At 42.9% G+C, this 144,179-nt stretch overlaps 7 protein-coding genes across 7 annotated transcripts; 5 read left to right on the top strand and 2 right to left on the bottom strand.

The window, feature by feature from the left end:
- Nucleotides 1–23,616: 23,616 nt before the first annotated feature.
- Nucleotides 23,617–28,240, top strand: fgf17 (fibroblast growth factor 17; the record flags this gene model as incomplete). Its single annotated transcript, XM_079160883.1, has 5 exons — nucleotides 23,617–23,648; nucleotides 23,740–23,776; nucleotides 24,018–24,195; nucleotides 25,638–25,744; nucleotides 27,950–28,240. 5 exons carry the CDS (start codon nucleotides 23,617–23,619, stop codon nucleotides 28,238–28,240), a joined length of 645 nt encoding a protein of 214 aa, XP_079017009.1.
- A 2,114-nt stretch (nucleotides 28,241–30,354) lies between these two features.
- On the top strand, nucleotides 30,355–50,701 carry fkbp15b (FKBP prolyl isomerase family member 15b). The gene is made up of 29 exons (XM_079161130.1): nucleotides 30,355–30,496; nucleotides 32,410–32,513; nucleotides 32,608–32,686; nucleotides 32,934–33,003; nucleotides 33,094–33,168; nucleotides 34,081–34,179; nucleotides 34,300–34,449; nucleotides 34,562–34,630; nucleotides 36,916–37,059; nucleotides 37,227–37,381; nucleotides 37,478–37,526; nucleotides 37,637–37,753; nucleotides 38,490–38,574; nucleotides 38,681–38,781; nucleotides 38,875–38,950; nucleotides 39,125–39,234; nucleotides 39,422–39,520; nucleotides 39,660–39,754; nucleotides 40,229–40,331; nucleotides 42,047–42,218; nucleotides 42,527–42,663; nucleotides 42,878–43,033; nucleotides 44,492–44,644; nucleotides 45,228–45,320; nucleotides 45,523–45,636; nucleotides 46,378–46,485; nucleotides 46,941–47,506; nucleotides 50,003–50,111; nucleotides 50,246–50,701. The coding sequence occupies exons 1-29, from the start codon at nucleotides 30,447–30,449 to the stop codon at nucleotides 50,321–50,323; spliced, it is 3,516 nt and encodes a 1,171-aa protein (XP_079017256.1). The 5' UTR covers nucleotides 30,355–30,446; the 3' UTR covers nucleotides 50,324–50,701.
- Nucleotides 50,702–63,576: 12,875 nt separating this feature from the next.
- Nucleotides 63,577–68,979, top strand: ccn1l2 (cellular communication network factor 1, like 2). The gene is made up of 5 exons (XM_079161466.1): nucleotides 63,577–63,864; nucleotides 64,044–64,257; nucleotides 64,790–65,119; nucleotides 67,306–67,508; nucleotides 67,825–68,979. Exons 1-5 carry the CDS (start codon nucleotides 63,796–63,798, stop codon nucleotides 68,125–68,127), a joined length of 1,119 nt encoding a protein of 372 aa, XP_079017592.1. The 5' UTR covers nucleotides 63,577–63,795; the 3' UTR covers nucleotides 68,128–68,979.
- Nucleotides 68,980–84,659: 15,680 nt separating this feature from the next.
- Nucleotides 84,660–86,849, top strand: LOC306696807 (LIM domain transcription factor LMO4.1). The gene is made up of 5 exons (XM_079160509.1): nucleotides 84,660–84,680; nucleotides 85,381–85,619; nucleotides 85,736–85,832; nucleotides 86,190–86,345; nucleotides 86,792–86,849. The coding sequence occupies exons 1-5, from the start codon at nucleotides 84,675–84,677 to the stop codon at nucleotides 86,798–86,800; spliced, it is 507 nt and encodes a 168-aa protein (XP_079016635.1). The 5' UTR covers nucleotides 84,660–84,674; the 3' UTR covers nucleotides 86,801–86,849.
- A 32,869-nt stretch (nucleotides 86,850–119,718) lies between these two features.
- On the top strand, nucleotides 119,719–122,184 carry bcl2l16 (BCL2 like 16). Its single transcript, XM_079161315.1, has 3 exons — nucleotides 119,719–119,810; nucleotides 119,908–120,493; nucleotides 121,616–122,184. Exons 2-3 carry the CDS (start codon nucleotides 120,011–120,013, stop codon nucleotides 121,742–121,744), a joined length of 612 nt encoding a protein of 203 aa, XP_079017441.1. The 5' UTR covers nucleotides 119,719–119,810; nucleotides 119,908–120,010; the 3' UTR covers nucleotides 121,745–122,184.
- A 115-nt stretch (nucleotides 122,185–122,299) lies between these two features.
- LOC306697418 (tubulin beta-1 chain) lies at nucleotides 122,300–124,781 on the bottom strand. Its single transcript, XM_079161313.1, has 4 exons — nucleotides 124,671–124,781; nucleotides 123,785–123,893; nucleotides 123,577–123,687; nucleotides 122,300–123,481 (listed from the first exon to the last, which is right to left on the bottom strand). The coding sequence occupies exons 1-4, from the start codon at nucleotides 124,725–124,727 to the stop codon at nucleotides 122,421–122,423; spliced, it is 1,338 nt and encodes a 445-aa protein (XP_079017439.1). The 5' UTR covers nucleotides 124,728–124,781; the 3' UTR covers nucleotides 122,300–122,420.
- Nucleotides 124,782–129,733: 4,952 nt separating this feature from the next.
- Nucleotides 129,734–141,912, bottom strand: LOC306696922 (Golgi-associated plant pathogenesis-related protein 1-like; the record flags this gene model as incomplete). The annotated part of the gene is made up of 5 exons (XM_079160649.1): nucleotides 129,734–129,840; nucleotides 140,782–140,931; nucleotides 141,212–141,289; nucleotides 141,517–141,726; nucleotides 141,906–141,912. The coding sequence occupies 5 exons, from the start codon at nucleotides 141,910–141,912 to the stop codon at nucleotides 129,734–129,736; spliced, it is 552 nt and encodes a 183-aa protein (XP_079016775.1).
- Between the last annotated feature and the right edge of the window lie 2,267 nt (nucleotides 141,913–144,179).

Genomic DNA, 144,179 nt, shown 5'->3' with positions numbered 1-144,179 from the left:
TATCGTTAACCAGTTTATATTTATGACACTCACCGTTAACCAGTTTATATTTATGACACTTATCGTTAACCAGTTTATATTTATGACACTTATCGTTAACCAGTTTATATTTATGACACTTACTGTTAACCTGTTTATATTTATGACACTCACCGTTAACCAGTTTATATTTATGACACTCACCGTTAACCAGTTTATATTTATGACACTTACCGTTAACCAGTTTATATTTATGACACTTACTGTTAACCAGTTTATATTTATGACACTTATCGTTAACCAGTTTATATGTATGACACTTACTGTTAACCTGTTTATATTTATGACACTTACTGTTAACCAGTTTATATTTATGACACTTATCGTTAACCAGTTTATATGTATGACACTTACTGTTAACCTGTTTATATTTATGACACTTATCGTTAACCAGTTTATATGTATGACACTTACTGTTAACCTGTTTATATTTATGGCACTTATCGTTAACCAGTTTATATTTATGACACTTATCGTTAACCAGTTTATATTTATGACACTTACTGTTAACCAGTTTATATTTATGACACTCACCTTTAACCAATATATTTCTGTTCGTTTACGTTGAATCATTTTTTAAACTTACCATTATTTAGTTTGACACTTATCGTCAACCAGTTTATATTTATGACACCAACCCTGAACCTACTTTTATTGATGACACTTACCATTCACCTGTTCATAATCATGACACTTACCCTTAACCAGTGTATATTTCTTTTACATTTCCTTTCCAGGGATGACAATGATAGTCAGTCAGTGTGGTAAACACCGTGGTCCAAACTGAAATATCTCAACAATCATGAGGTGGATTGCCATTAAAGTTTGTACAGATATTCAGGTTCCCCAGAGGAAGAACCCCACTTACTTTGGTGTTCCCTTGCAGTTTCCTCTAGTACCACCATGAGGTTAATACTTGTAGTTGAAATATCTCGACAGCTGTTGAAAACAATTTGGTTCACACATTCATGGGTTTCACCAGTCGATCATCCCGGTAAGATAACAATTGACCTCAAGCACTTGTTAATTGTGTTGCTCAAGATGTGAATTGATGATTAAATGGGATTAGTTGACATCCTTTGAGCATTCCATCTGATCAGGAAACATCCATTTAGCCAAGCTTTCAGAATTCAAGCCCTTCATCAGAGCATATGAGCTGATCAAAAGCTTGGCTTAAGGGATGTAAATTGTGTAAATCCAAATGTGAATTGGAGTGCATCAAGTAGCTCATTATGACTGAAAACACAACATCTAGTCAGAATCAAAAATTTTTGCAGTGTACCACAAGCCCTAAGAACTTCCACAGACTGCCCGACATACTGAAGAATCAGGGCAAGCAGAGGGCATTCACACCTTGTTAAGTTTTACAGCTGGTGCATTTGTCGGTCCCAGGCTTCTATTGCTCCTGTGACTCAGTCCCTGCTTTGAAGTGACCTTTTCTGTCCACTGAGGTGATGAAGAAATTTAAGGTTTTCTCTGTGAATTTGAATGCAGCACACCTTGGGCTACATATGGCCTGCAAGGAAACAGAGTGTAAACCAGAATGAGATTATCTAAAGAGAGGTAAGGGTTAATGTGATATTAATTTGATTACATTAATGAACAGTCAAATAACGGGCCTCGTAATTAGTAAGGAGCTTAGGAGGATAATTCCTTTTTATTACAACGGGTCATATTTTAGTAATTATTTCTATCAGTGATAATAACACTACAGTAATGTGCAGAGATCTGGGAACATGGTGATATCGCTACAACAAAGTCAGATGGGACAAAAAGCATGAGCAATCAGATTAGGTGGGTTATAAACAAACTAATGCAGTGATTCCCAAACCTTTTGTAACTATGACACCACTTCATATGAATCAAAGGGACTTTTTTTCATGACATGGTTATTTACACAACGAGCCTATACAAGCAATGTACATAAGATTACAGCTCAGCGGCCTATTACATCAGACTATGATAGGCTTTACCTGTCTTTAAATAAGCTTTAAACAAGGAGGTAATCTACAGTGAAGCACAGCTGGGCTGACAGTTGTCAATCACCGGTGAGGAGCTCCACTGGTAGAAGTTACAGATTCAGTCAATGACATCGGTGATTCAGTATAGTCAGTTACAACAATTTGTTTGTACATGTACTGAGCACCTCAATAACAGGGTAGGTTGATGTAAATGTTGCCTCGTGTTTTTTATGTGGTGAGAGATGAAATTGAAGGTACCCTGTGGAGTCTTTGACCACTCTTTGAGCTATGGAACAATGTTTTAGTGGGCCCTTGTCATTTTTTTGTTTCATGTACAGGTGTAGAGAAACGTAGCAATGTATTGGAGAAAAGACAAGGAGAGGAAGATTTCCAGCTAGCAGACTTGGCAGTGTGCAGCAACCTTCGGTTTTGAAAAGTTAAGAGAAGATTTGTCTGAGAACATGGATGTTTATCAGGGACGGAGGGTCTAACTGTAGATGCTATTGAGTTGCATTGTAGGAAATGTAGGATCCATTATTTCTGGAGCTGGACCCGTACAAGTGACTCGTTCTTTTTTCTTTTTCATATGTCAGTCAGAAGTTCCTATCCCATTTTACAAAATATCAGGATGGCCCCTTTATAACCTTTAACATTTCAGTTGATATTATGTGTACATATTTGCATATTTGTGTTTTATTACAAACTAACTGACATTCAGCAGACCTGGAGCAGCGCAGTCTGAGAGGTGAAGCCAATGCAAAAGTACCTTAAAGCTGCATTCTCTCTAATGACCACTAGGGGGCGACTCCTCTGGTTGTATAGAAGTCTATGAGAAAATGACTCTACTTCTCTCTTGATTTATTACCTCAGTAAACATTGTACGGTATGATGTTCATTTAGTAAATGATGGTCCATTTAGAGTCAAACAGACCATAAAGCAGGGTATGCTTTAAGGCGGGGCTACTCTGTGATTGACAGGTTGCTACCAAGGCGTTGTCTGGTCTGGATGTTATCCCTGTTTTCTTCTTACAACTTTACAGTGTGTTTTCACTTAATGGAAGTTAAGTCAACTAAAAATGTCTTATTAAGTGTTTGTTGTACAAGCTCGATCCACTTGTGTCACTTCTGCATCCCAAAAAACAAGATGGTTAACAGCTAAAGTTCCCAACCTAAAGGCTACAGAACGGCAGTCCACAAACCAATGTGTGACATCACTGTGACTTCGTCTACTTCCACTTCTTATATACAGCGCTTGGAAGTAAAAAAAAAAATCACAATTAAAAAAAAGACAATTAATAAAATCCTCAAGGATACACACAACTGAATGTAATCATAACAGTGTTTGTTTACAAGGAAACTCCTTTTAATGAACACATTTTGGGGAATTTTGTCCTGGTCTTAAAAGGTGGGTGCTCTTTTGGTTTTAAACAACTTTTTCAATGGTAAAACAGTAAGCACTCAAAATGTGGATTATAATCCCTCATAAAATCACTTACAGGGACATCTGGATCCAATTTAAAGAAGGAAGTCAGTTTGTAAACTGTGATGGATGTTTTCAACAGTTTGGTTATAATTGTACCGTTGGTTTTCTCTTCTAAAGAAGATTGTTGTTTCAGACCAGACTAATCGTTTCTTGCCCCATCAAAGGAATGTTTGCAGCTATCACAGATCTTGGCAACTGTCTGGTGAGAAACATCATTATTGGACCAAATTACAAAAATTTGACCCAAATTGATCAAAACCTTAATTTACCCGAATATGAAAGAAGCATGAAATGCGGTGGATGTTTTAAATGCATGTATTTAACATCAAGATCAGTGAATCAGTTTGGTTTCCATACTAATGCATCTATTTCATGCATGTTTTCAAAGTGACGTGTTCTAGTCCAGAAGTGGTTGCAGTTACAGCTCGCATGATGGCTTCACCTTTGTTTGGAAATTTCTGTTTTCCTTTCACCTGCACGACAGACTGCTGTAAACTGCATGAAGGAATGCCTGTTGAGGTGATTAAAGGAGCAGAAAGCAGGTGATATTTAAGAGTAGGGGGGATTTGGTATGTGAGGACGGACTTCTTGAAACAGAAGGGGGGGGGGGGGGGGTCCCAGCCGTGTTAAGAGGTGAAAGTATGAGGCTCAAACCGCTGTGGATGGGGCTCCTGTAATCCTGTAGCACAGTGCCATCCTTTTACATGCATGGCCTACTGTTATTTGTGTCAGCCACTCATCACTCACACATACTGCAGTCAGGAATGGTATCCTGGTCAATTTGGCCTCTGTGAAAAAGCAAGCCCATTGAGAGGAGTGCCAGTGAAGGATTCGGAGGTGATCCTGACAAGGATCAGGTTCCCTCTCCACCTTGTTCATTTCTAGAAGAAAAAACTGTTGAATATTACACTAGAGTGATTTTTTTTTCCCTTTTTATGGAGGGTGGGGTAAGAGTAGGAAGTAGACGGGAGGTACCTGAAACTGTGTTGTACCCACCTTTTCAATATGAATGACTTTTCTTGTCAGGGCTGAATGTGGGATTAAATCTTTTGAGCACACCCACTTTGTGGAAGCTGAATGTGAAATAAAGGCTGCTATTGTGTGACAGCGGCTCTCCCCCAGGGCCCTCACAGCTCCCCGGCCTTCCCAGCCACCTCACACACTCTCTCAACCCTGAACCAGCAATTAGACGGTCAAATCAAAACCCTGGCACTCAAGACTAATTGTTTCTAACAGGCCTTTGTAAAGGGCCATGTTGTTTCCCATTCAGGGCAGCTTCCCTGCCTCCTTGTGTGTCAGATAGGGGAAGGCATCGTTCCAGCCGGGAGATAAGCCACAGGCTTTTTTTTTAATGCCCCAAAGTAGACTTAATTTTCACCTTCCTTTCACGGTTCAGGTGCGCTTGTGTATTGAGGAGGTCAGAATTTTCAGTGGGTGGGTTGGCCTGACGGATACAGTACCTCACAGGATGTCATTCATCGGAGGCTTCCGGAATGTGTTAAAAAGGGTGTGTATGCATGTGTGGGGATTTTACCACTGTCCTGCATTTTTCTCCTTTTCTGCACTCTTTAGGGTGCTCATACAACTGTCAAGACATGAAATGCATGACTTTTCTAAAAGACGGTGTGCCGGTCAGATGTGTGTAATGACAGAGTGGCAATATTCACTTTTGTTTTATTCTCGCAAATATTATGGTCTTCTGGTCTAGGGCTAGACCGAAACAGTTTTCTGGTATTGCAGGTAGTGTTAACCGTTTAGGAAACGCTGGATAAAAGCAAGCCAGGCAATGCTATTAACTGCCAATATTATGAAGATTCCTCCGTGATATAAAATATATTGTTGTTTGGTCATTGCAACTGTTTATTTTTCACTCAAAGGCTATGATATCATCCATTAATTCTGATATGTAAATGTCTTCAGGAAAGCTGCTTTAGAGAAGTGTTGCTTCAAGCGTATATGATCATTTTGGAGGATGTAGTTTGTGGTGCTGTTGAAACTATATTGAGAAGTGTTTCTCTTTTTTAGCCTACCCTCATTGATATAAATGGAGTGGACAAAATAAATAGAGCTAAACTAAACCAATTCAACAGCACCCCAAATGATGCCTGCGTATCTTTGGTACAATACCTCCACCTGGAATGCAAGAATTCTTATCGCAGAGTGCAGCAAGTGTCCAGATGTCCAGACTGTGAGTTTAGCTTCCGCCCTCTGCAACAGGACCTGTTGCACTGACATACGAGCAGCTTGCATTTGGGCCTTAGTGCTGTCAACTGTGTGGAAGACAATGGACGGGTCTGTCCTACTCTTTGAAAAATTTGTGATTCTGAAAATATTTCTTCAGGATTTCAGGGGAGAGGTTTTGTGCGGTGGTCCTATCTCTCATTCAGAGTACAGTATCTGCTCCATTATCAGAATCAGCTTTATTGAACATACAAAGAATTTGATTCCGTGTCTTTTATCTCTTTGGATATACTTAAACATAGAAATAACAGAAACAAGGAAACAAAGCTGGACAGATAAAGTGAGTGAAACAATACTATATAAATATATATAAAAATCACCAATGATCAACATTAAGATAAGAATAAAAGGTCTATAAACAAGTCTTCAGTAAGTTGTAAAGAAAAACAAATATATATTAAAAAGATAATGCATTAAAGACTGTACAATCACAGTCTGTCCTGGCAGCAGTGGATGTTTTGGTGTTTGACTGATGTTAGTGTTGATCAGAGTGACGTCCTGCAGGAACAAACTGATCTCGGGTCTGGTAGTTTTGGTTATAATTATAAATCAAACATCAGTAGAAGACATTAAAATGATCAAACATGCTGCTGCCAAAGACGCCATTCAGCCATAACCTGTGCTCCCACGCTGCTCTGCAGCATAAACACAGTGATCGTTAAGCTTTCCGGAGGTGACATGCTCACCACTCCTCCGTCACAACAGGAGACCACAATAGTCACCATTTAAGTTTTCCATGTGTGTTGATGCAAATATGAGCACTTATCCATCTGGATGGAATTGGAAATCTCCCTCCTTTTATAGTGTCTTGTAGTTTTCTCTTCTGAAATAAAGACCACCTCTTCTAGTATCATAAAAAAATACATATTTCATGAAATAAAACATCTGCAGCACAATTATAGGTAAAACCTGTGATCATACATTAAAATACTCTTAACAATTTTTGAAGTTCTATGATCGCTGCCAGAATAGCCATTATCTATTTTGAAACACCTCTCTTCCAACCACTCCGAAACAGCCATGATGCATTAGAGATTCTCCTCGTACATCTTCTTCTTCTTCTTCTTTGGTGTAAACACTGTTGGGCTGGGTGTCTGATTCTCTCTGTCAGTGACTGACCTTCTGTCTGCACCCAGCCAGCTCTGAGAGCAGGGAGCTGCTTCTGTTTCAACTGGAGTGTGACTGGATTCTATACTGGGAGTTATGGGGAGACACACACACACACACACACACATACACACCCTGCTGTGGACCCCTGTGTCTGCTGCTCAGCCTGTCAACCTGAGAGAGGAGAAGGAGGGAGAGGGGGCTGGAGTGCTGAAGTGAGGTATAGGCAGACATTTTCTCAGGAATGCTGGGAGCTATCAGAGTGACATGTAACCGTATCCGCTGTCAGATCTCAGGCTTTATCTCTGCTCCGCTGTTGACTGCTCCCTCAGTCTGCTGATGCCTCCTGTCTGAACCTGAGAGCCTCGCCTGGAGCTCATCCTTTTTAGGAACATTTTGATAAAGGATATTTGGATGAATAAACATTTGTAAGAACCCCTGTGGTTTCAGTACAATTGACTGCTCCAGCAGCTCTTAAGGGTCTGGGGGATATTCAGGGCTTCTTTATGGCTTCTTCACACAACTATAGCCCTGATTTTCTGTTCCCTGACAGTCTTGAAACTACCCAACAAAATCCCCAGATCAGAGCCATTTCTGCGCTGGCTCTGTGATGTGTGGTCTGTCCAAAGATGCGAGCCTAGTGTCTCTCCAGTGCCTCAGACAGACGTATTCCAGATATCTAGCGCGCTAAATATCTGGAACTGTCGGGGAACTACAGCCAATGAGAGCGCTAGACGAGGGTTGAAGGGAAACGTGGCAGAGGGGTTGCATCGCCTGTAGCCTACCTGTGTGTGCTGTGTGTTGCATTTGCAGTTGTTGTTGCTCGTAGGATGTTGGATTGTTTGCATGAAGAAACGTAACACATAACACAGTGACTGATCTGAGTAGGGGAACGTGAGGAAACTAGGCTACAATGTGAACACGTGTGCCAACGACTTCTTGAGGCTGGCTCCTTAAGCAAGTCAACCCCCATAGTCCTCTATGTTAAAATGTCCAACTTTACAGCAGAAATAAACATGTTTACAGCCCTGTAAAAGAAAACGGGTTTGGTCTCTAAAGTTAATATCCTGTTTGAATGATATTAAGGCTTAAAGTTAGACGCAATTGAGGGTCTCTGTTCCGTCATGTCGTGTGAAAACCACAACTTCAACACTCCCGATAACAAGACAGCAAGTTGTGGAGTGGGAACAGTACAGCAATCTGATCACTTTCAAAGTTGTGTAGTGTGAACCGGCTATTAGAGGCTTTCAGGGGGTCCCACTAAAAACAGAAATGTTTCTAAATTAATATTTATTTTCATTATCAATTAATCTGTCAACTATCTTTCAGCTTTTTGGTCTTAAAAAATATCAGAGATGGAAAAAATGGGTCTTTAACAGGAAAGGAAATAAAAATGGCTGTAAATGGCTACGCCACCAGCACCACTTTGGTCCAGACTATAATATCTCTCCATCTATTGGATGGATTGCCATGAAGTCCTGTACAGACATTCCTGCTTCCCAGAGGATGTATAGAATCATCAGGTCAACGTTTGGTTTATGACTAAATTATGATGTGTAAACGGCGTGCTAACGCATTAGCACTTCATCATTAAAACAGTTGATGCAATTTATTTACTAGTTGTGTCAGCACTTAAAATCTCAAATGAAACCCTTTGTTCTCTTCTGACAAAGCATGTCACCTTAACTACCTCTTTTCTCTTGACAGATACATGGTACTTAATCATCCCCCCCTACTAGGTGACATGTTTACCATGAAAAACAGCTTTACCCAATTAGAGTATAATTAAATAGCAATTATTCGCTGCATAATAGTGTGCTAAAGCCTGTTTAAATCATCACCGCATTAGTTCATGCACTTGTGACCCACCAGAATGGGCTAATGGCATTAATGAAACGCCTTTGACTCCCCACCAGTGTTTGCTTTCTACTCAACCAGACAAGATCAAACGCTGTTATCAGAGCACCCATAGATAGAGGCCACTCGACCACCACAAACTGCAGGAGTGAGATCTAACCTTCCAAGAGCATTAATGCCGTCCTGTTAAGGCCTAATGGAGACAATCAGGGATGATATGGGAGGCCAACGCTGGTGCGTTTAAGCCACTTCTGTGCTTGCAGCCGCAGTGATGGGCTCTGTAGCGACTTGCTCGGGTCTGACGCCGGGGCTTTGCAGGTGAGCAGAAACAGGAGACGCACTTGTGTTTTTTTAAGTGTTTAAGTGCTGTCGTTGAAAGTGTCCTGTTACGTTGCTCCCTCCATGACCACCTGATCCCCCCCCCCCCCTGCACAGGTAAGAAACGTATTCCCTTTACTCTAATAGTAGTTCTATAGGTTGCAGTATTGCAACAATAAAATATATTTCATAGAGAAGATTTTCAATGGTTTTCCCCGAAAGTTATCTAAACTTAAGCATCTCATGTGGCTCAGAATTCTGCTTTTATTCTGAAGACTACAGACAGACAGGGAGCACAGTGACAATAGACATTTGCTTGTCTTGATCCCCACATCACCGCTACCACCATGTGATGGCAGTTTCCCCTCCTCTTTGTTGAAGTAACACCAGGCCCTGTTTGTTTATGTCATTATGTCTGTGGAACATGTGACTGATGGCTTTCTGAGAGGCTCTATGCATTTGTGCCCAGAACCAGAGTTAGCTGGGCCACTGAGCCCGGGCCCCCATTGGCTGTGAAGGGGCCTTTTAGAGGAACAAGGGGCCGGTAGAGCCGAGAAGCGAGGAGAGATCGACAGGGGTTGATGGCAGCCCTTGCTGAGGTCACAGCCAGGTAAGAGGGCAGCCTTGTGTTCATCTACAACACTTGACTCAAGTCACCGAGCAAGAACTGTATCACTTTGTAAGATAATTCCTCATCATATTGTAAACAATACATACAAAACACAATGCAACAGCCGCTGCATTGTGTTTTGTACGTATTTTACTGATCAGCCTTCTGTGTCACATGGGTATCCCCCCTGCCCTGCCACTTTAGGAGACCAGGGCCAGGTCCTGAGTCTATCAACTCTCATGGGAGAAGTGAAAGTGAACAACGATTATGACCGATTCTTTTGCTCCATAGTCACCAAATTAAATATTGGACTCATTTTTCACAAACCACTTATCTTTCAACATTCTGCCACTGAAATTATATTTTTTAGATCGAGAAATCCAGACAAAAACAACCTTTCTTTGTCTCAGCAACACACTTTTGAGAAGATCTGACAACTAACGTTTTCAAACACACTGTCTAAAAAATGTTCCTCATGCTAAACATGATCATTTGCTAATGTTAGCAACAGAAGATATGCAAAAAGTATGCAAAAATGGCTCAATCTGCTCCCATCCATCCACAAAACGTTCACAACACTTCTAAACGAGGCAGGTGGATGGGGGGGGTGCACACATCATGACCACGCCCACCTGGGAGACAGGAAGTATATACCATTTCAAACCAGTGGTGGAGCCTGTAATCTATCATCTTTGTTATAGAGTATCTTGCTGTTCCTTGAATGTCAGATGATTTCGGTGTCGGCACACTGACCAAATCTCGCCTCTCTCTAGTTCGACAGTTTTTGTGTCTGCGTAAATGACCCCTCTTCTTCACTCTCGGTAGTTTGTTGTCTTGCCAGTCACATGATAGAAACTTCATCAACATGCCCACTCGCTCGCTTTGAATTCTTCAGACGAGCGGCACTATTCACACATGGGCTCAATTGGACGTGACACTCGTTAGCTGACAGAGTAAAGTCTGTTTAGTGTCCCGTCTGAATCATTCAGACATTTGCGTTCTCACATACAGCTCCTTGATAAGATAATGTCTAGATAAGTTTCCAGGTTTTGTAGCGGATAGAGAACCTGTAACTCTCCATTCCCACCACAGCAACCGAGTCATGGAAGTGGTCCTTAAATACCAGGCTTGCTGTTGTGTCACTGGCTGGTGTGGGTGTCCCTGTCGCCACCAAGTTGTAGGGCATCACTTGTCGTTGCCGTTGGTCTGGGGCCATTGTGTGGTGGGGGGTGAGCAGAAAATAGAAAATGGAAAATTCCTGTGTGAAGTGCAGTCATTGTTGATCAGGTGTGAACTGCAGAGCAGAGATCAGAGCAGGAAGGGGCGGAGGGAGCAGACAGCTGCTGCAGCCCCACATCAAGCCCTTCCACTACAGCACACCAGCTGGGACTGAGCCCAGCGCTCACTACCGGGGGCCCCAGCTCTCGCCACACCTGCCAGGGCACCCATGCTGGGGGGGGAGGGGATAAATGCAAGGCAGGGGAACTATGGCAATTCTCCTCCACTTGGACGTATGTCATACAAAATCATATTATATATGCTGTTAAATCACACATTTTCATGATATTAGATGGCATGCAGTAATTTGTATACCTATTCTTGAATACTTTTGATCATATTTGTCTTTGCTATGTTGTACTTCTGTTTGCTCCTGCCATAGTGCTGTTGCACAGATATCATTACAGATCCATCTGATTGTATTGTAATTGGAGCTGAAAGTAATTAGTCAATCCACAGAAGACGATTATCAACTGTTTTGATTCTTTTGATTTCAAGCCTCTACATTTTGAGAATGTGCTGTTGAGTGAAAGTAAATAAAGTATCTGTGGTCGGTTGAAGAATCATGCGTCATATTTGACCCAAGCAATGACTCGATAATGACGACGATTATTGTTGTATTGCAGCTCTGTAATAGCACAAAGTAACCAAACATTGCGAAAATTGAATTCCACATGAATAAAATACAAATACGTGCTTCTGTGAATGTAAGACTTATTTACACACGTGCAGAGAGGAATATCCATAAAGGCAATCGTAAGCATTATACTGTATAAAATGTTTGATATCTTTGCATGAAAACCATTTATGGGGGCAATAAATACTAATATCAAAGTAGCTTTGAAGCTTAGGGGGCTCTTGTATTCAGAGGATGTCGATCCAAAAAACACTGTCAGCAACTTTAAATTCACCCCGGAATGTGATATATCAGATGAAAATAAAAGCACATGTATATATTGTGCAGTATGTCTAACACTGGTATAAAGATGACTGACAGTGTGTTAATCTGCACCCAGCTGTGGAATATTTGACACCTCACCCCATGCTAGGCTGGAATACATCAGCAAACACATAAGTAGTCATTGAACAAATAAGAGGAATACATCACCTTTTTGCTCAGACACACACATCACACAGGTGTCGATGGCTCTATCTGTCATTCTGCAGACATTGTATTGATGTTGGAAATCAATTACCATTCTTATAGACTCTTTTAAAATCAACATAAAAAAATATGGGAGTGCATGTTTAGCAGTGGAAGTGGTGTTTTGCCCCAGCCAGCCAGGCAAGTTGCAGGCTTTAAATACTGAATTAAAACTGTTACCAGCACCAAAATGTCTCAATGTTGCATGTTTGGTTGTCAGAATCGACTCAAATTCCACAGAATGCTGACAGGACCATGACCGTTTCAGAGCAACCAGTGTTTCAGCTTAACCAGTGTCCATGTTAAGTGTTGACTTTAACCCAAATGTGTCTGTGGTTTCTTGTAGGAAATGTATGTACTAGTTGGTAGATAGTAAACACAGATTAGTATGTATTTTAAATTGATTAAAAAGGCTTTACGAGGATACCTACATGTTAAGCTGCCGTCACTACGAGCAACCACAACGCATTCAGCTGAGAGTTACAAATGACCACGGTCATTCACACACTTTATAAACTTTTTAACCCATTTTCATCCTGGATACATCCTTCTGTTTTCTTCTCTCTGAAATCACTTTTTAGTTTTCAAAAAGTTAAGATAATATTTACTCATGAAGTACAGTTAGTGACAGTGTGGCTCCAAGGTAACGTACAGCAGTGGGGGGCGGAGCTTAGTTTAGGGGCGATTGAGCAAAGTTACGCTATGAAATGACTGGGACATATTGAATGTGACACATGACAAGCATAATATCCAGTGAGAAAAAGTTTTCACCACAGAAATAGTCAAAAACAGATTGTAAATCTGCTATTGGTAACTTCAACCCCAAGGCATGAATGTTAGCATGAAGGGTGAGGTAAAGCACACAAGGTTGATAAAAGATCTGCACATTTCTGATCTTTCACAACTGTTAAAATGTCTGTTTGGTGCCCTTTTATGTCTAACTCCATGGGATTGTCATTACCGTGTTGTTTATTCCTAAACTAAAGCTTGAGTTGTATTGTAACTTTTTCTTATTTGAAAAGATTTCTCTGAAGAATTGCTTTTGCCGTTTTTGACTGCAAGGCCCAGTGACATCAGCAACAAATGTCTGTAGTACTGCCGTCAACTGATGACAGAATATATCTTGAAAATGGCCATCAATGAGTCCTCAAAATCCCAAACCAGTCAAGTATAATGGCCTGATGTGTCCTTTGGGAGCAGGAGGTCACATGTTTTTCCATCCATAACTAATTTCTAATAAATGGCCAGTTTCCCAAAGCTAGTGTTCAGTGGTCAAATTGTTTGCACGCTTTTTTGCTGGCCACAGATTCTCAAGATTACTTTTTGGCTGTGGGAGGATGTGTTAGGGTGTAACTAGTATGTCATATTCAACAGAGTAAAAACATGTTTACATATTTGACATGTATACGGTTACTCTGATATCTTATTTCTTATTTATGCAGCAAATAATATATATTAGTGCTCTATAACGTGAGAACATATTAACAATTTAATTACACAGAAAGCCATTCAAAGATACATACACCTTTAAAATATTGCATTCCCAAGTTATAACATCATGTAATTTGTTCAAAATGAACTTTGATTTTAGTGTAGAAATGCTGTTTAACCAAATAAAAGGTGGAACAAATGATCTCCTTCAAGAGAGTTCACAGTCAGCTCCTCAAAATGTATCATGATAAATGTATCTGATCCAGTTGAGAGTACTTAGATGAGATGATGGAGATTGGTCCCGGTTGTGTTTACCTATCTGAGCACAAAGAGTTGGTTTCAAAATGATGGGAATAGCCTAAAAGCTAGTCTCCACAAAGTTCTTCTTTTTAGTCTTTGGCACCATTTGTGTGAATGAAACCCACACAGAGTGGAACAGGTAGTCTTATATGATCATTTTAGGGACTTGGAGTATGTTAATGATGAAATCTCACGAACGTTCACCAGGTTGACAAAACCACAATTGATCTATAAAGGTGCAAGATCCGACATTGGGAGCATTTCAATTGCTACTCAACGCCTCACAGCTAACGGTGCTAACAGTGCAAACTCCACAGAGCTCTTTACCTGAGGGGGGAACTGGAGGGTGGGTGCTACGCTTCCCAGACAAAGCTGACGATCAGGACGACGTTATCAGCTGTTACCGTCATATGAGAGCAATGCAGAGCGGCAGGGGGCATGCTAACATGCACTAAAGGCACGCGGGCTGCCGGCTATGTGAACAAAGAGAGGAGAAGCTGTAATATCAACACACACAGAGAGAGAGAGACTTCATCCTCTGCTCAGGTAGACATTACTCCTCTAAGTCTTTACATAGATGATAGTTGTGTACTGCTATATTAATGCTCTGAATAATAATTACAGCTTTTTTATTCCGCAAACAACTGAGGGAGGGCACATTTTTGCACATACCAGTACAATTGATTAAAAGCCAACAATTAATGTTTCAAAAGCTTCGGTTACACCTTCAAAGCAGTAGCATGTGTGTCACTGCCATTTACAACAGCGTCTGTCTTCAGAAAGTGATCTGGCTCTGCGTGACCTTGCATCTAACCCTGTTAGATATGCGCCTTGAGCATGTTCATTGCTCAGTGACATTTTGCTCCTTAAAAATAACACAGATGCTCGGCCCTGTCTGACTCTGTCCCTGTAGTGTCGGTGTATCTGTACGTCCGGCTATTTTCATTACCACTACCCCTCCCTCTCTCTCTCGGTGTTTGCGGCGCTGAGAAGGGCAGCTATGTGAGTCACTTTATTAGTTTTGAAGTCTGACATGTTCTCAGCTTCTTGGCCCTGTAGATGAAGCCGTCAGAGCTTGTCTGCAACTGGCGAGCGTTAATCACGGATCAGCAACTTGGGTTTCACCTGTTGGGACATCCCAGCGCTCAGGGACTCGAGGATTTGCACAGTCTGCTCACCCTGACAATGTTGTCTGTCACCCAATAGCTCATACATATCCTCGTTAGTTATACACACATCAGTCTGACCGGCAATGTTAACTTTTAGACATCGCTACGCATTTTCACACGTCTGCAGATTTATGATTTTGGAGATTGCTTGTGTCTTTCATCATATAATTCAACTCTTTCCCATGATTATCACATCATTGCTGGTATGTGTGCATGAGTGTGTTCGTGTGTCTGTTCAAAGGCTTTCCAGGGCAGCACTCATTATGGATAAAGGGGGTGGGGAAACTAGTTCAAATTTATTGCCTGCGTCAGCTGTGTCAAATTTGGCAAGCTCAAATGGTCAGCTTGCAAATGGCCGGCCGATACCTAAGGGTCAGCAGCCTTTGTAAAAAGACTTTGTAGACAGAGTTGTCCATTTTCACCTCTCAGTGTGTAAGTTGAGTGTTCATCTACATAAAAAAAAAGTGCCCAAGTACATTCAAAGATGACCGTTGTGTTCTCATTGTGAGCGTGACATTCCCAGGCTGCTGAATCAGTCAACTGAGAGCGGTGAAGACTGACCTGATTTTGGGTTCGGGTGGCATGAAGGACAAGAAGAGCCCCGCTGCTGCTGATGAAGAGCAGGCTGCTCGTCCAAGGGAATCCTTAAGTCTTTTTTTTTCTTTTTTTCTACTTTTCTGTTCTTTTGATCATTCATAAAGGGGACCACCCACTTTCTGAACCCTTGCCTCTATTTTTGCAGGGTCAGAAAGAGTGGCCAGTTGCTCTTTATGGCGGAGATTTTACGATGTGGTCAGAGCTGTTTGGAGACCACCAGTTCTCCTTTCACTTGTCACTGGAGCTAAAGTAGCCCCGAGGAAGGCCCTAGCTCTATGGGAAATGAGTTTCACTGTTTTGAAGTCTTTGAAATTTGGCAATTGCTCAAAAGTCTGTAACGTGCTTTTTCCTGCATTTATTACCACAACTATAATGTATTTAATTAATTCAATTTCATAAACAGTTATTTATTGTGATGGTTAGTTTGGAATTACTGTACTGAACTATTTGTTTCCATCACAACTTGGGATGGCCCCCAAAATGATCATTGTTATGAAGAAAAATAAATTGCGCATGGTTGTACAAATTTGACTTCTTACAGTAAATGTAAACTAAGGTGTAAGAGCCAGTTTGTATTCTTAACAGTTTTTTGTATTTTATGTTTATTGCAATAGCATGTGTTATGCCCTTTAGAATGTTCACCATATAATATAGGTAATTAGTAAAGGTAATTGGTCATGTAGTAGAATGGGCTTCAAATGTGTATTTTTGCCCTATTAAGATAAAAGCTCCTCTATTCTGTCCTGCTATTGGACAACATTTGGTTGACTCCTTTAAGTAGGTTTTCAGTGTTAGTTAGGTTTTGATGAAGCAGGATGTGGAGCAACAATTTTTCTGACCGCAGAAGACCGCAGATTAAAGACTTTTAAATTAGAGCCAGCAGAAGGTCAATGTTTTAGCCACAGTTATTGCACAAGGACTTTGTTTGTTTCTTTTGTTTACATCGAAGAATAAAACTACTTTTAACTACGAGCGACGTGCCTCATCCTTGGACAGCTAACAAGACAAGTTTAGCCTGCAATAGCTCATGGTGGTCTACGCGAGTCAGAACCCTTTACATCCTGCAAGAAGTGGCCAAGAAGGACGGTAAAATAAGCTGCCACTACATAAGGAATTATAGAAACATTAGGTGTATTTGCCTCACGCCTTATAAATCTGAGTAAAAACCTTTTTTTATGCAATAACAACAGTGAGATCCACATTTCCATTTATCACAGTCCCTGTAAAATCAACCATCACTTGTGCAATCTGAGTCTGTCTGCCACCAACCTTTGCTTGTAAACTTTGCATTAAAAATCAGTGCAGTGTTTTTGACAATCAATACAGTATCACAAAACATAATATCGCAATACTCAAATACATTGATATTTTTTCACACACCTTTTGCGGACATCACAATCATGGATACAAGTGGCTGACATGAGCTATCGTCACATCTGGCAGTGCAGAAGCATCTGACCAGGCAGCTCCCTGAATGCCTTGATGATGAGATCACATGAAGGACACCCCGAGGAAGACCAAGAATATACTGGAGGGATTACATATTTCATCTGAAAATGGATGGAAGCAAAACAATAAAGGGGCTACTTAGAGTTTCCTATTCACCTGACTCTTTGGAATGTGGTCAAAAAACGGGAGCATTCGGAGGAAACCCACGGTAAGCAAACCCATGTTCCCTCCTAATGTTTCTGCTTTTGGCTTTACCCGAAAGCCAGACCTGCAGGTCTGAGTTTGAACCCTATTCCCCTGCCCAACCTCTGCAACTGGGATGTCTTGGCCTGACCTCAGTGGCCAGCGCTGTTGGTGGCTTCTCCACCTGCACTTGTCTAGGTGCCTGTACATGTAGGATTTAGATCAAATATAGCCGTATTCTAATGCTAGACAACACTTACCAACAGGGATGTCTTGTTAGCACGTTGTGTCTTTTATGTAGTTACATTTGAACCATAATGTAGTTGTTTGACAACCATTAAAGGTCCACAGGAAAATATTCACATGTTACAGAAGGAAATTTGATTTGTTTGCTCACAGTAGAGGAACAGTATTTTGTTCTTGTACTCAAACTTATTAACAGGTGTCTGATCACAGTGTATTTATATACTTGAAGTTAGCAGTAGGGGGCCTAGATACAGTATGCAACATTTCTCGAGGCCCTATCTCGTCTTTTTCTTCTTTCTATATTGCATTGCCCAAACATCTTGCTGACAACACAGCACAGCCATAGATCTGTGAACTCCACGGTGATCACAGCAGCTACTGCAAAAGGTACTCAACACAGCCCACCCTCAAATCAAAAAATATACTTGCTAGCTCCTGCAACAGCAGGCTGAAGATGTCATCTGGCCTGGCTATGTTTCTACATCTAGCAGAATATGACACTGTGCCACAGCTCGTCTCCATAGAAAACTATAGATTTCATCAGTTAGGAGCAATGACAGCACTCACATTTTCTTTGCTCAACATACAACTATGTTCACTGTGTATCAGCTAATGGCAGCAGCTTCATCAGTTAATTGGGTCAAATCTATCTATCATAATATGCATATCAGATTATATACATGTCATACTGGTGTTGGAATATTATAGAAATGTTGAAAGTAACGCTGGATTCATAGTTATTTGTCTACAGGGTCTGAGGTTATGCCGTAGGCCACAGCGTAGCTGATGTTTGTAATGACATGTCAACAGTGTCAATGGATCCCATGTGGGGACTGAAGGAACTGTGACTGGCTGCTTGTGTTTCCCCTACATCAATAAAGCGAGAGATCTCTGTCTGTCTGTGGGTATCATATCTTCGGAGCAATTTATATGATCTACTTGGTGGGTGCATTGCCGGGGACCCAGGAACGCTCAGTGTTTGATTTGGACATGTGACATCCTACATGAAGAGTAACTGCACACTTAAATCTGTATTTCATCTATAAACTAATAGATATGACTGTACTTTGATGAAACACATCAAACAGTCGGGACGACTGTGGCTCAGAGATAGAGCAGATCGTCCATCAATCAGAGAATCGGCGGTTTGATCCCCTGGTCCTCTAGTCCATGTCGATATGTTCTTGGGCAAGACACTTAACCGCAAATTGCTCCGGTAAACTGTGCCTACGGTGTGTGAATAAGTTAGTTAGTTATGAGTGGTCGAAAGACTAGAAAGGTGCTATACAAGTACAAGTTAATTTATAATTTACATCAACGTTGGTGTTAATATTGACATTTCTCAACTAATATATAAAAATCGGCATTTCATGGTTGACAATGTCTCAAAATGCAATCTGCTCTTTTGAAACGGCTCTAATCTTCAAGGACAATTCTGCGATAGAATGTCAGCACCCTCTAATCACACTCCCTCCTCACCTCTCCGCACAGTATCTATCGCTTTTACTGTTTCAATAGCCAAAGTGTAGCATTACAATCACAGCACAACTCAACCGGCTGGCTAGTTAGCTAGCTAACGTTAGTTTGTTAATCCCACCAAGTTTTTATGCTAACGTTACACTGGTTACAGGAAATGAGCGGAACTGCAGTTCACTTTTGTTGCTAAATATACTTAGATTTCAACCAAACTCATCTTCACTATCCTGGAGGCAACGAGCGATGTGCTGTTCTTAACAATGTTGCAAGCAGCAATACCAGAAGCCCAGCCATTGGCCCACTCAGAACAGGCCCTGCACTAGGGATTCCTATGCTGGTTAAATTGTTTGAGACAGGAAGATAAAGAAAGACTCAGTAGTGTTCTCTTTTAAATGCAGCAGTTACACGGCAGCAGTCTCCTGATCAGTAACAAGACACAGCGACATAAATAGTAATTTGGATTTAAGTCCAGTTCTATTTACGCTCTGTGTGAAGCTCATCGTCACTAAGCACAGTTACTGTGGGGAATACAAACAGTGTTGGGGCTAAAGCGAGTACTCGTGGTAAGTACACGAGTAACGTAACGTGTTAGTTTGCATTTGCAGTAATCAGTTGCTTCGTCACGTTTTCAAATAAGGAGTCCATTACAAGAACATCACAGTGAAATGCAAATTGTGCCTGGGGACAAATGAAAAAAACTCCTGGAAACACACAGATACACAACACTGGAGGGTGTTGAGGGATTCCGGTGCTACAGCTCCGAAACTGCTTTCGACTGTCACACTGAGGAAAATGAACGAGCTTGTAGCTGGTTACGTGCTGTAGGAGATGCCAAAATATCAACTGTAAAGTCTCTATCTCTCTATGATGTCATTAATAAAATCCAGTGGCGGGCCGTGCATTTTATACCTGGGCCTTCACTGCTGTCCTGCAGTTGAACCACCTAACCTCATTATGACGCCACAGCTACGGTTATTTGTTTTGTGTAAAAATGAAGCTCAACACCTATAGATACACTAACTGCAGAGCGCAGATAACGTTACATGAATATGCGCACGGGATGCTGCGTCATTAACGGACAATGCGTTAAACACGCTAAAACACGCATTCCACCGCACACTGAAGAGCACGGGCCATTCAAATATTATTCAGATCAGAGGGAACAATATACACCATAGACACATGAACACAGTAGTATCGCTACGATCACTCCCTCCAGGAAATACACGACCCCATAGTTCTTGTTACTGACGAATTTAATCGTCTGTCAACACCGAGAGGGAAAATGAGTCCACTTGAACACATGAATCTTCAAAGATGATCACTTAAACACTTCAACTTAACTTTAACACTTTAACTTAAACTTAACTTTTAACATTTTGCGCGGAGTATATAGACTTCTGCCGCTTCACGTGTCTTCTTGTTGCTGTGCACCAACTAAATGTGTCCCCAGAGCAACATTGGACGTAACAATAATTCCTATCACATATAAAACCAAACAAAAATCCATCTTCATAAAAACAAGTTGTACAAAGCTACTGCAGATGTAAAAACAAAAGCAGTTCACTTACCAAAGCTGCTGTTCACTATTTAAAGACAAAGTCCATCCTCCTTTCTTTGTTAATAAAGAGTTTAATCTCACGGTTGTTCAGTACATCCGTGCGTTTTAGTTCCAGTAAGAAGTCCTTCTGGATTCATGGACACCAGTGAAGACAGTCGAGCCTCCCCAGTTGTATTTCTTGAATATGTTTTAATGCGTTTGAGGCTGAAAATGTCCGCTCCACAGAGGCAGCAGATATTGGGATTGTCACCGCCCAACATGTCACGCTAGCCCACTGACCAATCACGTACTTGTAGGCCAGCTAGCAGCCCTGACACATCAAAGAATACGCCCAACATGTCAAACTAAAGATCTGATTGGTTGAAAACTATGACAATCAACAATATTGTCCCCATTCACTTCAACTGCACATGGATTCACTGGTGAGCCTGCAGGCCTGGGGCCTCTCTTCTACCTAGAGACACAGAGGTGAAATCTGATTGGATAAAAGCTCTACTTAAAACAAGCTGCACTGGAAGCAGAGTAACTGACAAACACAGTAGCTGTGCAATGACAAAATAAGCTAATGGGGAAAAAAATTATAATACATGGAGTGTATTTATGAAAAATTATGAAATTATAAAATAGCTATAACTTTGTGATTTTGTCTAGGCCAGCCGAGAAGGCCTTGCTGGCAGAAGGCCTTGCTGGCCCTGACGGCCCACCACTGATAAAATCCCTCTGACGCACAACGTGACAGGAAACAAACATTTGCTACCCTGATATAATACAGAGCTGTAAAGGGGATATTGCGACCGTCATTTCTGTCTGCAGAGTTACAGATGATGTGTGTTGTCGGAATCTTTTGTCACCAGTGTTTAATAATGTGGCGGATGAATACAATTTCAACAATTTACAAGTAAATATTCAAAATTTCATGAATTTCAAGGAATTTCATGTAAAACAATATTGCAATATTTGTTATCAAAGAAAGTGATTTTTAGCATCAAATTCTTCGTTTCCGTCTGTGTGTTCCGCCTCACAGAAATCATACGGCCCTACAGATGCCGTAGACGAGGCTATCCAAAGAGGGTAGGGTCAATAAAGTAGATGTACAGTAGGCTATGCACCCTCCGAGTAATATTACCAATATGCATAAAGAATCTCAAGAGGTTTTCATTTTTGGTCACGCAAAAGTACTCTTACAAGCTTTTTCTCAGTAGGTAACGCTGTAGGCCTAACGTCACTGGCTGAATACAAAGCACGAAATGGCCTGATCAAAAACAACACTTCTGGCATTGCAGAAGACCCTCAGATAAAAATCAAAAGCTAGGCTGTAGGTAGGCCTATCCAAGGAAGACTATAAATCCTGCCTAACTCTTTTTAGAATGTTGTCACCATGCCAATTAGATGTCACATCGCTGATTATTAGCTGAAAAAGCACAGCCAAGTTTCCCACTTCTTCAAATCCAGAACAAATTGATGGTAACAGATGTCATCCAGAGGGAAGACTATCGATCTTTACAGCTTTCCAACACATGTTGGCCTGAACCCCAATGAAAAGGCTGGTTGCAACAAAGGATCTAGGTGATAGCATGAAGTCTAGCACTTCTGCTGCTAAACACAACGTACTAATGCTGCCTTCAATGGGGCCGTTTTTAGCATATTAATGCCCCATTTTTGTGGTGTTCTTGGCCTTTAGCAATGAAGATTTTCAGAAAGCTCTCTGAGTTGTGACGTGACATTTTTAATAATAGCAGAAGCCATGGAAGTTTATTTCCAGTTGATATATGTTATTGTATTGTAATTTTAGTAATTTCATAATTACCATAATTCACTCTCAAAAACTGCAGTCCCAAGTACAAAGAAGCTTTAAAAGAAACAACGAGCAGACTAAAACACTTTTATAAACCGAGGACGTGAAACTAATTATGATTATTATTATTACATTTCAGAGCAGGAAAAGTACAGGTGTAATTAATGACACCTGTGCATTCACCACTTTATTGCCTGGACAGGGGCGGCGGGTCAAGAGAAGGCGGGAAGGGGACGATAAGGAGGCACTTGAAGCTTCAGGTTACACTGCTGTTCATGGACACAAACTAAGTCTCATCTGGACCCAGAAGCTCCCACAATGTCGACAGATTTGTGTTATCATATCGACTATTTCTCCTTTCTACTTCTATTTTCTTCTCTTTTCTATTTGCTTGTCTTTTGTTCCTCTTGTCCTCTCCTCTCTTCTCTGTGAATAGAATGTTTTGAATGTCAGAGGAAGGACAGTATCCTGCTCATCTTGTTGGTTGTGTATTATGTAGAGATGAAACAGGCCTTTTGTCTACATGATTTGTTGTTGCCTCCTTTAACAAGAGCTGAAAGTGTGACCAGTTAACATAAGATAAAAGGAAAGTGTGGTGTGTGTGTGTGTGTGTGTGTGTGGGGGGGGGGGGGGGGGGGGGGGTCTCTTTAACACGTAATTGCCACACCCATAAGGTGCCATTAGGCTACTCACTTTTAAATACAATGCTCTAGTAACGCTCTACATGAAAGCAGGGCAGACAAAGGGATAGTCTGGAATGAAAGTTGAGATCAAACTCTTTCAGTCTCAGTTTCGTTTTTTTTAAATTTATGATTTGGATGTGGAATTCGCTTTTTTCTTCTTTTTCTTTTCGGTACTACAGATATTTTCAGATATCCTTTTCTGCACATCTGCGTCTCCCCGTTACAGTAAATCCTCACAGGGTCCTGTTGCTGTGCCCACCCACAATAGAAAGATTTCAGGGAGGGACTTTGCCTTTCAACATTTAACCAGTGAGCAGCCTGATCCCGGTGAGACAGAGGGCTTTTCAAAACCTAGAAGAAACCCAAGCAGACCTGCACCGAGCCGAGGACCGCTCTGTCACCGCACTGATCAACAGTCTAACGAGCTTCGTATGATGGATGGATCTGCTGGTAGTGCGTTGCGCGGATCTTCTGGAGAGCTCTTCACCACTCAGGCCACCGGATCAGGTTTTTGTTAGATGTAAGGTGAATTAAGTCCGAGCTGGTTATTTCCTCTGTTGGTGTGGATGGACAGGTCAGGAGTGCGTATCCAACACTGTGGGAGCTCCGTTGGATTTATTCACCGCATCCTCCTGGGATTTATGTGCCTCAAGAACCCGTTTCTTCATCGGATGAAATAAAAAGGAGAATGTATGGAATAAACCAGCGCTGTATTTACATGTAAGACGATCGAATAGCTTGCTGTGTTTGTGTGATTGCCACATAATGACTTCTTCATAATAATAACTCTTCATTATTGTTACTTCTGCAGATCATTTCATTTTTTCGTGCTGTGGTGCCATGCTCAGGTAAGCGCACTTCAAACTTTCCAATATTAGAAATGCTCGACGAAGTAGAAAAAAGTTAATAACAAAAGTAATAACTAAATTCTGAATATTATGGATATCACTAAAATGTAATTGTAGAGAACATTGGATTTATCAAACCCATTTAGGTGGTTATAAGATTGGCTATACTTTTCTTTATCCCAGATTATCAGATTAGAAAGAAAAAAATTATGTATTTCATTTTTCCCTTTACATAAAAAAGGGGGAGAATCACCCGTCTCCTAATTTTAACCAGTATGTGAGGACGCAGGGCGCAGTGACGGACCAGCTCAGCCGCAGGCAGGTCAGGGTTTACCAGCTCTACAGCCGCACCAGCGGGAAACACGTCCAGATTCAGGGCAAAAGGGTCACCGCCACAGCTGAGGATGGAAATATGTTCGGTAAGTGCTGACCCGAGACCCGCTGTTAACCTTGTAGCACGTTTGGCCACGCATATTCTTCTATGGAGTTGTACATCCAGAGAGGGGTTTCCTTATTTGATTTCTATTTGGGACTATGACCCCAGATTGTGCCTCATTGAACTGCAGTCACACTGCCAAGTGTCCTACTTTGTGAAAAATGAAAAGGCCTACCCTTGATCTTTGAAAAACCCCAGAGGGCTCAAAACACCTCAAAAAAGATATTATAGATGTTTAACCTGTTTCTCTAGTTGCAACTGATCATAATCCAGTGAGCTGGAAATGACACAACACAATCTCACAATCACATAATTCATTATCTTCATGAAAATACAACATATTGGCCAGTAAAATCAACATGTACCAATATAAATGACACGTTTCTATCATGCAGTGGACGTACTATTATTACTACTGACCAATATCGCTGGGTAATTATTTTTCAGAACACGCGTTAGCTCTTTGACGTGTATGTAACGGTATGTAACGACAAATCTCACTGTCAGTATGTAACATCTGTAGGAAAACCTGTTGTCGTTCTTTCCTGTTTATGTTGATGTGCTTTTCACACGAACACTAGCTCTTGGGGAACAGAGATTGTCCTGCTGTAAATGGCAAAAATAGAATAGAATAAAAAGAGATTCTTTAGAGGAATCACGGGAACATCTTGGATGGAAGACAGTATACGGCCCCTGACAGTAGAGCCTCAGAGCCCCTGCTGGGAACCATGTCCTCAGGCACAAGCAGCAGTTTCTCTGGCCTGCTCGTCCCTCCCTCTGTGAGCTGTGTTCAGGCTTCTATGTTAATTCAGCCTCCCTGCTGTATCCATGAAGCCGTCGTCTGGCGAATAAGCGGCTGATTAGGACAAGTCCTTTGTCTCTACAACCCCAATACACAAGGCTGTTGCAACGCCCAATAGCCATAATTGACTGCAGGACAAATTCAATTGAGAATGTATATTCTGCTCTTTACTGTTCCGTGATAACATTTGTTCAATCATTTGTAAGAGGCTACCTGAGCTCTTATTGACTCAACGGCTTCTGGTCAGTCTAGTTTCAGCTCAACAGAGACATCATCCACTGAAAAAAGACAATTCACTTACTGAATTATGACTATTACAAAGTAAAAGACAATTCTAGTAACTGGTAACATAATAACCCAGCTGACATGCATGTAACACCGACTGCATTGTCTATATTTCAGGCCGAGTCAGAAGGATATTTGTTAATATCAAGGGGCCTGCCTGTTTGGCTGCATGTTTTGTATGGGATGTTACAAAGAAGCCTTGAAAACACAAAAACTGAATTAAAAATGAAGACAAAGAAATGAGTCAGCGGTGGTGATGTCACTATGTTTTTGTCTTGTTTGTTTCACCGTTTTCTTCCCCTCAGCTCCTTGACTTTGTCCTCTCTTTTTTCTGGCAGCTCGTCTTTTTGTTGAGACGGATACCTTTGGCAGTCGAGTGAGAATCAGAGGTGCAGAAAGTGGACGCTACCTCTGCATGAACCGGAAGGGGAAACTTGTTGGAAAGGTACGATAGACATTTCTGGATTCCTTTTATTTTTAAAACAGACTATTGGCCAAAAAACGTGTATTGATTTTAGATGGCATGGAATTAGTACTAGGACAAAATAAAGTAAATACTTATAGTACGGTACTATTATGCAGCCACATTCTAGTTGCAAGCAGGATTTATATCAAGTAATCTTTGCATATTATGGCAAAAATGTAATTCACAAGGTAGCATTTCATTTAGAATTGCACTATTTGCCCAACAGATAAAATGTACTTTGAGGGTGTAAACATTTTAAATCTGAATCCATATTTGAGTGTATCAGATCCACATACAACCCCACAATGTAGCTCCTACTGAAGCTTCAATCCATTGTCATAGTCTCTTAACTTGTCAGTCACCCTGGGTCATGGTGTGTTGGGAAAAAGGAATTGTCAGAGGGCTGAATGAAAGTCGATCAGTCTTGTTTGGTCTTAAAGTCAACTCTCCACTTCCTTCATGGAAATGGAAAAGATGGATTCACATATCTGGCTGAAATGACTAGTCATACTATGTCTCATCATGGTTCAGAGGTGTAGAAACTGGCTGCTGTAAGGTCTGTTAATAGATAGAACAAGTACACACTCTGAGAACCTGAGAGACAGTACATGACATTACTCCTTTTTAGAAAAACATTTCTGTTTTACCCATTAAAGTTCAAAGTTGACAACTTCACAATGCTGACATTTGTAGCTGTGACATTGTCTGTGATAGTTATCATCTACAGTACACAAAAGATTTCAAGGAGAGAGATGAGCCTGCAATAGCTTTTTACATCTCTGTGATATGTTTATGATGATATGATTCATTTATGCATATATTTTTTGGGCCTTATTTGCGTTTTGCCAAGAGCTAGATGAGAAGATCGATAGATACCACTATTATGTGTGTAGGGTAAATAAGAAGCTACCACCAGCAGGTGGTTAGCTTAGCATAAATCATTTTTAATGGGGGGAAACAACTAGCCTGGTTCTGTCAGAATGTAACAGTATTACATTGAATGTGTTGTAATTCTGTTATCCTGTTCTACACATGACATCTATTGCACTTCTGTCCATCCTGGGAGAGGGATCCCTCCTCTGGTGCTCTCCCTCAGGTCTCTCCCTCTTTTCTCCCCGTTAAAGGGTTTTTGGGGGAGTTTTTCCTGTTCTGATGTGAGGGTTCCGGGACAAGAGGATGTCAAATGTGTCGTATTGTAAAGCCCTCTGAGGCAAATTTGTAACTTGTGATTATGGGCTATACAAAAATAAATTGAATTGAATTGAATCTAACAAATTGTGTTAAAAAAACAGCACGTCTCGTGGTTTTACAGGCAAATTATAAGCCAAACTGTTTATGTTAAACTAATGATTCTAAATGCAGCACTTGAAGCAGTTCAGCATATTTGTAAGTCTTTGTAAGTCGCTTTGGAAAAACAATGTCAGCTACATGAAAATAATGTAAAAATGTAGATAGAATGTGTTAGCTAGTGAGTTTTGGAGATGCTCGTTGACAGATGTTGTTACCTTTGGACGGAGCCAGGCTACCAAGTCAACCGACTGCTAGCTAGCTATAGCTTCATATTTCATGGACCAAAATAATAGTGTTATCGGCTCTTCAACAAAGCAAATAAGCGACTCCAAATATGTCAAACTATTCCTTAAACAGAATTTAACTCAAGAAACAGACATTTTTTTAGTTTGCGTTGCAATAAAAATGTCCAGACACATATAAAGAACAATAACTTAAAAGGGTCCGTTACACTGCAATATCTATCTAAAGTTTGCTAACATTAGCCACCTTGAGCTACTGGTCATTTAATGTATCCTCATACAACGATTGATATGATATCTTACAAAAAGTCCTCTGCCTTTCAGACGCTGCTCTGGGTGGTAGGATCGTGGCAGTTGGCTCTCTGCCTGTCAGACGCTACTCTGGGTCAATTGGATCCTTGTAGAATGTCCTCTACCTGTCAGACGCTGCATCTGGGTCTTTTGGATATTTCCCATGAGAACGTCCTCCAAAAACCCATGTTTATTGCCTTCAACTTCCACTTGTCTTTTGTAACAGAAAGGATGCGTCATTTCCTTTTTCTAAAGTTACATAGTCTCACTTCAAGATGGTTTATGATATAAAAGCTTTATGAATGGTTCTATCGGTCTGTCCAGTTTTAATAAAAGAAACCTTTTCTGTCTTCTCACGCAGCCCAACGGCCGGAGCAGGGATTGTATCTTCACAGAGATCGTACTGGAGAACAATTACACGGCCTTCCAGAATGCCAAGTATGAGGGCTGGTATGTGGCTTTTACCAGGAAAGGGAGGCCCATCAAAGCCTCCAGGACGAGGGAGAACCAGAGGGAGGTCCATTTCATCAAGCGGCTGCACACGGGCCCGCCCCCCTTCCCCAACACCGACCAAAGCAAACACTTTGAGTTCATCCGATTTCCGGCCACACGTCGAGAAAAGCGGAACAGGAAATCACGTACCTCTTCCTAACATGCAGCAAAAAAATGGACTGATGACAGTTGTGATATAGGAAGAAACAGATGCCATTTTATTTTTGTATATTTTTGATAGGCAAAAGATGGTTAAAATTCCATAAATCTAAAGTAATATTGCTGTAAAATGATGATGTGTAAATACTGAAGGAGCGTAAAGAAGATGGATTATATTTAATCGTCCAGTGTCTCTGTGCTGACTGGTGGAGAGGCTCGAGGGACATTAGGACTCGAGTGGTTACTGAGACTCAAGTACCCATCAGATCATTTCTGTGATACGGGCCCATTCCATTTTTACGGTTAAAAAACTGCTCAACGGATTTAACATGCGGCACAAACAGTGTACCAAAATACACTGATGACACAAGTAAGAAGCATTTTCAACGTTGAGCTTCACGTCATGCAATGTGCTACACAGGGTTCCCATTACTCCGTTATTGTTTCACATCGTTTAAATGCAGCGGGTGACAAAGCGACGCTCAACCCTTTTGGGAAATATACGAAGTGAATTAAAAGCAGTTGCAAGGTTTGCTTAGAAGCTGATTGGTCTGCAGCCATAACTGCAACCTGTCAATGGGTTCTTCAATGTGTGATTTATAACATGGAACAGTTCAGCAGAGGTCACAGAAGTCTACATCAGTGAATGTGTGAAAGGCAACAGTTTAGAAAATCATGTTCTGTCCAACACATACACAACTTGCATTGTTGTAATAAGCCCACCTTTGATCATTAGCTGTTTTCATAATGATGTTAATTTGTACAGTATAGCAAGCACTGATTACAACGATCAACTGTGAGTGCTCTAATATGTTCATGATTATCAAGATAAGTGTTCACCTTATATTTTATGAATGAAATATGATATTTATCCAATGTTGAAAAGGCATAACATCTTATAAAAGGGACCTTAAGGAAGTTGCAAAAGGCAAATATGGATTTTATTCTTTTATTTTCTATTTGATTTACTTCAGTGTCAAAATATCAGCAGAAAAAAAATTGGATGGAGAATTTGGGATTTTGGGGCTCACGTGAACCTCATGGTGGTGCTAGAGGACCGACTTGAATATCAGAAGATAGAATGAGGGGGGGGGGGGGGGGGGTGTCCAAGTCCAACGTTATCATTTACACAGCGTGGAGTTCATTTACACAGCGTGGAGTTCATCCACACGCTCACGCTCCCGTCACACATCCATTAAAGCAAAAGATCTCTGAGTAGCCAGGACCCACACAATGTTATGACAGATATATATATATATATATGTGGAATCAGCCAAACAAGATTGAAGGCCTGAGCCTTAGACTGAATTAACGATTGTAGGAAATGTGGCTGTTTATGGGCGTAATGAGACTTTATGTTCTTTTTTCCATAGTTATACAAAGTATTACATTCCACAGACTCACTGGGAAATACTTTCATTTGGCTTGTGATTGGCTTTAGAAAATAAACTGCACTTATCACATTATGTGTATCACATACAGTATATGAGTTGATGAGATTTTCAACACCATATGAAAGTAGGATTAATTAATACAATAGTAACATATTCTAAAGTCACACATATGTTATCATAGTAACACATATGACTAACATATAGTGGCATTAAAAACGTTTGAATTATTCTACTCTGAAAACAATAAATGATGTTTGAGCAACATTTCCACTAAACGAGCAGAAGTGATCTACATCCACACATCCTGAGAGGAGGATTCCACCGCTCACCTTATCAGGAATACACTCTGTATGAGGAAAAGTCCAGGCTCTTCCCCTTTTCTCTTCTTCCAAATGTAAGTTTCAATAGAATCTGCTTGTTAGTTATTCATTCAGTTAATATGTATTACTTTTTTCGTCGTTAATGTCATTTATGCCACATGTATCCAATTATTCTATTCCCTTCTGTGAGGTCAAAGGTCACCGCATGACATCCACTGTGCATACATCTCATGAGGACCATGTGCTGCCTTCTTGTAAAGGACTATCCTGTTTAAAGCAATAGCGCTTGGGGGGGTCATTGGACATTCTGTCGTGGTCTTTGGCGCCCTCCAGTGGTAGCTGGAGCTAATTGAATTCGGATCAGGTGGAAAGTCAGCTGATTCTAGCACAAACAGGAAGAGGAAGTCATATTTCAACAAACTAGTCATGTAAAAATAGCTAACTCACTTGTGCCCTTGTTTTATTTATCAAGAAAAGGCTCCCGACTCTAAAGATGTTCGGTGGAGACGACGAAGAGGGGGACTTCCTGTCTCCCACAGGAGGGTGAGTTTGTTTGTTTCCAGCAAGCTAACGGTCTTAGCCGATGAGCTAACTAGCTTAGCACCATTTAGCCATGGCTAGCTGTTCTCGTGTATGAGCCAAATCTCAATTTGACATTTGGCAAATGATTGTGACATGCTGTGCAAGGAATAGCTTTGAGAGATTAACCGGAATCCCAGGCGATTTAAAAACAGTTGTTATCTTAATCGGTTTACATGTTGCACCAGGAAGTAAATGTTTTTAATTTATTTTAGTTGTATCGTTAATTATTCTTCCACCACAATACCAGTTCATAAATAATATGAATGAAGTTCTTTCAGAGCAACATATGTTTTCCGATTGTTCCTGCTGGTTTAAACACAGTTATACTGTATATCTATATCTATATATCTATATCTATATCTGTATATATGAGACTGTATCGCTGCATTAGAGAGTGAAATACTGCAGGATAGCTAAGAGTTAGTTAGCTCACTTCACGGCTGTTTGTAGCATGTAAGTTAGCAGCTACGGAGGATTCTAAAGATGACACCAGTAACAGACTAACACTATTACTCATACAGTGGAGTTACTGTGGACACCGTGTCTGATGATGATCTCATGCCTTCATGTGTGCACTGATCTGTCCTCTGGTTGGTGCAGCCAGGTCCTCTTTCAGTAGCTATGACAGAAGCTTCTCATGCTGTGATTGAATGTTGAGACCAGCTCGAGGTCTCTCTGGTCTTTTCAGGTTTTACATTTGTGTCTGGTGAACCAAACCCTGTTGTCAAACGCAGGGTTTTAGATCTCGCTCAAAGTACGCAAAGATAGTCGAGTAGAAAGAATGAAGATAATGTTTTGACGTGTGTAGGTTGTGTATTTTTAAAATGGATGTTTCAGGAACAAGCAGCCAGTGTAGGGCATGCTCCAGGGGGGAGGAGTGCTCATGGCGGCTAATTCCTATCACATGCTGCCTGTTAGAGGAGCAAGGCGAAGCCCAGCACCAAGTCTGCTGCTCGCTTTCTTCCACTGCTGTGCTGTTGAATCTACCACGAAGGTGTGAGTGCGTCGGGGGGGATGAGGAATCAGGGATAGCCCGGGACATACAATAGAAGGAGTTTGACTGCCCCCTCTCATCCCAGTTCCTTATCGTCGGAGATGAGAGCCTCCAGGCTTTCAACATGTCTGCTTCGGAAGATACCAGTGATTACAAGTGGAAGGAGTTCCAGGGGTCAGTACAAGTCAGCTGGGCAGGTTTCCAACGCTTGTCTTCTTTCAATAGCACAGAAACTTTGCAGAGGTTTTGATCCAACCGCCCCGGTTCGGTCCCGACTGTTGCAAATACTGAGATGTGTGCCTATGATTGAGGTAGTAGCTATATATCGATGTTGCAGTGTGTCATTATGTAGTCCAGATATACTGGTTTCCTTTCTACAGTTGTTGTTGTTGTTGCCAGAAAATGAATGGCCGTCAAGTTTCATCACGTGTTTGACACTTTTAAACCAAAATTGTCAAAATGATTGCTGGTTCCGGTTCGTGAGACGTAAGGATTAACTGCCTCTCTCTGTTTTATGTCGGAGCAAACTGAAAGCATTGAGGATGACGTGGGAATCAGGAGTGTGACCACAAATGTAGCTCCGCGATGCAGCGCAAACTGAATCTGCTGAGGGAAAGAGACAGTATGTGGACATTGAGTTCAGATTGATTTGGCAAACTTTCACCCTATTCTTTTAGCTTTAATGACTTGATGTGGTGTTAAATGTTCAGAGCTGTTGAGGTGAGGTCGGTAACCCCTGAGGCGGCGGAGATGAGAGGCTTGCAGGGCTGCGTCACACGCCGTCTCTTGTATCTGAGGCCGTCTGTAACCATAGAGCGGGTCAGACGTTTCCCGGCAATAACCATAATGAAGATGATCTTCACACTTGTTCTCCCTGCAGGGCCAAGTTGGCCTCCCTGTTTGGACTAGACCAGGAAGGCAGTCAGGGGAACGAGTCCTTCCAGTACACGGCACCGAAACAGCCCAGAAAGAGCTCCAATCCAGGTGAGACCATCGGAGCGGAGACGTCGGTGACTCCCAGATTCAGCCGTGACGTGGAGGCTCAACTGAAACGTGTCTTTTGTTTGTTTGTTTGCAGCACCAGCCGCCCAGAAAGCAGCTGCACCTCCTGCAGCTCCTGCAGTGCTGTTTGCCACAGCAGTCCAAGCCTTCAGATAGTGAGGAGCCACATCTTCTTGTCTTCGAAGCATTTGAATGTAGCTTGAAAGCTTTTCATGTGTTTTGTAAATGTAAAAAGTCTGCGGGCTGCAAAGGTTCAGTCCCTGCAAGAGTTGTTTTTGCAAAACTTAAAAACTGTAACTACAGTGGATTTCCATATAAACTGCATAATTAATGACAACTCTCCAAATCACCTTCTACCAAGTGAACTGAGACGCCTCTCTTCCGCTTTTGTCCCATGTGCAGCATCAACGGACAGTATGTGAAGCAGGGGAAGCTGGGAGCAGCCGTGCTGGGCAACCACACAACCAAAGAGGTCGGAGGTTTGCTGAATGGTCACCTGTTTGAGATTATTGGTGTGACTTTTGATTTTTATGAATAATGCACCTCTTTTTTTTTTCTACAGTACAAGCTGCTTCTGTACTTGAGCCAACAGAAGCAAGTGACCGCTGCCAAGATCCCCGCGGGCTTTGTGTTCACGGTGAGCGGAGACGTAAAGAACGTTTAATACATAACATGGAACGTATGGAAAAACATTTGAATCATTTCTGGGGCTGAAAATGTTTCCGATACAAAGTCCAAAGCCTGATCACAAGCTCTTTATTTATTTTAAGATTGCTGTAGGTGTTCTTTGAAATAATGTTATTTATCTGATAGTTGGATTCGTGTCTCTGGTGGTGAACTACTATGAGATCCATGTAACAGGGTGACTCCAAAGCTTCTGTCCTTCCTGGAGTATCCTCTCATGGAGAGTCATTGATAAAAGTCAAATTATTAAAAATGTGGATAAGACTTTTCTGTAATATGTAGGAATCGTTCCCACTCAGAAGTATTGTGGGATGTGATAAGTATTCCTTTGATCTTATTCCTTTCACTAGGCTCTGGTCAGCAGGCTTCATGGGCCAGTGGTCCTGATGCTGGCAAAGCGTCAAAAGTTCAAAACCATGAAAATTCATAATAAAGCAGTCGTATGTACAGTTGGCAGGAATTATGAATTGAATCGAATCACTCTGTTTCTCTCAAAAACTGTAAATCTTATTCAACCTAATCACATGTTTTCCTCAAAATCTAGTATTTCAACATTCTGTCGAGTACAGCTCTGCAAGCTATCATACAAACATCAATTCAATCTTCTTCATTCAAATAGTTTTGAATCAAATTCATAACTTTCTTCTGAAATATATCAACTGACAAACACTTCCAAAGTTGGGGTAGCATGCTCACCGGTCTGTCACCGTGGAGATGAATACCTGCAAACACAACCTGAGCTCATCCAGAGTGTTTAACTCGACCACGGAGCCGGCTGCTGCTTAAAGGAGCAGATTGCTGATGAGAAATGATGCAGAAATGGAAGATAAAAGAAAAATGATCGCGTGTTGTTTCTCTCCTGCAGGTACAGCCAAACAATTACTGCACGTTCTATGATGAGCAGAGACAGAACTGGTCCCTGATGTTTGAATCAGACAAGGCTTTATGGGACTTCTGCAAAGAGGTGATCAGGATGGAGCTTCAACAGCCTCGTGTTATTCTTAACCTACATTACATACATGCTTTGGCCAAATCGCACGAGTTCTGTTGTTTATTAGATCTTGACTTCTTTCATGTGCATCAGGTGTGTCTGGCGAAAGTGAACAGCGAAGTGTCCTTAGATGCTGTGGTGGTTCAGGACCTGAGTCTTGGTGAGGGCCAGGCGGTGGAGAACGGAGACTCGTTGGAGGTGGTGTACACAGGCTGGCTCCTGCAGAACCACGCCATCGGCCAGGTCGCACACTTTCCCCATCATTGAATTCCTTTTTGTCATTTTGTCTCCCAATTCCTGTGGGTGTGACTCCTTTTGATGGCACCCGGCTCATTGAGTACTCCAATCATTGCAGATGTTTGACTCCAACCAGAACAAGGACAAGTTCCTACGGCTGAAAGTTGGAGCCGGAAAAGTGATTAAAGTGAGTCCAAATGTACTTCACGAGTTCAGACCCCGTGACACAACATGCTGTCACATATTCTGCTGCTTTTTATGACTACAGTCCATTTGATCTGTGTGTCTAGTGACATGCTGTGGCTTCCTTTTATAGTTATTTATTTATAAGTGTTGCATGATGTTTGTGTATCTAACTATTTGTACAGATTGAACTTAATCTGGTACAGTATCCGACATGTTTGAGTGATGCTGAAGGATGTCACATGTTCATCACTCGTGTGATAAATCATTGATAATGTAGATGTGACGATTGGTCAGTTTGAATTGATCAGAAAACCATTTGTAAATGACAGCGTCATCTCTGAGCTCTCATTTTAGGATATGAACATTCTATTGACCTCTCGTCAGCCTGTTTAGATCACCATGGTAACCTATGCTGCAGGTTCACTTTAGACCAATCAGATCACTGGAAAAGTATCGAGTTCACAATAAAGTAAGAGAGACTTGTTATTAGTGGTAAGACTCAGGGTTGGGATCAGCAGAAAAACGAGGGAGCAAATCTCCCGTTTAGATGTGATGAGCACTAATGATCCGTACTGTTCTCTCATTTTCTTCATAGAAACACAATTCAAATAAGGACAAACAGATTGTATGTTTGATGAAAATAAATCTTGGTAGTTTTAATGACGTATTATTAGAGTGAGTGTAAACGGCTCATAATTCATCTCTAATATCTCTTTTATATTCATGTGAAAACATCTTCAAACTACTGGATTTATTCAAGTTTCTCACCAACACTACATTTTACAGATGACATGTGAACGCATCATGATCACGTTCTAATGTACCTTCAGCCAGTACTCGTGTTCACTGAGCAGAGCCTGAAGGCATCATGATGTCACTGAAGTGAACCTCCTCCACTTTACAATGGAACATGATCAGAGATGTCCTGATTGACTGAATATTGGCGGATAACGATCGTCAGTAAATCACTGTGGTTAACACGATGAACGTTAAACTGAGCCGAGGTTCACTTTACCGTGCTCGTTGAGTCAGAGAGCACAGCTGTGTGTCCTCTCCTGGTTCTAACGTTTCTTTCTTTTCTCTCGGGCCTTTTTTATTTATCTGTTCTTTTACTTTTTCCTCAAACAGAAGGAGACTTTTTCATCTCACTGCAGTTTTTCTTGAATATGTTTTTTGGGAGAACAAAACATGAAATGTTGTAAAGCAGAGCCCGTATCTGACAATGACGACAGAAGTCGTCCCCTGAACATTTGTACACCATGAAGTTAGAGAGATGCTTCTTCCCCTCACATCTCTGGCTGGTACCAGTGGCCTTTCTAACTGAATATAATGCCCAAAAAGAGAATACCTCATTCGATTTCATCACCATGTATAAGTGTTGTATCAGCTTGATTTGAGAAGTATGTTTCGCTTTCTTATTGGGTCTGTAGTGCATCTAGCTTCTACTAATGTCCCATTGAGGACGAGATCTCATTTACAACTCAGACTCAGAGTGCAGATTTAAATACACATACACTACCGTTCAAAAGTTTGGGGTCACTTAGAAATGTCCTTATTTCTCAAAGAAAAGCACTGTTTCTTTCAATGAAGATAACATTAAATTAATCAGAAATACACTCTATACATTGTTAATGTGGTTAATGACTATTCTAGGTGGAAACGTCTGGTTTTTAATGAAATATCTACATCGGTGTATAGAGGCCCATTTCCAGCAACTATCACTCCAGTGTTCTAATCGCCTTAGAAGACTAATTGATGATTAGAAAACCCTTGAAAACAGTTATGCTGGTGAGAGAAGCTATAAAACTGGCCTTCCTTTGAGCTAGTTGAGTATCTGGAGCATCACATTTGTGGGTTGGATTATACTCTCAACATGGCCAGAAAAAGAGAACTTTCATGTGAAACTCGCCAGTCTATTCTTGTTCTTAGAAATGAAGCTATTCCATGCGAGAAATTGCGAAGAAACTGAAAATTGACACGAAATTGTCTGGGTGACCCCAAACTTTTGAACGGTAGTGTACATATAGACAGCAGCAAGACAAAAGATAAATAAATGCAATTATGTAAAACAGTCTCGCCTTAAATGAATAGAAGCTCTTCTGAGTTTCTGTCTACTCTGTAAAGTATTCCAGACAAATGATCGACAGCATCTGAAGGCTGTCTGTGAGATTAGTAGTTATTGTAACAATAACTAGCTTAGCTTGAAATGTCCAGCCTCAGCATCATATGATTGTCATTGTATTTTATTGTCCATACATTATTACTTCATTGTGTCTGTATGAGCAGGGCTGGGAGGAAGGGATGCTTGGGTTGAAGAAGGCCGGCCGTCGTCTCATCGTCATCCCACCGAACCACGCCTACGGGTCCAAGGGAGTCCCCAACCGCGTCCCCCCGAACAGCACTCTGGTTTTTGAAACGGAGCTTCGACGGGTAACGTCCTCCTGCTCTCGTATTTATCTAATATACCTGCTCATTCTAATGTCACACAAACATTTCATTGCAGCTTCTGGTAGGACCTCTTTACTCCTAGTTGCTTGTAATGTTTGTGAAGTAAGCTGATGCCTTTTCTGATTTTTTTTTTTTTTTGTGTGCCTTAGGTGAAATTTTCCAAGGGCAACGGCTCCGTTAGTGGCAGTGCCAGCTCCAGAGACTCGGCCGCTCCCTCCCCCATTCCTTCCCCAGCCTCCAGTGTGGAGAATCTGGCCTCAGAGCCCCCAGTACAGACAGCCACCTCCGGTCCCGGCACACCAGGGTGAGATTTACACCTCAGGGAATAGTTGACAGCATCACCTTGAACTTTTCTGTCACTTAAGATGATCCGTTTCCGGCCTTTTGTGTTTATTTGCAGCGAACCACCACTTCGTGCGAAGTCAAACTCGCTCAGTGAACAGTTGGCAGTAAGGACCCGCGCGGCGTTTTCTCTTATTAACAACTTAATATGATATTCATTCTGCTCAGTTATTCTGCAGCTGTATTAATGGAAGCTTTTTTTTCTTTCAAACTTCAGAATCCAGACGCCACAAAGGCCAAGCTGATCTCTCGCATGGCAAAGATGGGCCAGCCCATGTTGCCCTTTCTGACGGGAGGGTCCAGCCAGCCCGAATCCAGTGATTCTGAGCTCGAGGTGGGTGTTTTAAAAGAATACGTCTTGCAATATTCTATATTATGTTTTCGGGTTGTCCGTTTTATTCTTGTGAGCACAATATCTGAGGAACGCCCTGAGGGATTGTCTTCACATTTGGCACAAATATCTCCGTGGACTCGAGGATTAAGTGATACGATTTTGGTGGTCAAATGTTGAGGTCACCGTGACCTCACAAGATGCTTTGTCATAACTCAAGCATTCATATGCTAATTATAACAGTTTTACACAAATGACTACTAGGATAACATTAACAAGCGATGACATTTTGTAAAGACATGGATGTAAACTGGTTGGTGGAGGAAAACGACCTCAAGGTGGTAATTCTAGTTCTTATTGTCAACAAATTCCATAAATAGACCAAGACCAACAATTAATGGAATTTAGTTTAAATTGTGTTCATTGAGGGCCAAAGAAGAGTTTAACATTGTATAAATGCCCTTCACAAGTTAGGTGTTCATCTTACAATGATAAGAGAGAAATGCAGCAACTTGTTAAGCTTTAACTAGTAAATGTTTGATATATGATCATTAATTCAAATAATCAAATAGTTTGATTAGAGAAGCTTTTGAAATGACATGCGGTACAGACCTGTCAGTTGTAAATCTGTCTCGCAAAATCCCCTAATATCATGGGAATGCAAAATATCTGAGTGCCCCTATAGAATGGCTATCTGGTGTCATTACTGACTTGGTGCCACTATTGGGTTGATCTCCAGGACACCAGTGGCAGCAGAGCAAAGGACCGGCCTGCAGCTCCGTCTCCAGTGCAGATCTCCTCTGCTGCTCCAGCTTCAGCGCACGGTAAACCTCTTCCACTTGTTCGTATGTGCATCCTAATCCAAAGAACGCAGTATGTTTTACTATTTCTTTGTAAATTCCTTTTATTTATTTTGTGTTTTTCCTGCAGTACATCCTCATCCTCACACTGCTCCGCCTGCTGCCTTACTTCCTGTCATGACCACTGTTGCTCCACAGCCCGGGCTGTCGGGCAGCAGCCATGCCTTTCAGGTGAGATTATATCCACATTTTAGTACTGACTCATCATCAGTAAGTGCATCATGGACACATCTGTTTACAGCAGTGCATGGTGTTGTTTCACAGCCTTACCCCTACACACAGAGCTCTCAGCTGCAGCCTGTTGGCCAGGTCTACCCTGCACAAACTATCCCATACATGGGTAAGAAACAATGCTCAACTCCGTTACAAGAAGCCGTTATGATCAGTGGAGTGTTGATGTAGAGGGTTGTACGGAGTGGAATTCTAAATGTAGTGCAGTTTGTTAGTAAACCTGTGCACTTCAGCAATATATGATTCAGCTGTAGGACAAACCCTTTGATCGTGTGCTTCTCAGGCTCCAGTGATGTGACGTCCTTCTTGATGACTGAGGCCCGACAACACAACACAGAGATCCGGTTAGCGGTCGGAAAAGCAGCAGATAAAGTTGATCAACTAGCCTCAAAGGTACAAACTCTCTGTACGAGAATGTGTTGACTGAGAGGCTTTAAAGGACCAGTGTGTAGGATTTAGTGGCATAGGTGGTGAACTCCAGGAACCTACGCTGGCTAATAGATCCCCCAAATCCTCCACACTGGTCCTTCAATAGAAAAGAGATGCATGTGGTTCTTGTCTTTTTGTTTTACTTGAACAGATCGATGACCTTCAGAGGCAGGGGAGTCTTTCCATGGCTGTTCCTAGTATGTCAATGGAAACCTCCATGATCATGCACAACATCCAAAGAATTATCCAGGTACGCTGCATGTTCTTGGAGCCTCTTTGTGTTTTTTTTGTCCTCAGCTCTATTTATAACACAAATACTTTTTCTCTGAGCACGTCTTGTTGGTGTACTGGGATCATATTGTGCTCTTAAAAACTCATTTTATTTTTAGGAAAATGAATGTTTGAAAAAGGAAGTCTTTGAGAAAAGCTCTCGCATTGAGGAGCAAAACCGTAAGATCGGGGAGCTCATCAACCAGAACCAGAGGTGAGTCAGAAAGTGTCCAATAGTCCCAATTCTGTCGGCCAGACGGCCAGACCATCATGTCTAACGTGGCGCTCTTCTGTTTCAAGCTCAATTATGTGACTTGTGTTATTATGTAGTTTTGTTTCACACAGCTGTGAGGATAGAATAAGGATCAATTTCCAAAATGCTGTTCTACATGATTTTTTTGAGACAGTGTCTCATACAATGTCCTTTGACACATCTTTGTAGTCCCATCATACTTCAGCGAGAAAGTAAAATGAGTGAATTAAAATGACAATGTAAGTATGAACTTAAAGATTTGTACGGGCCTCTATCTGATGTCACACATTACTGTTTCTAAATGACTGAGTTGTCCACATCTCCCCCTCACTGTGTCACTGTGTCACCAGTCTTGACTGATGTAGCCTAAAGGAAGTATCAGAAAGGGCTGTTACTGTATTTGAGGTGTAACGTGATTGTGCTGTGGTGGTCTAGGTATGTGGAGCAGAGTAACCTGCAGCTGGAACAGAGGAACGACTCCCTCAAGTCATCCAGTGAACAGCAGCAGGCCAGATTACTGCAGGCCGAGCAGGACAAGGTGAGGACGTGCCTTCACGGGTGAAAAGGGGGGGAACACCTGAGACTGCTCCAAGTTCTCATGCCATGCTGACAGACTACACTGTTAGTCAGTCGATAGTGGTTTATTATGGAGCTAAACCATCACATGCACCAGAGTGTTGACACACCTCTTGTGATCTGAGCCTGAAATGCAGCCCAGCTGGCCTGGATGCAGTGTCACATGAACCAAGTAGCAATGTGTGAATGTACCCTCAGACTGGAATTGGTCAGTGAGAGCCCGACTGATGCTTTGGTGGGACCAGATATATATATGTGAGATGATGAGTTTGTTAGAGGCAGTTTAGTGTCTGTGGTGTGACGTTTGTCCACCAGAGAGCACTGAAGTGTAAAATGTCCCGCTCAGCATCTTTTAGAAAGAAAAGAAAGTTTGATACACATTCATGGGAATTGTTTTGAATTATTACATTACAGTCAGTTGTATATTGTCTTGTAAAAGAAACCACATTTATTCACTATATATACGGGACTCAAAGGACAAATCAAACAAGAAAAGGTGCTACAATCTTTACATTACATGTGTCTATGACTGGTTTTACATTTGTTTGTTTTTTTACATGTTTTTGGTGAAAACTGAATCTCAAATGTGTGTGAGTTTGTCAGAAGCTCCTCTGTGGATTGAGAGTAAACTCTTACTACCTGTTGGACAATCAGAACAACCATCGAGTCTCAAAGCTGAGAACAGATGGTTTCCTCACCGCATCAAATCTTGTTTTCAGGACGGTGACATTTGGCAAAATGATCCGTAATGTGCGTTGTACTGTTGTAGAGATAAGTGGTACTTTTTTAATAGTAACTCAAACAGTACATACATCGCTCTCTTTTGTTCTACGCCGTGTGAAGTTGACTTGAGTAATACACTTACTATGTATTAAATGGTTACACATCTGATGCTAAATATAAGGTGTTCACTCTTTGCCAGCTGCTCTCTGCCTGCTTGTTTGCGCTGCAGTGCTGCTCTGAGAACAATCCAGCATTTCCTGCTCTCTCTTCTCAGCATGCTCTGCCTCAGGACCTGGGCTCCGGCCAGGTGAGCCTGTTTTCTCTGTGTCCCGCTACCAGACTGGGCTCAAACAGTATCTGCAAGAGAAGAAAGAAACGACAAAGTCAAATTGTGTAAGCGCTCCAAATCAACCGTTGTTTTAAGAAAACAAAGCAAAGACCTCTCCTCAGGTTTGTCATTGACAGTTTTAGAATGGGGAAGAAAAGCCTTCTGTTTTGGCCTGCAGTGTTCCCCAGAGTAGAGACAGAAACATGTCCACGTCACAGGACAGTAGTGAGTTTACACAATCTCTGCAAATGATTTCAAATTCACTCTGGAAGCAATACTGCACCATATAGTCAGCTGATCAGACGATCCTCCTCTGAACATGCTCAGAATGTGACGCATCACGTGGAACTACTGTTTGACCCAGATCTGACCGCTGCCCCTGCCATCATCCTTCTCATGTCATACTTCAAAGACATTTGAACTAACTTTCTTTCTTCTTTTTCCATCAGCCATCACTCACCATTTTTCTCCCACAGGGTCACGCTGCTCACACCCACTAGCACCAGTAGCCATTCATCTAGGCCGTCGTTATGTTGTTCCACGGTCTCTGTGTGGCCGAGGGTTTTTCCTTTACTGCAGCCAGCCACTGATCACCCCTCCCCCCTGTCCTCCTGCTTCTCCATCAGGTCCGTCTGACGGAGGATTTGGCTTCGTCCGCGGCCCGGCTGTCTCAGCTGCAGCTAGAAGCTACGGCTGACCAGCAGAAGGCCTCTGTGCTGCAGAGTAAGCTGAGCTCAGCGCTGCATGACGGTGAGAGGCACTGCCAACGCATCGCTGCCCTGGAACCCCAGCTGGGAGGTTAGTGTTGATGGTTTTCTTGGTTTAATACAAGAGTCCTGCAGCACGTCTTGCCTTCATGAAAGTTCTAATTTGTTTGGTCATAACAACACGCGTTAAATAGACTGCACTCGTATAGTTCTTTTCTAGTCTTCCGACCACTCACAGCGCTATAACACGAGATGTCATCATTCATGTTGCTTTGTTAGCAGCTCCAGATACATTTTGAAGAACTAAAGAAATGCTGAAAATACAGTTACTCACTAACTGAGCAGAGGCCATGTTGGTTCCATGATAACTTTAAAAGAATGCTGCTTCATATGTTCCAGAGCTGAAGGAGGCAGCAGAGAGGACTCAGACTCAGTACCGCTCAGAGAAGCAAAGACGCAAAGAGATGGAGCTGAGAGTTGTCAACATGGAGGAGGAACTGCAGGACCTAAAGACTGATAAAGAGAGCCTAGAACGAGTAAGTATGCCTCATGTTTAGGTCCTTATGTCATACTTTGGTTCTCCCCAGAGGCTAGCCACTTCATATCAGTGCACAGAAGACCACATGGTGACCAGGATAATATGTTTAAGAACTGTTCAGATTGAGAAAGAATTCACGCAGGAGCTTTTGAAATGTGAACGACTTTGTTATGTGAATGTTGACTAACAGATGGTTCCCCTTCCTTTTTAAGACATTTTCAGAGAGGAAGAACAAGTGGCAGGCTGAGCGTCAGCGTCGGGATGAGGAGGTGGAGGAGCTCCGTAAGAGCAGCCAGCAGGAGGCGGACAACCTTCGAGCTCAACTCCGCAACGCCAGGACCAGCACTGACAACGCTGCATCTGAACAGGTAGCGTCCAATGACGGGGCTCTACTGTAGGAATATAAATCTAAAATAACATCTCTCTGAATTCCCTCAATTAGTTCTGGATCAGGTAAAGTTGTAGTGAGGAACGTTTAACTGGTTGTGAAACAGTCTCAGTATAAAACCAATGCCTCTATATGACCTCCGTCAGTAAAGATGGTCTGTTTCTATAGAGCTATTCTTAATGCTCGTCATCGGAGCCACCGGGTCTGATTCTGGTGAAACCAGATGAAATCATGTAGGTTCACCAGAAACTCCTTCAGCTCAGACTCCAGTAGAGACCGGTCCACCGTGGACAGACCCAGATCCTCCAGCAGAGACCGGTCCACCGTGGACAGACCCAGATCCTCCAGTAGAGACCGGTCCACCGTGGACAGACCCAGATCCTCCAGCAGAGACCGGTCCACCGTGGACAGACCCAGATCCTCCAGTAGAGACCGGTCCACCGTGGACAGACCCAGATCCTCCAGCAGAGACCGGTCCACCGTGGACAGACCCAGATCCTCCAGCAGAGACCGGTCCACCGTGGACAGACTCAGATCCTCCAGCAGAGACCGGTCCAGCGTGGACAGACCCAGATCCTCCAATAGAGACCGGTCCACCGTGGACAGACCCAGATCCTGCAGTAGAGACCGGTCCAGCGTGGACAGACCCAGATCCTCCAGCAGAGACCGGTCCACCGTGGACAGACCCAGATCCTCCAGTAGAGACCGGTCCACCGTGGACAGACCCAGATCCTCCAGCAGAGACCGGTCCACCGTGGACAGACTCAGATCCTCCAGCAGAGACCGGTCCAGCGTGGACAGACCCAGATCCTCCAATAGAGACCGGTCCACCGTGGACAGACCCAGATCCTGCAGTAGAGACCGGTCCAGCGTGGACAGACCCAGATCCTCCAGTAGAGACCGGTCCAGCGTGGACAGACCCAGATCCTCCAGTAGAGACCGGTCCACCGTGGACAGACCCAGATCCTCCAGCAGAGACCGGTCCACCGTGGACAGACCCAGATCCTCCAGCAGAGACCGGTCCAGCGTGGACAGACCCAGATCCTCCAGTAGAGACCGGTCCACCGTGGACAGACCCAGATCCTCCAGTAGAGACCGGTCCACCGTGGACAGACCCAGATCCTCCAGCAGAGACCGGTCCACCGTGGACAGACCCAGATCCTGCAGTAGAGACCGGTCCAGCGTGGACAGACCCAGATCCTCCAGTAGAGACCGGTCCAGCGTGGACAGACCCAGATCCTCCAGTAGAGACCGGTCCACCGTGGACAGACCCAGATCCTCCAGCAGAGACCGGTCCACCGTGGACAGACCCAGATCCTCCAGCAGAGACCGAGTTCTTTCTAAAAGCTTTAATAAAACCCGATTTGTGGAAGTGTTTACCTCAAGTGGCTACATTGTGGTCATGGCTTTACTAATGTATACCATGTATGTGTCACAGTTGTCTCAGCTGCAGGCGGAGCTGGAGGAGGAGTGGAAGGGGAAGTGTGAGCAGATGTTGGCCTCTGCTAAAGAGCAGCACAGTCGAGAGCTGGCTGAGCTAACGGAGCACAGAGATGCTCTGCAGGACAAGCTAACGCAGCTACAGGAAAAGGTAGACAAGCTAGCCATGTTAAAACATGAGCAATATCATCAGGGCGTTTGTCTCATTGGCTGTTGACTTAATGAGGAAGTCCAATTTTGTACATTATGGTCACTTTATTAGACTACAGATGACATTATGGGAAATGTAGGCCCATACTAAAATCCTATCATGATATCTTCTTTTTAAGTCTGAGTCCAGCAACTTTGGGATGCTGGAGTAACCCTTTTAATAATAATGTAATTTCTCTAGTATGATTGTTTTATCTTTTCATCATGGGCAAGGTGATAATACAGAGCAGATTTAGTACATTCATGTTTTATGTTAATTACATCGGCTTTAATAAATGAAGGCAAAATAGGTTCCTAATCATTTAATGGAATGACCGTTGTTAGGTCACATAAAAGTATAAAAGTATTTATACATGTACCAAAGGCTCAAATAGCTGATGCCAAAGAAAACAAATATATAAAGTTTGTTTTTCACTTAGATTCACCATAATTTTAAACAAGAAAAAGTTGGTTGTACAGTAATATGTAACTGTGAATATACAAGTTGTGATTGCCTTATTTATGGCCTCTCTCACTCTCAACAGTTTACGGTTCTGAAGCAGTCAAGAGATTTAGAAGAACAGACTTTGCTACAACACCGCGGGGAGACTGAAGAGCTGCAAGTCCTTCAGGAAAAAGTAAGATGGGAGACTAGTCGTCAGTCAGCCTGTGCTTCTATTTAGATCAGAGGGTCGTCTTTGGCAGGGAATGCATTTGGTGACGTCCACAACTAACTGCTATTTGTTCATTACTATCACCCCCCTCCCTCCCTCCACACACACACACACACACACACACACACACACACACCCCCCGTCACTGCATGTTGTTCTCTTTAAGTACACAGCCTTGGAGCAGCAAGGACTAGCTGTAAGGGAGAAACTGGAAAGAAGAGTGGCTGAACTGGAAAAGAAGCTGGCAGAGGAGGAGAGCTCAGGAGACACCTCAGCAGAGGTGAGGAGTCATCCATGAACACACGCACACACACACACACACACCCTGTAACCCTATGTCACACCCCATAGCTCCACCCCAGCTGTCTACTGTAGCCTTGCCCACAAACAGGAAGTACATGACATTCTAGTTCTGTCCTGCTGAGAAGTCTGCCTTTTTGGATTCTGACCAAACTCATTGGTAATTTGAGGTGTTATTGTGTAGAATGACAGTTTTACCTGATAACTGTCTCACTACACTTACATTACAGCGTAGAATATCTTACATAGTCAATAGTGGGCGGGACTTTGATCTTTGCGTGTGAGTATGTACAGTATAAAGTGCAAACAGCATACCTCATATTCTCAGATTCTCTACTCACAAATCCAAAAACACACACACACACACACACACACACACACACACACACACACACACACACACCAGGCCAAACACCACAAATCTCCTGCAAAATGAAAGTCTGCATTCAAAACAATGTCTTCTCAAAACGGTATTTAGGGTTCAAATGGCACACACACACACACACACACACACACACACACACACACACACACACACACACACACACACGTAAACCAGTACAAGTTGAACCAGCACCTTTATGATACAGTCAGAACTCAATCTGAATAGGATTATAATGTTACGGATGTGATGATGTAGTAAATATAGTGTATTGCTGTCTGAAGTTCAAGGTCTGTGCATGCGTGTGATAGTACTCATCATTTCTGTGTGTGCCTGCAGGTGAAGCGTGTGATGAACGGAGTGTTTCACTCCCTGCGAGGGGAGTTTGACCTCGGGGAATCTTACAGTGGCCAGGCTGTGCTGGGGGTGATTGTCACGACTATTAAGGTTCGTGTCTTTTACACAGAAACGAGTTTACAGGGAGTGTAGCCACAGACATCCAGCTCATAATACTCTTTATCTATCCATCTCAAGGGCTTTCATCAGTGGACCATCACCACATAGTGACTTATTGATTTCAATGAAAATCTTCAAGATGATTACATTAGACATAAGACATAGGACAAGTGAGCTTTAGGGAGAGACTTAGAAGACCTGACTCCTCCAAGCTCAAACAACCAGAGGTTCTAACAGGCTGTGGTCACTTCTCAGAATATGTAAAAGCCTGGCAGCAGCATGTTGATGGCAGTAATACCCAGATACTGTACACACACACACACACATCATTGTAATCACTATAATGGAGGTGGATGATACTTACTGTCTGATATTTATATAAAACACCAGTGCCATGCATATGTGTTTTTGACCTTTCCTCAATCACCTGGATATTTCTATTCCAGAATGTAACCCTGCAGCTTCTGGGGGGCACAGACAGAGCTTCACTGAGACCGAGTAAGGAGGAAGAGGAGGAAGAGGAGGAAGGAAGTGACGATGTGAAACAAACACAGGAGACTGTGCAGAATGTACATGTGAATGGTGACCGAGAAGTCCGGGAGGAAAAAGATGATGAGGCTGATTCAGACTCTCACAAAGTCAGTGAGACCCAGATGGATCAGGAAGTAGCAGCAGACGAGGAGACGGAGACAGTAATGGAGTCAAAGACGCAAAGTCAGACGGAAGCAGTAGAGGCCACTGAACCGAAACCGACAGAGGCGGCAGATTGTGAAGTACAGCAGGAGACGGCAGGACACTCTGCTCCTGAAATCTCTCCAGAGGAGAAACCCAGCGATCAGTCTGTAGATCTCGATGAGGAGCCTGATGAGAGTCCACCTCCTGAGGACGGACAGGAAGCTGTGTCAGAAAGAAATGGAGAGCATGAAGAAGAAATGCATGGGGCTTCTCAGAAAGCCTTTGGACCCCCAGCCAACCCACCTCCACCACCAAGCAGCTCAAGAGAGGACACAAGGTGAGTCCTGGCATCGATGTCATTATACCGGGCCAACAACGGTGTCTGTCAGTGAAGTCCAACAGGAGCAGTCTCAGTGCTGCAGTGTGCTCCATCGTATTAATGGCCCTACATCGACATAGGAGGTTTGATGTTGTTCATTGGGGAGGGGTCTATATTCCTCTTTTTTAAGAGTGGCTGAATAACAGCAGTTTTTAGGGCTTGTGGGAGATGGCTAACCTGACCCGCTAGATGGTTTGTTTCACAGAACCATCTGAGAAGCTGTCATGTAACTGTTTGGAAAACGACAGGTGCTTTTAAAGAATACTTGGCAGGTGATTTGATAAAACATCTGTCAATCAAACTCTTACCAAAGCGAGTCAGGAGAAGAGCGAACACATCTTTTCCATGGAGAAAAGCCTTCAGTGTCGTCTCTAGATCTGATAGAGCTTATGCTCTAATGCAGCATCTAAGCTAACCTCTTCAAGAGCCGCCATTGTAGTTTAGAATGAACAGCTGCCAGTAGCTCCTAGCAGCAGGAAGCTGATTGGTCCAGAGGTAGCCATCACGGTGCCTGCGGGCACCTGGTCACCTGCAGCGACCACGAGTGTCGCCTGCAAGGCATGTTCTAAAAATAGGACTAGTCCCCATGGAGCTCCGTCTACAAATTGTAGTTGCTGTTCTTTTTTAATCAAAAACGCATTCATGTAGATTTTAAAAGGACGAGGCCGCCGCACCGCACTAGGTTTTCAGGTTCCAAATGGCGGGCGCGCGGCCCCAGCCGCCCCCACCGCGAGCGCACCCCGTCGTCACGTCCGTCAGTCCTCGGAACAGGTCGTGGGTGGCGGGCAACGCAGTCCGACCGAAAAGGCCCAGACTAGAGGTTTGAACGCAGGCGCCCCCCCCCCCCCCCCCCCCCCCCCCGGTGTCCACAGACGGGGCTCCCGCTATGACGGGCCGGCATTAAGGCTTCATTGCGCAATGCAAAGGTGACCCAGACTTCCCAAAATGTGGTGATTAGTACGAATGTAATAGGATTCATTTAAAAAAGTGAAAGAGTTGATACACAACTGTATCAACTGATACAAACTGATACAAAGTTACATAACTGATCATTTGTATAAACATGGGACAGAGTTCATGATTTGTTCAATGTTACAAAGGCAGTGGTTAGTAAACCAGACATGATGTGAAGATGTGACAGTTAATGATTCCCTAAAAAATGTTAGAAGTGATAATTTGTACAAAAATATAACTGGTGTGATTTTGAACAAAATACACAATCATTGTTATTAATTATTGTGAGGAATAATTAACATTGACATGTGATCAGACAGTCTCTTCACATTTATTATTATTATTAAAAGGTGATCTGTGCAACTTTGTTATTCAGGAAGTTTGCGTCACACAAGTAGCCCTTCAAACTACTCGGTGCCCTTGAAGTAGCTCTGTTTCTAAAAGGCTAGTGACCCCTGGTCCAGACACACATGCCTTACTTGAAGCTTCACAAGATGGATTTCTGTGTGATCAACAGTAGTAAATAAGGCACGTGCATTATTATTGAGGAGCACTGCCTTACATTTCTCCGTTCCTAGTTCTAAATGTCAAAATGCACCTGGAGATGTTCTCGTTCATGTTGTACCATGATGCTTGTTTCTTACTAGAGACTAACTTTACCTCTGGGGGCAATGTCCTCAACATTTGTTCCAACTGAAACAATCATCATGATCATTGACTGAGGCTCCACAGAGGCCGGCGTGAACACATCTCAAAGGAATGATCAGAAGCAGCAGCATCAGTCACCACAGCACCGCTTTTAACACATTACCACCTCCGCCAACCAGCCAGGTTGCAGTTCACATCCATTTCCATCCGAAATATCATCACTTCATTATTTTATCATATTATACATTTGTGTAAAAATGGACATAATTAGCATATTAATTCTTGAGTTATGGCCAAAAATGTGTTGTGTGAGGTCACAGTAACCCTGATTTTTGACCTTTGACCACCAAATTCTACTCAGTTCATCCTTGAGTTGAAGGGAAGACGTTCACAATAATGAATGGATGAATGGACAGACAACCTGAAAACACAGAGGCCACGGCCATCACCAGTCCACAGGCATACAGAAATACATTTTAAATATTTGTTCCATTAAACATCTCTGTTACAGGTATTTGTTTTTGAGACGATAGCGAAGCAAATCAATTAGTGAGTGTGGAGTGAAAGGTTTGATTCATGTGACAAAGAACCAGGTGAATCTCAACAAAAACCAAAAGAATTCATGTTGACCTGCTGACCTGGTCCCATGTCGTTAGGTGCAGTCTTGAAGGCCAATGGAAGTTCATTTCAAGTGCCCAGGTTTCATTGTAACATGTTTGTGCCGCCCATCTCTACTAAAGCATGCAGAGAGTAACTAACTGCCTCTACTGCTCTTTCTCGCTTGCTTCATCCCCATTTTCCTCTTTGCTGTCTCTTTGTACCACCCCGCCCCTTTGTTGGCCATTCTCTCAGTCTGACTGGGAGGATGGGTGAGGAAAATGGAGAGGAGACATTTTTCCAGATCACAACTCCCGCCAAACCCCCTGCAGCACCCAGCGAGGAGGAAGAGGAGGATGAGATGGTGAGGAAGGATCTCCTCCCTTTCCTTTGTGTTTAGTGAGGGATGTTTCATCACGACATCATCCTGCTTTATAAAGATGACTGCCTGTTCTGTATGACAGCATTCATGTTATCATCTCTTTCCTTTGTGTCCAGAGCTTGAAAGGGCGGCCCCCCCCCGCCCCTCTCTTTGGTGATGATGAGGAGGATAATGACCTGGACTGGCTAAACTGACATAATACAAGTCTGCCTCCAACACGCAGACAGGCGCGAGGTCTGTGTGGTGGAGCAGTCAGCACCAACAGAGAGGAGGAACCTGATTGGACGGAGCAGACAGACGGTGTGTGTGTGTGCTGTCCTGTTGACTGACAGGCCACTTTGAAATAACAAGCCTGTAATTCACAGAGGAATCCCAACAAATGTTTCATTAATTATGTGATCTCTGTTGGTGATGTACTTCAATCCCAATTTTTTTACATTGCACTGCAGCAGATTAGTCCGTTGAATCAGCAGGAATCCTGTTATTTTAATTATCAGCTTGCTGCTTTAAGAATAGAACTTTTACACAATTTTGCTAACCTGAAATTCCTTCCATAAAATAAATGACATGTAAATTGTGCTCTTGGCAGTATTGTTTCTCTTGGCGTGTTGGTGTGTGTGTGTGTGTCAAATAGGTTTTGTCTGCAGTAGTTTTAACATTTCAGAATTTTGAAATGTTATATTATTTAAGTATCCTTAAATACAGGAGATATCATTTGATGAGGGTCTTCTTATTATCAAGTTAAATGTGTTCGTTCATCAATTGTTAAGTAGGTTGTAAAACATACAGCATGTTTTATGTTGGGGATGACTGCCAGAGACCAGCGGGGGGTGTTCCAAACCCTAATAAAGCTCCACCAGCCAACCATGAGCTGTACCAGTTTGCGTAAAGCTGACCGACAGCCTAAAGGGACACTTTTAACTCCAGACACGTGAAGGGTTAAGGTGAGAGCACCTAGCAAAGCAGCAGTTGACGGAGTTGTCTGCTCTCATTAACAACTATCTGTGTTTGTTTAGTGACGTTCCAACTCGTACACGTTTGATGGAGCATGACATTGACTTGGGTGACGCGCAGCCAATTCACCAGCATTTCTACAGGGTGTCACAACAGAAACGCAAAGTAATGGAAAAAGAAATACACTATATGCTCGACAATAATATTGCCGAACCTTCTTCTTCCAGCTGGGCCGCTCCCTGTTTGCTTGTGGATAAAGCGGATAAAAGCCCTTGATGTTGTACAGACTATCGTAGGGTAAATGGGGTAACTAGACCAGATGCTTATCCACTGCCGCGCATGGAGGATTGTGTGGATCAGGTGGGCTCAGCTCACTTCGTCAGTAAATTTGATTTACTCAAAGGATATTGGCAAATGCCACTGTCTCAACAAGCTAGGGAGGTGTCTGCCTTTAGAACTCCTTTTGGGCTTTTCTCTTATTCAGTGATGAATGTTGGGTTGCGAACCGTACCAGCGACCTTTCAGCGCCTAATGAATATGCTTGTGTCTGGACTGTGTACCTTGATGATGTCGTGATCTACAGCAATACCATGGGAAGAGCATCTCTACCACATCAGGAAGCTGTTTGATCGGCTGCACGACGCAAACCTGACGATCAACTTGCCGAAGTGTTAAGTTCGCAAATGCTACCGGCACCTATCTTGGGAAGGTAGTCAAGCCAAGGGCAGGTGCGGCCCGGTACAGGCAAAGGTGACTGCAATGGAGCAGTATCCAGTGCCCACCACCAAGTGGTCTGGTGGGTTTACTATCGCAGTTTCTGTAGGAATTTCTCAACTGTAGTAGCTCCATTGAAGGATCTGTTGAAAGCTAGAGCAAAGTAGGCCTACGTCTGGTCAGATTCATGTCAACAAGCCTTTGGAAATGTTCAAACTGTCCTGTGTTCACCTCCCGTCCTTGTGGCACCTTGCATGGATCGTCCGTTCGAGTTGCGGGTGGATGCAAGTGATGTAGGAGTACAGTAGGTGCTGTGCTGTTTCAGTATGATGGAAATGACATTGAACGCCCTGTGAGATTTTTCTCTTCAGAAAGTGAACTAACCAGTTACATTATTCAGTCATAGAGAAAGAGACTCTTGCCCTTGTGTGGGCACTGCAACATTTTGAAGTCTATGTTGACTCATGGTGTTCCTCTGGTGGTCTACACAGACCATAATAACCCTATAACTTTTATCCATTCCTTGTTGTTGCCTGAACCGTGGTTTGAGTCGATGGTTTCTGTTCCTGCAAACTTACTGTTTGGACATTCGCCACATTAAAGGCTCCACAAATATTGTGGCTGATGCTCTGTCAAGAGCACCTTTATCTTGAAATGTTAACTATGTTCTGCATCGTTCATGATTTTCCGTCTCCTTTTTGCTCTGCCACTCTAAAGTTGCTTCTATAGGCTGGGGGTGCTGGCTTGCAGGAAGGAGATCTGCGGGGTTTTGTTCAGAATCAGCAGGACAGCATTGGCCTTGGTGGAGGCCTCGGCAGACAGAGGAGACGAGATAATGTGCATATATGTGTTTTGTCTATTCATTGTTGTTAGACCTCCGAACCATCTGTGGGGAAAGAGCTCTATCCATTCAGCTGAATTATTATTAGTGTCTGTTAAATAAATGTGTTTTTATTTTTTAAGAGGTTTCTCATCTCGATCATTTCTCACCGGGAGGTTAAAAAGATAATTTTCCACCACAGTGGCTACATCCAATTCAACTAATGCTGACATGTTTACAAGAGCAGACAGCTGCTGACATCACATTATTATCAATAGCTCTCTTATTTCATGTGTACGTAATATGTAAAACTAACTCATATGTCACTCTTTATTTCTATAGTACTTTTCATACAAACAAGTAGTGCTGAACAAAATAAAATGTATAAAGCATGACACATATATGTGTGTGTGTTTCTGTTGAATCAACAAAAAGAAATGCGTGACATCCGAACATTCTTGTCACATTATGCCACGTTGTGAACGGAATGAGTAATAAATATATCAGTTGTCACGAACAGTGTAATGCTCATCTGATGCAGCTGTGACACTCGTCGCTCCGGTAAAAGCCCTCCTCCTCCTCGACTCCTCCCTCCTTGCACCTCCTCCACGACTAAGATGCGAGCAAGGAAAGGAATTGAGGATGTACAAACTGGGAGGTGAGAAAGCAGAGCTACGGCTTACTATGCAGGACTAAATGGATCCTAAATGGGATGAGTTTTGCAGCACACATAACTAAATCAAATCACTTTGTGTGCCAAGAACATTCTCAGAATTGTTTTTTTCTTTTAAAATACAACATATTTCTGTGATTTATCTCTTTTTTTTTTGTGAAACATCAGATGTTTGGCAGATGCAGAGCCTTTAAGTCCGCCCAGTCTCACCTCTGATATTTGTGAAGAAGGCTGACTGTAAGCAAGTCCATGAACATGCCTAATATATTCAAATGAGTGCTACCTGATGAGAAAGCTCCTCAGCTAGATGTGAGACTTTGCTTCCTGTCGTATCACATGGTGCTGTCATTTCTGTCGAGCAGTAGGTGTCGCTGTAGAGCCACTGAGGCTCATGGGATCATAACAACTGGACCACTGTGGAACAAAGACAGCAGGAGAAGGATTTCATCCACGACCGATGAACAAAGGGAGACAAGTTCTGTGCAACCATGACATCAGAATCAGCTTTATTGCACATACAAGGAATCTAACGTCATCTCTCTGGATGTTCTGGCAGGATGTAGAAATAACAAAACACAGAGCTGGACAGATAAAGGTACAGAACAGACAGGACTGTTATTTACACAAGTATATGAAAAAATAATATGTAAATATATATATATATACAGAAATCAACAATGATCAACATTAAGATAAGAACAAGAGGTCTAAAAACAAGTACGTGTTCTGTAAGTTGAAAAGAAAAACAAATATATAAACTGTATATGTTCATATAAAAAACACATTGAAGACTGTACAATCACAGTCTGTCCTGGCAGCAGTGGATGTGTTGGTGCTTAACTGATGTTCGTGTTGATCAGAGTGACGTCCTGCAGTAACAAACTGATCTTAAACTAAACTAATGCTATCTGTGGGGCGCTGGCATTAACGACTTTGAAAATCTGCCTTAGCATGTTTCATTATACATACCATAGTAGCAGATAAATACAGTACAACGTTGTCAGTGAGTATCATTTGGGTTTTTGTTGTTAAAAAGCAATGTCCTGTGTGGTAATAAGGTAGCTGCAATGACTTACACCATCTTAACAAGTCATGTGACATCAAGAGGCGAAGGACCAACACACTAATCACAACAAGTGGGATATGAATATATATATATATATAAATGAAGTATCCGGTGACCTCGCGTCATTTGTATTATGAAGCTCTCTTGCTACATTAATGTGTTTCTTATGGAACTTTATTTGTCATTTTTAGATGCTGGAGAAGTTGAGATTTCAAACGTTGCAGCGTTGAAGCATGTTGTCTGCCCGGGTTGGGTTTGTTTTGTTCCCCTGAAGATGTTTCAAGAAAGAGTTCTTTGAATCAATGACCTCATTCCCAGTTGAATATTAGCACAAACACTCATTTTAGACTCCAGTAACACAGGACAGTTGCCATTGGGTGTTAGCACCGGCCGCTAGCTGCTGAGCAAACTAATGATCTTGCTCGTTTGCTGAAGGTGCCAAATTTAGCAGTGAGCAACATCAAGGTAGAGTTTCTTACTCACACATACAATCCCTTCTGTGCTGTCATTTCAAGAAGTGACTTCATTTCCATTTACTGTATATTGCTTTTCCAGCAGCCTCAGACTCAGTGAGCTTTATGTGTTTGTGTCCCAGTTCCTGTCGGGGAGCCCTGGAACGTTTTCTGTTTACGGCCTTGCTGTGATAACATTCCCCTCTGAATCACAGGCAGCGCTGTGTAGCGGTGCCACCTCTCCCCTGTCCACTAACAGGACACTCTCTGTCAGTCGGCTACACCGCCAGCTCCCACACTAAAGTCTCTTTGAAATACCAGTTTGTTTATCCTTGTGTACTAAATATGCAGTGTGCCGTTTAAGAAACCTCAGATTGACTGGAGGGACAGGCAGCGTCTGTGTTGATGGCTCTGGCCGCTGTCATTTTCAGCTCATTCTTGCTGTGTTTCCTGTTGTATTTTCATACAAGACATACTTGTTGGTTCTGTATCTCCAAACACTGTTTTCTCTTTTTTGTCTGTCTGTTTCTTCATTTCCATCCAGTGGGATGTTATTATAGAGGGTGACTCCACCCATTGGCCACCTTTTTAACTCAGATGACCTCCGTTTTAGGCCTTCAGCCACACACACTACTAAAAAACTAAACTATCCTACTCAGCTAGAAGAGCTTTTACACTTTCTGCCCAACTGTCTTAAGTCCACATGGTCTGCATTACATTGTGGTCTATGTAAAGTGTACATGGTCCTACTGGACCACACAGTCCTCAGTTGTCTCTACCATAGAGGGATGAAACGATGACATGAATTGTACAAAGTTGTGAGTGTTGTGAACGTCTTAACACAGATTCCACTTTATGTCCCAAAGCTTCGGTGGATGGATCGAACACACACAGGACCAAAAATAAAGGTTGAGTTTATGCTTTAACGTTGTTAAGCTTGTCGGGCGTTTTTTGGTTATCTTAAGTTGTTACATTTGAATGCAAACCGTGCTCTTTTTTGTGTGTTGTGTTACCTAAACCTAACCAACCGATTCACAACGTCCACATTCAATGTATGAGTCACGGTTGCCCAAACCCCGAGAGCCCTGAGTCACTGTGTCTTATTCACTTTTTAAGTCTCCTCATAGAATGAAAGCTGTGTGCCTGGTTTCTCTCTCTCTCTCTCTCTCTCTCTCTCTCTCTCTCTCTCTCTCTCTCTCTCTCTCTCTCTCTCACCTGTGTGGTATGTCGTCAGTGGACTCCAGCTGAGAGCACACCTGGAGGATCCTCATTAGTTGATTATTTAGGTTGTGAGCTGGCAGCATGCTGCTGCCAGAACGTTGTAGTTCTTTGTCTGGATCTCAGAATTCCTTGTGTGTTCACCATCAGTCCTAGTTTTGTGTAACTTCAGCGTCTCTATTGTTTCAGTTTTCTGCAACTTCTGTTGCTCGAGTCCTCAGTTTCTTTCGTTCTATATTTGAAAATACTTTAGTAAAGTATTTCCACTTCCCATCGTCTGTGTCTGAGTCTGCATCTTGGTCCCTCCACTTACCACGTGTCAGTATCCGTGCTTGGCAAAATGGACTGGGTTGACTTGACACAGTCTGGTGTTGCACTGTTCCACCGATCCACAGGTGGCGGTAACACGCCAAGATGGGCTGCAATGTGCCGACAAAGGCAGGAAGAGAAGAAGAATACCTGAAGCTTGTGAACTTGTAAACAATGCTCAAGTACAAACACTACCGGCTTTACTACTACTATACTACCAAGGAAGGACCTCAAGGATACACGCGATGGGTTTTGGTGAGAAACACTAACTAAACATTATTTAGTTTGTTTACTAGAAGGCTCCACAGGGCACCTTTAAACCCACTTGATGCTCTGTGGAAGGGATGTGTCCATCAGTAGCTGCAGCACACCTGCTCATGCCAGACACGCAACGGCCAGGTTATTGCTGCTCGGTGCTCCCTGCTGTCATCACTCCTATTAGCTGCTGTGGAGGAATGTGCAGGCCACAGCTTCCCTCTGCCTGCTGCTGGGCAGCTGCCAGCTCACATCATGGCTCCCTTTTGTGTGTGGCTGCAGGACGGCCACACCTGCGGCCACCACACACACAAGACCAGCCTACTTCATCGTTTGCTTTTGTTCACCAGGAGTTTGTGGGACTGCCTTATCCTGCTAATGAAAACCCAGCCAACCAAAGCCTTGTTCAAGATCATGAGAATAGTTCTTTGGAACATCCTAAGAGATGCACAAACTAATAAATTTAATCTAAAGAGTGTCCTCTCTTCATTATCAACGGACAGGAAGGACAGAAGCTCAAATATTAAACTACTACTTGCTACTACTGCAATTGTTTAATGAAAGCGTGATCCCTGATGCTTGATTTGGGGATAAATAAATGAAATCATATAAATGCATTATATTATATAGTAATAACATCGCTACAACAATACCTCATATCAAGCAGCGCTGCTGAATGAAGAGCTACAGTCCTGCCACACATTCTGCAAAGGATTGAGTTCTAAACTGGGAGTTGGTGGCAAGCAAGAAAGTCTCAGAGGTAAATAATGTAGTTCTTTACATACAGTTAGTTTAATCTACAGCAATGCATCATATTCTGTAAGATCATCGTGTGTTTGTAGTGTCAGTACAGTATATTATTTATCCCTGAGATGTTCAGTGGCGGATTGAACACCACGTTCATACCACCACCCAGTGTCTGTGTTGGAAGTGATATGCAGCCAATCTAAAGACGAGGATTGTAACCAATGAAATGTTACAATGATACAATGTTGACTGGGTCTGCCCACTTATTGCAAAAAGAAAAAGTACTTGCGAGTGAGCAGGTTAAAGTTTTCACGTAGGAATAGTGATATCAGTCGTGTGCTAGGAGACTCCCCTCGTGCTAAAAGCATGGGTTTCTCCTCGAAGGCTTCAATTTTGCTTGCCCGAGCAGAGGTATTCTGCGCGGAGTGATGTGAAAGCGCCCGCAAAAGTAATTTCCGCGCGCGGCTGTTTGATTTGCACGTGCGGGACCTCTACATACGCGCACGTGGATCTCATTTGTGCTATCTCATAGGGTACTATCCACAATGTTTGCTAAGGAAGGGCAGAAAAGAGTGCCGTACCATGCAGTGGCATTAGAACCAGTTCACAGCCTGGCAGCAGCATCTCATACCGGCTGCAGTCTTTCGTGTTGATGACACGATAGAGTGTTAAGTCTGTAGGAGATTTTCTTTATCTGCGGATGAAAGGATTGAAATGGTCTTGGATAGATGTCTCTTAATTGAGTCTTAAAAAGTAGGATGGGAGCCAGAGCCTTCAGTTATCAAGATCCTCTTCTGTGGAACCAGCTTCCAGTTTCAGTCCGGGGGGCAGACACACTCACCACATTTAAGAGTAGGCTGAAGACTTTCCTCTTTGATAACGCTTATAGTTATGGCTGGCTCAGGTTTATAGTTAGGGCTGGTTCAGGTTTATAGTTAGGGCTGGTTCAGGTTTATAGTTAGGGCCGGCTCAGGTTTATAGTTAGGGCCGGCTCAGGTTTATAGTTAGGGCCGGTTCAGGTTTATATTTAGGGCCGGCTCAGGTTTATAGTTAGGGCTGGCTCAGGTTTATAGTTAGGGCCGGCTCAGGTTTATAGTTAGGGCCGGCTCAGGTTTATAGTTAGGGCCGGCTCAGGTTTATAGTTAGGGCTGGCTCAGGTTTATAGTTAGGGCTGGCTCAGGTTTATAGTTAGGGCTGGCTCAGGTTTATATTTAGGGCCGGCTCAGGTTTATAGTTAGGGCCGGCTCAGGTTTATTGTTAGGGCCGGCTCAGGTTTATAGTTAGGACCGGCTCAGGTTTATAGTTAGGGCCGGCTCAGGTTTATATTTAGGGCCGGCTCAGGTTTATTGTTAGGGCCGGCTCAGGTTTATAGTTAGGACCGGCTCAGGTTTATAGTTAGGGCCGGCTCAGGTTTATAGTTAGGGCTGGCTCAGGTTTATAGTTAGGGCTGGCTCAGGTTTATAGTTAGGGCTGGCTCAGGTTTATAGTTAGGGCTGGCTCAGGTTTATAGTTAGGGCCGGCTCAGGTTTATATTTAGGGCCGGCTCAGGTTTATTGTTAGGGCCGGCTCAGGTTTATAGTTAGGACCGGCTCAGGTTTATAGTTAGGGCCGGCTCAGGTTTATAGTTAGGGCCGGCTCAGGTTTATTGTTAGGGCCGGCTCAGGTTTATTGTTAGGGCCGGCTCAGGTTTATAGTTAGGGCCGGCTCAGGTTTATAGTTAGGGCCGGCTCAGGTTTATAGTTAGGACCGGCTCAGGTTTATAGTTAGGGCCGGCTCAGGTTTATAGTTAGGGCCGGTTCAGGTTTATAGTTAGGGCCGGCTCAGGTTTGCCTTGGACCAGCCACTAGGTAAGCTGCTATAGGCCTAGACTGTCAGGGGACTTGATACACTGAGCTCCTCTCTCCTCTTCTTCATCTCCTTCTGTATGAATTGATGTCCCATTAATAATCATTACTGACTTTGCTTCGTCACCAGAGTCTCTGGACTTTCTCACCTCGCAGGTTTCCGTGGATCCTGGTTATACGTGGACCCCGGTCTTGCCTCCTGTCGTGGTTCTGTCATATGTATTGAATGTGTTGTAACTCTGTTATGCTGTTCATTCTGTACACATTACATCTATCACACTTCTGTCCATCCTGATAGAGGGATCCTCCTCTGTTGCTCTCTAAGGTCTCTCCCTCTTTTCTCCCATTAAAGGGTATTTTGGGGGAGTTCTTCCTGTTCTGATGTGAGCGTCCTGGGACAGAGGATGTCACATGTGTACAGATTGTAAAGCCCTCTGAGGCTAATTTGTAACTTGTGATTTTGGGCTATACAAAATAAATTGAATTTAATTGAAATTTAGTGTGAAGTTGTCATGTGAAAAAGAAAAGAAATGAATATCCGCAATCTTATTGAAAATGCCCACGATGACGGAAAGCTGAGCTTTATATCAGAGGGCTGATGGACAGATGCCTGCTGACAGTCATGGGCATCCAAACACACCACAGCTCATGACATAATCTGCTCACACTCATCTATGAATTCTCATACTCAGCTGGTGATCAGTGTGTACACTGTGGTCAGTATGTGTTTGAAGGAAAATGGAACCCATTCGGGATAAGTGGGATGAGTGATGACTGCAGTGTACCAGGAGCTTTTTAAGGACACCAGCATGAGGAATGTGGCGGATATGTAACGGGTGGAGGCACAGGCACACACACAAACACACACACGCTCTAACACAGCTGATTCCACACTGAACACATGTATATTATTTACCTAATTGCACAGTGGCGGACTCAGGCTGTATAAGGGGCAGAGTAATGGCACTTCCACTCTAAAACGGAAGTAAGATTACAAACTGACTCAGAAGTGGCCATGTTCAGGCAACTAGTTAGGGTTTAGTATAAATAATGAACTCAATAAGACTTGATGCAAGGCTTTTTCAGACTCAATACAGAAGAAAGATGGTGTTCTCTGCTACTGATCATGCAATATTGGTTACGACACTATCTTGAAACTGCAGTCACTTAACAATCAGTGTACGATCTGTGATTTAATTAAAAAGGCATCTACGGGCTGCGAAAAAAGATCTTCTAAACGTCCTTAAACTTTTAAAATCCTTTTAACAAGATCAAACATGCAAAATCCAAATGGCCTTCTTCAGTGTTAAACTGGCTGCTAACTGATAAAACACTGGCCTGCACTTCTGTGAGCTCTTTATAGCGTTAGCACCTCTTCCTGCATGCTGCAAACACTTCTTGTTTATCCTTTGAAGTGCTATGAAAGTTTGAATCTGAGTAGTTCAGCAGGATTTGCCATTTCCGTTCTTACATTTCAAGGAAACCTGACAGTGAAAGGAGTCTCGTCACGTCTATGGGTACAAAATCAATGCAGATTGGTTCTTGCAGAAACAAGTTTCCTTGTTTGTGTTTTGTTTGAAAAATGTTTATCAGACTTGACTGGTGGATGGTGTCAGATAGCTGAGAGCTGCGTGATGAATCGCCGCCGACTCCTGACCTCCATGTGTTTTGGAAATGTTTGCCCGGCTGACAAACAATGGTTGGCACATGGCCAGGCAGGAGGCTGCCAAACTGGCAACCCCTCCTCCCCTCTGCGACTCCCTCCTCCTCCCGCTCCTCCATCAGTGTCCGATGCAGCGTGGCCAGTACACACATCCTGCCTTTGTAGGCCAGGAATTCTAAGAATCCAGACTGCTGCCCAACAAGGTGCTCTCCCCTCTCCTCCCTCTCATCCCCCATCTCACCCCAGCGTCCCAGTGGTTTTACAGCCGAGCCGGCCTGGTGTCTGGCTGCCTGCATGTGGTTTGATGTTGTGTTTTTGCTGCACACAGAGTTACAGTCTGGAGCTACAACACCTGCTCTCAGGAAGTGAGCTGTGTGTAGTTGTACCAACTGTCAACCTCAAGGCCATACACAGCTTTGATGAGGTTTTCAGGGTGTGCTGTGGGGTCTGAGGCCAGTCCTCCTTCATCTCTAAATGTGACCTCTTTAATGCCAGAGAGTGGCAATGCTTGTGAAATATAGGGCATTCAAATTCTTTAAGATATTACTACCGGCAACATATTTTGATGGTGATAATAGTCACACAACTTTGTGGTTTGTGGCCCCTTAAAGCAAGAAGTTCTCCAAATCAACTTCAAAAGTGGTAATATGTCACGAAGCAGCCCAAAAAAAACTGATTTCAGGTTTAAAGAGCAACTTAACAGCAAATGAAAGCTGCACTGATGTAGATGTGTACTCAAAGGTGTGTCAGTACACTGTGACATCACTGTTGGGTGTGGTCACTGGTACATCAGAGCACACTTTGACCTCACCCAGCATGGATGACTTGGAGCTTGAAGAACAGCCTGGTGCTAATTTCCTGATGTCTCCGTGTGACTCCTCATAGGCTGGTTTCAGACGTCCAAGTCAGAGGAGCAACTGACCAATCAGAGCTTTGTAGACCGCATCAGTGCTAGTCCTCTCTGTCTCTCCATGTCAGGTTCTGTGGGCCATTTATAATCACACGTGCCAGTGTTTTTGCACAGGGCCTCACAAGCCATATGAACATAAAAAATGTGTTGCAGCTTCTATGTTGACTGGAAATGGTATTGGTGGGACAGACACGTCACTTGCTGAACAAAAATATATTGTGAATTCAGTTTGATTGCTTTTGCTACTTCATGGCTACTTCAGAGTTGTGAGCAGTTCAGGAGGGAATTCCCCTTGCTTGGGGTTGTTTCATTTGATGGGTTATTACAGACTTTAGGGAGTATCCAGTCACAAAATAATCTATATCATTTTGCAATTGAAAATTCATTCTTGACCTTGACTCTTGTTTGAAACCATGTTGCCACAAAGACCACCCAGTAGGACCTTCCAGAGTCTGGATGCGAGCTCTTACAGGGAGCCAGTGTAGAGCACGGAGAAGGGAAGTTGTGTGGGAGAACTTGGGGCGATCAAACACCAGGCGAGCTGCAGCTTTCTGGACAAGCTCCAGAGGTCTGATGGCCGACGCCGGGGCTCCGGCAAGTAGAGAGTTGCAGTAGTCCAGGCGGGAGATGACAAGAGCCTAGATGAGCACCTGCGCCGTCTCCTCAGTGAGGAAGGGGCGAATCCTCCTGATGTTGTAGAGCAGGAATCTGCAGGAGCGTGTAACCGATGAGATGTTTGCTGAGAACGACAGTTGGTCGTCCAGGGTCACACCCAGGTTCCTCGCAGTCCGAGTTGGCGTCACCACGGTATCGTCAATGGTGGACAGGTATCGGGAATCCTTCCCCGGGAGGAACAGTTGCTCGGTTTTGTCCAGGTTGAGTTTGAGGTGGTGTGTCGTCATCCACTTCGAGATGTCAGCCAAGCACGCAGCGATGCGTACCTCCACTTGAGTGTCACCGAGGGGAAATGACAACAGTTCATCCTGGTCAAACGTCCCACAGAAAGCACAGCTGGTCAGTTCTTCTGAAATTATGTAATAAATAATTACTCCCAGGTTTTTCAGGGAGCAAGGGGAGACCTTCAGCAGTGTTATCAAATGATCCCGTGTTTCATGACAGCGTGAGCCAGCGCTTAATGTGAGGACCTTCCTGCTCTCCCAACAAAACACTTTACGTGCTCAGGGATGACAATGAGAAGTTTTTCCTACCAATCATGGGAACCTGAGGACAGGCCTGTATTTCCTGGAATGTGGCCCAATCGGAAAGAGTTGGAGAGAACACAGGATGTCCTGAGCACAAGTGTCCCACAGCACACTGCAGTGGAGAGGACTGAGCCCAGCTGGTTGGCCAGAGCTGTTGGAAGAGTTATTCACAGGGATTTTCTTCACATCCCCGCTTCCCCTGTCAAAGACACAACCATGGTGGTGTGGGATTCCCCACTCAGGGTTTCCATTATACCTGTCCCCGAATCATTTCCTTTCTTTTTCTTGCCGGTATGTGTAAGGCTTAAGATTACTCTTGAGCCCTAAAGCTCAATATATTTGAATCACTATTTGGTTGCCTGAATTTACCAGTCACTCTTAATTATGAAACATTTGCATACATTCGGACACTTTGACATTTCTCCCTGGGGTCACATGTCCACAATAACACAGTGATTTGAAGCCGTCTCTGTCAGTATTTCACACCAACTCCCTCTGGACGCTGTCCAGCCGCCTTGAGAGGAGAGGTAATGATATATGGCGGAGGGGGCGGGGGCATGTGTGTCTATAAGAACAGGCCCTGCACAGGGAAACCTCTCTATGAAGTGGAGCTGAGCTGTGCTAACAACAAGTTACTGTAGGAGAGCAAGAGCAGACGGGTGTACCTCTCTGTGCACAGACTGTGGATACATTTTTTATCCTGGAACCAACAAACCAGACTTCTTTCCTCTGGGAACTTCGGATGTTCGATCTAAAACTTCTTACTTCTGCAATCTTTATTCCTTTGGAATATATTTTTTCTAGCCATTTGATCTTTTTGTTCATGTGCTGTAACCAGGATGCTTAGCCCTGTTACCATGCAGCAGATCATTTCCACCCTGCTTGTGCTCGGCAGCGCTGCAGTGATGGTGAGTTGCTCTGACTTGTGGCCACTTGCTTTTAAACTTTCTCTCTTACTTTCTGTTTCTGAAATGTCCCATTATCTCGTCATTATATGTAATATTAGATGAACTGTCATCTTATTCTTCTGATTTTTCATCTTTACACTCACACCCATCCTGCCCTGACCTCTGACCCTGGTCCTCAGGCAGAGAGTGAGTGCCCGGCTGAGTGCTCCTGCCCCCCCTCACCCCAGCCGTGCCCGCCGGGTGTCAGCTGGGTGACCGACCACTGTGGCTGCTGTAAACTTTGTGCTAGGCAGTTTAATGAGGACTGCAGTGCCACCGAGCCCTGCGATCACATTAAGGGGCTACGCTGCCATCTGGGGGCCGGAGGAGACCCTGAGAGAGGACTGTGTCGAGGTGAGTGAAGGCACATTGTTAAACTTCAATAAAAAAAACAGCTATTAACTTTATGTCTACATATATGACACAACAGCAAACATTTTATTTATCCTTTTCTGACTTTTTCCCCCCACCTCGGTTGAACAGCTCACATCACGGGGAGTCACAAGACATCAATTCATTTTAAATTAACAAGCCAATTAACCAGCGTTATTACTGTAAAGCAGCACTCTTATGATTTTACATATTATCACATATTAGGTCTGGAGGCGCTGAAAAAATATATATGAAATATGAAGTTGCATCATGGGAAATGTAGGATCCAGAGTTTTCTGCCTCTATTGCACAAATGTTCACATTCTTTTTTACTATAGAAACTTAAATGTTCAAAAAATTGTAGACAATACAATTCTTTGTGCAGTTTGATCCTGACTATAATTTATTTGTGATTATGTTTGTGTAGAAACGCAGGTTTTCCACTGCGTCCTATGAAGTTCAAAGGTTTCCCTTCACAGCTGTGTGTGTGTGTGTGTGTGTGTGTTGTTGACAGCTGAGGCCCAGGGTTTGCCCTGTGAGTTCAGCGGACAGGTGTACCAGCATGGCGAGGACTTCCAGCCCAACTGCCAGCATCAGTGCACCTGTATGGACAGGGTGGTGGGCTGCATGCCCCTCTGTCCTCGCCAAGTGCCACTGCCCGACTGGCGCTGCTCGCGGCCCCGGCTGGCAAGGCCCGAGGGCGGCTGCTGCGAGGAATGGGTGTGTGACGACAACAACCACATCAGTGAGGAGCCAGACGAGCTGTCACACACCTCCCTGCCAGACAGCCGGGCCCTTCCCAACCACATCAGTGCCCTGCTGCAGGCCAGGGCCACACTCAGAGGTGAGCTTCTCCTGAGGCCCACCACCAGCACTAAATGTGGTCCGAAGGAGATGTATTATTGTTGGTGTGCAGGAGTTAAGCCAAGCTCAGCGTCAGAATCACTGAAGACAACATTTTCCACAATATACTATTGCATGATTAATGATTAAACAAATCATGTGAGAAACTGCTTTGGAATCCATATTGAACTGGTTTCAGATAATTCTGACTTCACAAAACAATAACTTGACTTTTGGTGTAATTCTGTGATAAAACAGGCCATTACTCCAACGTTTCATTTGAAATGTATACATTTCATATTCCAGTCAGAGATTTTTAGGCATCTTTTTATAAACAATATATGAATATATATATATTTAACCTAAATATGTTTGTGATTTTGAGATTTAAAGTCCTAAACCCTGCTGGTGAACCTGCTAGTAAAAGAAAAGCGTGAATGTGAAAGTTTTAATCATGACAGTATGTATTTGTCCTCGTGCGAGCAAAGCTGATATTTTATCCTGAGGATGGCACGACAGGAAAGCTCATGGAGAGAAAAAAGGAAAGGGTTTATCCTCAGGGGAGCATGGATGTGCTCAGTTAATATAATGGCAACTTTCACATCAGACTTGGATATCTCTTTTGTTAAAGTGAAGATTTTGACCTGACATTGATACTACAGTTCAGGTCATGATGTGTCATACAGCTTATGGGGAGCTAATGGAAATGTGTCCTGTTGTTGAGATATCGTGCTCAAATGGCTGACTGTATGCTCAGGTTCTTCCATTACTGGGGTAAGAGATAGCATCACATGGATGGATGTATTTTACAAAATCACTAAATGCTTGAGTGTTTGACCTTTTGATGCTGAACGAGCCCCATTTGGGGTTCGCTCGGTTCAGAGCGAATGCATTTAGTGTCGTAGAATGCACTTTTCATAAATAAATATTATTAATGCTACACACATGCTAATACCGAATTAACGAAGAAATTCTGGGTTAACTTAATCATGCAAACACAATTATACACGATTCTACTAACTAAGAAGATTTCCCACAATATCACGTGTTTTTCGCCATTGGCGAGCTTCGCACTCCGGAGAAGGCTACGAACAAAGAGCTAACAACTAGCATGGACAACCAATATGTCTAAGAGAAAGAGAATTCAACCAGAGATATCTTCTTCATTTCTCTCCGTTAAACCATTACAGAGATACAAGCCAACAAGCACCACAACACCAAGCCACTCATCAGCAGAAAAACCTGTGAAAGCTCCTTACTTTGAGAAGAATCATGATGAAAAAGGTCCAATAATCCATTCCTGGCTAAACTACAGTGCTGCTATGTATATCCGGTGTTTTTTTTAACTGTTTCCTGGTGAAAGGGGGGGGGGGTAAAACAAGCCTGGGGGGTAGGGATTTGACTTTTCGGCAAATCCGTTTTTACCCGCGGAGCAGGGCGGCGAATTTTGGATTTTAGCTGGCTAACAATTCTGTCAATCAACAGCAGCTTATGCCCAGTGTCTCCCTGAGACTCTGACGCGTCGAACGAGGTGTCATAGTCTGAATTTGACCAATCATAGGCCAAGAAAGCACCACTCACACACATGAAGACTGCAGTCAGATGAGAATGGATCCATGCTGTACAGGCTCTGAGAGGACCCTGGCTCTCAAATTGATGCCAAACTGCTGTATTTGGATGTATTGAACACTATTAGTGATAAAACAAGTGAAATATATAGTTATATAGTCTATAAAAGTACAATGGAACAGCTGGTTCCAAAATGATGACCACGCCTGACCTCTCTGTACTGAAACTTTTTTATTCTTCACTTTATCAAAGTAAAAATTTGCAGAGAGACTGCTGACCTGTTGTGCCATGATTTGGGGGAGTTTTTAGGCTTACCACGGCCTCATTCAAAAACAATAACAATAAAATTGCTTTTTTTTCAGGCGAACCTGAACATTTTCAATTTGAACTGTGTGCCATCTTCATTTAGTATTAACCCGTAACATATACACTGATTTTACACATCTGAGCAAATCTCACCAGTGTTTCTGTTATTATAACATCAAACATTATTCAAATAGACCTTGTAGTTAGAGATCTACACTCTTTTGTATGGGTATGCAATTTTCGAGCAGAGGCCTAAAGATAGGCTTAGGAATTAAAAGGACTCATTGCCTTTGTTTTTTGGCTTTCCCACAGAGATGGTGTCCTTCCCCATGTCTGAGGTGTTACTCAAATCCAGCTGTTTCCCACAAACCACAGAGTGGACCGAGTGTTCCACTACGTGTGGGATGGGCATTTCCAGTCGAGTGAGCAATGACAACCCAGACTGTCGGCTGCTCAGAGCAACCAGACTGTGCCAGATCCGCCAATGTGAGCTGCGGCTTCCTGTAGCTAGCAAGGTACGCTAACATACACACCTGCTAGGAAATTAAAGACTATTGGAGATAAACATAATGTATTCGTGGGATGGGAGGGATATTAGGCGATATAACAAACTCATCTCAATTTCTTTGAAAGGTCCAATACCGGTAGTGAGCTGGCTTTGAGATGATTATTGACTACTGTAGCCTATTTGTCAGCAAAAAAAGTAAATGTGATTTTCAAATTGTTAGGAAAACGAATAATGTAATCAATAACTACTGCATTGTTCCTTGATAAAATGGAATGATAGTTGCTTGATGTCATTTTAACTGTGTCTCTGTCTCTGTCATCCAGAAGTGGAAGAAGTGTCAGCGAACTGTCCGCCCCCAGGAACCAGTCAGAATCACCTTCGCCGGATGCTCGACTTCACAGCGGTACCGCCCTCGTACCTGTGGGACTTGCACCGACGACCGCTGCTGTACACCCTCCCTCTCACGCACTGTGATGCTCCGCTTCCACTGCCCTGATGGAGAGGGCTTCTACAGAAAAGTAATGTGGATCCAGCGCTGCAGCTGCAATACAAGCTGTCGTATTCACAGCGGGCCCTCCAGCCCCTCAGTCAGCCTCCACAATGACATCCACACCTTCAGTCACTGAGGCTGACTCTTCATGCGCAGCCCCGGCCTGACACACTGGGCAAAGACTCTGCACCTCCCCTTGCCTAAGCCCACCACCCTCCTGTCTGTCAGCTGGGTGAGCCCCTGCCTACCCCCCTCCCCTACACTCGCTTGCACTTTAAGCATCCTGCTGCAGTGACATCAGTCTGTCCACACTAGTGTTACTTCTCTTGTGCAAGGCAGCACTGAGGACAACACGCAGCGGCATGCTGTGTTAGACTGTTGGCAGAAGCTTTTACTGACACTTCTTTTATTTAATTGTAATGTTGTGTCCTCTCCACAGAGAGCCATGTGACAGTCTGTCATAGAGAAAGAAGTTTGTTAAACCAGTAAAAGGGAACATTTATGACAAGTAATGAAAATTAAGGACATGCATTTTAAATGAGGAAGAACTAGATGACATATTCATTAGTGACTATAGGGGCTATGTGTTCTTTATTACCTGTCTTTAGTGATACACCTGTACTGATTGTGGCATTGAGTGTGTGTGTGTGTGTGTGTGTATGTGTAGTTGAAAGTGTCTGTTTGAAGGATGAGAAACTTTCACAAGTGAGAGTTTACAGAGAATGTGCTCATTATGCTCCTACAGTATATTGATCAAAGAATATAATGTATATGGACTTCACTCTTAGTTGTGGAGTGGCAAGTACTAGGATCACCTCATTTTTCGGGGTGTGATTTTATATTTTATTTTTGTGTGTGTGTCCTTCACAGTGTACATACAATGTTTTATTTTAAGGAGTGAAATTATGCTATGTATTTAAGACATGTTACACATATTTTGTCTGTAATTTCCTGCACATCAAATAAAAATGTATCAACCTGTAATCCATTTAATTCTTTTGGTGAATGTTTGAATTAAATTAATCGAGAGGCATTGCAGATGTTGCACTTTTACGATCTGTTTTAGTGTTGTGGGTAACACTTGATTCTCATGAAAAACCATGTCGTCAGGCTTCATAGTGTGTCTGGACCAATCAGCATCCTGTGAGAAGCCACTGGTTTAGGTGTGTGAGTAACGACACAGAGAGGCAGCTGTTCATTCTAAACTACGATGGCGGCTCTTCAAGAGGTTAGCGTAGATGCTGCATTAGAGCATAAGTTCTATCAGATCTAGAGAGGATTTCTTCATTGAAAGAAGAGCAAGACGACACTGAAGGCTTTTCCCCAAGGAAAAGATGTGTTCGCTCTTCTCCTGACTCGCTTTGGTTAGAAAGTACCTGCCCTTTTCCAGTTTCCAAGGATGGCTTCTCAGATTCTGTTCACAAACCATCTGGTAAGTCAGGTTAACTACAACAACTCTAAGCTATAAGATATGATACTTCAACTTGTTTACAAAACCTGCTTCACTAAACAAAAGTTATTTAAACTATGACCATCTTGGGATGGGAGGAAACCAGTCCCGACACAAAATCATACCAGGGACGTAAAGGCCCTTCCCGCTTCCTACCCCCCTACTTTCTGATTACCCACCCCAATTGTGCTCTCTGCTATTGTGTAGAATTTGTGATTGGTTTTCCCAGTAAACCATCACCCTTGCGTCTTTTTCAGGATTGTGTTCTAACAATGGAACCCGTAACCCTTTATTCATTAGCGTCTTGCTTTTACCATAGAGCTTCTCAGACCTCCACAAACATGTTCAGCTCTGCCTTCTTGAGGCATCGTGGCCTTAACACAATGCTCCAGCTGGTTCTGGAGCACAAACATGACGGTGGACTACTAAATTCCTCACCCTGGCCTCTGCCTCCTTCTGAAAGGAGGGAGGAACACTCCTGACTGCACCAGTCAGTACTACTAAAGCAGTGGGCCTCATCTCTACCAACTCTCCAGGCTCCAGTTACTACTGGACCTGAGATATTAAGTTTGGTGGGACAAAACTTGTGGCAGTATCTTAACTGCGTGATGGCTACTACATACAGAAAGGGTTCATTCTTCAGGAAGTGTGAAGGTGTTCAGTTGATGTAAAGTCAACGTACCTATTGCTACTTAATATTCAAGTGTCAGTTTTTCAGTATGGGGCACTAGAAATGAAGCTCTAGCGTAAGTTCAGACAGGAAGACTCTACTCTTGCATGATTAAGCCTGTAGTTTATTTCTCATACATCTGCCGATCACTCCTCACACATGCAAACTCATTATTTCCTTGCTGTTATTCTTTGGGTTGATGGACAGTCTGATGAATGCCTGAACCACTCAACCAATCAAAATCTTGTATTTATATCAACAATGGATCAAATGGCGGCACCCTGGTAGCTCACCGGGTAGGGTGTGTAGTGGTCAGTATTTTATAAGTAAGCCTGTAAGTAAGTAGATAAGTAAGCCTGTAAGTAAGTAAGTAAGTAACAACATGGATAGTGAATTACAGGCTTTGTCTATACAAGCAGCTGTTGTGCAGTTCAATTCTGCATTTCATAATAAACCTACACACGGAGGAAGCAAGCTATTATTGGAGCAATTTGAGAGCCAAGTGTCCAGCGGCCCTATCAGCCCTACTGAGCGGATGCTTGAAGTCACGGTTTGCGGCTTTGAGGAGGGCGATGAACAAAAAAAAAGAGGACTTTCTTTTTCTTATCAATGCTGATTTTGTTCTCATTATTTCCTTGCTGTTATTCTTTGGGGCTGTCAATCATGATATCAGCTGTCTAGATCAGCTGGTCTCTCTATCCAATAGCACGACAGAATTACATCGTTAGCCTATCATCTTGCTGATTGTCTCCCCTCCACCTCCCCATCTCCGCCCAATCTTTGCCGATTCATCAGCTCATCAGCTTCATCAGCCACCATCACCGCCAGTGTCTGGACTCAACAGGGGGATTTAATTAATATTGTCTTTAACTGTGTTGTTGGGTTGATGGACAGTCTGATGAATGCCTGAACCACTCAACCAATCAAAATCTTGTATTTATATCAACAATGGATCAAATGGCGGCACCCTGGTAGCTCACCGGGTAGGGTGTGTAGTGGTCAGTATTTTGTACTAACCACACCCACCCGACCCGTTATGAGAGCCAATCCGCACCACTGTACAGGCAAAGAAATGCGTTAACCTACCCGCTAACAAGACTTTAGGCATTATAGTAGCATACTTGTCCTGACTGAGGTCTGAGACAAGGACAGAGAGAAGAGGACCCGAGCTACGCAGCTCGCAGTTTGAGTGAGACAGAGAGAGGGGAATAGATAATGGACTATTGCACACAATGTTTCTGTAAGTTATAAATAACTCACATGGAATGCTGCTTTGACACTTTTGGACCTCCCCCAACCCGTGATATTTTCTAGTTAGCTCGGCCTGAACCTATGGGGTCAGATCATTCTCAATAATTGCAAATGCACACAGAAAGACTCACAAATGCGCACAGAACAATTCACAAATATATTCGATTTACAAATGCACGCAGAACAATTCACAAATACATTCCAATGCACAAATAAATAAATTAAGATTTATATAAATGTAAAAGAAAATCACAAATATATTTCTGCATTTGTATGTATTTGTTTGTGGATTTGTATGTATTTGTTTGTGGATTTGTATGTATTTATTTGTGGATCGCACTGCATTTATTTGTAAATCGCTTCACATTAATTTGTGGGTTTTTGAGACTCTCCTGACCTCGCTGGATTCACAAATGCGTTTTTTTCAACATAGACCTATCTGTAGCCAATCAGATGTCCGCCTCATTTTCAACCAATCACATGAGCGCAGCTCCCCCCTCCCCTCCCCACGAGACTGTCAGCTTTATTGAATCAGGAAATAAATATTGTAGCCGTCTGTGTTCACCCAGAGCTCTACGATACCTCAAATCAGTAGAGATATGTATGCAAAATTGCAAAATTGGTTATTGTCATGCACCAGCTGGTATTTTGCTAGTGATTGAAATCAGGACAGTTTATTAAAACATAGTCAGAAGTCTGGTCCCGGATGTGTTGACAGCACTGACGTTAACTTAAGGAAGGACATTAAGGAGCAAAATGCAGTTTTCATGTAATTTGCTGGTCATGTTATTGTGAAGGACAGAAGTATAGTCCTGGATGTGTTGACAGTATCTTACAGTATTTCATAATAACTGCAGTTAATATGAAATACTGTAAGATACTGTTTTAAATCCACCATCAATTTACAGCAATTCATTACAGTGTAGACAAGCCCCGGGTTGTCTGTTGGACTTCTTTGGGAATGAAGAGAAGGATTAGGAGAAATTAAGAATGGCAGAAGAATTATCTAAGTTGTAAAAGTAATAGTAAAGTGGCATGGAATGCAGATAGAATAGATGAATACAACTAAATAAATGAAATATTTGTACAAAATAGAAAGACTTGTAAAAAAACACACACACACACACACACACACACACACACACACACACACACACACACACACACACACACACACACACACACACACACTGTAGCTGTTAAAAACTTGATTTAGGGCAGCATAAAGCACAGGTAATGGTACTTTAAGATCACTTTCAAAAGCAGCACTTAAATATAACTCAGGATAATCAAATACTGCCAACTGAGAGCAGACAAAGGCTGAAGGAGCCTTTTATCAAACATATAGACAATCTCAAGTAGTTAGTGGATGAAAAAGTATTCAGATCCTCACTGCAATAAACATACTAATACCATACTGATGAAACAATAATCCACTACGAGTAAAATAACTGCATTCAAAACCTTAGTCAAGTAAGTTATTATCAGCAAAATGTACTTTAAGTGCAGAAAGTAAAAGTACCCGTGCAGTAAAATGTACATTATTTGCCCCTAACCTGTAGTGCAATCTGAAAATCTCCCCCTGACGTCTGTGTCAGTGATATCCGGTTTATCCAAAGACGAGCATTGTAACCAATTAGATGTAGAAATACAATCGAGACTGGGTCCGCCCACTTACTGTCAAAAATAAAATCTACTCGAGGAGAAGAAAAAAGACTCGAGCAGAATAAAGTTTCGCGAGCGAACAGGTTTAAGCTTCTCGAGCGACTTTTGCTCGCGCGAGAGTGGATTTTGCTCGCGGAGTGATATAAAAGCACTCGTACACACATGTCTGTGATCACACGTCCCTGAAGCTGGAGGTTTAGCTATGAAGGCAAATCACTTTCAAAATCCGAGCGCGCAAATGAGATCCATGCGCGCGCGTATTTTACTTTGACGAGCGCTTTTATATCACTCCGCGAGCAAAATTCACTCTCGCGCGAGCAAAAGTCGCTCGAGAAGCTTAAACCTGTTCGCTCGCGAAACTTTATTCTGCTCGCTCTCGAGGCTTTTTTCTGCTCGCTCGCGAGTCGTTTTTCTTTTTGACAGTAAGTGGGCGGACCCAGTCTCCATTGTATCTCTACATCTAATTGGTCACAATGCTCGTCTTTGGATAAACCGGATATCACTGACACAGACGCCAGGTCTGTTAGAGGTGGTTATCAATCCGCCACTAAACACTACTCCACTACATTTGCTTTGAATTCACTCCATCATTCTATTACAGACGATGTGTGTTTGATAGTCAAACTGTGACAAACCGCTCAAAGACACTCTTTGATCTTAATTGATTAAAACATGATGCGATCATATCTAATCATACTTTTGTGTTTACAGAAGAGATATAATGTAGTTGTATATAATATGAGCAACAATTTGGACCTGCTCAAAGATCTGGAGCAAGATCAGGGACCACTGTTTGTATATTAACTGTTAAATCACTGACAAGTAATTAGTGGATGAAAAAGTATTCAGATCCTCACTGCAGTAAATGTACTAATACCATACTGATGAAACAATAATCCACTACGAGTAAAATACCTGCATTAAAACCCTTAGTTAAGTATGTTATTATCAGCAAAATGTACTTTACCCGTGCAGTAAAATGTACATAATTTGCCCCTGACCTGTAGTGCAATCTGAAAATCTCCCCCTGAAGTCTGTGTCAGTGATATCCGGTTTATCCAAAGACGAGCATTGTAACCAATTAGATGTAGAGATACAAGGGAGACTGGGTCCACCCACTTACTGTCAAAAAGAAAATCTACTCGCTCGCGAGCAGAAAAAAAGACTCGAGAGCGAGCAGAAAAAAGACTCGAGAGCGGGCAGAATAAGGTTTCGCGAGCGAACTGGTTTAAGCTTCTCGAGCGACTTTTGCTCGCGCGAGATGGACTTTTGATCGCGGAGTGATATAAAAGCGCTCGTCAAAGTAAAATACGCGCATGGATCTCATTTGCGCTCTCGGATTTTGACAGTGATTTGCCTTCATATTTAGCGCAGTGAGATGCTTCGTTATGTTGCACATAAAGCCAGCTCACATCGCCACGTTTCGTCCCGGAGCTCTGTGGTGTGGCGGCCAGTTATGATGAACATGATGATATGTTCTGGTGGGCCGTTGTACCGAGGGCGGGATATATGCTGACAATTTAATGACAAGTCTCTCAATGTGTTGATCCTTACGCTTTTCATCTGGGTTATGTTGTCCAGGGTCCAGTTCAGAGTCTGCATTTTTCCTTTTCAAATCTTTCTCTATCGCTGTTCGTCTCGTCATCACAACCTCTCCCGCGCATCATTTAATTCTACTGTCCTACATTAACAAGGTCATTATTGCGCTTCCTACTGCCACCCACTGCCATGGAAGAGTATTATTACTTAGCCAGACACTATATTGCAGCTCAGACGCTCAACAATGGCAAAGTATTTGCAACAACTAAATAATAATTTTTTGGACTCATTAAGTGAAATTGGACATTTTCCCACGGAATACCTGGTGATCTCTTCACGGCTCACTGGTGTGCCGGTGAAAATCACTGGAGTAGGACATTGGCTGCTAAATAAAGATTTTTTCTATGGAAATCAAACCAGTGCAGAAAGGAGAATGAATTTAAATTCACAGATAACACTCAGATAAGTGTGTGTGTGTGTGTGTGTGTGTGTGCAATTGCAAGCCAACATGTTCACCATAACAACTTTATAAACTGTGTTAATTATTGTTTGTACTAAATAGTAATTTACAGTTGAATGCTGTGTAGCCCCCTGCAATAGTGACTTTACAACATATTTAGAGCCCATACTCTCACACAGTATGTTTGTCCATGACCCCACATAGAGCCTCAGATAACATTAGTTTCTAGAGACAAACATACTTCCACAAGGAGAGCAGTTTTCAGATGACTTGGTTTATTCAAAGGCATTTGTCAGGACATCTCCCACACGTCCAGTGCTTTGATTACCTTTCATCATGGGTGTTCTAACTTGGGCTGAATAGTATGTTGGTAATATTAGCATGTTTTCCTACCTATCATAAATTCATCTGATCAAGTATTAGCAGCGCTCTCTGCGTCCTCATACAAACAAGGCTGAATTCTTTCACCGGCCGTCCGACAGGCAGGAACCACAAAGCACACATGGCAAACCATCTCACCATGGAGACCTCCTGACCATCTGCTGTCGTCACTGAGGGTGCCAAGGGTTCCCATTTTACTCAGACCGGTCAACAATACACTTGATGACGATGTTTCTGTTTGAACTGTTTGGTTGGTGTAAATTTCAAGGAAATGATCCCTCCAACAAGAGTTGTTGTCCACAAAATCTGGTGTCCCATGACAACGCTTGCCTGCTCATTTGTTTAGGAGTCATCGTGGCATTTCAGGCAAAGTAAAAGCACTTAGAAGAGATATTAGGAACTAAATTCTGTCGTTTCTCATCTGTCTGTCTAAGCTTTACTCAAAGTGCAATGAGTAAAGCTTTCTTAAGCCTAGACAAGACTTTAGGAAGTTTACAGTAATGAGAAATTAGAGTTAGGTATCAGTTCCTCTCTATGACATCACTGTAATACAGCAGCCTCAGCCTGTGTGTGCCCACAGGAGGAGTTATTTTTGCTAAATACAATCACAAACACTTATATCTACTTACAACTACATTAAAGTTGTATTACATATTCATAAACTGCTTTTAAATGATAAATAGACGGACTTCAAGTCAAGTGTTACCAAAGAGAGACATAAGCATAGGAGGTCAAGATGTAACAAGGTGGAGAGTGATGAGATCCTTAGGTTGAGTCAAAAGCGCTGGAGAACATACAGTATCACCTGAATTTAAAGGTCAACAGTGGCGGCATGTTCTAGGTAGGACTGTGCCACATCCAATCAATTTCAGCAAACATCCCAGAATGATTTTAATGCAAAAGAATTAAGGTATCAAACCATATATTTAACATGAAAAAAGCAGTAAATAACACTTTGAGAAACACGTCAGGACATCTTATTTTTGTCACCCTCACAGGGAATTCAGTATAATATAATAATATATATATCATATAATAATATGTAGTATAATATAAAACACACACAATAGAACATGTGTATTTATTGAGATGCCCCTATGGACCTTGTTATAGGAGGTAAAGATCAGGAGAAGTGAACATGAAGTGTAATTAGGAATACTGGTGTTAAATCAAGCTATGATGAGTTTTCACTGTTAATTCACCATCTCTATTACATGTTGATGCCTCCATGACCAAGTTCAGCAGATGAGACTGAGGACAACTATGTAGAAGAAAAGATGTTCACTTTGCCTAATATGTAGCTTGACAGAGTTCTCATGTGTGTCCTGGTGTTCTCATGTTTCCTTACCTCCTCATCCCTCACTCCCTACCCTGGTGTTCTCATGTTTCCTTACCTCCTCATCCCTCACTCCCTACCCTGGTGTTCTCATGTTTCCTTACCTCCTCATCCCTCACTCCCTACCCTGGTGTTCTCATGTTTCCTTACCTCCTCATCCCTCACTCCCTACCCTGGTGTTCTCATGTTTCCTTACCTCCTCATCCCTCACTCTCTACCCTGGTGTTCTCATGTTTCCTTACCTCCTCATCCCTCACTCCCTACCCTGGTCTTCTCATGTTTCCTTACCTCCTCATCCCTCACTCCCTAACTGTCCGTGCTGGATACTGGACACCTGGGGTGACAGGGCCTTCTCAGCTGCTGCACCCCCCCCCCCCCCCCCCCCCCCCCCACACCCTCTGGAACGCCCTCCCCATCCACATCCGTGAGGCTCCCTCCCTATCATCACTTAAACAAGCCCTCAAAACCCACCTCTACAAACTCGCCTTCACCTGCTAACCCCTGCACCCTAACCCCCAACTACATGACCCATTCCACACAGCTTCTCCAGTTTTATTTTTTACCAAAATGTTCTGTTTGTTTGTTCTGTTTGTCTCTGCCCTACCAAAGCATCTTTGGGTATTTAGAAAAGCGCTATATAAAAATTAAAGTATTATTATTATTATTATTATTAAGGGGGGGGCGGCACCCTAGCGCCCTCTATTGACCAGCCGCCACTGCTTTTGGAGCATAATAACTGAATGCTACCGACTGTTACCAGATGACCTCCGAGGCAGTGAGGGTTCATTAAACTCAGATTGCTAATATGTGCCCAATGTCAGTTGTCACTTGATACCTTGGTAAATATTCATGTATTCTGCAGCCTAATGGAGAGTGTGGTGTATTTGAATAAGCACTCTGTGTTCCATTGAGTTTGACTGTTTATGTGACTTGCTCATGCCTGGCTATTCTGTGATAGTCTAAGTTAAAGAGTACACAGCTACCGTCAGCCTCGACTCAGTGCCATTACTATCAATAGTACTCTAAGTTATTTCAATACTTACCCTTTGCTCTGGTGTTATATTATACTGCAATAGTATAACAACAACAAGCAAGTCTTACCATGGTATCAATGTTGGGATTTTGAAGTGAGGAAGGTGTGTAGCCGCTAGCTAACAGTCAACGTCTCATGCTACAGCTAGCGGATGATGGAGCAGTTCAAGTCGCTGTTGCCACTGATGCTAACTGGCAGCCTAGCAGAAAACTGGAGCGTTTGTCAGCTGTACACAGTCCTTTTGGAAGCGTGTGACACAGATTAGGATGCTCATGCTGTTCTCATCTGGCGTAGAGATACCTACAAAAAATAATTTGTTGTATTTGTAGATATCCCACAAGATCAATTTGAACGCAATCCATGTAATCATGAACTAGACCGTCAAAGCTGTGGATGGGTCAAACAACAAACGATCTTCCACCAGGAGACCGCTGTTCATTCCCTGTGAAACCAGAAGTCAATGTTGATTCATTTCTCACGTAGATTTGGTTACTTCAGTAATGGCACCATGTTTATTTTAAATAGTAAATGGTAAATGAACTGTAATTGGAAGGGATTTTGGTTGACAGATTTATCACAGAACTGGGACGAAAGAGAAAACACTGTAAGTTTTGACCAAATAAAGATGATGCTCAGGGACAACTTAGTATTTAACACAACAAATGCTCACAGAGCCATAGAAATATGCAGAGCAACAGAGCTAGCCAGGACGCAGATAAAGCCAATGCCTGTACCTGACCGTACATCATGGAGCTGAGGTGGAAGCTATCGGGCAGAGAAGAGCCTTGGAGCAAGAGCGGCAAGAAACTAGCAACGGCTGACGGCCGACAGTGCGGAAGGGGACGTGAGCTGTGCTAGTTTCCAGCTTATGGAGCAGCGTTTCACACCTGTGTGAAAAGCAACCATTTTTTAAAGATGTATCAGGCAGCCAGCAACACCAACAGTGATGATAAAACAACGATTACAAACAACATAGAGAGTGAAGTGGAGTCCATATACACATGACAGTGCTGTTGAGAGTGCAGTAGGCCAAACTAGACTGGACAAACGTGGTGTGCAACAGCCACACACAGAGGTGTAGTGGTGGAATTCAAGGTTGACACATTTGCTGAGGCAAATGAGCTACCTCTGTCTATTGTCCAGCAAATACCAGGTCCCATTCAGCTACAGCCTACATCCACAGTGTTAGATGTGTTTAATGATGTAAATCAGTCAAACAAGCTGATCACGGGCAGAGAAGCATTTTAAGACAGGTTGGTAAAGAGGGTTGAGGCACTGACCACAACGTCTCCCGACACCAAAGAGGAGCTGGTCGAGAGGCATCCAGCAGTCTTCACAGGGCTATAGGTGATCCCAGGAGTACATCACATACATTTGGCTCCATCTGACGTTATAACAGCTCTGTCCGAAATATAAAGTTCAGGACAGAGAGACACCGCCAGAACAAGCTTCTCCATTTACTATAGTGATGTCACAAGCGCTTTTTGGAGAAGTTGAGAACTTTTCAACTAGAAGCGCGTTGAAGCAGCCGCACAAAAAAAAGGCACTGGACGCAAAACTTTGTCTCTCGGCAAACGCATGCCGCTACATCTGCTCTCTCCTTATTGGGAACAGTTGAACAAAGACGCTGGCGCTAAGAAAAGAGCGCTTTGTGGACACAGGCCCCATCCAAATGACTTAGCTTCGCATAAAGACTGGAAACGGGGAGAAACGGTTAGCCTAGCTCGGTCCAAAGGTAAAGAACCTATTACCAGCACCAGCACGTGAGCTGCAGGATCCCAGGAGGTTTCTGTTTCTCCCAGCCTCCCGCAAAATAACGATGTCTTTTTTTAATTTATACTTTGGTTTTTGAACACATTAAGCAAGCGTGATAAAACGTAATTAGCGCGCTTTAGAGGTGCTGGTAAGCGGATGTGTGGTTGGAGGGTCACAGCAGACAGCTGCTATAGTAAAGGGATGGAGTCCGCTCAGCAATGGAAGATTTTTGTTTTTATAAAGACTGAAGCTGCACATTCCATAACTAGCTCTTCCATTAACTGATTATTTGATGCAGTCAAAGAGTGAAAAAAAACATTCTTCAAATACCATTACTACAAAGAATCCCAATGATTTTCATTGATTTCCAAAGAGAAATAATCCATTACCTGTGGGCTGAGGAGTTAGCATTTAGGATGACTCATTTCTAAGCTAATACCACAAAACTCAGATGACACTGAGGTGCTTTCCCTCGAGAGAAAGAATAGAGCCTCAGATGGAAGGATCTCTCCACATGACAGTGAAGGAACTTCATACATTTGTCTGTGATACCACACAGCTGTTTGTATTGGCTGGGAACCCCGACTGGAAGTTACAAGTGTTGTCCAGCCTCACAGAGAGCTGTGACTTTCAGCATGGCCTTGACAGAGGAACAGGACATGTGACGGAAATCAACGGAGGGCCTCAGGGAGCGGTGGAAGTTGGCGGCCACACTTGACCACAGCAGAGGAAACAACCCTCCCCCCAGCAGGCCCTCTGAAAAAGGATGTGTTGAAGTGGTTCCTTTTCAACACAATGCGGGACAATAACACACGTCACACATATGAATTGTTAATGGCTTATTGTGCTGAAAACAAACGGGTGGACATGGCTCATTTAATTTTAAGAGTGTCACAGCTCACATCTTTTATGGAACTCAGGTCAACATTTCCACAAAGGGTCCAGTTTAGGCTGAGGAGAGCAAACACTGTGACGTCAACACTGATTCAAAGGACTACTGCTAAAACTACCGTCGTTGTGCTACTGCTACTATTACTACTGTTGCTGCTTCTGATACTACTACTGCAACTATGGGATGAGTTTTTGACCTTGCTCCCCTGCTCCACACAATATGTCATCGTGTAGATATGCCTTTCTAATATTATGCCTTTGACAACAGTCAATTTAGGAAAGTAGACTATACAGTACTGCCACACTGTGTTAAAAAGTAAGTCTATAGCCATGTTATAGCAGCTCATTGACAATGATGATATGCTGGTGCAGATATCATTTAAATAATAAAGTATTTGGACATCATCCAGGCACTATGAATGCCTTCCAGCCAATAGTTATGGAGACATTTCACTCAAACCCACAAATGCCAATCTTGCAGTGGCACTAAAGGAAATAGAATTGGATCAGCATAGTCAGACATAGACACGTCATAGAGCCAGCAAAGGTCTTGAGCCTGTCGCTGCTTTACTTCACTTCTTCTCTTCATCTGCTCCCTGTCAGTCTAAGATCTCGTCAGGTCGCTCTGCATTTACTCTTGAATAACCATCCTCAAACCAAACTGTAAAAACTTGTTTTCATCATCATATTTCTCAAATATAGCAGCTTTATATTTTAAGCATATACGTATCTGTATGTGTCTCTTTTGAAAAGCAATTTGTAACTGTAACTGCTTTGAAAGATACTATTACTACCATTAGTACTATAGTACTGCTGTTCCTACAACTAAATCAAATCTGTGGGGTCACTGGCCGATGCTGAAAGGGCATAAATGAGCTTTGAGCAACCCATGGACTCCAATTGTCATCGAATTATTTTCTACAAATTCTTCTTACTGTAAAATGTCTTTTTAAATGTGATAGATTCGATAATCACCTTCTTTGTTTTATCTTGACACAGAAAATGTTAGTACAGTGTTGCCTGCTGGCGGAGTTGATGAGTGTATATAGAATCATGAGTGTTCACTTCCCTCTAGTGGTCCCATTGGGGAAGTGCACCTCTACGTGTAATGTATGTCTGCAGTGTAGCGCTGCTGCATCAATAACAGGTCATTTCAATGTGTTGTATGTCTCCAGACCAGTCTGACCCGTCAGTTCATTACAAAGTGGTTAGTAATTGAGTAAACTTCAATAGAGAGTAAACATATATTAATTTATTGAAAACATTTTCCCGTGTCTTCTATATTTCTGCAACACCAACATTAATAAGTTTGATTCAAATATGTAACAGAGTTGGAAAGCCCAGTTTAGATCATGAAAATAAAGCGGATTGCTGATCCTTTGAGACAAGCTATTCACAGTGACAGTTTCTGATTTCTTTTTCAGTCATTCCATCATATCTAACCTCAAATATCAGGACGTACAATATACAAACCTGCCAATGTCTGCTTGTTGTCTGCAACATTATAAGATGCTGTCCTCTACTGGCTCTCAGCTGGAAGTACAGCAGGGTGTTAGGCTTGATACAAACTAAGACCGAGGACCTACTGATCTAACCTGCTGCTGTAGTGTCCTTGAGCAACATTGAATTTCATCAACGTCAGCAGTGCTATTTTGACCTTCCTGTGAGATGGGTGGAAGGGATTCGAAACCAATGTATCCATATCTTATTCAATACATTGTACTTTTAACAATGCAGGGCTTTATTGCTTTATTTTTCCACAAAGATTTCAACAATAAAAATAATGATGGATGGAAGTAGGGCTGTCACAAAATCTGATTTTCACTATACGATCATCCAAAATAATTCAGAATAACTATATTATTGCAATGTCTATTGAAAATCCTCAATACCGGTTTATCGCAACACGCCTAAGGATTCAATTCAATTCAATTCAATTCATTTTGTATCGCCCAAAATCACAAATTTGCCTTCGAGGGCTTCACAATCTATAAACATGCAACATCCTCTGTCCCGGGACCTTCACATCAGAACAGGAAAAACTCCCCCCGAAAAAACGCTACTAGCAGTGGGTGTCAGGCAGGGCCACGTCAGGAGGCGAGACCAGGGTCCAGATATAACCATGATCCACAGAAACCTGTGAGGAGAGAAAGCACAAAGACTCCAGAGAAGAAGCAAAGTTAGTAATGTGCATTAATGAATTCACACAGAAGGAGAGAGAGAAGAGGAGAGAGGAGCTCAGTGTATCAAGTCCTCCAGCAGTCTAGGCCTATAGCAGCTTACCTAGGGGCTGGTCCAAGGCAAACCTGAACCAGCCCTAAATATAAACCTGAGCCAGCCCTAACTATAAACCTGAGCCAGGCCTAACTATAAACCTGAGCCGGCCCTAACTATAAACCTGAGCCGGCCCTAACTATAAACCTGAGCCGGCCCTAACTATAAACCTGAGCCAGCCCTAACTATAAACCTGAGCCGGCCCTAACTATAAACCTGAGCCGGCCCTAACTATAAACCTGAGCCGGCCCTAACTATAAACCTGAACCAGCCCTAACTATAAACCTGAGCCAGCCCTAACTATAAGAGTTATCAAAGAGGAAAGTCGTCAGCCTACTCTTAAATGTGGTGAGTGTGTCTGCCCCCCGGACTGAAACTGGAAGCTGGTTCCACAGAAGAGGATCTTGATAACTGAAGGCTCTGGTTCTAATTCTACTTTTGGAGACTCTAGAAACCACAAGTCACCCTGCATTAATGGAGCGCAGCTCTCTAGTGGGGTAATATGGTACTATAAGCTCCTTAAGATATGATGGTGTCTGACCAATTAGGGTTTTATAGGTGAGGAGAAGGATTTTAAATTCTACTCTAGATGTTACAGGGAGCCAGTGCAGAGAAGCTAATACAGCAGTAATATGATCTCTTCTCTTAGTTCTTCTTAGTACACGAGCTGCAGCATTTTTCTGAATCGCTTTAAAAGAGGATGTGTTTGATTTTTGAAATGTTAATGAATGAGTTTCTTAAGTCATTTTACGGGCTGTCACAGCTCCATTCTTGCGTTTGGCTAGTCATTTCAGGCCACGTAGTCGGTACTGACTGCAAAGTAAATGGCCAAAGCGAGTTACGTAGAATAATGAGTGATGCTCAGAACGAGTGACGAAGAGCAAATGATGTAATATCAGAAGTGAGACGAGGGGGAGGGTCAAACAAATACAGGACTTTCAGCCAGGAGACCGCCGTCCATGTCCTGTGTGAAACCAAAAGTGTTGTTGACGTTCATCACACGAAATGTCCTTAAAAGTGGTGTGTTTATACACCTTCCTATGAGATCACTTTAGTCTTTCAGATGATTGTTTCGGCTTTACACCCTGCAACTTTACTGCATTTATTTACTGATTCCAGCAGATAACTGAGATTCTTTACGGTGCTGCTGGATGCCCGGGCAATGCCATCTAGAGAAACTACATCGTTAGATGATTGATTTCTGGGCCTAGTAGAATAACTTCAGGTTTGTCTGAGTTTAACATCAGGAAGTTGCAGTTGACTAGCAGACATATCACACACACACACACACACACACACACACACACACACACACACACACAGCATTTACTATACTAAGAATGTGTGGCGGGTTGTCGATAACCATAAAGTCTCGACTTTGATTTTTTCTGCGTATCATTTTTCATCCAATAATTCCTTCATGTCATGAGCAGAACCTGTGACTTTTACATTAATCTACTGAAACATGGCTACATTTAAGTATTGACTTTTTAAAATGTGCCTCTTCAAATTATTAATTTAATAATGATAAATTGTAAACGCTAATGTTAATTTCAGATTTTTTGATAAAACAAAAAACTGTTATTTAGAGTAAAGAGAAGATATGATTTACGTCCATGTAAACTATTCACTAAATATATTACATTTATATCAACACTGCATACACACTCAGTGGCATCTATAGAGAGTGAATGTACGTACTAATAAGACACTTTACACTCATAAATCATTTTGACTGCGGACACGCCCCCTGCTCTCCTATTGGCTGCTGCGCGCTTCTCGTCGGTTACGTCCCCTCTTGGTAATTTAAATAGCTCCTTGCGCAATTTGATGAATAGAGTCGCTGTCAAAAGCGTTGGAAACAGATGAAGGAATGTTGATAGATGGTCGGCTGTGACAGAGCGGAGAGGAAGAGGAGCTGCGTCATGTCTCCTCCTCACGGTTCCATGTAACGCTGCTTCTTCATCTTTGGAGCTGGATGTCGGTGAGAGTTTGTCCAACTCTCCGTCCCGGGCTCAATGTTTTTTTCCCGGACCGCTATGGAGACCAGAACATGTCAAGTCTGAGTGTTGAAAAGCGGCGCGTGTCGAGCTTCTTTTGAATATTTGTCCACCTTCTCAAAGTTCACCGCAGGAGGAAAGCCTCGGGCTCGTGAAGGTAACGTGTTTGTCCTCTTTTTCTCTCGTGAGCCAGCATCTCCTTGTTGTTAACGTGTCAGTCGAGCTGAAGGATGGAGATACTTTACTAAGTCAGACTGCAGAATGAAACGCATCTACAATGCTCATGTAGTCCTCTTGCTGGACTCTCCTCTCCATCAAAATACACCTTGATATCATGTTATTCCTGTAAATACTTCAAAAAATAAGATATTACTTGTGCTATATTGACGTTATAGAGGTACACAGTAAACACAATTCTAATATAGTCAATTAATAAGAATTGCGTGTGATACCTTCGTCTGATACCTTTGTCTGGCTTTGTCAGAGCAAGTGGAAATGGCCGATGTGTCGTAAATACAAAAAGAGGTTTACTAAAAGTAATTATCAATGAACAATGGAAACATAAATAAATCCAGTTTACACAAAAATGTTTTATTTCAGACATTTTACAAGGAATCTGAGTATTTATGTCATCTTAAGAAGGTGAACCTTACTCACTGTGGAACCTCTATTCTGTGTGCCCAGGAGCCTGTGAGGGCCCACATCAGAATGGTGAACAGCCAGGCATCAGGCGGGACGCCGGCCCCCAGGTCTTGTGCAGGATGCGGGGGCAAGATCGCCGACCGCTTCCTCCTCTTCTCCATGGAGCGCTACTGGCACACTCGTTGCCTCAAGTGCTCCTGCTGCCAAGCCCAGCTGGGGGACATTGGCACCACCTGCTACAGCAAAGGGGGCATGATTCTGTGTCGGAGCGACTACATCAGGTGAGAGTAAGGAAGAGGTGGCAGGGGAGGAGGAAGGAGAGAGGAGGAGAGGAAGCTGCCGGTTTGAGATTTTGGAGCCTGTGCAGAGGGAGCAATCTGTGTTTCTGTGTTTGCAGGCTGTTCGGGCACAGCGGGGCGTGCAGCGCCTGCGGACAGTCGATCCCAGCCAACGAAATGGTGATGAGGGCACAGGGAAATGTTTACCACCTCAAGGTAAATCCCCAGCTCTCACATCACCGCACTTTGTCTCCCGCTGCTTGTTTGACAGAAACATCTGGGATTTGGTGGAGACAGACAGAGGAAGGAGAGGAACGAGTTGTGCCCTCCATCTCCTTACCTCATACACTTACTGTTAAACTCTGGTGAAGACACTGTTTGAAGGTGTTTCTACGACATATTCGATTGTAGTGTTTCATATTTGACTTCATATTTATCCATCCAGTTTCAGTTTCTCACATCAGGTGCTCACCAGATTTTGCTTCAACTCTTGATATCATGCTCATAATATATAAATGTGCCGTCGTGGCCTGAATTTGATCCATTTCTGTCTTTTTTTTCTGTTCTCTGCAGTGTTTCAGCTGTGCCACCTGTAGAAACAGACTGATGCCAGGCGATCGCTTCCATTACATCAACGGCACAATCTTCTGTGAGCACGACAGACCCGGCGTCTTGCTCAACAGCCACCTGCCTCCACTTCAGAGCAACTCCGTGCTGACAGACCAGAAGGTGAATACAGGGGTTGTTGATGTGATGCTACAGAACCGTCTGTGTTTACAGTGCAGCACACATTGTCCTCAACGTCACTGTGCTGTAACGTGAATAACAGAACATGTTGATTCACCCTGTGGATAAATACATAATATCAGAGGTAATATTTTCATGAATGAGAAACGCATTGTATATGACTATTGTAGGAGTCTGAAAAAACAACAGTATAAAGAACAGGTCCTAGAAGTTAATGTCCATGACGTACTGTACTGTCGGGGCAGGTTTTAATTTTTTTGATTAAAATTGGCTCCACCTTGACCAGCTACATTAAGATACTGTATTCATGTTAGTAGGTTTCATTCTCTTTGTTCATGTGGCTGCACTGAGGACACCAGACCAGCTGTGGGTTTGTGTATTCCCACATCGAGACCCTAGTGACCCTTCTCCCTCTCTGTCGTCTGCAGGTATGCTGAGCGGCAGAAGCCCTGCGCCTTGCTCTCACCCCCCCCCCCCGAGCTTCACTTCTCCTCGGTGCACTCTTCTTCTCCAGCTTCTGTCCTTGTTGTTGTTCTCATCACCGCCTCTCCTCCCTTGGGAGGATGCAGTTTCTCACCAAGATCCCCGTCCGTCAGCGTATCAGAGACTATCTGCCGCATACAAATTCACATTCATGTTGTGTTCAATGTTAAAGTGGTCTGTGCATCATCAAAGATTTGCAGTATGTGTGGACTTCACTGGCAAAAGGCTTCTTCGGGACCAAGAGGAAGCTGTGGTAGAACAATGAGGATGAAAGCCTGCGCCAACTGGAAGAGGGAATAAAAGATGCTTGAATGAACGTTTGATGGACAGAGCTCTGCTTATCCCGTGCAGCATTATTTCCCCTGAGCATCAGTGTTTTTAATGAACTCTTGATCTCTCTCTTGTATATGTTAATCTGAGATCTTACACACTGAGGAATAGTTATAAAATGGTTTGGTGTTCAGTCTTGGGAAACCTTAAAGTGAGATTCAAACCCACAGCAGAGACTTTTTAAACTCTCAAGGAAAACTAAAATGTAATGTTGCTGTATGATTGCTGCTTTTTTCAGAACTAAAATGTTCCGGTGAAGGTTTTGTTTGATTTCTTTATCAGATACCTGTTCAATGTGTGGAAAAACAAATTGTGGCGTTCAAATCAAAAATCCTATTAAAATGATTTTCCTGTAACATGTCAGCGGGCTGCGGTCATTTTGAAGCCCCTTGGAGGCATTAGGGTGGCGTTGTATTGCATGGTACCTAGCATGGTGGATGTGACTGTCTCTCTCACTCTCTTTAGCCCTGTATGGTGAAAACATGCCTGATTACCCCGAGGAATGGAATTAGGGGGCTTGAGCTCTGACCATTTACAGAAGCAATTAAACATGAGCCCTGTATCTGTGCTGCTGGAACTCCTGGGAGGCTGAACTCGGGGCATATCCCGTGGCTGCCTGGCTCCGTGGCTGCCTGCCTCTTAATAAACCTAATCTGAAAGCAGCCTAATTAAAGGGGAGTGCCCCCTCTCCATCCAGGGCATTTGAAACAATCTGATGTATTTACTGTTTACCATGTTCCAATTAAAGCTCCAAACACAGACTGGTTTGGCTCTTTGTTCTCCGCCACTCTGCATGGTTTCTGCAAAAAAAGATTTCCTGAGCTGCGTCTAATTCGCTCCAACTCTGTGTGCCTTGTTAATGCTAGGTAGAAACTCCTAGTCTCGTGTAGCAGCCGAAGTTGTGAGTTCATCTTAGTGTGATAGCAGCGGTAGGCAGCAGAAGATAGGATCTGCTCCACTTTCACACCTTTCCTCAGAGCGACGCAGCCATCAAACTCGCACCTTAATGCACTTAGCTATTTCAAAACATCCCACTTGTCATGGTAGGTGCTGATACTGCATCAATTATTTATTCCACGTCTGATCAAGAAGCGTCACGCAAATTCATTAACGTATGCAAATGATCACAATTACAATTATCTTTGTATCGTGATGGTGAAGAAATAAAACCTCGGCACTTTCCCGAGTCCCACTGCACCACAAGTTACACTTTGCATTCAAACTAATCAAGCCTCATCTGTCTTTTCCTAATTAGCCGGAACGTTCTCAGATGCCAATTAGCAGGTCTCATGAAAAGGCTCTTTGCCATGAGGCTTTGTCTTTTATCAGAGCTTCTGCAGGTGTGTTGCTCACCGTGTAGCCTGTGACATAGGAAAGTGTTTATTCCTGCTAATTAATCATATTAACACATGCAGATGAGTGTAATTGCCCAAGCTCCTTCACCTCACACTGTGTGAAGACACAAGATGATGCCAGGGTATTTTTACATGCTCATGATGAAGAGGAACCGTGAAACCTCCTTCTTCCAGACACTCCTGTGATATCGATCCAAGATGGCTGCCCTCCTTTAGCCCAGTTCCCTCCTGATGCTGATCCGCTGGTCTGACAGCAAAGAACATCTTTTGAATTGTTGGAATGAGACGACATGTTGTCATTAGCTTACACGTCTGTGGTGGTCCAGTCTGCTCTGTGTCACCAAATGTAAACTGTAAAGCCTGAGCAGCAGGAGAACACAGGTCTCATATTCGTTAATTACTGTTTTTCAAAATGGAATTATTGACCTATTGCTTTATTTTCACTTTAATTTGGACTCGGTCTTTAATTCTGAATGAGATTCTTTAATTCACTCAATGAGATTACTCATCAACTACTGTTAGCGATACTATGTCTAGCTACGCTATGCTAATGAGGACTATTTTTTTTAATTTATATGTCAGCGCCACAATCAGAATTCCATCCGGCTAGACCGTTTTAGGGTAGAGGCATGAATCCAGACACACACAACACAGATCTGCATATCATTTGATTTGGTAACCTGATCCTTTAAGTGACTATTGCCCTTTTGAATCACTCATCAGCTCAATCGGGCTCTGAGTAGAGATTTGTGAGCAGCTCCATCATCGTGGATGGACTCAATTTGTCTTGGTTCTGCATCGTGTTAAGCGATGCTGCCCACTATTACTCATGCTCCAAACAAACTACAAACGTAAAGTACATTGCTTACTTCCTGTCTGTTTTCCAGAAAAGGCTCACGCTGGGCACGGCTCAACACTAGCTTTTAAAAGTGGTTGCCAGGCAACCAGGCATCCACTTATGGCTGCTGAAACTGAAAACATGGTTACCGTTTTTATTCTCCTTATAATTTGAGTAATTAAAGTACTGCGCAGTTATACGTCAGCTGACTAACAGATTGTTACGTGTACGTCATGTGCAGCTCAAACAGGGCCGGATACTGCTCCAAAGAATTCACCATTTTCCTTTTTGTTGTTGTTCAGGTTCATCTGGTTCTTTGTCCGTTGAATCAATTTGCACATTTGTTTGGGATGTTGACGGTTTAGTACAACTTTACAACCCACAGTCAGACACTTTACTTGGTTGGTCATTACCTCTAAAGCAGATATAGTGCGCACATGAGTAAACGCAGCAATGCACATGCAGCGTTGTCGGGTTCTGGCTGTAACACAAATATTTAAATATCCTTAATTTATGTCTTTACCAGGGACAGTGCAATCAATCAACATTTCAGTTTCCAGCTCAATGTAAATGTGCCAGAGTTAGCTGGAGAGCTAATTGTCAGCTGTAGTCCCTGGGCAGGTTATTCCAATTTAGTGCCCTAATATTATCAGTATAATGTACACTGTACAGCACAGTACAACACAATACAACACAATACATGAATACATTACATAAATAGCAGATATGTATGAACCATGAGAGTATGTAACGGCAGTGCCAGAGATGAGTATGATTATTCGTGATTACAGGTTTGGTTTGCTTTAAGCTTCCAAATATCAATAATGAAACAAATATTCAAAATGTATTTGTTTTGGGGAGCACGTTTTGCTAAATGTTAAGAAGTGGTTGCCATCGGCCAAAAATTGGTTGCAAATTTCTCAAAATCGTTGCCAATGGCAACCCTCAATGTAATAGTAGTGTAGTAGTGTAATAAACATTGTTAATAATGAATATAAAAAACATCATAGCTTTCCTAGTTTGTAAATAGATGATTGCTATAAATGATTCTAGAATGCTGAAGAAGTGGGCCGCTGAGCTGCCAGTGAAGGATGCCAGAGAGGCAGCGTGTGCTGGAGGTGAATGCTGATAGACAGTATGTTTGCTGTAAAACCGCCATCTGGTTGTTTTTCAAAATTCACAGATGTAAATGCAGTGATAGTGTTGAAAGAAGTCGGTGGCATTTAGCTTTGCTGACAATCCTTCTGAAAGCTGCTCGGCCTGCCAAAGCTATTTATGGTAGCTCCAATCCCTGAGCACCACATGTAGCTACTACAACTACTAACATGCACCTAATTTGTCTTAACCATAGTGTGTTAAATGTTCTGACGGGTTTTGAATCCTCTTTGAATCCACCGAGGTCTCCAGGGCTGCACTGCATTCCCTGCATGGTATGGGAGTGAAACATGAGACACTGCTGGAACATGTAGGAAGTGAGGCATGTTGCAGACATAACTCACTGCCTTCAGCATGGGAGTAGAGCATAATGACAACGAGAGCGACTTTACAGCTCTGAACCTCATACAGGAATGTCAGGGAGGGGAGAGGGAGAAAAGTTCTCCTGGCCAATCGCAACGCTTTGAATAATTAAAGTGATCGGCTTAATTAGCTCAATTACGTTAATTTGACCACGGAACACGGCCATATGGTGAAAGGAAACAAAAGAGGGGGGAACTAATTAAAAGTAAAATAATGAGGATTTTAATTAACTGGCTCCCCAGACAGTGGAGCGCAGGGATCAGGAGCCTGCTACCATAATTAAAGTGCTGTAACGCTGGCAACATCTCTCCTCTCTTTCTTATATCTGTGAGGGCTCTATCCATCTAATTAAATCTGTAAATAAATTAGCAACATTGAGGGTTCCTGCTTGACTTAACACCGCCTGCAATCCACCCCCCACCTTCCCAATAACACGCTCACCTTACTTTCAGCACGCTGCGCCACCCATATGTAGGCAAAGGTTGAGCAAAGGGCTGTCATGAACAGAGGGATCTGTGTGTGTGTGTGTGTGTGTGTGTGTGTGTGTGTTTTACTCTATCATGTTTGTGCAGGTTGATGCTTGTGTTTGCTCCCTTTCATAACCCCGCATTTTGTTTTGAAGCTCTATCTGCTGGGAACACTGACTGACACAGATCAGAGGAAGCCAAAGCCGAGGTGACAGCGGCATCACCTCCATGTGTTACACATGTTCAGGCTGCAACCAGCCGCCACGCATGTCCAATCGGTGCCATCTGGGCTTCCATTCTCTGCCCCTAATACTGCGTACCTCAGTGTCTTACTGCTATGCTTCAGCCACACGTCCCCTGTGCTGTCTGTTCAACCTGCCCTTGGCCTTTTTCTGCCCCCCCCCACCACTCACAGCCAGAGTCGACCTGCAGGAGCCCAGCCCGTGGAGACAGCAGCCTTTTCATTAAAATGCATTCAGATTGTCAAGAGACTTATTTGCATATTAAATTAACAAGCACTTAAGAGTTCTGAACGAACAGTTACACCGCCAGCTCGGAGTAAATGAGGAGCGAGCAAGCGTTCGACTGTCATTACCAACGGCTGTCACCGTTGGACACGGTTGAGGAATGGTGTATACAGAGATAGAGAGACACACAGACAGATAAATGTGACAGAGTCAACAAATGTATTGTCTCTTTCACCTCCACTGTCCCAACTATGGTTAGAATGATGCATTGGTTTGATGATAATAAGGCTGATACTGGTTTTCATTACAATCAGTCAGTGTCGTCCATATGATGGAGTTATTATAAAATGATCAGTGCTTGACTGGTAGTCTGTGGAAAGACCCTGTAATGGGCCATTTAGATCAAACTCCACACATAGATGGATGAGTATGTTCTATTAGTAGCTGATACTGGTAGTAGTGGTCACCTCTTAAAGCTGATGTTGCTGTTCCGAACACCTGAGTCCTGATCTACAAATACAATTTTGAACGTTTATGTTTAAGTCCAAGAAATATGTAATTAGATAAGACAATAGCGTCAAGCACAGTTGCAAATCAACTGCCTTGATAGATAAAATGATCACTTTAAAACCAGCACAGCACATTTCATTCATTATACTGCACCTTTATATACTTCTACGTTTGAGCCTGAGATCTAAGATTTTCATTGACTGCTTCTCTGTAGTGGTTGTGCACATGCCAACAAATAACTTGAAACTTAAACTTGAATTGTATGAATAGTGAACCAGATCAGATCTGCATTCATAATTGTCAATATGACTTTATGATTGTATAATAATGCAGTGAAGACCTTTCAAATGAATCTGTGATTAAACTGCATTATCACATCCCAATAGTGGTATCATTGACACAAAATAATGCAGTCTTGATGTTCACTTCAAGTGAATGAAAACCTGAAACTGTAGGAAATGCAAACAAGAACATCTAAAACGATATGGCAAGTGTTCAAAAATGGGAAGCAACAATGTTAAGTGTAGAAGGAACTAAAACTTACACTGGTCCTTTAAAGGGCTGCAAGAATTACACTCAATCCAGTCTCTAAAAGTCAAAAACGACTTCCTGGAGCCTAGAAGGCCTTGCTGATCCATCACGGTCCTGGTGTATAGCTCTTTCTCTGGATGTGACAGTAATGACCACATAGCAGCAATCTCAAGAATCACCACTTTTATCTATGCAGGGCAAGATGATGGCACATTAGCTTCATCCTCCTGAGTTATTTTACAGCAATGGAAAGAGTTGAGTTTATTGTGTGTTTTCATTTCAATGTCAGCTGTTTTGAGACTTTTCTTAAAACAGAGCAAATGAATATTGAAATAAAGCAGACCATCGTAACTTAATTAGAAAAAAAAACTTGCAACAACTTAGTTTATGATGGAAACAAGAGCTTAATAGAGCGGGCCTCCTCAGCAGGGCACCGGTTCTGTGAAGAAGCTGCCAAGCTTCCTCAGTCACTTCCTGCAAATCGCTCCTTTTAGAAACTTATAGAAACTTGCCTCTACTTTGTTTTGATTGATTGCCATCCTCTTTCTGTTTGTCATTCTATTATGTGTTCATTTTATTGCTGTTCTCTGTGATTTATAAACTGGTCATGTTATCATGCAGTTGTATCACTTTTTCATTTTTGGTTTATTGCTTTTACTCTCATGGCATATTGTAACTTTGTGTCAAACAGGGTTTTATTTTTCACTCCGATGTGGTGGAAAGCTGAACCTACAGAACACATTTCCACTGTTAAGTATTGTATTCCTGCTGTTTCTCTCTTCAAGAAGACACACATTCATCTCAATGAGCCGGGTGAGAAACCTAACCTTTCTAGATTTGGGGAGAGTCAAAGAAAAGAGTAGAAATGAAATGCAGGACGTGTTAAAAGTTCTAACGAACAGATTGTCTTTCAGGAGGAAAGAGACAGGAAGTAGTCTGATTGATCAGACTGACAGTGTTCTGGACTTTGCAGAGCCAAAAGACACATTGTAAACATGCCGTGAGATTAAAGTCTGAGAAGCATCCATTGAGATGAGCCGAGCAGAGTGTCCCACCTATCACATTGGGTAACATTTTGCCAAAAAAACAAACAGAACAAACATTCATTAGTTATTCTTAATTTCTTTTAACCATGGCCACAATTGTTCACTTACTCAAACTGAATTCCATTCATCTCTATTGTTTTGGCCAGGAGGCAGATGTTTTGGAGGACAGCTATACTATCCACATGTGTAGAGACCACAACTGAGAAAAGATCATTTCTTTTATAATTTGCATGAAATCACCCTTTTAAAAACAAGCTTGTTCATCCAATAATGTGTGACAAAGGTAAGATATCTATTGATTCTAACAGGCAAACCCGGCACAGTCTGTCCAGAAACATCAGTGTTAGTGAGAAAAGCTCATATGCCAGTAGAAGCCAGATAGAAGCGGTAAGTGTAGTTCCCGTAGACCTTTCCCTGGCTCTCTTCAGGCCCTCCTGTGTAAGGGGAGTCTTGTTTTTTTCCAGGTAGAGTCACAGTCCTGCCTAGCAGGGCCGCCGCCGAGCATCACCTTCATCATTAGAGGAGGAACTGCCAAACTGTTGTCAGATGAGCGTCTGGGGATCGAGCTCGCCTGTTTGTCTTGAGACCGTTTTTACGATAGCAGAGCTGGGAAAGGCCAGGCCCTCATCAACCCCCCCACTCCACAAACCAGGTGGAACACACGTGCGTTCATTAGCGCCCTATAATGAGGAGCAGATGCAACAATGCTGCCTCTCACTCCCTCACTCTCACACACAAAGAGCTGTGCACAACACACACATCCTGAAAATACGGATACTCCTGTTAATGCTATGGAAGGTCATGGAAGCAATGATAATGTGTATTTATATGTATGCAGACACACACACACTGGTAGGTATTCACAAAGAAAGATTCTCACAAATGAAAATCCATATTAAATATGTGTGTGAGCATGTACACCTCAAACACCATCTCCCATACATTGGCCCATTCATTCAGTCCTATTGAGGTGGGGGTGGGTCTTTGACAGCTCAGACGTGTGAGCCTCATTTGTCCAATTTAGATGAATGACTGAGATCATATATCATTCCCCTTATGTCAGACTATTTTTATCTTGGAGGAAGTCAGAAAAATGCCCCATCTGTGGATCTGGGTTGAGCTTTTACTGGTGTGAGAGGCTGAACTCCTCACCATTGACAACAGAAGCAGATGGGATGGAAACACACGCACAAAATGCTGATGGACATAATGACAGTTCTTGTTTCCACTTTACCCATCAAGGGTAAAGCCAACAAATATATATAATATACAAATAATATATGTTAGATGAAAAAGCTTAGCAGTACATATGATTATAATCTGATTGATTATTAGACATAACTATGGACGCTCGTTGACTAAGATAACGATACTTTAATACTATTAATGAACATGTTCCTTCTGGTTAGTTTAATCTTTTATTCTGTATTTAGTTGTTTCAGTGAGATTGTCAGAAGACCAAATCCAAAACCAATAGTCAACCATATCTGGCAACCGTCGCTGAAGTCAAAGATGCTGCACAGACGTACTGGATGGATAGATGAACCGTTGTTGCTCATAGAAATACACAAATGCACTACAGTAAAGCTCAACTGTTACAACTACTACAACTGCATTTGGTTGTGCAACCTTGCATAATGACAGAAAATGATCCTGGAATACTTGAATCTAATGAGATGGATGTTCATTTGTGAGCTTTTGAGGTTTCAGAGAGAGCCAGGCTATCTGTTTCCAATCTTTATGATAAACTAGGCTAACCATGTCCTGATTCCAGCAGTGAGATTGATCTTTTCTTAGTGAGAAAGCAAATAATGACACTTCTCAAATGCTGAATTATTTCTTTGAAGGTAGTAGATTTGATGATAGATTTCTAAGTCAATATTATATTTATTTTATTTAGCTATTCTCTCTCCAGTGAAAGTCTATCATCTCCAAATGCTAAAGCATCAGAGGTTATCCAACCGCCCCAACTTTAGAAAGAGGTTGATGGCAGACAGGTATCTCATAGATCAGCTTGTGTCCCGAACATGGTAATCAGTACTAATACACGGCAAAATGCAGTTACCACACTGTTACGAACATGAACCTTCTTTAAACACATCTGCTTTCTAAATAGTCGGTTGTTTTGTCTAGAATCCCCGCCTCGTGAGTTTTCCAACCCTGACTGCTTTCTACCAGAGGGCCAGGCTTTAAAGCCACAATCCCCTTATTGGCCATTAAAGTTAACTCACAACATCCCAAGCCTTGTTCCCTAATTGAGGCCTCTGAACTGGGGGAGCAGGTGGGGTTCAGACTGCCACGTTGGGTTTAGACTCAGCACCCCCTGAGCTAAGCAAGCTGAAGCATCAGCACAGGAAAAATAATGTATGAGATGCAAGCATGGCAAACTTTAAAACATGCAGAACCCTATCAGAAAAATGAATTTGTGTCAGAGGCTAAGCACCTGCTTTATTAGACCAGTTAATAATATTATCCGAGCTAATGTGTTCACAGATGAGTCATTTTGAATAAAACAACCTTCCTCTGCATAGAATGAACCTTGATTACAGTTTCCTTATTCAGCCTTGGAAATTACTTCCTTGTTATGATTAGGTAGTCATTTTGAAATCTGGCCACGAATTCTCAGACAATGAGCATGCAGATAATAATAATAATAATAATAATAATAATAATAATAATAATAATAATAATAATAATAATAATAATAATACATTCTGTTTTTTTTCCAGAATTCTCAGACACTTTACATTAAAATCATCATAAAAAAGAAAGCTATACACTAAAATTGTAAAACACATAATATCGATCACAAAAGATGAAAGGTGTATCCCAGCAGTTAAAGTTCACAGTGAATTTCATAACTTTTCATCAACTGGGGTACAGTTAGTAAGCTGACTCTCACTGGTGTTGTATGATTGGCAAGCAGGACATCACATTTAGAAATGTGCTTCATTATATTACAAATCAGTTTGATAGTGTATGGGCTAAAAATAGAAGCATGATGCGAGGAATCAGTAGACACTGTTGAGCCTTTATAAAATAAATACAGTTGTTGACGGCCCCATTCCTTTGATTACACATTTGATGGAGAGATGACTTAACACTCAACCACCTAAACAATTCTGAAGAGCCAAGTGCGAAGAGGTGCAGCTGAAATGTCAGTGTGTGTGCATGTATGTGTCTGTATGTGTGTGTATGTAGAGGTTTGGCATTTTAGTCAGAGATATCATTGCAGGACAGGGTGAGAGGTGTCTGCCCTGATTCAGAAAGGGAGGGGTGTTCAGTCTCACCCTGAGAATGGCGGATTGTGGTTTTCCTCAGTCAAGCAGGGCCCTGCTGCCAGACGTTAGGTGAGATGCCGTGTTGCAGTCTGGGGGTTCAGTCAGTTGGCTTGATAAGCAGCATCGCTCCTGCCCTCCTCGGTAGATTCTCCCCCATTTGGAAATGCCAGCACAGGGCCGAGGGCAGAGTTCGCCCAATGCAACCTCACCGTGATGAACCATGGGGCACCTCTACTTCTTATCAGCACCCACACACCTGCACAGCTACTACAATAGGGGGCCATGGATGTGTGGTGCTACAGATGGACAGACAGAGAAAAGCCTAGAAGACAAGGAGGCATCTTACTGGTCTGTTGAACTCTTGGATGTCTGAAGGAACACATCTTTAACACAAAAAACTGGCCTGACAGCTCGAGGTTTGTCAAGTCACTGTGAATCTGACAGTAACTGCTGTTGAGCTTTCTTTTCGCAGTGAAGGTTAGTCATGGTGCAGCTAGATAAGAGATCAACAGCCCTCCACCAATCTCTGGCTCCATCTTTTGCTCTGTTTGCTTTTTCTGCTGGTCATGACCTCAGAAATAGGAGAGAGTGAAACAACACCATTTCTGGCATTTACTTTCTCAAAAAGTCCAGAATCTTTGTGTTATTTCCCATCACTCTCTCAGACTGGACCTTCAAATGAAAGGACCAAAAGTTTGATGCTACCACAACCACTACTACCACTACTACTACTACTACTACTACTACTACTACTACTACTACTCCCTAAAGAAATCTAATCTAATTGTGTACATTTTCTTCTGTTGGCCCAATCAGTTCCAGTGGTGGGCCGTGCATTTTATACCTGGGCCTTCAGTGCTGTCCTGCTACAGTTGAACAATCTCCTAATAACCTCATTATGACGCCACAGCTACGGTTATTATTTGTTTCTAGGGGTGTAAAAATACACGTATTCGTTATTAAACTGTTCAGTACGAGGCTTACGAACCGATCAATATATTTGAATAATACAAGTGCATTTGGAAAATGCAAAAGCTTGACTCGTGGGAAATATTATGCTTTCGGTGGAGTGCACTCAATCTGGCAACATGCTGTCTGACACACCCACCCCGGAAACAAAACATTGTACCCTGGTGTGGCGAGTGTGTTCTGGGAGGCGCGCTAAACTAGCTTAGCAGGAAAACCAATAGCAGCACACAAGCTACATTTCCCCGCAGCGTTTAGCTGTTCCCTACTGATTCAAACAGGGCTAAAGCAATCACCACACAATCCCCATTTCTCCAATCCCTCCAGCGTGTTCTGGGTCTTCCCCGAGGTCTCCTCCCAGTTGGACGTGCCCGGAAAACCTCCAGTGGGAGGCGTCCAGGAGGCATCCTAATTAGACGCCCAAACCACCTCAGCTGACTCCTTTCGAAGCGAAGGAGTAGCGGCTTGACTCCAAGTTCCCTCCTGATGTCCGAGCTCCTTACCCTACCTCTAAGGCTGAGCCCGGAGACCCTACGGAGGAAACTCATTTCGGCCGCTTGTACCCGCGACCTTGTCCTTTCGGTCACGACCCAGAGTTCGTGACCATAGGTGAGGGCAGGAACGTAGAAAGACCAGTAAATTGAGAGCTTCGTCTTCCGGCTCAGCTCTCTCTTCACCAAGACGGTCTGGTGCAGCGCCTGCTTTACTGCTCACTTTACCCTCACTCGTGAACAAGACCCCGAAATACTTAAACTCCTTCGCTTGAGGTAGGCACTCCGTCCCCACCTGGAGAGAGCAACGGTTTCCGGCAGAGCACCATGGCCTCAGATTTGGAGGTGCTAACTCTCATCCCCGCCGCTTCACACTCGGCTGCAAACCGCCGCAGTAAATGCTGGAGGTCACGATCCGAGGAGGCAAACAGGACCACATCATCTGCAAACAGCAGAGAGGTGATCCCGAGACCACAGAACCTGACGTTCTCCACCCCCTGGCTGTACCTAGAAATCCTGTCCGTGAAAGTCACGAACAGGGCCGGTGACAAAGGGCAGCCCTGGCGGAGGCCAACACCCACCGGGAACGTGTCTGAATTATTGCCGAGAATGCGGACACAGCTCCTCCTGCAGTCGTACAGAGACCGGATCGCCCGTTGTAACGGGTCCGGCACCCCATACTCCCACAGCACCCCCCACAAGAACTCCCGAGGGACCAGGTCGAAAGCCTTCTCCAAGTTCACAAAACACATGTAGACTGGTTGGGCAAACTCCCAGAACCCCTCCAGTAGTCTTGAGAGGGTAAAGAGCTGGTCCACTGTTCCACGGCCCGGACGGAATCCGCACTGCTCCTCTTGAATCCGAGGTTCGACAAACGGTCGGAGCCTCCTTTCCAGCACCCTGGCATAAGCTTTCCCCGGGAGGCTGAGCAGTGTGATAGATAATTCGAGCACACTCTCCGGTCCCCCTTTTTGAAAATGGGAACCACCACCCCGGTCTGCCAGTCCATGGGCACTGATCCCGACCCCCATGATCCCGACACTGAAGAGGCGTGTCAGCAAAGACAGCCCAACAGTGTCCAGCACCTTCAGCATCTCAGGGCGGATCTCATCCACCCCCGGCGCCTTGCCACTAAGGAGCTTTTTGACTACCATAGCGACCTCTGCCAGGGATATGGGTGAAGCCCGCCCCAGGTCTTCAGGCGCTGCCTCCTCTGCAGAGGACATGTTGGTCGGAGTTCCTCAAAGTGCTCTTCCCACCGCCCGACGATGTCCCCCATCCGGGTCAACAGTCCCCCCCCCCCCTGCTGAGAACAGCCTGGGGCAGGCCCTGCTCTCCCTTCCTGAGCAGACGGATGGTTTGCCAGAACCTCCTTGAGGCCAACCGAAAGTCCTTCTCCATGGCCTCCCCGAACTCCTCCCATGCCTGAGTTTTAGCATCCATGACCACCTCAGCTGCAGCCCTTCTGGCCTGCCGGTACCTCTCAGCTGCTTCAGGAGACCCCTGGGCCAGCCAGGCCCTGAAGGTCTCCTTCTTCAGCTTGACGGCTTCCCTCACCTCCGGTGTCCACCACCGGGTTCTCGGGTTGCCGCCACGACAGGCACCGATGACCTTCCGGCCACAGCTCCTAGCGGCCGCATCCACAATAGAGGCTTTGAACATGGTCCATTCGGATTCCATGTCCCCAACCTCCCTCGGGATGTGTGAGAAGTTCTTGGGAGTTAAAGACCTCCCGGACAGGGTCCTCCGCCAGACATTCCCAGTTCACCCTCACTATACGTTTGGGGTTGCCGGGTCTTTCCAACCGGTTCCCCTGCCATCTGATCCAACTCACCACCAGGTAGTGATCAGTTGACAGCTCTGCTCCTCTCTTCACCCTAGTGTCCAAGACATACGGCCGCAGATCAGATGATACGATTACAAAGTCGATCATTGATCTCCGGCCTAAGGTGTTCTGGTACCATATACACTTATGAGCCACCTTATACTCGAACATGGTGTTCGTTATGGCCAAACCATGGCTAGCACAGAAGTCCAATAACGAGACACCACTCAGATTCAGATCGGGCAAGCCGTTTCTCCCGTTTTCGTGTGTATATAGTATAAATAATTAGAATACATGTAGTGTATTTATGGAAAATTATTAAATTACCAAATAGCTATCATTTTGTGATTCTGTTCAGGCTAGCAGGGAAGGATTTGCTGGCCCTGATGGCCCACCACTGTTCAGTTCAGGGATCCTCAATTTACAATTAAAGCAGATGACTATGGTTTGGATTCAAATGCAGCACATTTGTCAGCTAAACATTCATTGTGTAAACTCTACTCCAGCACTGTTAAACAAAAATAGGTTTCAAGACTGGTAATACCATTCATTCCTACCATTCCTATGTTATGTAACTTAAAAATAGTAACAAAGAGATAGATACGATAGCATCACATATGTTTGCCTCCTTCTTGGTGTCAGGAGTGAAAATTAGTCATCGTCAACATTTGTTGTGTTATGGTTTCAGAACAATGAAGACATGTGGAGAACACTTAGATACAAAAAAGGATGGAGGCATAGAGGATTTCTTGGCAACTTTCATGACTTCAAAAGATATTGCATATAGCTGTGGTTTGGGCTGAGCCCAGAATGTTTACAACATCTGCGTTCTGTGATGGAAGGTCAACGCTCTGATGGAACTGAAAAAACAAGCACATAGTTGTTGCTGTCTGTTAGGCCTGTGATGGTCTGTGCAACCACTCTGCTGCCTCAAGGAGGTTAAGCTGATCTATTTTGGATTTAGGTGGGCTGCTAAATGCCTCTTTGCATATGTGTGTATGCACACACACAGGCATGGCTTTGAGTGTATGCATGGCTACACACGTTTGTGTGTGTTTTCTTTAATTGTGTAAGCCAATGAGGAACTGATAAGCCTAGTGGAGCCAGACGGCAGACACTTAAAGATGTCTGCGTTGATAATGAACAGAGAGTTTAGTAAAGGCAACCTCTCCTCCAATCACACACACACACACACACACACGCACACACGCACACACACACACACGCACACACACACGCACACACACACACGCACACACACACACACGCACACACACACGCACACACACACGCACATGCACACACACACACAACACTCACTGTATCATTTGGAACATGGGCTCCTATGGTGAACTGTATACACAGTTGCATGTGTCTGAATAGACATTCCTTCAAGAAAGCAGGTACACAGATTGATCTCTTCACTGTTAGAGCTCAGGATGAATCCTGGCCTGTGACGTTATCATAACCATCTGAGCACAGTGGCGCTGCATTCTTGCGCTCCAACGACAGCAGTCTGAAGAGGCTCTTCCTTCAAGTTGAATGTAACTCTCCATATTGGGAGAGGAAATCCAAACACGTGCAGGTCTGCGGAGCCTCTGCTCTGGTTGTGGGAGATCAAAGCACAGGACTGGCGAGGTTGAAGTGGGCTTATCTAACCACTGTGGCAGGGGGTCAGCAAGCTTAAAACAGCTATGATCTCAGTGTTCATTGAAATGAATCCTCACTCTGTGCCACTGTGGCCTTGAAAGAAACTGGCTGCACGAAATAGGTTAAAAGCTAATTGATTGCATGTTGTCAGAGTACATGAATCGCGTCCCTGCGTGTGTGTGAACGTACTCTGTGCACAAGGACATTACAAGTGCCTGTGAGAGTGCATGCACAGCGTCCCTCGCCCCCATCCCTCCTGTCTGTGTTTTTGAACTTGGAGATGAAGCCATCTGCACTGCTCTCTGGAGACACCCCGCTCCCTCGTCTCCTCGTCTCTCCTCCATTTTCTGCTCCCACTGTAATGGGAAAATTGCTCTGTCTTTCCGCTCTAGTTGGGATTGGCAGCGTTGATAAGCATTGCAGGGACAATTAGATGTCTGAGTTTTCATTGAGAGGCTTTCAAACAACGCTGAGCTGTCATTGGTGGCTGATATCCCTCGGGACCTACCATTGCGCTGAACACGACCTCCTCCTCAGAGAGGGAACACCCCTGCTCAGAGGTAAAGTCCAGTGTTCGGGTGTAGCCACAACCTTCTCAAAGAACCAGCCTATTGATCTGAACAGCGTTCCCCCTCAGTATATACACAGACAATAGATGTGTGCAGCAGCTGGTTTTATTCCTTTTCGTTCCTTTTCACGTTGTTCACTTGTGACGCAGGTTGCACACAATAAAGACAGCAAAAAGCTTTGTCTTTGTTTGGATGTGTATGATGAGCCTGTCATTATCTCAGCAGGCTCCTACAGCACGGCTTTACCTTACCTGTCTCCTTCTCCCAGAGATGGGGATAATTTAGGGAAATATCTCGCTGCGCTGCAGTCCCTCAACTAATTACTGTTAAAAGGTCTGATATGACTCGGAGGTAGGAAGGCAGTGAGAGGCTGGAGCTGGTAGGCAGGCAGAAATGTGAAGGTGTGGAAGGGGCTGGGGCATTGTTTATGAGCTAAGTGAAGTGGACCATCACAGAGGGAGTCAAGCAAAGGCCAAATAAGTGATGGAGGCAACGATTAGAGGAGAGTGAGCGGGGGGGAGGCAGAGCAACATTCCTGCATAGGACTTGACCCCCCCTTTCAGTAACAGGACACTCTTGTCTCTGCAGTGGGGGCGTCGCATGAGAAAAGTCCAGAGCAAGTCGAAGCAGCCCTGCTTCCTCTTCTCCTGTGTTTTCCTGCTCAGTGGTGAAGCTGGAAATGCTGAGTTTTCACATTTGTTACAAGTGTGTGTAGTTTTCAATCCCTTTCTAAAGATTCGGTCCTACAGCAAAGCACAGATAATCGTCAACATTCCTGGAGCTATTTATCACGGTCTGCCTCTCTTCCAATTCTTAAGACCAAGTCTCCAATTTCCTCACGTATCTGGGGTCAAACATGCATCAAAACCCTAACTTAGTAGCCGCCAGGTTTTTCTTGAGCTCAGATAAAAGCTGTAATAATAACAACACTAGGTGAGTCAGTGGCGCTCCATTCACAGCACACTGCTAATTGGCCATAAATGAGCCCATCTGGTTTGATTTGCTGTTCGGTGAGGCAGCAGGAGAGCAGTTCCCTCCCAGCTAAGCTCCCCTAGCTGCCTGCTCAGCCCACGGCCCCACTGACACCCGAGACCACCTGAGCTGAACTCATGACTTCAAACCTAAACTACACCCTTCTACACCAACATGTATAAAACTGTAGGTATGGCTTATCCCTAAGCCTTCCCATAATGGCTGCATTTTAGATAAACTCCCATTTGAGTAGTTGAATGTAACGTTCATGCCTGAGTTTAGGGAAATGAAATACTGAGGTGAAACTTGATGGGAAAAGGATGACAGGTGTTGTTGATCAGTTTGAAAGACTCTCAGCCGGGTGTTGAAACCGGCTTGCAGCTGAACATTGTGGGTGGAGGCTGAATCAGAGACTTATACAGGACAAGTTAGAACCGTATTGTAAATAATAAGTACTGATACATGGCAATTAAAGGCCCATAATACCCAAATAATTTCCTTTTGTGGAGTCTAGCCATGCAGATATAGTTTGGGTTTTAATTGTTCAGGTCTCAAGATATCTGTCAGACATTTTGATCCCCGCTCCAATACATTTTTAGGTGAACGGAATTTAGTTTTAGGTGCTCACAGTGTTGAAAAAATACATTTAAACCGGCATCACGTGCGTTAACGGATTTTTTTGGGGGCAATTAGAGCAGCACGTCAAGCCGTAAACACAACATTGGCATATTATCACCGTAACGATACAGTTGCCCGATTACACATTCAGTAGACTCAGAGCACATTGACATTAATTTGGAGTCGTGTTTCTGTCCACCTGTCGATTATGGTGAAGTTCAAAATTTACTCTCATAACTTACTACTAAACTCTAAATATCTGGTTATTTAGCTGCTAAAAGCTCCACTATGTTCAGCAGCTGCTAACTTTGTCTGCCTGCGTGTTGTTTATCAGAGCTTTTTCACTAAAACCAGCTTCCTGCTGCTGCTGGAATCAGTAAATAAATGCAGTAAAGTTGCAGGCTGTAAAGCCGAAACAACAAACGTGATCTCATAGGAAGGTGTATAAATAACATTCCACTTTTAAGGACATTTCGTGTGATGAACGTCAACAACATTTTTGGTTTCACACAGGACATGAACGGCGGTCTCCTGGCTGAAAGTCCTGTTGCTTTTTCTCTGGTGTCTTTGTGCTTTATCTCCTCACAGGTTTCATGGTTTGTGGTTATATCTTATTTTTACTCTAAGATAGTTAAATATATATTTGACAGTTTCACAAAAATGAAGGCTGACTTATTTTAAGCTTACAACTTTAGCGCGGCTAACAAGCTGTTGGGACTCTCAGTTTCCCAGGATGCTTGAGCCTTAACCCGCGCTCATGGACTCAACATTTACAGTTACTACAGGATTCTGTGATCTTTGACCCACGTCTTCAGCAGTTCAACAAAACCTGCTGCGTCCGCTGAATGCACAAGAGAGAACATACAAACACACGCACCCTTTACGGCGCACACTCGACAGACGAACTTGATTACTTTTGACAGTCCTCATTATTATCCATATTTATTGATAGTTGTATTAATATACATTTTATTGATTTGTAATGATCAATAATTATCTTTAATATATGCTAATAACCATCCCCAAGAACGGTTAACACTGCATTTGTATCAGTGGTAGTTTTTCGTATTGATATAGTCTTTGCTGAATGCAAAATGTTCTTCCACCCGCTGCAATATTTTCTGCCATACATTTGAGATGATAAACTAGATAACTCTAGGCTCTAGCGAGCTACAATATATGCGATGGAGATGGAAAGAAAATGTTGCTTATAGTTTTACTTAGCCTTCTGCAAAGTTCCCACCTCCTCGGCAGTCATGGCTGCTGCAACGCTCAATATCAGAGAGATGGACAGAAACGTTGCTCATAGGCAAAGTTATTGGAGAGATGACGAGATTGTCTGCTGCTGGGCTACGTATCTGTAACTGGTGTAGCATGAAGGCATGGGGAAATTAGCAAGCTAACTAGTGGATGGCTGGCTACTTAGCTGGCTTGCTGATTCTGCCACGCTTTCATGCAACACGTTACAGATAATGATCCGAACAAAGTTGTCACTTATCTGGTGATAGCAATGTGCTTTCCTTCTCAGGAACAACATTGTGTGGATAAAGCAATAAAACGTCATATTTTACTCATTTAGCGACTGCTTAGTTAGCTGGCTACCTTTCCAATTCTACCACTTTAGTCTTCACCTTATCTCCTCCCGGCGAAGTAGTCTCCTAGTGTCAAGGAGTAGGGCAGAGGGAAAGTTAGGAGAGTGAGTGACTGTACACCGAGGGAACCACAAGTTATCTTCAGCCATTATAAAAAACAAGCCAACAGAATTTGCTAGCCAGCGTAAGGTGTTCAGAGAATTATTCTGCCTCCACCTAGGCTCCACCCACAGAAATATGTCATCATGTTTGCAGAAAAGACAGAAAGGGGGTCTATATAGTCTTTCTAAGTTTTCTTGAGCCAGGAACTAGATACATAGGTTTTGTTATCATCTCTTGTCTAAAAAATGCCATTGTTACTATCAGTTTGGTATGCAGTGATATAGTGACAGATACAGATGCTAAAGTAGACTAACTTAGTTGTTGGTTTGGACATAAATGATACATGATCATGGTATTTACTGTGCCAACAAACTTCCAAGTGTCAAATGAAATTAGAACACTGGGAAGGGACTGTGAATATCGACAATGGTTTTCTGTCCAAAGTTAAAATATTTAACCGGAAAAAATAACAATAGAATATTAAGAGAAAACTGCATTGTATAGCTACGAGCATTACTAGAATAATTACATAAAATAGATGAAACAAAATAATGTTCGGTTATATATTTTTTTCTATAACCAAAGCTTATTGTCATGCGTGTTTTGCTTTGCCGTGCTGCCACTTCTTTGGATGGTTGCTTTGTTTTTCTTGTGTCGACCAGTAGGTGTTGGTTTAAAAACAGCTACAGTTGCTACAGGCAGAATGCAGCAATTACTGCAATAAATTCTCCCTTTACCATCTGACATAAGAACAATAAAGTTACATTTCCAAAGTCATAAACTCTATTAACCTTTGTTTAGTTTAAACTCAAATACTGGCAAATTTGACTGGTTCCACTCTGTGGGGTCCAGACCTGTTGGCACCACTTCCCCACCTTTAGCCTCAGATCAATCCCTGCACATCCTGCCTGCTCTGTTTGCACAGCTTGCTGCTCAGTGCTCATACTAATACAATACATCACCTCAAAGCAGAACAAACTATCACAACCTGTCATAATGTGAAGCGGCTGCAGCTGGATCATCAAATAGGTGAACCTGCTGGCTCTGTGATGCTCATGACTGGATTTTAAGCGACTTTGAAGTCTGATGTTAGTAAAGTTAACTGACTGGGTGGCCAATGCTAAAGGTCTACAGTATAGTTGTGTATCTGCCCTCGTTATCAGCACTACACATATTTATTTGGGTTCTATTGATATCAGTCTGTTGAGCATGGCCACATTGACTTGCAAGATGGTCTGTTTTTAATTCCCCGTTCCTACCAATCTCTGCAGTCTGTACAGGTTTTTCATGTGGGTATACTATCCAAGCCAAGGTTTGCTGAGCGATCAAAATGATTGAAAACAAATTCATTCATGATAATGCTAAATGCAATAATGGAGGTTCTGAAACTAGATTTATATAGATAGATAGATAGATAGATAGATAGATAGATAGATAGATAGATAGATAGATAGATAGATAGATAGATAGATAGATAGATAGATAGATAGATAGATACTTTATTTATCCCCAGGGGGAAATTTGTAAATTTAGGCAAAATGAATCACTTTAAGACAAGATCTCAATATCAGATATTAAAGAAGGGTCCAATTTAAGTTGGCGATGAAGTTAGTCTGAAGCTCTCAGGGCCCCTTGACCTAATACCTGGTTATCAATCTCCACTGGTCCAGTCCGTGTTTGCCTGACACAGGGGCTTACATTTGTGTCTTTTCAGACAGCTAGCTAACCACTGGTACGTGAATATCCAGAAACCAACTAGAAACCAACTTAATTGTGTTCAAGGTTGGAGGGTGTGTGAACCCTACCACTATACTGTGAGGACGGGACTTCTGGAGAGCTGCACCAATAAAACAGCCCAAAAGTGTGGTCATTGTTACCAACAGTCAATGCAATATAAGTGTATGATGAACAGCTCACTAGAGAGATCTTTAACTGGGACAATTTGCATGAACATCCCTGGACTAGTGAGGTGAAGTCTTTATTTTGTTAGTGTATGAGGCGTTCGGTGACCTGTAGTTAAGATGCACACCATATATTGTGATGACAATGACCTCAGGTTGATGCCAGCAGGAGACTTTACCTGAAATGACCCTTTCCTGTGTTTTCCCTTTTCTGACCGGATTACAGTGAAATATTCATAATGCTCAGCACTAATTGTTCCGTGTGTATAGGGAAAGGTGGTCAGTTGATGAACACAAACACAGCGAAGAGCCATACATGTATGTGAAGCACAATATAACCTGTGTGCACAGTTACAGTCCAGTCCACTACCATCAGTCATAGAAACAGGCAGGTTTAAACATCTGCCCAAAGAGGAAAGACTTTGTATGATATATCAATGCTTTACTTTTTGTAAAATGCACGGATGCTGATTTCTGATGACTTCATCTGGTCGGATTATGAAATAGTTGTGTTTACTGTAATGTAATATGTTTACCTTCAATATACTGTTTTGCTGCCAGTTATTGTATGATTTAAATACATATATTATCTTAGTGTTCCAGTCTTTTGTTTGAACAAAAAGAGACTGGATTAAGTAGCAATCTACCAATGTGGATGCATGGAATGAGTATACCACAGTAGTGTATTGTTTCCCTTCTTTATGTCTAAATACATACTTGTAAACGTTGCAGAATTGTAATGTTACAATACCTCTAATTTACGTAACCCACGAGTGACACACCATTACCCTCCGAGTCCTGAGTTTGAGACTCGTGCTGGAATAATGTAAAAACAAAGAAGGCCAGGTGAGTGAGATAAGCCTCCGCTAACAACTCTGTGAGTGTGACAGGCGTTGAAGTGAGAAAATGGGGTAAGCTATTTTATTCCCATTCATTTCAGTAATAGCTGAAGTGTTGTGGAATGTTTCCACTAATGCATCACTTGCAGGTTAGTGACTGACAAAAATAGATTTTTAATCTCATTATCTCCAAAACAGCTATGCAGAGAGAGAGAGAGACAGAGAGAGAGAGAGAGAGAGAGAGAGAGAGAGAGAGAGAGAGAGAGAGAGAGAGAGAGACAGACAGAGACAGAGAGAGAGAGAGTATCTTTCCAGATGTAAATCGAATGTAGATCGATGCTTTGGCAATACCATTTCTAAACGTTCATGCCAATAAAGCAAATTGAATTGAATTGAATTGAATTGAGAGAGCGAGACAGACAGACAGACAGATAGACAGAGACAGAGAGAGAGAGAGAGAGAGAGAGTGTGTGACTCTTTATAAACGAGTGTGTTTGAGAGTGAGATGGGAGGGAGAGCCTGAAGGGGGTACGGGTGTACAGATATGCACCCTCGCTTCCTCCCACCCAGGTGCTCTAATTGAGAGGAGGCCTTTGTTATATAAACAAGAGGTACACCTCAAGTTGAAAATTAAGTATTTGGAGAGCAGGCGTCATGCTTTTGAAAGTGATATATATTTCAGTGGGTGAACACTGGTGTCAAAGGGGTGCTAATGAGAGGTGGTTATTGGCATGGAGAGCCTGCTCCCTGCACTATAGAGTCAATCCTCACCTCGCCTCTCCTTCACAACAATGAAGGAGAGGCTCTATTTCTGCTGCTGCTGATTGTTCTGCATCTCAATAGGCTGTTAAAGTGGTAACCTGAAAGTTCTTGTCATTTACCCTTTTTCCTTTGTCTCCATGTTTGGTGCTAAGCACTCATTACTGCAGTTTTGCTCTGCATACCCCAGAGATCAATCAGCGTGTCTGGTACTTTTGAAGTTTGAGTTTCTGTAAGTAGCACACTTTTGTGTCTTGGCTATTGCTGCTCATGGTAATTTTTGTTTCAGAGATGGCAGCAGAAAGAGCCTGACTTCATGTAATGGAAAGTGCAGCAAGTCAGAATTCAAAGTAATGAGGACGAGCAAACTGAATTGTAAAGGTAAGATTGTATGATGCTGAAACGTTCCCTCTATCAGGCTTTAAAAGAAATGATTTAAATATACCCCAAAATGAGATTTGAGCATGGAGGTTCAATCTAGACCTTAGCAATTAGTTTGGCAATATAACCTCAACTCAAAGCTTCAAGTACTAGCTCTCTCTCTGACCATCTCAGGTCAATAATAGCACCTGAGCCAGTTCAATTTGGTGATGAACACTGACAGATGTGGCTGAAAGCTCTTAAAAAGTTGGTTTTATGTGTCACACAGAATGAGATGTTTCACACAGTTGATGGGACTGTTATTGTCAGCTGCACTGACCTTTGGGAGCGCCACCAAGTTGATGGCCACTTCTTGTGTTTTGATCAAAGATAGAGATTAAAACATTAATAAGCAGTGTTTCTGGATCATTGCAGTGAATCCTCATCATAATGGGACCAAAGTGAAAAACATTTGCTGGGGAAAATATCAGCCTTGAGCTTCGACTACCACGTTTGTTACTTGGTCTTTGGCAAGATCTGAACCTCAAATTGATCCCCAAGACTGTGTTATCATTGTGTGAGTGTTATGTGAATGATTAGCAGGTGGCACCTTGTATGGCAGCCTCTGCCAATAATGTATGATGATGTAACGATGGCGTAGTGTAAAAAGATTTGAGTGGTCGGAAGTCAAAAAGAATACTGCTACATAAATGCAAGACCATATTACAAATGTACTGTTAAAGTCTCAGTGTTGATCTAACTACTTTAAACCAATCACAATCGTCTTTGGCGGTGCTAGGCACAGAATGCATCGACGACGCCCTTGCAAAATAGATAGCGCATCTCAGCGCAACTAATACACTGCAGACTTATTCCCAAAATCTTCATCCCGTCAGTCAAAACAAAGGTTACCATATTGCAGTGGTGGGCCGCCAGGGCCAGCAAAGCCTTCTCTGCTGGCCTAAACAGAATCACAAAGTTATAGCTATTTTATAAATTAATAATTTTTCATAAATACACTACATGTATTATAATATTTTTCCCAGTATCTCTTTTTCTCACTGCACAGCTACTGTGTTCCTCAGTTGCTCTGCTTCCAGTGCAGCTTGTTTTAAGTAGAGCTTTTATCCAATCAGATTTCACCTCTGTGTCTCTAGGTAGAAGAGAGGCCCGAGGCCTGCTGGATAGCCATTGCAGTTTATGTAAATGGGGACGATATTGTTGATTGTCATAGTCTTCAACCAATCAGATTTTTAGTTTGACATGTTGGGCGTATTCTTTGACGTGCCAGAGCTACTGAGGTAGTGTAGCTACAAGTAGGTCAGCATTAACGTGTGATTGGTCAGTGGGCTAGCGTGATTGTTGTGAAACTGAAGCAGCTAGCAGAACTTAGTTGTAGTAGTAAGAGTTCAAGTTGAAAGATATGTAAGAAGTTATGACATTTTTTGTGTTTTGCTTGGTGTAGATTCTTTTTTTTTAACCTAGCTTTGTTTTTATAACACTTAATGGCAGAAGAAGGAGAAACGGATTTCTCGAAAAGGACATTTCAAGAAAAGCTGGACATCAGTCCTGACCCAGCCAGGAAAAGGATTTGAGCGCAATTTTCAGTCCAGCAACTACAAACGGTATTCCTGGCTAACAGCGTCTGAGAAGCGTTGCACATTTTATGGCTGGGAATGCATTTTATTTGTGATTTGCTAACCTGAGTTGGCTAACCAAGGCAGCAACAAGACACCAGAGCACAACAGGACACTTACAAGCTACGGTGCTTTTGAAAACTTTTCAACCCGAGTGGATCTACAACTCAACGAACACGTTCTCAGGAGGACCTCTGGCTGGAACTGAACCGCACCGATGTTCTGTACAACCGTGGTATTAAACTCTTTATAATCAAAGAAAGGAGGATGGACTTTATCTTTAAACAGTGAACAGCAGCTTTGGTAAGTGCAGTGCTTTTGTTTTTACATCTGCAGTAGCGTTACTACTGAGTTAATTTGTCTACGGTGTCGTTTTTATAATATGGTTAATATTGTTCCCTCTGATGTGAATAATATTTGAATGGCTCGTGCTCTTTAGTGTGTGGATGAATACGTGTTTTAGCACCGCAGGTTTGTTGGATTGATTTGTTGCTTTGTTTTCATATAAATATATGTGACTGGTTCTTGTGAGTTTGTTCTTGTTATTGTGTTAATTACGTTGATTTTGACTATATGCATTGTCCGTTAATGACGAAGCATTAACGGGGAGACAAAAAAGAAGAAATCACAAAGACTCCAGTGAAGAAGCGAAGTCAGTAATGTGTGTTAATGGTATCGGTAATAGGAATAGGAATGCGACTAATAATAAAAATGATGTGGGTATCAGCAGGGCCATGGCAGGAGGCGGGACCGTGGTCCAGATATAACCACGAACCATGGAAACTTGTGAGGCGAGAAAGCACAAAGACTCCAGGGAAGAAACAAAGTTAGTAATGTGCATCAATGGGACATGAATTCATACAGAAGGAGAAGGAGTTCAGTGTATACTAAGAAGTATAGACCTAACTACATAGGACAAGTGATTTAGCCTCCTTTCCTCGCACCAGTGTTGGAACCCTGATCACTTTGCCCAGTAACAGGCAATGTTGCATCCTGCTCTTTGGCTCCTGGATGGTCTAGAGAACCTGTACAAACAGCCAAGCCTTCCTCAGCCTGTCCCTCTCCTAGGCCTGGAGAGGATGGCCCACAGTGGGCAGCATGACCGCCTCTTGAGGCAGAACCCCCCCTTATTTCCGCCTACCATGGCGCCTGGAGCTTCCTGTATGACCAACAACTGCTCCTTCCTCACTTTCTGCAGCAGGAGGGTCTTTGTGTAAAGCCTTCTTGGCCATTAGACATGTGCAACTGCATCCACCACCAGGGGTGGATCTTCTTGCAGTGCCAGGGACAACCATAGTGGGCAGGGGATGTTGTGTCGGTTGGCGAACAAATCCCCCTCTGCTTTCTCAAACCTGGTCCAAATCTGCTTTACGACCTCAGGGTGAAGCCTCCACTTGTCTTATTGGGGTCCGCCTCTATGATGTGGGCACGCCTGTTTACAATTCCGGAATGTGGATAGCCTTCAGACACAACAGGTGCTTTAAGGACCACAACCTTGACTCTCCACCATCCTCAACAGGGCAGTGGACTGAACTCTGCCTGCCTGTTGACATGCAGTTGTCGGTCTTCACCATCACATGCTTCCCTGAACTCTCCTGTCTTTTTAGGAACCTGGAAGTAAGCACAGTAAAATAAATGGAATAATCGTAAAACCCTTTCTGTCTGTCAGGAGTGGGGACAATATACACAGCCTTATTCTGTAACAGTTCCTGGATCTCTGGTGATTCATCGGGATGCTCCCTCCCATAGATACCCAGAGTGATTACTGTGATGTCGATCCGTTTCAAGTAGGAACCCTCTGTTGACACAGAGCTCTCTATCTGCTCAGTTGCACCTGTTCTCCTCGACCTCAAGGTGGGCGATGCTCCTGTGCCTCTGCTGAGGTGGCTCCAGAAGTGGATATGGCCGGAGGCATGGGTGTCCTACCCTGCCAGCGCTCCTTTCTTCTCACCGTCGCGTTGTTATGCTTTGTCTCTTTCCTCTGAGCGTGAGCGGCAAATGGCGGCTTAACTGTGATTTCTCCTCATCCAGACGTTTAAAGCGCTGAGTGACAAATTAAATCCAAAGAGCCTTTCCTTTGCGAAGGGGGCTCCTGGGAGATCATGCCGGTCCTTTCATGGGAGTCCCAGCCACACATGGCGAGAACCTACAATGGCCCACGGCTGTTGTAACTCCCTGAATCAGATTATTAATTTTGGCTACGGTCCAGCATGTCAGTCTGAGACGGTGGGGTGGGGGTGTTAAGCCCAACACACCCAAATTGTTAGCAACGGCAGCCAGTGGTAAGCTAATTGTTTCACAACATAAAGCATTCATTTCTAAATGCAAAGGTGCTCTAAAAATGTTTAACATTCAATGCTAATTACTACGTAATCCAAACAGGATTCTTTCTCCTCAACAGTACCGAAGCATTTTTCAGAAACTTCAACAAGCAAATCCTGCACTGATGTCAAAAAGCTCCGGAAGCCAGCCAGCATTTCCCTCTAAACACCACTTTTGATTAAAGTCAAAAGCAAAACTAGAGACCATCTTGCGATGAGATCACACCATCCGTGATGCCAAATTCCCCACTTCCTACCCTCTTACTTCCTACCCCCTTACTTGGACCACACCCGTCTTTGGATTTGGATCAGTGTTGTAATATGTAAAGGCTTTTAGGAAAGCTTGAAATCTCTGCTACCAATGTGATGAAAAAAGAAGTGAGTGGCAAACCGTGTGCACCTTCCTGATCAATTTGAGCAAAAAACAAGTAAAACATTACTTATTGCACCTTTAATTTTTAGTCCTCATCAAATCTTTAGGTAACCTGAAATGATCAGTGACATCTCTTTTTTGTACGTCTCAAACTGACAATTTAGTCGTATTCTTTAGCTCTGATTTTTCATTTCTGAGTTGACTTCCTGGCAGAATTACAATCAGTGGCGTAAAAAGTGTGGGGCAACTGCTTTGGGCAGATGCAGAACCAGAAAATTATACAATTTGACATAATGCTATTTCACACAGGTGATATCAAACAGGTGATAATCCGCACATACTTGTCATCCTCAATCTGCTGTTATACTGCTCAATTCCCTGTTTGAATGAGCTGTCAGTTTGGGAAGCTACGGTTTCTCAAGAAGTCAATGTTGATTTATTCGTCACTTAACTTACTTCAGTAACAGCACTTCTATAATTATTTTAAGACAAAACCTAACAAAGTAGTTTTGTTGTCTAACCCTAACTGAGTAAACGGAAGTTTATTTTGAAAAGACTGCATGTATGTAACGAGCAGAAATTGAGTTTATTCTCAAACACAAGGTGTGAAATGTAAATTCACCTCATCTCATAGGTCGGGTTAGTTGTAGCATAGCCTGGGGTGAACTGTAGCAATATGACATACGGATTATGACAAGAACTCAAGATATTGAAAGCTTTTAAATGATATTTTTAACATTACTTTGCACACAACCAAAATGAAGGAAGTCGAGGTGTCTGAAGGTTTTGGTGTCTTTAAAATGTTCCTGTAATTGCTGGATGGTTGTGAACATTGTTGTGTTATGAAGAAAGATGGAGGCTGTTTATTTCTTATTATAACACAGACTGCAATTAATGAGACATTTGAGTAGAGCAGCTTTAATTTGAGACGCAGAAAGAACACAACATTTCCTTCCGTCTGCATTGATCAGCCATTCATGAGAAGAAAATGTGTGCGTATGCTTCTGTAGAACAGAATAATACCTCTCAACAATAGGTGTCTCTGCAGATGCGCTATCTAAAAAGCTTGTACGCCGTAGCAGAGGGTAAAGCTGGAGAGTCTGGTGTGAATCAATAAAAGCCATCAAACACCTGAGGGGTCCCCCAATTTTCCCACAAACCACTCCACCCCCTGGGCAGGCGGAAACAATGGCAGGGCATCAATACCTGCAATTTGGAGAAGGTGGGGCAGGAGACAGCGAGCAAACCATACAAGTGGGTCACCTCTCCTCCAGACAGCAAATGAGTGCGCAATCGTTTGCATCAATTCAGTCCAGTGGGAGATGGAGGACAGGGTGGGGAAGGGGTGCCATTAGAAGTGTATTGATATAGAAGGTGGGCGCCGGACAAGAAGGGGTGTGGAGGTTTTTAGAGCAGGTATAGATGGACACACAGGGGGATGTAGCTGTTTTCAATTACCCACAAATTCAGAGCAATTTCCAGCTCTTTCTGACCACACCTCCCACTGCGAGGCTGATGGGAGCCCTGAACAAGAGGCGGGGAGATCGCGATTGTTTGACTGCGCGTTGGTGGGGTGGAGCAGTAGGAGGTCGGTTTTCATCCGTCTGCTTTGTTCAACCTTTCTCTGTCACCTTGCAGCTTTTACTGGAGCCTCCTTTTTTTTTGTAAAGGGTAGGAACTTCAAAGTGCATTTCAACTTTTGTGTAGATGTTGATAAGCCACTTCCTTAGAGCGAGAGATACTCGTATGCTGCTTAAAGATAACACACACACACACACACACACACACACACACACACACACACACACACACACACACACACACACACACACACACACACACACACACACACTCACTCACACACACACACTGCATTGTTCCATTCAGCAGAATAAGACCGTGCTGTACTGTAGTTGAGTTTGCTCTGTGGTGATGCACACCTCATCTCACTGATCCAGTTGAAAACTCCTCTATGGCTCTTCCATTCGCATTGTGTTTTTCTATTAGCAGAGAGGGAGGTTTGTAATGCTTTAGATTCAATTATTGCAGATACTTGTGTGTGTGTGTGTGTGTGTGTGTGTGTGTGTGTGTGTGTGTGTGTGTGTGTGTGTGTGTGTGTGTGTGTGTGTGTGTGGTGTCTAACTAAAACACCTCAGCAGTCCTGTCTGGCCCTTATCAACTCATTCTTTGTGTCAGGCAACACCCTAAATGAAATAATTGTAAAGTTGTTGTTTGGACAAGCTATCATTATTCCAGAATAGAAATACAGCTATATTCGTTGTTGCCTAATCTTACTTTATTAATCCATGAATCATTTATTAATACAATGTCAGTTTTTTCAGTGCCAAGCAAAATTCCACAAGTTGAAACATTCAAACAGCTGGTGTTGTCCGGCCAAAACACAAAGCTTTTTCTTTAGTTTAGTTATATGAGAAAAACAAAATGCGTCAATATTCTCAATATTCACAGTGAGAAGTGTAAAACTGAGCCTTTTTGCTTTTAAAAGCATTTCAATGATTAATCAGTGATCAGATATAATGAAGCTGGGGCTCAACGTGGGCACAACAAGCAGCTAATTCAGTTGGCTTTGTGCAGACGTTCATGGTTCCCAGATGATTAATGCTACTGAATTTGTAGATTACCCTGAATTGTCCTCTAGTGCATCCACGAGGTGGACATTTTGGGGTTTTATTCAAATGCCTTAACGACCATTGACTGGATTGTCATTAAATTAGGGACACACATGTATGTCTCCCAAATAATCATCAGGTCAAAATTCCAATTTGTCCAATCCTTTGGTTACGACAGAATATTTCTCCTCATGCTAACATGCCAAACTAAGAACATGATGAACATCGCAAACGTTGCACCTGCTAAACACCACCATGTTAGTTCTGACCATGAACATCAGGGGCACTCGGCAAGGAAGCTCTGATTTGTCCTCCTTTTAGAAAAACTTGTTGGCCAAATGAAGCAAGATGGACAAAGAACAGAGAGGAAGAAAAGCTCGTTCACAGCACGGACAAAGGAGACTGCCTGTTGGCCCAATAATCCTGTTCTGAACAGATATATGGAGAGAAGTCCAGCAGCCTCATACAACTCTGTTTGGTTTCATGAGTTTGTCCATTAACTTTCTTCAAGGAACTTCACACTGTTGCTCAATCCATTTCAAAAGTTCAACCTCCTCAATGGTAAGTTTAAAGTTTAAAGTTAATTACTGGGACACATTTCAAATTGGAGTTTAGTTAAAAACTCAACGGAAGTTCAACGAGAGGTTTAAAATTTGAAACTTTCTTATATTTGAAGCTAGTTTTAAAGTTTGGTGCCACATTGTTCAAAGTGAAATCATGAAAATGCTCCATGGAGTGTAGTGGCAACCATGCATTACATCACGTTTCCTATTATTCATGCACCTTGCTCTGCAATGCAACCATCTCCACATCGAGAAGCTCTCTGCAGGAGGCAGGAAGTCCCCCCCCCCCCCCCTTGCAGATGTTGCCACATGAACATGTGAGAGGCCTGATACGAGCCTCCATCAACATGTCACTTCCCCTGCTCCATGGCTCAGCAATGACACACAAGTAGGTCGCCATTTTACACACACACACACACACACACACACACACACACACACACACACACACTGATAGTACATGGAAAGGTGAATGTGTGTGTGTGTGAGTGTGTGCAGGGATGGGTGGGGAGGGATCTTTCTGGATGGATAGCCTTATCTTCCCTCCCATGCACATTCACAATGTATGCTGCACCAGATGGCCAGAGAACACAGAGCTGCTAATGGTACCACTTGATCATGTCTTCGCGCCGCTATAAATCAATATATTAACAACGTACATAAACCAGCCATACGCAGAGCAGCTGATTGATCCCTATGTGACGCATAAAGCCATTTCATAAAAGGAGAGTAAAACACTTAAAGGACAGTGTGCGCTTAAGTGTTAGTCCATGGCACAGTTCTCACAGTCAGCATCCACAGTTTGAATATATTTACTCGACTGTAATTACAACGGTTCCTCATGTTTGCATCTACATCATATATGTCTCAGTTTACAGAGGTACGATTATGATGAGCATGTGGTTCATTGTAAACAAGTGGTTATGAGTTCAAATCCAGATTCCACACACACACACACACACACACACACACACACACACACACACACACACACACACACACACACACACACACAGAGGTAGTGTGTCTCCAGTAATACATTACTGCTCCCTTGTGGTGAAAGACAAGTCTGGCAGCACTTTTAAAGGATCGGTTCACCCAAATAAGAAAAAGAACATATATTTGTTTTCACTTCAGGTGTTTTCATCCAGATAGTTTAAGTTTGTCTCTAGATTCCTGCCTCCACATAAATACAACGGAGGCGAAGGGGATCTTGTTTGTGGCACACACAGCATTGAAAAATGATATTTTATTTGAAAATGTACTATAACAGGATTGAAGGGAAGTCCAGTGTAAGTAGAAAAGGCACAGACTTGGAGCATCCTTTGCTGTGTGACGGGGCAGATGGATTTTCCTCGAGTTCACAACTCAGATTTTGAGTTGCTTTCCATTTCCCAGTAGGTCAGAAATGTTCCACTTCCGAGTTGTCTGGAGCGCGATATACGTCATGACAGTGTGACATTCCTGCCAATAGCTAACAGTAAAGAACCCTGACCTGGTTACCAGTTATTGTTGCCCTCTCTCGGGGTTGGGCTCCCCAAACTGTCATTACCAGGGAAAGCACGCAAAGCTTTATGTCCTGTGCGCAACGAAGTTGTAATTACTCTGTTGACTTGGTCCCCTAATGTTTCTTTCTTTGAATATTGTCTTATTATTCTATGATTCATATTGCTGTAAAGTGTCTGTATGATCATTTCCACTAGTATAAATAGAGGTGGTAGTTACGGAAGAGAAGAGAGTTGCACACAATGTTCACAGTGACTACAGCCCTTAAATAAAAAAAAAACATTGAGATTATTTCTTTGTTAGAAAGAAGTTCCAGCAAAAACGGAAACAGACATCTCTAGCAGGACAAATAAAACCAAAACATTTCTGAGAATGTGCTTAGTACAGGTGGGCTGATCCTTTAAAACCTCATTTATATCCCACGTTCTTTTAAAAGACTCCCAGTGAAATTATTCCAGAGAATAAGCTCATCGGGTGCTGTGTCAGCAAAATGATCATTTTGGTTTCCAGCTCACAATTGCAAGATCAGATTAGAAGTGCGGCGTCAGCTGAATGCTGAAAAGACAAACACGATGAATTAAACGAAACAGAAAAGATGTCAGTGTGGGGAAGAATCACAGTCATATTCCTGTGCATTCTTCATGTACATGATGTTAATACCTCACAGAACGCTGTAACAGATCAACATCATACACTTTGGAGTGTAATGAAGCTAACCTGTCTCTCCTCTGTGCTCTTCAGCCCCTTCCTCTTGTGCTGGAATGGGGCTGTGTATCAGGGCGGCCATGATTGTGCATACGAGGTTGAAGATCAGTGTCAGTTTCCAACCAGGCTCTATATTTAGCCCGGGGACTGGGTGAGCACTCTGACTGCAACACGTACAGACACACTTCTCTGGACCTCAACACTCTTTCACCTTCTTTTTACCGGTGTATGTTGAGGACAAGGTGAGTTATGAATAATTGATTTTCCTCATTGCAGTATCCATGTTTATTCCCCTCTTCTCTACGCTGTGATTTATTTGTTTTTATTTCACATTTACAGCATCCCCACACCGGCGTGAAAGGCTGAATGGTTATGCTGCTTGGCAATGGTGCTGTTGTCTGTGTCCTACTGACAATCCATCTCGGTGGCTATTGAAGCGACCATGTGTCAGTCGGAGGAGCCGGGGGCCAGACTGGGCCTGAACAGTCCTGACCTGCTGGTGAGAGAGGCTTTTCTGATGGCCCATGACTACATAGACTATGTAACCTCGGGGGGGGCCGATGGCTCCATGGGTTCCGCCCCTACAGCCTGCACCGCAGCCCTGCGCCATGCCGGAGACGAGCTCCTCACCCGCTTCCCCATCTTCTTCAGGCGCTGGCCGCGTGTCTTCCAGGATGTGACGGAGGACACGGCCTGCCCCACGCTCGTGAGCATCCTGGACGAGCACTTCTTCGCCCCCGTCCCCGGGGGGCGGCGCAGGGACCTGGCCTGGAGCGCGGTGTTATCGGTGTATGTGCTAGCTGGCCAGATGGCTCTGCATTGCCATGAGAGGGACATGGTGGTGGTCCTGCCACAGCTGAAGGACCGCGTGGGGGCCTATGTGGAGAGCGTCATCTGCCCTGAGATACGAGACAAGGGAGGATGGGTGAGATACAACACGCTGATTCTCCTGACTTCATATAGCACCCACAGAACCTAACCATGTGCAACCATTATTTTACTTTATAGATTTTTAGGTAAGTAACCGAAACCCCTGCAACCTTGCTCCATCAGGTCAAACAGCGAAACCCAGTTCTCTTAAGGGGGCAGAGATTTAGGTTCCAGTGCCAAACATATCAGAGGCACGTGAGAGACAGATTATGTCCTTTTTGTCTCCTACACTTCCCATAGTGCAACCTGGTAGCATCTTTCATCAGAGCCTGGTGGTGAAAGCCCACTTCTTTGTGCTCCCCATGGCCCTAGTTGTAAAGCAGACCATCTGCTGTTTGTTGTCTGCATGCCAAGCAGAGGAAACTCTCACTGAAGACATTTGATCAGAATTGGCAAAACTCCACTACAGTGTCAAAGGACATGATACAACTGTTTTCACAGGCTGTGTGTACTTCTCCTGACTAGTAAATTCACTTCCTCGTGCTTCCTTAAACACCATTTCTGCTCTGTTCATTTTGACAAATCCAGTTTGTGAAGTTCAGGATTACACAGAAACAATTCCTCTTTCCATATTTGTTCACAGTCCCCTCAGGATCAGCGGTTAGAGCAGGTTTGTTCTGGTCAGATCCCCCCAAATTTGGACATTAGCGGTTTGTAACGTTGCCAGAGCTGGATTACTTTTGACCCCCTGAGTATCCATCAGGGACAATGCATGCTGATGCAGAATTAGACTATGAGATAGCTTCCCCTTTCAGAATGTCACACACATATTCAAAAGACCATAATCTAACTCAGTGAACTTTGAGCATTTGTGCAACACAAGTTGTATCTAAAGTGACCAATATTTTCAAAGAATACTAACAAACTTTATATTTTTCACAAAAAGAGAAAAGAAATTATGCTAAATTGGTTTCCACACACAGAATTATAACTTCAAAATCAATTCAAACCAAACCCTTATTTTTGGACCAACAGCTTCTTTTTTCTTCCCTAAAGCATATGAGAACTCTCCCTAGCTGTATTGAGGAACCAACCTCCCCAAAATCTACTGGTGTAGCCTTTGAACACGCCATTATGCTGAAATGTGTCATCTAATCGTCTCATTTGTTTTTGACAGAGTGGTTTTGTGTCACGCTTTGGAGAGAAGCAGGGCTTGGAAAGCCAGGTGAAGAAGGTGTGCAGTTGGACACTGCTGGCTTTGGCCATAAGCATCCTCACCTACTGTCTGTGGAAAAGAATGGTTTAGCCAACACTGCCACCCAGGGGCCACAATCAGAACACCTCAGAGCTTTGACAAATGAAAATGTCTGCAGAGGTATTTTACAGTGCATCTTAATTCTGTAGAAATGTATCAGTGAAGGACAGATTAAAATCTGTATAATTCACATTGACAGCATACTTAATGTGTTCATGTATAAACCTGTGGTGGCCGCTGGTCAACAGAGCATTTTTAAGGGACATGCTGAAGTATGAACTTTGATCTGGCGTTATGAACTAATCTGTTCAGGACTGTAGATACACATGACGTCAGTTCAGATTACAGAGCAGACTGGAATGTACTGCATGTGTGAAATAATCCACTAATCATTAGGCCAGGTTTACTTCCACAGCACGAACATTTAGAATACAACAGTTTCTCATTGATATGCCAAGCTGATGTATATGGGTCAAATGATTCATTCACTCACCTGCATTTGTTGTATGACAAATTAAAAAGAGCTACACTATGTGGTGCATCTGCTAAGACAAACCCTCAACTACCATCATCATATACTAAGTCATTAACCAGGAAGGCACAGAGTTCAAATAAGCAGAAGAACTTTTATTAACATTGATAGCAGACAGAACACTGAAAAGAACAAGTCAGATCATTGCAGTGAAATGTAATGTTCCGACAGCAGAGCTTTGGAAGAGCGATACATTTAGGCCAGCTCCTCCTCACCCTCCTCATCAAACTCTCCCTCCTCCTCAGCAGTGGCGTCCTGGTACTGCTGGTATTCAGACACCAGGTCGTTCATGTTGCTCTCTGCCTCGGTGAACTCCATCTCATCCATGCCCTCGCCGGTGTACCAGTGGAGGAAAGCTTTGCGCCTGAACATGGCTGTGAACTGCTCAGAGATGCGCTTGAACAGCTCCTGGATGGCCGTGCTGTTGCCGATGAAGGTGGCGGCCATCTTGAGGCCGCGGGGAGGAATGTCACAGACTGCGGTCTTGACGTTGTTGGGGATCCATTCAACGAAGTAGCTGCTGTTCTTGTTCTGCACATTCAGCATCTGCTCATCAACCTCCTTCATGGACATCCGGCCACGGAAGATGGCAGCCACTGTCAGGTAGCGGCCGTGACGTGGATCGCAGGCAGCCATCATGTTCTTGGCGTCGAACATCTGCTGGGTGAGCTCTGGCACAGTGAGGGACCTGTACTGCTGGCTACCTCGGCTTGTGAGGGGAGCAAAGCCTGGCATGAAGAAGTGCAGGCGGGGGAATGGCACCATGTTGACAGCGAGCTTTCGCAGGTCAGCGTTGAGCTGCCCAGGGAACCGGAGGCAGGTGGTGACGCCGCTCATGGTGGCAGAGACCAGGTGGTTGAGGTCTCCATATGAGGGGGTTGTAAGTTTGAGGGTACGGAAACAGATGTCATACAGGGCCTCATTGTCGATGCAATAGGTCTCGTCTGTGTTTTCTACGAGCTGGTGAACTGATAATGTTGCGTTGTAGGGCTCAACAACTGTGTCTGATACTTTGGGGGAAGGCACAACACTGAAGGTGTTCATGATGCGGTCGGGGTACTCTTCGCGGATCTTGCTGATGAGCAGGGTGCCCATACCAGATCCTGTACCGCCGCCCAAGGAGTGCGTGAGCTGGAAGCCCTGAAGGCAGTCACAGCTCTCTGCCTCCTTCCTCACCACATCAAGGACAGAGTCCACCAGCTCTGCACCCTCCGTGTAGTGACCCTTTGCCCAGTTGTTGCCAGCACCACTCTGGCCTGTAAGAGAGGAATACAAAAAAATGTTAAGCACCAAACACTCTGGGTGCATCATAATTAGCATCTGAACTTTTAAGACAAATTAAAAGAATTACCGAACACAAAGTTGTCTGGTCTAAAGACCTGGCCGAACGGTCCAGACCTCACGGAGTCCATGGTTCCTGGCTCCAGATCAACCAGCACAGCACGGGGCACATATTTACCACCTTAAAACAAGCAATCAGAGGTGAGAAAAAAAAAAATTATATAATAAATATATCTCTAGATAATGCTATTCAAAATGAGGGCAGCTTTAAAACATACCCGATGCTTCATTGTAGTAGACGTTGATCCTGTCCAGCTGCAGGTCACTGTCACCATGGTATGTTCCAGTTGGGTCAATGCCGTGCTCGTCGCTGATCACCTCCCAAAACTGTAACAAAGAATGCAAACCTCTGTAAGCCGTTAACACGTCACTGACGTACAGCCATTTTAAGTTAAAGCGGCATTTCCCGCCGTGCTGGCTTCAGCGCGCGAGGCCTGGCCCCCTATTGGCTGCGACTCAATAGTTATGAATTTGAAGATGTCTACTACGTCACTAACCGCCAAGACCGCCTACTTCAGGCAACAGCCGGGCGCCGTTCAAACGGCGTCGCCAAGAAGAACTCAATGAACCGGTAACCGTTACTAAAGCATCGTTGAACAAAGGGTGGGACACGACGTTTAGTATACACAATTATACCTTTATTGTAATAAAACATTACGATTCAATGCTGTTCTCTTTTCATCGGAAAAGCTCACTTCCTTTTTTCGCACTGCAGTAGATTCCTTTTGCCGAGCGAAAAGTTGTGATTTTATGCCAACGTTAATTTGTCTACGTAAATCACGTTAGTATTATCTGAATGTAGCTAGACAGTTTAAGTATTTGCTACTAAAGACGGCATAATGGAACATTATTTAGAAATGGCAAAATTAGTTTAAGTTGTTTTTATTAGTATATACTTCGACAAATTACGGCCCTAAAGAAGACCCAACGTAAAATTGGTATAAAATTAACTTTCAACGGCAATTCTTACGAGTAGGACACTTCGATATTCCCAGGGTGTGGTTTCTGGGACGCGATAAACACAAAGCAGGGGCTCCAAGAACAAGGAACATGGGAGTTTTTAAATAAAACTACTCAATTTTTAACTCAAACGGTTTTACTAACCTTTGCACCAATCTGGTTTCCGCACTGGCCGGCTTGAAGATGTACAATTTCCCTCATTTTGCTTTCCGGAGGTAGAGTTCGGCTCTCTCAATGAACGACTTTGCCTTTCTTTATGTGTTCTGAACGGCTCGACTCTCCTTTTTATAGTAACGCAAGACCCGCCCTTTACGTCTCAACTCGAATGTGTATTGGCTGGTTTGCGCAAGCGTCATTTACAGACACACATTTAAACCAATCAAATAGTGAAATACTTGTCCACAATTGGTCTAATCTGCCTGTCAATCACATTCATCTGGAACGTGTGACTAACGTCTAATCTGTAGACGTTAGGCCTACTTCCCTCATGATGGCGGAAGAGAAATGCGGCACTGACGACAGATTTTATTCTGCGATTCACAGCCTGACGGTGGCGTCTGAGGAAGAGAGTAAAACATTTACTTCTGCCAATAAACGGAACTTATTTCGATTTGATCAATTCTAAAACAGTAGCATTACTATGATCTGACTGCTAGTTAGCCACAGTCCACGTGGCTGACTAAGTGAACACAATGGTCCAGTACAGCAGAAGTTTCGCTCACGGAAACTGTCGCAACACAGCTGGACGTGACTGGCGTGACTACAACCATGATTTTCTGTCATGTGGCTCTAAGGCCTAGGAGTCTACAGTTTTTCATTCTAGCTAAGCACAACAGCAGCTCATTTCACCTGTTAGTTCACCTTTCTCTGCCTGGATTTGTGGTAATGAGGTGATGTGCAGTTTGTTTGGAATGAAGGGCTGCCTTCTTGGCCTTGATTGTACATGATTGAATCCCCCAGGCAGTAATATTTTTACAGAGACGGTTACACATTTCTGTGGAGATATGTCAAAGTCAAGAAGATCATAGACACACTGAGGAACATTGAACACAATGAACAGTAGCCCGATGACTTTAAGACGATTTCCAAGGCAGGCACACAAAAAGAGCCCTGCGGTGCCCTGATAGATATAATGGCATTGATCTTGTGTGATAATGACGTGCCAATGCAGTAGACAGATTTGATGCACCGATTCAAGAAAGAAGTATTATGTTACTCTGGATGTGCATTACACCACACCTCTATAGACCAGAGGAGCTCTCCTCCCGTCTCAATGCAGTCTTTTAACCTGTCAGACTCCCCTTTATAGGCTGCAGCTCCGACAAAGCATCTTGCAGATCCCTGGTTGATTCTTAATATACGGTATACAACTATTAGCATTCTGCTTGAATGTAAGATTTACACCATAGAGAAGCTTGCTCAGTCACAGATGACTGGAGAAAAATCAAGTCTGTCGGTGTTTGTACTGTATTGTCTGCTGTAAAGCAGAGTTATTGAATGAGGGCTGAAGTCAATGGGTTTTACAAATAGTATTTTAAGTGCTAAAGAAGACATAAAGCCACACATTGAATGTTATAGACTTCAATGTGTGTAATAATGTTAAGAGTTAATCTGAATGTCAATCGAGAATGTGGCTGTGACGCTCCTGCATGGGCCACGATCATGTCTCCAACGACTGAGAGTGAGGAGAATCATCACTCCCAGGTGGTTGTCGCCATGACGATTAGGCTTTCCCACTAGGCACTATGGACCTCTGTGCCTTAGTACAGGCTTTATATAAGCTATTCATGGACCTACCCAGCCTAGCACAATATGCATACCATACATTTTTATGTAGATTAGTTCTTAAGAATCAGAAATACTTTATTGATCCACAGGAGAAATTGGTACATCGTTGTTCTTACATAGAAGCATAAGACAATAGAAATGATGACAATTAAATAACAAAAAGGAACAGTGTAGATGCAGTTTTAATGGCAGAGAATTGCACAGTTGAATTATTGTACAATTTATCGTACAGTTTAGTGCAGACTGTGCAGAATATTTAAGACTTTCTGGAGTCGTATGAATAGTAATTAATTGAGTGGGTCTCATTAAATACAAATATTGTTATTATGAATTAGTTTTCACACAGCGTGGGCCTAGATGTTTTTACATGAACACTGCTATGCTTATCATATCAGGTCATGCTCATAGTCTCTTCTGTGTGTGCATTGTAATCTGACACACAAAGGCCTCCTCTGTTTGCTCCATGACAGAGCTGTGTCACAGAGAGGAGGAGTCAGGATACAAGCAGCTACCAGCTACTTTGTGCTGTATAGCGCTGTGCCCCTCTCTAGACAGGGCCATATTGTTTTCAAGTGCTTGCTTTTGGCAAACATGCAGGCATTTGGGCAGACTGACTTCGAGGTGCTCAGCTCTGGTACCTTGCACTGTAATCAGTCATCCTCGTGCCTTTGGTGTAATTTGACAAAACTATCGTGCAACAGTAGGTTACATGTTAGAACCCTGACATGTACTGTGATGCAGTGGGTCAGGACGCTCACAGCCCCAAACTACATTCCCCACAGGCTCAAAGGGTGCTGCTCTGCCACTGGAGTTTACACAGTGCAACCATCCTCTACTAAGTAATTCCTTAAATCAGCGCAGCTTAAAAAAAACAGAAATACATGTTCAGTGAATGTTTTGCATATATGTTCGATATAACTGTTTCCTCGTAATGTAGCCATGGAGGGCTTAAACAAAGGCTACAGCAGCTTGGTTGAAGGGGAACATCCACTACCAGCATTATCAATGTTGTTAGCTAATGTTAGCACATTATTAGCACATTGGTTAAAACTGTTCCTGTTTATATTTGTTAGGTACAAAAATATTGTTTTTCTTCTTTTCTTGGAAGTCTGAGATCTGCTCATATTTAAACAATGTCAAAAGACCATTTTGGCATATATTTTAATTGATCTGTCCAGTTTTCTTCTTATGACTCACACCACATGAACATATGTGGACACCCAAATATTACACATAAAGGAGAGTATTGCGTATTAATATGCTGCTTCTACTCAGCGTTCCAGTTCATCCAAAAGGTGTTGGATGGGGTTGAGGTCAGTTCTGTGTGCCCAGTTAGTTTCTTCCTCACCAAACTGGGAGATCCATTTCTTTATGGACCGGGTCCCCAAACTGCTGCTTCATGGATGCATGCTACTGTCTAAAATATCATTGTATGCTGTACTATTGGATTTCCTTTTCTTGGTGAGAAATGTAACCCAAACCTCTTTTGTATAGAGGAAACACTATATCATTAAGATCTGCCCCATTCAGTTTTTATAAAGTGCTGTAGGCTCATATTTCTAGAAATGTGGGGTCTTTATAATAACACGAGTAGCAGTATACTGAAAAGGTGTACAGCCTAGCTGCGTAACCGATACCCCATCCCAGTGAAAGTGAAGCACTGGAAGAACAGATTGTTCAATAACCTCTGACCTAGGTAATAAACGCACCCCCCAAAATCTACATGTGAGACCGTCTTAGCCTGCTTAGGGAGGCGAAAGCCAGGATAACTTAATACCACTAGCCACCGTCGTATCACTTATTTCAGGCTAAAAACGTCGGCCTTCCCGACTGCCCGATATCAACGGATTTAGGTGTGTGTGTGTGTGCAACACATGTGGGTTGGACTGGATGTACTCCAGGATGGACCCGCTCTAAAGGGGCCACTGCTGGAGGAGGAACCCCGTGTGGTTGGGAACCTAGCTCGGTTATTATGGGCAGCTTCAGGACCCTGGCCCTAATACCCCTAATTTGGATGCCAATCTGACCCCAATTGCTTCCTAATACCCAACAGCTAATGTCTAAGCATTATAATCACACTGCAACCTCACATAAGATACATTAGCAGAGCTTCAAAATCAATCTGAGCCAACTAAGTTAACAATAATGAACAACACCACCTTAGCCTTACCTTGTAACAGGAATATCATTCAAATCTAATACATTTACTGTCAGCCTATCCCAGGGGAAGAGCACTCTTACCTTGAGGAGACTACGAAGGCCCCACCAAAGATGAGCAACACTGGACTTTGGTTGGCATGCACAAAATACAAACCAGTTTTATTTGTTTTTTACAAAAAGTTTAGAAAAGCTTACAAAAGATGGACCAGGAAGTTGTAATTACACCGTCTGGCCACTATGTCAATTCTTCTGCTTCAGAGCCCGGTACACTTCCTGGGGGCTTGATATTAGCATGCCGTTCTCATTTAGCTCAAAGCGCAGAGCCTCACAGAGCTGCTTGTGTGGCTGTATGACTGCATGACTCTTAGTCTTGTTGAGAATACATTTGACTGTTTTAGGCACTGAGCTAAATAGATAAAATGAAGTTAGCAGTCTTTCTTTTTAGACAAAAAAGTAAGCTAAATGCTAAATGTATAAATAAAATGGAACATTTTGTGATTTAACAGAATTTAGGTTTAACACATTTTTGGGTGAGGTTTCTGCTGGGGGAATGAACGCAGTAGTCCTAGTTGCAGCTGTTCATAGATGACTTGACTATGCTGTGTAACATGTTAGCATATTTGAGTACTAATACTGCAGACAATGTGTTACAGACAGCCTCGGGACAATGCTCTCTCTGATTTCAGTCAGTTGGGTTTCCCTTCAGTCTGTTGCCTTTGAGCTTTCACCAATCTATTATTCATTCATCTCTTTCTCTGGGACCATGAAATGCATTGAGTGGTTTGTGGTGACAGCTCAGCGGGATCTTAATGCATGAGAAACCTTTCAGTGCACTGGAAGAAGTATGAGTACAGTACCTCCTGATGAAGCACACAGTGTGCTTACAGTACGCTAGCATGCAATGTGTCTCTGAAACCCCGTTGAACCAGAGCTGAGTCCCATGACTCAGCATCTCTCACAACACTGCAGCATTCAGCACTCAGCCTCCAGCAGCTAGATCAATGTTACAAATGGAGACATATGCTGCTGGGATAGACACCACATCAGAGGTTATAATGCTTTAACTAGATTCTGATTCTGATTTTGCCATTCTGGTTTGCAGTCAGAATAGTAATGACCAATCACGTTGGAGCAAATACAATCTTCTGGGAACCCACCGGCTATCTTCTGATGATGATTTCGCTTTTTATTGGTTTGAAATTAGCTTGTAAACTGGCTGCTACGACAATCCGGTTGTACTCTCAACTCCAGTGGCTTCTCTAGTTGCTCATTGGACTGTAAACCACGAGCAGCACAGAAAATGAAGTCTTGGCCCTGTTCTGTTGGCTACACTGAACCCCCAAAGCCCCTTGTCTCAGAGGCTTATCTGTCATCACACAGAGAGCAGATGGGTTCAGAGATTGAGTCTTCTTCAATACAGCATGATGTTCATTTAGTACATTTTGCTCCTATTTAGAGTCAAATAGACCATAAAGCAGGGTATGCTTTAGGGCGGGGCTACCCTGTGATTGACAGGTCGCTACCAGAGCGTGGTCTGGTCTTGGAGATGTCCGTGGTTTCATCGTACAACTTTAACCCTTCACAGTGTGTTTTCACTTCATGGTAGTTAATTGTAACATTCTGGTCGCCTTAAACTGTCTTATTCAGCGTTTGGTTTTACTTAGCTCCACCCTCTTCTGTCACTTCTGGTGGTTTCCAAAATGTTCCAAACTATGCAGAAAATCACACCCAAACACTTCAATGCATTTTGAGGACAATAATGCGACAGCTGGGTGAATGGTCCATCAGTGTGCGACTGGCCCTGTTCTATAGATATTGCGGGGAATGGGTTATCGGGGTGGACAGGTGTTAGACAGGAACAGCTGGGCTCATGTACAGCATGTCTGCTGAGAGAACCACTGATTCACTCTCAGATCAGGTTACTGACTCCTCACTGCTGCAGCATTCAGCCAGTCTCACATTCTGCTGCAAACCGCAACACTTTCAGGCCACAGACACATTCGACTGGATCAAAGTGTGTCAGGGAAAACTGGTATTGTTTGACTGCAGGTTACACTCTGAGCGGGCTTTGTAACAGATGCTACAGATACAATGGCTCAGCTGAGAAAGCAGCAGAATGTAAAGGCTTTTATAATTGAAGCAGAAGCTGGAATTGGAATTGGATTTTTTTAAAGGAGCATTTAGACATACATGAAATACCCAATCACTCCAATGTAACCAATGCTGTCATACAACGCAAAACACATTCACATATTAGGTCAAAATTCTGTTAAGACTGAATATCACTTTTTGACATTTGTTTTATACACATACATGTTGCCATGGAGATGTATGACACATCATTTAACTGGATGTACCATATCCTTGCATTTACTCACAATGCACTTAGAATAGAACCTGTGATAATCATAAATAGGAGAATAAGAGAAAGCTTTTCTTGGAAAAAAATCTCACCGAGAGGAAAATCATATTGGAACTCACAAATATGTGACATTGGATAGCTGAAGGCATGTCTGGGTCCCTTCAAATTCTCTATTTCTAAGATCAAAAAGGTTAATTTGAAAACGGAACACAGTTTGTTCCTCTCCAATATATTGGTGTCAAGTTTCACTGCATGGATGGACAATGTTCACCGGAAACGCTGACATGTTTGTTTCATAGTTGTTCACATTCTATTCAGATATGGACGGATATGGAAATGTACATTTTAAGGAATACTGGTCCAAAATGAGTCTTAAAGATGTTATTGTTTATTTCAAATACATCTCATGATCGTGTTTGGTCAATTTCATACACAAATCTAAATTTGTCAAGTCCTTTTTTCAATAGATTTTTATTCTGTCTCTGTCTCTAAAACATACATCATTCAAACCAATTATTTGGTGATCTGTCTAATACATCATTTTAAAATGCAGTTTATTTTTCTTCATCTCCCTAATGTTTATTTTAGTTTGTCTTTTGTTTTTCTTGACGATATGTGATGTCTATCTTTGTACTTACTTTTTTAATAAAGATGAAAAAGTAAAATGCATTTGAATACATTATAATGTAGATTATTTATCATATTGATTTGAGTTCTGCAAATAAACACTAACAGACACACACAGAAAACCAGCTCATTCCTGGCTGTCAATATGAATTCAATTATGTAATTACAAGCTAATATGGAAGAGAAACCAGAAATAATATATTTTATGTGCAGTTACTGAACTTCCCCGTTGCCTAAAGGGAATCCAAAGCCACAGTGGGTATCTGCATTGATATCATGCAGGCCTTGTGTGAAGTGATCAGACTAAAATAATACGACTAAGGCGTGGCAACAGTCTGTTACAAAACACTTTGAACCCATTTTTCAGGCAGCTGGGTGATTTATTTCCGCCCTTGAACGTCACTGTTTTCTGGAGTCATACATCTTTGTAGGGTGGAATATATGAATGACAAATGAGAGCCTCCCACTGACAACAGGAGATGTAGATGAACATGACAAACCTGGGTCAAACTAACTGCATTGGACTGCTGGAGCAAGAGCATATGCCATATTTATAAGGCCATGTCAGATAGATACATATTTGGATTGTTAATATAATGCATATGTGCCCCGATTTTGAATAATCCAGAAGGAGAAATGCATCCCTGCATTGATTGCTCCCTATCATTTCCCATGCGTTCTGTGTCTTTAAGAGAGCTGTGTCTGTTTGGCTGCTCTCCAGAGAGTTGAGCCAGGAAGTCCATTCGATGCTAATTCAGCCAGACAGTCACCAGCAGGCTATGCACAGCCACAGCCCCGCAGAGTACTGGGCATAATGTGGTCAGCGTGGTCCAGGGGAAGTCTACCCTCCCAGCACAGCATGTTAGAGATATACAGCAGTGTCACAATGCTGCAGGCCCAGCTGATATTCTACTATATATACGGTTATGTCTATACCTCTGGACCTTGTGTATGTGTGGACGCATGATGACATTATCACATCATGTTCTTTACCCAAAATGTTCTCAGCATAAACACCGGCTGCCTCTAATGGGCTTAGGCCTGCATTGCAGAGTTCCTGGCAGGCGTTGGCTTCCATCGTTATACAATGCCAGCAAAAAGGGGGAGGGATGAGGAAGCAACAGGGTTTATGGGAAATGTGGTTTTAATTAGACAGACGATTCAGAGAGAGGAAATAAAATTCACACGTGGAGTCAGCGTCTCTGCGAGTGTAGCTCAGTTAAATGCCCTCAGGCCTGGCATTAGTGGCTGACTGTGTCTGTGGGTAGACGTGGAGCTTGTCCCTGTCTGTTGGTTGTTGTGACTTTCTGTGTAGCGCCATCACCTGGTGAAAATGTGAATTGATTAAAGAACACTTAATATACTGGTTTATGACCACATATCAGCAAAACTAATGAACTCAAATGTAACAGATGCATTTTCTTGTATTGTATTAGTTAAATGTATTATCTAATGTTACGATATGTTTTTTAAGCGGGTTGTCTTCCCGTCAGAGGACCGGCGGATCAATCCCCGGCTCCTCAAGTCGTTGGGCAAAACCACTTAACCCCAAACTGCTGGAGTTAGGCCACCAGTGTATGAATGGGTGTGATGCATGAATGACATGTAGTGTTTGGAAGACTAGAAAGGCACTACACAAGTACAAGTCCATTTATAACTTACATCTGGTGCGAGATAGAGGTTGCTATTTGTCTCAACAATGGACTAACTTGTTTACAGAAGGAATGACAGAAATGACAGCAAAGTATCAGCAGTGTGGTACTTATATCTTTGTTATTGATGTTAGACTTAAATGTATGCCTACAATGGAATTCTTTAATGTGTGCAGATTAAATGAACTATATTGATACATTTTACCGACACATTCATTCTGCCCAGGTATGCATACTGTACGTCCTGTATATCGTGACTCTTTAGTGCTAAACAAATCATTGCAGTGTGGATAAACCTCAAAGAAAGAATTAATTAGGGCCCATCAGGGTTATCATTTTTGATCAAACCCTCTCCTTTGAACGGCACGTCAATCACATCACAAAAACCGCCTTCTTTCATCTCAAAAACATCGCCCGTCTCCGCCCCCCCCCCCCCCTCTCCTCCTCACCTTCATCACCTCTCGACTGGACTGCTGCAGCAGCATCCTGTCCGGCTCACCCACCAAAATCATCAACAAACCTCAGATCCACCGACGCCAACCTGCTTACCCCCAATTAATAATGCTTTGGGTGATTTAAAGGTTCACATACATGGATTTTAAACGTTATACATTCTATTTGGATCTTTACTAAACAGCATTCAGTGGTTTTATTTCAGCTACTTCAACAAATGTAGTCAAGTTAAAGACCAGCAGTCTCTGAAACGCTGTTAACACACTTTCACTATGCAGCCTTTTAAATGACTCTCTTTCAAACTACATTCTACATTCTGCCCCACAATCCTGCCTAATAGACAGATTAACATATAATCTCCAATATTGTAAGAATTATCGAATATTATCAACTGTGTATTTATATATTTTTAAAAAACTCCCAAAAAGAAGTTTTGACTATGTATGTGTGTGTGTTTTATATTATACTGAATATAATTATGATATATATTATACTGTATATATATATTATACTGTATATTTATATTATACTGTATATTTATATTGTACTGAATAGTATTATATGATATATATATTATACTGAATATTTATATTATACTGTATATTTATATTATGCTGAATATAATTATATGATATATATTATACTGTATATTTATATTATACTGTATATTTATATTATGCTGAATATAATTATATGATATATATTATACTGTATATATATATTATACTGTATATTTATATTGTACTGAATATTATTATATGATATATATTATACTGTATATTTATATTATACTGAATATTATTATATGATATATATATATTATACTGAATATTATTATATGATATATATTATACTGTATATTTATATTATGCTGAATATAATTATATGATATATATTATACTGTATATTTATATTATACTGTATATTTATATTATGCTGAATATAATTATATGATATATATTATACTGTATATATATATTATACTGTATATTTATATTATGCTGAATATTATTATATGATATATATTATACTGTATATTTATATTATACTGAATTCCCTGTGAGGGTGACTACAATAAGATGTCCTGACGTGTTCGTCAAAGTGTTATTTACTGCTTTGTTTTGTGTTGGAATGAATGTTAAATATTTAACTGCAAAGTAGTAATGCGTATTTGAATTTTTTTTTGTTGCATTAAATCATTCTGGGATGTTTGCTGAAGTTGATTGGATGTGGCACAGCCCTACATAGAACATGTTCCACCAGCCGCCACTGATTTCATATCTAACATTAAACAACTGTTCTAATGTGAAATCAAGAAGTAAATGTTTTCAAATCTTTTAGAATCACAGATAACAAAGTTTAATGGACACTACAGTTTGTAAGCGAACTTTTGTTTTGCAGAAAAAGCCTTTCATTTCTAGTATTTGTGCAGGTCCTGTTTTAAACTGCAACATGTGAAGCAAAGACTCGTGTTCTGTTGTGTTATGCTGCCACTTAGTGGCACCTTTTGGAATTATTTTCACATGGACAGCAGAGGCCTATTTCTTTATACCCAACAAGTCACTGCTTTAGTGACAAAACTTGAATCTTCATGGTGTCTGGTGGAGTTATGGAAGCATATTGGATCTAAAAGTACAATGATTCGTTCACTGTACTGCTAGAGCCACATATAATGCAGGTTCAAATAGTTTGAAAGTTCAAGTTGTGGTCTCGAACATTAAAAAATACAGCAATGTATTCAAAATAAAATAAAAAATAAGTGAATGAAAAGTGTTTTGGTGTTGAATATAATTTTGATTCAGTTCTGGAAATGTTTTGAAAAACATTTATTTTCATTTTTCACTTTCATTTTTTACTTTCAGATTTTATACTTTCAGATTCAAATCTTATTTTTTTCAGTTTGACACATATGTGTGTGTTTTGTATTATACTGAATATTATTATATGATATCTATATTATTCAGTGGTGGGCCATCTCTGCTGGCCGAAACAGAATCACAAAGTTAGAGCTATTTTATAATTTAATACTTTTTCTTAAATACACAACATGTATTATAATTTATAAAAATATTTTTCCCATTATCTTATTTTCTCATTGCACAGCTACTGTCTTCCTCAGTTGCTCTGCTTCCAGTGCAGCTTGTTTTAAGTAGAGCTTTTATCCAATCAGATTTCACCTCTGTGTCTCTAGGTAGAAGAGAGGCCCCAGCCTGCAGACTCACCAGTGAATCCATGTGCAGTTTAAGTGAATGGGGACGATATTGTTGATTGTCATAGTGTTCAACCAATCAGATCTTTAGTTTGACATGTTGGGCGTATTCTTTGACGTGCCAGAGCTGCTAGCTGGACTACAAGTACGTCAGCATTAACGGGCAGCTCAGTTTTAAGGTGCAGCTCTGCAGTGAGGTGCAGCGTGTGCTGTGATTGGTCGATGGGCGAGCATGTGACTATTGTGAAACAAAACTTAAAGTAGACATCAGAGGCTTAGTCGGAGTAGTAAGAGTTCAAATTGAAAGATATGGAAGAGATGATGACATTTTTTTAATTTTGCTTGGTTATTTGCTTTTATTTTTTTTACCTAGCTTTGTTTTTTTAACACTCAATGGCTGAAGGAGGAGAAACGGATTTGTGAGTTGGGATTTAACCGTGGGATTAAACTCTTTGTCAACAAAGAAAGGAGGATGGAGTTTGTCTTTAAGTGATCAGCATTTGGTAAGTCAACACGCATTAGATGTTTTTTTACATCTAATATCTGAATGGCCCTCGAGTGTGTAGCAGAATGCGTGTTCCGCTGCAGGTTCTGCTGGATTGATGTGTCATGCTCTGTTGCTTTGTTGTCATATGAATATATGTGACTGGTTCTTGTGTTAAACTTTGTTAAGCTAGTTTAGCGTAGCCTCCCAGAAGTGCGAGGCATCAGCTGTCTTTTGTTTTGTTTGTTTTTGTTCCGGGTTCAGAGGTCACAGCCCGTTGTCTCCTACGTGAGCGCAGTCCACCGAAAACATTATATTTCCCACAATTTAAGCTTCTGCATTTTCCAAATGCACTAGTATTATTCAAACATATTTTTCGGTTAGTAAGCCTCGTACCGAACGGTTTAATACGAATACATGTATTGTTACACCCCTAGAAACAAATAACCGTAGCTGTGGCGTCATAATGAGATTATTAGGTGGTGTTTCAGCTGCAGGACAGGTATAAAATGCACAGCCCGCCACTGATATTATTATATTATACTGAATTCCCTGTGAGGGTGACAAAAATAAGATGTCCTGGCATGTTTGTCAAAGTGTTATTTACTGCTTTTTTTCCTGTTGGAATAAATGTTAAATATTTAACTGCAAAGTAGTAATGCATATATGTTTGATAGCTTAATTTTTCAACTGGGGAGGTCAACTGGCCAGCCAGCGTTTCTCAGGCTGGAGTGAGACGAGGAGAAAAGGTGATGACGTGATGTTCACAATAAAACATCTTTGATGTGACGTGTCGAGTCTTGGCCAATCAGCGTTAAGATGTCTACACCGTTTTCATTTCCCTCCGTTAAAGTTTGAGTTCCGTTATGTTCGGTTACAGTTCAGACTTGCTGGGTTAAGTTAACGTTCACTGCATGCGGAACTCTGTGGACTGTTAACGTTCATCATTATCGCGATTTCCGAGGAGAAAACGAAACGTGATGAAACATGCCCCCCCCCCGTGTTCGGTTCAGTTCACGCGGTCAATCGTTAACGTTAAACCAGAACACCGGCGGATCTGGTTGCAGGTTGTTTGTTTTAACTCAAAGTAGAATGAAAGGCCCAGATACTGATGAGATTATGAGGTCAAAGAGCTTCAGGGAGAGGACGCTGTTAGTGTAGCGCAGCTTGACGCAGGGCTGAGATGTGAAGGAGCTGGGCCTGGATAAAGGTGGAGCTGGGTCTGGATAAAGGTGGAGCTGGGTCTGGATAAAGGTGGAGGTGGGTCTGGGTAAAGGTGGAGCTGGGCCTGGATAAAGGTAGAGGTGGGCCTGGATAAAGGTGGAGCTGGGCCTGGATAAAGGTGGAGGTGGGTCTGGGTAAAGGTGGAGCTGGGCCTGGATAAAGGTAGAGGTGGGCCTGGATAAAGGGGGAGCTGGGCCTGGATAAAGGTGGAGCTGGGCCTGGATAAAGGGGGAGCTGGGCCTGGATAAAGGTGGAGCCGGGTCTGGATAAAGGTAGAGGTGGGCCTGGATAAAGGTGGAGCTGGGCCTGGATAAAGGGGGAGCTGGGCCTGGATAAAGGTGGAGCCGGGCCTGGATAAAGGTGGAGCTGGGCCTGGATAAAGGTGGAGCTGGTTCTGGATAAAGGTGGAGCCGGGTCTGGATAAAGGTGGAGCTGGGTCTGGATAAAGGTGGAGGTGGGTCTGGGTAAAGGTGGAGCTGGGCCTGGATAAAGGTAGAGGTGGGCCTGGATAAAGGTGGAGCTGGGCCTGGATAAAGGTGGAGCCGGGTCTGGATAAAGGTGGAGCTGGGTCTGGATAAAGGTGGAGGTGGGTCTGGGTAAAGGTGGAGCTGGGCCTGGATAAAGGTGGAGGTGGGCCTGGATAAAGGTGGAGCTGGGTCTGGATAAAGGTGGAGGTGGGTCTGGGTAAAGGTGGAGCTGGGTCTGGATAAAGGTGGAGGTGGGCCTGGATAAAGGTGGAGCTGGGCCTGGATAAAGGTGGAGGTGGGCCTGGATAAAGGTGGAGCTGGGTCTGGATAAAGGTGGAGGTGGGTCTGGATAAAGGTGGAGGTGGGCCTGGATAAAGGTGGAGCTGGGCCTGGATAAAGGTGGAGGTGGGTCTGGATAAAGGTGGAGCTAGGCCTGGATAAAGGTGGAGCTGGGCCTGGATAAAGGTGGAGCTGGGCCTGGATAAAGGTGGAGGTGGGTCTGGATAAAGGTGGAGCTGGGCCTGGATAAAGGTGGAGCTAGGCCTGGATAAAGGTGGAGCTGGGCCTGGATAAAGGTGGAGCTGGGCCTGGATAAAGGTGGAGCTGGGCCTGGATAAAGGTGGAGCTATGCCTGGATAAAGGTAGAGGTGGGCCTGGATAAAGGGGGAGCTGGGCCTGGATACAGGTGGAGCTAGGCCTGGATAAAGGTGGAGCTAGGCCTGGATAAAGGTGGAGCTGGGCCTGGATAAAGGTGGAGCTAGGCCTGGATAAAGGTGGAGCTGGGCCTGGATAAAGGTGGAGCTGGGCCTGGATAAAGGTGGAGCTGGGCCTGGATACAGGTGGAGCTGGGCCTGGATAAAGGTGGAGGTCTAAACAGACGTGAGTACAGCTTCCTGCTGTCACAGTGTTTTAAATACATTGATAAAGCAGGGTATGCTGAATGCAGCCTCTGCTCCAAGGAGATGAAGTACAGCAACAAGGGCTCACTGTCCTCTCATCACACTGTTCACTGTGATGACCACAGCCAGAGGACCAACAGTCCCACGTGCACTTAAATCACAGCTATTATTTTACTCTTGATAAGCTACCTTAGCCAGAGTAGATTATCATTTTAATTTAAATAATTGAACTGGATTGAATGCATATTAATTGCAAATAGAAGATTGGCCACAATTCTAACAGCTGTACAGTAACAGTGGAAGTTAATATGAAGCCATACAGTAATGAAAACTAATCACTTTATTTGTACAGGCGGTGGTTCTCGCTACTTTGTTTGCTATCTTTGTTTTTATTTGACTAAAACTTTTGAAAGTGAGACCTCTGTCTCAATGGATTTTGTCTAAATGAAGGTTAATAATAATAGAGCTGAAATACTGATTAATAACTGAATAATAAATTAGTTTTTTTGCTTAAAGTAAATGTTATCACTTAATTTTATTCTCAGCGTACATCAGGAAGTTCATATTTAACATAAAATGATCCTGGTATGTGTGAGCATATATCTGCACTCATGATGTTTAGTTTTGCACAGGTTGCACGTTATTGTTGTTTTGAAAAGATATGCAGTGTAAAACTCAGTAAAAGTCTTTATTGCCAAATATTTGAACTTGTTTTGTTTAGTTTTTCACAGGTTGCACTTTATTGTTAAAATCTTGAAAAGATATTCAGTGCAAAACAGGTCAATTGCAGCCACAATAAGCTATTTTTTGCCAAATATTAGTTATTTTTTGCAAAGATAGAACTTTATTTGCATTGTTCTAACAAAGGGATTGCACATTGTATTTGTTTTTGTCTGATGGAGCAATGTGCTTTACTTGAAAGTGATTGCAATTTTATTTATTCTATTATTTGAAAAAGCACAAAATGTGGTTATTTCAGTAAAAGTTCAACATGGACCATGTTGTTACCATGTTGTTACCATGTTGTTGCCCCTCCGGCTTGATAGGCAGTTTCATCTGATTGCCATGGCCCGCTCAGTAGTCCAGCTGTCATCCCTGCTCATTTAGCTCCGTGAGCAGCCCCTCTGGCTCACTACACAGAGAAGACTGTGAGTTTGTGCATCAGGACCACCCCCTGTAATGTTTGTCTGTAGTGTAGTTTATTCCGAGGCTCGTACACACACAGTGAACGTGGTCTTGCTGGCTGAATGTATATCTATTTAACCGCCGCCAGGTGGCGTGGTTTTACCGTGAACACCCCCCCCCCCCTTACCTGCACCCACACACTCAACACAGCCCGCTGAAGCAAGCTGTCTACAACATCTCCAGCTAACATCATGGAATCATTTTGGAGCTGGCGTGACACTTGTTCCTAATTCTACGAATAGGAGCAACATTTCATCATCCTTAGAATGAATTTACGTTACATGGAACCTTAATACATTTAACATCATTAAATGAATCAAGACAATACAACATCATGTTTTATTTGACTTTATTTACGACAGTGTGTGTTGGGGGCTGCAGGGCTGGTCATGGTCATCTACAGGAGTGTGCAAGACGTCCTTGGGCTCACTCCACCTCCCTTACCGGATGTGTTTTCTGCTCCACCCACCTCTCTGCCAGCTGTAAAATGGCACAGCCTTTATGCTGGAAATGACAACAAATACTGGTGATGAGGCATTGCAAGTGTTGAACTGACAAAGCTAAAGCTTAACAAGCCATTGCTGCAGGAACATGTGAATATTCTTAAAGCCTGCACCATAAACAAAGAGTAGCCGCAGCTAGCTGAGACAAAGCGACTTGTAAAGTTGACTTGTGCAGCTCGTGTGAGGTAATGGGCTAAACCTATTCAGACACTATTATATACAAAATAGTGGTAATATGTTACCTAGTGGGAGGACGTTTTTGTCAAAGCATCCCGCCATGTTCATGTTGCCAGCTGGCCGGTACTGCCCAACCACAAAGACCTTGTTGCCATCGGTGGCCATACCAACGCCCAGCTCAGTGCTGTCTTTCCACACCACCTGAGTAAAGTGACCTGCAGGAGGAATCACAGCAGAGCAGTGAGGTCAAAGAGCGCTGCTAGATGCTGTCTGTCAATGTTGTATTAAATGCATCATTCATAGAAACTACAACATACGGTTGATAGGCCTTGATTGTTTCCCCATTTAACTTAACAAATTATAACAGAGCAACATCACTAAGTAGTAACTTCATTTGTTCCTATTCCTATGGCTTGGTTTTTATATGATGCATATTTTAGGCATGTAACATGAACTTTGTTATTGAGATTTCAGATATCTCTGTTGAATATTTACCAGTAACACCACTGAATCCAGGGATGCTCCAGCTGTAATCCTTAATCTCACTATACCACGAATCTACAGCTTCTTTCCCTAAAATGTGAGAAAGAGAACATTTTTTTATAGAATGAACATAATATGAACATATGAGTTGGTGGTTCCTCATAATAATTCATCATGGAGAACGGTTCTTTTTGTTAAAGTTACAGTCTTACCATAGCAGGGGAGCAAATATATCAATCAGCAATAATTTGCACATTTAGATTGAATAAATGTCATGATAAAAGGATGGCAAAGAAAGGGGTTGGGTCCATATCCACCTGTCAGATGAATGGGTGCAGAGCTGCTCATATTGAAGATGTTCTCTCCGTCCTTACTGACACTGTGCTGCAGGGCGCTGATTGCCAGCAGGTGATCGGCCCATTTCTGAGCTGAAGCAGTCAGCTCGCCGCTGAGGGTCATCTGTGGCGTGCTGTGCTTTGCCCTGTAGGCGTTGTGGGTTTCTAGGAATTCCCTCTGAAAGCTTTTATCTGTAATAAAAAAATACATTATTAATTGATGAGCTTTAAGTACTGGCATTTCTCAACATTGTGGGTGTAGACAGGATGAATCCTGCCTTATATATATATATAATATACACATCTCTCAATGATAATGTCTTGTGTGTTCCTGTTGAGGAAAATAATTCCTGAGCAAACCATGCACTAACCTGCCATTGTGTCTGGGGTTATGAATGCTGAAATGACATAAGAACACAGTTATAAATGATGAACAAAAATACACCCAATACACTAAAATAATCAATACATTCTTTTTAATGATTACAAATTTAGTTACAGATATTTTATAAAGTAAATAACCTCCTGCAAAAGCAGTGGTCTCTGGCACGCACCTGGTTCAGGGTCTGGAGGGATGTCCTGCAAAGTTCTTTTGCTGTCTTGAAGTCGGTATTTATATGAGCCGGTCCTCTCCCTCCTCTTCTGTATGTAGGAGGAGACAGACACCCAGCCCTTCTGGAATTATTTCACTGTGCCATTTATCCTTGTTGAAAATGACTTCAGATTCCGTATTGTGTTGCAGTATATTCCACATTCTTTACATGCAGATCTAAATTCCAATATACTTGACAAGATACAGAGAGTTTCTGTCTGTGTTTTCTCCCCAATCGATGGTTTTCCAGATATACGATGTGATAATAAGTAGAATTAATCCACAGATAATAACCAGATGCATTGCTCAGTCTGGGCTACCATCCTGGACCTATAGGTAGCTGTCTTTTAACAACAAGCTATTAATAAGGCAATAAAAGAGCATTTGTTTTGCCGAAGAAATAAACAAGTGTACAGATGAGTAAAGGCTTGTTAAGCTGCTGCCGTCCTCTAGTACAGCGGTCCCCAACCTTTTTTGCGCAGCGGCCCGGTTTAATGTAAGACAATATTTTCACGGACCGGCCTCTAGGTGTGGCGGATCAACACGACGAAATAAAATGATACGACCGGCATGAAAACAAATATAAAATGCATAAATAAATACGACTCACAATAACGCTGAATCAGTGGGAGCCCTGAGCTTATTTCTCTGCAACGAGACGGTCCCATCTGGGGATGATGGGAGACAGTGGCCCAATCCCAATGTCCCTCTTACGGACTCACGGACTTTGAGGCGCGCTCCCGCGAAGTCCGTGAGGGTTTCGGGATGACCCGCTGTAAAATCATCATCAATCAAGTGTTTGAGGCTCTCGCAGACATTTTGAGCCCTTTATGAACCCTTAGGATGCTGACTTAGCCTAAGGGAATTACCCACAAATCATTGCAGTTTGACGTTAACACGGGGTAACCAGTGGACGCATGGAGACGTAAAAAAAAAAGGTAAACAAAGAGGAGGGATCACTGTGTTCAGCCCGGAGTATTACATTTACACAGAAACATTAAGGGTTAAAGATGGAACAAAAAATAATCATGAAATCAGAGAATATGTATTTATTTATTCATCAAATATTTGATTTTGTCATTGAAGCTGTTGAAGCGTGGAACAGTGGACCAGCTCTTTACCCTCGCAAGACTACTGGAGGGGTTCTGGGAGTTTGCCCAATCAGTCTACATGTGTTTTGTGGACTTGGAGAAGGCTTTCGACCGGGTCCCTCGGGGGTTCTTGTGGGGGGTGCTGCGGGATTATGGGGTGATCGGGCGATCCGGTCTCTGTACGACTGCAGTAGGAGCTGTGTCCACATTCTCGGCAATAAGTCAGACACGTTCCCGGTGGGTGTTGGCCTCCGCCAGGGCTGCCCTTTGTCACCGGCCCTGTTCGTGACTTTCATGGACAGAATTTCTAGGCACAGCCGGGGGGTGGAGAACGTCAGGTTCGGGGGTCTCGGGATCACCTCTCTGCTGTTTGCAGATGATGTGGTCCTGTTGGCCTCCTCGGATCTTGACCTCCAGCATTCATTGGGGCGGTTTGCAGCCGAGTGTGAAGCGGCGGGGATGAGAGTTAGCACCTCCAAATCTGAGGCCATGGTGCTCTTCCGGAAACCGGTGGATTGCTCCCTCCCGGTGGGGACGGAGTGCCTACCACAAGCGAAGGAGTTTAAGTATCTTGGGGTCTTGTTCACGAGTGAGGGTAAGATGGAGCAGGAGATCAATAGGCGGATCGGTGCGGCTGCAGCAGTAAAGCAGTTAGCATCTCCCTGGTTCACTCGACAATCATTGGATTTTGGGTTGTTGCAGAAAATAAGCTCTTATGCTTCTTGTTCAGCAAAATAATCTTCCCAAATGAACACCATTTCATGATTTTTGAAACGTGACGACAATAGGCAGAATTAACAACAACAGTCGTGACATGACTTCACCACAAAGCTAAAGGTGGACTGGTGTGTTGGTGATGACTTCAGGTTGCTACCTGATGAAGGTCGATGCCCCGAAACGTTGTCACTAAATATCTCTGAACGCAAGTGAAGAACACAGTGTGCTGGAGTTTTGTGTTCTAT

The sequence above is a fragment of the Pholis gunnellus genome, assembly GCF_910591455.1.
Source record: "Pholis gunnellus genome assembly, chromosome: 6".
NCBI lineage: Eukaryota > Metazoa > Chordata > Actinopteri > Perciformes > Pholidae > Pholis > Pholis gunnellus.
The sequence above is the reverse complement of the archived record's forward strand: the minus strand, read 5'-3'. Positions and strand labels throughout refer to the sequence as shown.

What these genes read in the sequence shown, in the direction of transcription:
- LOC306696807 (XM_079160509.1), top strand. An exon ending in TGTCGGAGCGACTACATCAG is followed by an intron (nt 85,620 to 85,735) that starts GTGAGAGTAAGG and finishes CTGTGTTTGCAG; the next exon opens with GCTGTTCGGGCACAGCGGGG. An exon ending in GAAATGTTTACCACCTCAAG is followed by an intron (nt 85,833 to 86,189) that starts GTAAATCCCCAG and finishes TGTTCTCTGCAG; the next exon opens with TGTTTCAGCTGTGCCACCTG.
- bcl2l16 (XM_079161315.1), top strand. Translation starts at nt 120,011, where the DNA reads ATGTGTCAGTCGGAGGAGCCGGGGGCCAGACTGGGCCTGAACAGTCCT. An exon ending in TACGAGACAAGGGAGGATGG is followed by an intron (nt 120,494 to 121,615) that starts GTGAGATACAAC and finishes TGTTTTTGACAG; the next exon opens with AGTGGTTTTGTGTCACGCTT.
- LOC306697418 (XM_079161313.1), bottom strand. Translation starts at nt 124,727, where the DNA reads ATGAGGGAAATTGTACATCTTCAAGCCGGCCAGTGCGGAAACCAGATT. An exon ending in CTACTACAATGAAGCATCGG is followed by an intron (nt 123,688 to 123,784) that starts GTATGTTTTAAA and finishes GCTTGTTTTAAG; the next exon opens with GTGGTAAATATGTGCCCCGT. An exon ending in ACCAGACAACTTTGTGTTCG is followed by an intron (nt 123,482 to 123,576) that starts GTAATTCTTTTA and finishes CCTCTCTTACAG; the next exon opens with GCCAGAGTGGTGCTGGCAAC.
- ccn1l2 (XM_079161466.1), top strand. Translation starts at nt 63,796, where the DNA reads ATGCTTAGCCCTGTTACCATGCAGCAGATCATTTCCACCCTGCTTGTG. An exon ending in TCGGCAGCGCTGCAGTGATG is followed by an intron (nt 63,865 to 64,043) that starts GTGAGTTGCTCT and finishes CCTGGTCCTCAG; the next exon opens with GCAGAGAGTGAGTGCCCGGC. An exon ending in GGCCAGGGCCACACTCAGAG is followed by an intron (nt 65,120 to 67,305) that starts GTGAGCTTCTCC and finishes GCTTTCCCACAG; the next exon opens with AGATGGTGTCCTTCCCCATG.
- fkbp15b (XM_079161130.1), top strand. Translation starts at nt 30,447, where the DNA reads ATGTTCGGTGGAGACGACGAAGAGGGGGACTTCCTGTCTCCCACAGGA. An exon ending in TCCGGTCCCGGCACACCAGG is followed by an intron (nt 37,382 to 37,477) that starts GTGAGATTTACA and finishes GTTTATTTGCAG; the next exon opens with CGAACCACCACTTCGTGCGA. An exon ending in CCAGTGATTCTGAGCTCGAG is followed by an intron (nt 37,754 to 38,489) that starts GTGGGTGTTTTA and finishes GTTGATCTCCAG; the next exon opens with GACACCAGTGGCAGCAGAGC.